Raw genomic sequence first — 144,179 nt, forward strand, 5'->3', positions numbered from 1 at the left:
TCTAACTCTGTTAGTTTGCTTGGTCTACGGACCTCTATGTTCTATATATTTTGTTTGTTCGTCTGTCTGCTACAATTTCTGTTAGGAGGTGTCCCATTTTCCTCCCAGTCCTTAGTACTTGTAGGGATTCCTTCCCCACATCTATAGGTCTCCGTACAGACTAGCTTAGGACTTTAGCAGGTCTGATCGCAGGATCAGGTTCCCTGTTACATCGTAGGGATTAAGCTGAGTTCTATCGTAGGGACAGATCTCCTCTCTTTCCTTAGCTCTGGTAGCAGAACATAACAGCTGTTTGTTTGTGGGCCTTTCTGCCTGAAGTTTAGTCTTTAACAAGTGAAATGCATGCTCAATTGGGTTGAGATCAGGTGACTGACTTGGCCATTCAAGAATATTCCACTTCTTTGCTTTAATAAACTCTTGGGTTGCTTTGGCTTTATGTTTTGGGGCATTGTCCATCTGTAGTATGAAACGATGACCAATCAGTTTGGCTGCATTTGGCTGGATCTGAGCACACAGTATGGCTCTGAATACATCAGAATTCATTCGGCTGCTTCGGTCCTGTGTCACATCAACAATAAACACTAGTGACCCAGTGCCACTGGCAGCCATGCATGCCCAAGCCATCACACTGCCTCCGCCGTGTTTTACAGATGATGTGGTATGCTTTGGATCATGAGCTGTACCACGCCTTCGCCATACTTTTCTCTTTCCATCATTCTAGTAGAGGTTGATCTTGGTTTCATCTGTCCAAAGAATGTTCTTCCAGAACTGTGCTGGCTTTTTTAGATGTTTTTTAGCAAAGTCCAGTATAGCCTTTTTATGCTTGATGCTTATGAGTGGCTTGCACCGTGCAGTGAACCCTCTGTATTTACTTTCATGCAGTCTTCTCTTTATGGTAGATTTGGATATTGATACGCCTACCTCCTGGAGAGTGTTGTTCACTTGGTTGGCTGTTGTGAAGGGGTTTCTCTTCACCATGGAGATGATTCTGCGATCATTGTCTTCCGTGGGCGCCCAGGTCTTTTTGCATTGATGAGTTCACCAGTGCTTTCTTTCTTTCTCAGGATGTACCAAACTGTAGATTTTGCCACTCCTAATATTGTAGCAATTTCTCGGATGGGTTTTTTCTGTCTTTGCAGCTTAAAGATGGTTCGTTTCACCTGCATGGAGAGCTCCTTTGACCGCATGTTTACTTCACACCAAAACCTTCCAAATGCAACACCACACCTCAAATCAACTCCAGGCCTTTTATCTGCTTAATTGAGAATGACATGCCCACACCTGTCCATGAAATAGCATTTGAGTCAATTGTCAAATTACTTTTGGTCCCTTTAAAAACAGGGTGGCACATGTTAAGGAGCTGAAACTCCTAAACCCTTCATCCAATTTTAATGTGGATACCCTCAAATGAAAGCTGAAAGTCTGAACTTCAACTGTATCTGAATTGTTTTGCTTAAAATTCATTGTGGTAATGTCTAGAACCAAAATTAGAAAAATGTTGTCTCTGTCCAAATATATATGGACCTAACAGTATCTGCAGTTTATTAGCATTTTTTTCTGTTGATAGGTTCCCTTTAATCGACCTCTAAGGACCAAGAAACCCAGTGATTGCTCAAAACACCTGAGATGTTCTTAGCAAGAAGGAGCACTCTGCCCCTGCATGAGGCGCCTTACAGAATTTTGTACTGGCTAATGGACTTTTTATTGAGCCCATTAACTGCTTATTATCTCTCCGCAGAGTTCTCACAGTGCTATCTGTGGTGTTACATACGACTGCAGGTGTCATCTAATACATTCTGTACTTAGAGAGTTATCAGTGTGTTATCTGTGATGTAGTTTATTTTGTGGTGGTGGTTGGAGGAAGTGTTTTTGGCAAAAAAAATTGTCTTGGGGCTTGAACCCTTTATCTTTATAGATCTTAACAACACCCCTGTCAGCATGTGATGCTCTGGCATAAGCACAAGACTTCAGAGTCCTGCCGATGTCAATGACAGCACGTTGGCCTGCCCGCGCTTTGTGGGATGGACTCATTGTGATCCTGGATTAGGTGAGTACAGGATTTTTTTTATTTTATTTAAAATGTGTGGTATGACTCTGGGGACATTGTAGGTATGGGGGACCCTCATACAGTGTAGGGGGCCCCTTCATATATTGTAGGTGTTGTGTTCTGCTACCAGAGCTAAGGAAAGAGAGGAGATCTGTCCCTACGATAGAACTCAGCTTAATCCCTACGATGTAACAGGGGACCTGATCCTGCGATCAGACCTGCTAAAGTCCTAAGCTAGTCTGTACGGAGACCTATAGATGTGGGGAAGGAATCCCTACAAGTACTAAGGACTGGGAGGAATATGGGACACCTCCTAACAGAAATAATCGCAGACAGATGAACAAACAAAATATATAGAACATAGAGGTCAGTAGACCAAGCAAACTAACAGAGCAAGACACAGAGCACAGGCTAGCTAGAAAGTAGATATACAATGAAGTCCAGCAAAGCCAGAAGGGCGGAGCAGGATTAAATAGGCCAACAAGGTCATGTGACCAGCAAAGGAAAAAAAAACCTAAGAGCAAGGTTCTAACAGTACCCCCCCTTCTAAGACGATCCTCCGGATCCCCTAGGACCAGGCTTATCAGGAAATCTCCTGTGAAACGCTCTGATAAGTCTGGACGCGGAAACATCATCCGACCTCACCCAAGAGTTATCCTCGGGACCGAAACCTTTCCAGGCCACAAGATACTGCAAACTACCTCTATACCGTCTAGAGTTAAGGATGCGAGAAATTTCATATTCCCCGTCCTCCACCACCGGAGGAACAGAGGCAGAGGCGTCACAATCCGATACAACAGCTTTTTTCAACAGAGAGACATGAAATACCGGATTAATTCTCCAGGAGGTAGGAACCTCCAACCTAACAGCAGATTGGTTGACAACCTGAAGCACCTTAAAGGGCCCTACAAACTTGGGACCCAATTTCTTTGAAGGAATCCTCAACCGCAGATTCCTAGAGGACAACCAAACCATGTCACCAACAGCGAACAAAACCTCCTGTCGTTTCCTATCAAAGTAGTCTTTAGATTTTCTGTTGGCCTCCTGAAGATTACCACGCACATCCGTCCAAACTCTCTCCAAATCACCAGAAAAATTCTCCTCCTCAGGCACGGCAGATCCCAACTTGGAGAACGACCCAAACGACGGATGTCTCCCAGAACAACAAAAAAAAGGCGAACAACCAGCAGAAGAAGATGTATGATTGTTCAGAGCAAATTCAGCAAGTGGCAGAAACTCAGACCACCCCTCTTGATTGTCTGCCACAAAACAACGCAAGAACTGCTCAACATCCTGGTTTTTCCTTTCTGTCTGGCCATTAGATTCAGGATGATATCCGGACGAGAACGACAAATGAACTCCCAACCTATCACAAAAGGCACGCCAAAAATGAGCCACGAACTGAGGACCCCTATCAGAAACAATGTCAGTAGGAACGCCATGAAGTCTGACAATTTCCTTGACAAAGGCCTTAGCGAGAGTTTTAGCGCAGGGCAGTTTGATGAAAGGAACCAAGTGACACATCTTGCTAAAACGGTCCACGACCACCCAGATGACAGTAAAACCCTCAGAGGGGGGGAAGGTCAGTTATAAAGTCCATAGCCAAATGTGTCCAAGGAGCACTGGGAACCTCCAAAGGACAAAGCAACCCCGCAGCAGGAGTATGTGAGGACTTAGATCTAGCACATATAGTACATTGACGCACCCACTTAATGACTTCCTTCTGCCATCCAGGCCACCAAAAACTGCGACCCACCAGTCTCTTGGTCTCAGAGATTCCGGGATGACCTGCCAACCGAGATTCGTGACACTCAACAAACAAATCTCTCCTAAAGGTCCCAGGCACAAACAACCTCCCATGAGGAGTGTTAGAAGGGGCATTCTCCTGTGCTTTAAGAATCTCATTTTCCAAAACGGAGTCCAAAGCAGCTATCACAACACCTTCTTGTAAAATGTTCTCCTCTTTCTCAGCACCGACTATGGGAGAAAAACTGCGAGACAAGGCATCCGCCTTAACATTCTTAGTACCAGGGATGTAAGTAACGGAGAAATTAAACCGCGAGAAAAACAGTGCCCACCTAGCCTGACGGGCATTCAGGCGCTTGGCAGCATCAAGATATATCAGATTTTTATGATCCGTAAGAACCTGAACGGGAAATTCCGCACCTTCCAAGAAGTGGCGCCAGTGTTCAAATGCGAGTTTAATAGCCAATAATTCCCGATTACCAATATCGTAATTCAGTTCAGTCTCCGAAAATTTTTTTGAAAAAAAGGCACAGGGATGTAATCCATCCCCGTTATCCTGAGACAATACTGCGCCAACCCCCACAGAGGAAGCATCAACCTCAACCAAAAACGGCCTAGTAACATCAGGCTGCATAAGGATGGGAGCAGAGGTGAACCTCTCCTTGAGATACACAAAAGCTTCAATGGCCTCAGAAGACCACTGAACCGCATCAGCACCTTTCCTGGTGAGATCAGTCAGAGGTTTGACAATACTAGAAAAATTTTTTATGAATTTTCTATAGTAATTGGCGAAACCCAAAAACCTCTGTATCGATTTCAAACCAATAGGCCTAGGCCATTCCTGCACAGCCTGAACCTTAACCGGATCCATCTCAAAACCTTTGCTGGAGATAATGTAGCCCAAAAAACTAATTCTCTGTACAGCGAACTCACATTTCTCCAGCTTAGCAAAAAGCGAATTGTCCATTAATAACTGTAATACCTCACGCACGCTCCGCCAATGAGACTCCAGATCCGGCGAATAAATCAAAATGTCATCCAAATACACAACCACATTTTTACCGATCAAAGGTCTAAGGATGTCATTAATCAGATTCTGAAAAAATGCAGGAGCATTAGTAAGACCAAAAGGCATAACCAGATTCTCAAAATGACCCACAGGAGTGTTAAAAGCAGTCTTCCATTCGTCACCCTCCTTCATGCGCAACAGATTGTATGCCCCCTTAAGGTCAATTTTAGAGAACCACTTGGCCCCCATTAACTGGTTAAACAGATCAGGAATCAATGGCAGTGGGTAAGGATTGCGTACAGTAATTTTGTTAATCTCACGAAAATCCAGACAAGGACGTAAACCGCCGTCCTTTTTTTTTACAAAAAAAAATCCAACCCCCACAGGAGACTTAGAGGGCCTAATGTGACCGGCGGCCAAACTTGTCTGTATGTATTCCTCCAAAGCCTTCCTCTCAGGAATAGTAAGGTTAAATAAACGACTTTTAGGAAGAGTCGCTCCAGGGACAAATTCAATAGAACAATCATAGTCTCTATGGGGAGGCAAAACCTGTGATTCCTTCTCAGAAAAAACTCTCCAAAAATCCTGAATAGGAACAGGCAATTCTCCCCTATCCAAAGCTGCAATACGCCCGTTACAACACTTGTCATAACATTTATGGCTCCAGGATTTAATTTCACTGGTAGACCAATCCAGTACAGGATTGTGAAATTTTAACCAGGGCAATCCCAATATTACTGGAGAAGGCAAGTTATTCAACACTACCAAATCCAATTTCTCATGGTGAACACCATTAATAGTGAGAGGAAATTCACAGACCTTGAGAGTAATATTCTTCAAAGGGGAACCATCCACAGAAACCACAGCAATGGGGGATGATAAAGGTTCAGGTTTTAAATTGAGTCTTTCCACGAATCCCCCATCAATTACATTCAGAGTAGACCCACAATCGACAAACACCCGAAATTCCATTAATTTTTCCCGAGCAATCGTGGAAGCAGCTAAAAATACACCCTTGGAATTTAAACAGGCAATACGGGCATGACTGACCATTTTTTTTTCTTTCTTCATACGAAGCTCACAGCCTTTAATCAAATGACCAGATTTTCCGCAATAGAAACACAAGCCTTCAAAAAATCGACGGTCTTTTTCTTGAGAGCGAGGTGCCACCGATCCAATCTCCATCGGTTCACCACTGTTAGTACACACATTCTCATAACCAGAAACTGACATAGCAGAGGATTTGCTCTCATTAACCCTTGCACGCAGTCTTCTATCCACCCGTATAGCTAATTGCATAGCCTGTTGCAAATCTTCAGGTGTAGGATAAGCAATTAGCAGGTCTTTAACCCTTTCACTGAGCCCAGCAAGAAATAGACTTTTCAGAGCAGAATCGTTCCACCCTGTTTGAGTAGACCAACGACGGAAATGAGTACAATATTTTTCCACATTACCTGATCCCTGTTTTAAACGTCTCAACTCAGTCTCAGCTGATGCGACACGGTCAGGATCATCATATAATAGTCCCAAAGCAGAAAAAAAACTATCCACTGATCTGAAGCATGTATCACTAGGTTGCAAAGAAAAGGCCCACTCCTGAGGCTCTTTGCGCAAAAGTGACATTATGAACCCTACGCGCTGGGATTCATCCCCAGAGGATGTAGGTCTCAAACGAAAATACAATAAGCAAGCATTTTTAAATGAAAAAAATTCTCGGTGTTCACCAAAAAATAAATCCGGCAAACATACCTTAGGCTCCAAGAAATGTGCTCCAGGACAGCTACTCACGTGCTGACGGAGCTCGGCCACCTCCAGAGAGAGTCCCTGTAGGCGATGAACCAAATCCTGAACCGACACCATGATGGAACAGAAAAATCTTTCCTTAGAGAATTTGCTGGCTGGACTTACTGTTGTGTTCTGCTACCAGAGCTAAGGAAAGAGAGGAGATCTGTCCCTACGATAGAACTCAGCTTAATCCCTACGATGTAACAGGGGACCTGATCCTGCGATCAGACCTGCTAAAGTCCTAAGCTAGTCTGTACGGAGACCTATAGATGTGGGGAAGGAATCCCTACAAGTACTAAGGACTGGGACACCTCCTAACAGAAATAGTAGCAGACAGACGAACAAACAAAATATATAGAACATAGAGGTCAGTAGACCAAGCAAACTAACAGAGCAAGACACAGAGCACAGGCTAGCTAGAAAGTAGATATACAATGAAGTCCAGCAAAGCCAGAAGGGCGGAGCAGGATTAAATAGGCCAACAAGGTCATGTGACCAGCAAAGGAAAAAAAAACCTAAGAGCAAGGTTCTAACAGTAGGGACTACTGTGGGGGATCCATATACAGTGTGGTAGCTAAGGCGAGGGCCATTATAAAGCATGGGAGTTAATGCAGGGACTATTATACAGCATTGGAGCTAGTTCAGGGGCCATTATACAACGTAAAACTAATGCGGGGACCATCATACAGCACGGGAACTAATGCATAGGCCATTATACAGTGTGGCAACTAATGCAGGGCCATTATACAGCACGTGAGCTAACGAGAAGGCCATTATACAGCGTAGGAGTTAATACAGAAGCAATTATTCAGTTTGGGGCCTACCTTGGGTGCCGACAAACGATGTGAGGACTATTGTGCAGGCCATTATACAGTGTGGGTGCTAATTATACAGTTTGAAGGCTACTATCAGTGTCATCATACACTGTAGGTGCCTTTATACAGTATGGGAACTACTGTGGAGGGCTGTAATAAACCATGGGGGCCATAATACAATGTGAGCATTACAGTGGATTCTTTTATACAGTGTGGGAGCTACAGTATGGGGTGATCATAAACTGTGGGAACTACTTTGGGGGCCATTATTCAGTGTGGCAGCTAATATGAGGGCCATTATATAGTTTGGGGGCTACTGTGAGGGCCCTCAAAGTGTGGGAGCCATTATACAGTGTGACAGCTAATGTGAGTGCCATAATACAGCTGGGGTCTACTGTGGGGGCCATTATACAGTGTGGAGGCTACAGCTGTCATGTGATCTGAGCAACATGGAAAAGACTGGAAAAGTGAAGAAAGAACATCAGCTGTAAGTCACCATCTATAACTGTACTGTAATACATTGTTTGTTCTTCAGCACTGGTATCTACCACTATATGGCGGTAATATCAATGTTTTGTCTTTGTGTAGAGATTTTATTCCAGTATCGACGTGGTCATCTGTTAAGGTTTCCCTATGCCCACGATTAGGCTGCGGCACCATAGTTGTGATCAGGGTTACCGGTTAGGGGCCCACTCTCCGGTGGGCCTCTTGCTGACAGGCATTGATATGTTGTTTGACAGGCGTGGGGAGAAATTTCCATACCTTTGTAAGACAGGTACTTTAGATGCAGCGACACCGAAACACAGAGCAGCCAATACGGGGTTAATAAACAGGGGAAGTTTATAATAACAGGGTAAATCTCCACGCAGGGAGTATCAGGGGAAAATATGGGGGAAAAACAAGGGAAAAGCAGGTCAAAGTCTATCACTGACAGTTCACAGTTTAACTGGATGTAGCAGAGTCAAACAGTTTTTTTCCACTTAGCTGACTCTCGCTCCTCACAAGGCAGATGCACCCTGATGCCGGTGTTGATTTTTCAGGCGTCCCCGCCCAAACAATGCTCTGTCTTCTGGCGGCAGTAGGCGGTCTCCGGTTTTACCCGCTGAGCCCCTAGTCCATAACACGGCACCTCACGTGCCCGGCTCCACCGACCCTGTGTCTCTTCTCTAGTTGGCCTGACTCCTCCAGTCCACTGCACTTGGCTCTTGCTCCCAGTCCTGGAGCCAGGAGCCTGGACCCTCTCACACTGCTCTGCTGAGCCGGATCCAGCTCCGCTTTCCCGCGCAAAACGTACTCGTCTCTTCCTCTCTTCTGTCACACCAGGAGTTCCCCTGTCACCTGACCTCCCAGCTCTCTCTCTCGACACACCCCCTTCTTCCCTGTCACATGACTCCTCTGCTTGCAGTCTGTCTTCCCCCTGCAACAAGAGGTACGGCCCCTGCAGTTCCGGATCCCTTGCACTGAAAGCACTCACACCCCGGTCTTCCCCCTTACACTCCCGCTCTCCTTTAACTCGCCATTCCACGGGCGAGAGTTCCTTCATCAAACGTTCACATTCTTGGACTTCCTGGACGATACGGTACCATATGAATTGATCTTGTTCGTAACGGTGAGGAGGCACTCCTGCTGTTGTCCGTTCTGACCGGCGTAACTCAGTTTGACCGATGGGGGGTGCAGGGTCACTCGGATTTCCAATCTCCACCTGCCCGGTGGCTTCAACCGATGTTGTTCCCTCTCCGCCTGCACTGGGGACTGCAGGTAATCGAGTGCTGGGGCTCGGAGGTAGAATCAACAACTCTTCTTCGTCCACATCGTGGCTTGGGGCAACTGTGACAGGTCCCTCTCTAGAACAGGTGATTCTTTTCCACCCTCGTCATCTTTAGACAGAGAGGGTCGCAGCATACATACTCTGGTACAGGCACCTTCAGCCCCCTCGGGTTGAATTTCATACACAGGTCCTTCAGCGCCAATCCTGCACTTCACTCGGTGCGGGGTCCGTTCCCACCACCTACTCAATTTTCCCCGGGGCCGCCTGTCCCGAACCAACACCCGCTCCCCGGTCCTCAGAGCTGTCCCTCGAAGAGGCAATGTCTCATGATGATTGAGCTCCTGAAACTTTTGTTGTACCAACCGTCGGAGGGTCTGCAGTCGATGCCGATGTTCTCGGACTCAGGAAGACACCCCCGTCCATGGGTAGTCCTCCTCGGGGTCCAGCTCTAACTCGGTGATCTCTCGCCCCTTTCATCCGAACAGCAAGGTATAAGGAGTGAACCCCGTCGTACTATTCACTCGGTTGTTGTAGACCCACACCAGCTCGGCTACAAACTCAGGCCATCGTACCTTCCGATCTTCCTCCAACGTGCGGAGCATTTGGATCAGTGTCCGATTAAATCGTTCACAGGCCCCATTTCCTTGAGGGTGGTAAGGAGTAGTCCGTGACTTCTCAATCTTGTACAACCGGTGCAGCTCTTCCATCACCCGGCCTTGGAAGCAGGCGCCTTGATCAGAATGAATCCTCTTTGGGCAGCCGTACACCCGAATGAAGTCTCGGCAGATGGCAGGCGCAGCTGACTCGGCGGTCTGGTCTCTGGTCAGAGTCACTACCGCAAACTTGGTGAAGTGGTCTGTCATTACCAGGCAATGTTGATACCCGAGATGCGCCGGTCCAACAGTCAAATAGTCGATCATTAGCACCTCCAAGGGGGCAGAAGTCACAATAGTTTGTATGGGGACCCGCTGCTCCAGGTGCTTTACCAGCTCACATCTCCGACATCTTCGACAAGTGTCTTCTATTGTTGCTCGCAGTCGGGGATGATACACCAGCCTCTGCAACCACTGAAATATCTTCTCTGGTCCGAAGTGAGCCCTTCGTTCATGAGCCTCCTTAGCCACTACTCTGACCAACTTCTCTGGGATCACCACTTGCCAGGAGGTCCCAAACTCTCGCAGTAGCTGCACCAGTCGGTATAGCAGCCCGTCTCGCAAACACAGTCTCTCTCATTGTCCCAGCATTTTCAGTGCTCCCGAGGACAGGATACTCCTCTCTTCTCGACTGGGGACTTGCCGCAAAGCCACCCATTGACGTAATTGAGCAACTTCTCTGTCAGTCTGTTGAAGTCGGATCCAGTCATCTCTTGGCCATCCTAGCACTTGTTCTTCCGATGTCTCCTGAGCCTGGGCAGTTCGGATTAGTTGTTGAAAGACCCTCTTTTGGGGAGTTCGCGGGTCCCACTGGTCTAGAGAAATCTCCTTTGGCTCACTAAGCAGGATTTGCCCGATCACTTTCAGCACATTCATTCCGAGGGTCACCGGGGGTCCACTTTCCATTCCCCCTGCGACCAGTACGACTCCTTTTTTTCCCACATCTTTTCCACACACTCGTATCTTCATCCACACCACCCCTGCGACCGGGATGGGTAATTGATTAGCTGCCGTGAGTCTAATTACTGGTCCCCATTCAGGCTGCGCTATCTCTGGAAATCGCTGTTGAAAGTAGGCTTCTGTCATCGTAGTCACCTGGGATCCCGTGTCAACCAGGCAGTGAACAGCCCGACCGCTTATTTTGGCCCAGACAGTCGGGCTGCTGGAAACTAGGTCCTTGGGACTTCCTCTTTTTCTTTCCCCTTCCTCAGGCTCCATGCTGTGTCCCCCGAACACTGAGCCCGCTAGTTTAACGGCTGTCGCGACAGGGGCTGCCCTCGGCTAGCACAGCCCCTGGCGTAATGTCCTGCGCCTCCACACTTCCAGCAGGTCATGTCTCTGTCTGTGTAGGGCTGCCTCCCTCCTCTATGGAACTCTCCTGCAGGGGGGGTCCTGAATTCAATTCTTTCCTTAACTGGGGCAATCGATCTGGGTATCTCTGGTGTCGGGGCAGGGGTCTTCTTAAGACTGGACCATTCATCCCACATCTCCTGTATCTCCTTCCGCATCTCTCGAGCCCATTCCGGTTCAGCTGCAGGCGGGGTGAGTACTTCAGTACTCCGGATCATCCCTGCCAGGGCCGTCACCCCCATCTCCTGCTCTCTCACACGTGCCTCCACCCACACTTCTAGAAAAGTCATACGTGGGTTGGCGCGCAGGCGCTCCCGCAAGGCCTGCTTCAGATGCACATCCCTGAGGCCAGCCACAAACTGGTCCCTTAAGATCACGTCAGGGGGGCCCATTCCCAAATTCCCCATGTCGCCTTTTCTAGTGATATAGGCATGCACCCTCTGTAAGGCATTAACATACTGCGTCACAGTCTCCCCCTCCTGCTGCACTTGGTGAAACAGCCGTATCCTCAGGTCTCCTACATTGGTGGGATCCCCATACATCTCCTCCAGTATCTGCACCACTTTTTCTACAGTATCCAGGACATGGGGAGGGCGGTACATCACGGACTGTCGGGCCTCGCCGTCCAGGGCCAGTAAGGCTATTTCGGCTTGCATAGCTGGGGTCATCGGATGCATACGTAACATACTCCTAACTCTCTCAGTCCAGTCCCACAGCATCATATTGTCCCCGGTGAACTTTAGGAGATTGCTGAGCAAGGCCCCCAGCGGCAAGCTAGATCTACGGGCTCCCAGGATGGACTGCTCTGCAGTGTCTGTGTCTACCGACTGCATCCTGCCGACTACGCCAAATGTAACACAGGTACTTTAGATGCAGCGACACCGAAACACAGAGCAGCCAATACGGGGTTAATAAACAGGGGAAGTTTATAATAACAGGGTAAATCTCAACGCAGGGAGTATCAGGGGAAAATATGGGGGAAAAACAAGGGAAAAGCAGGTCAAAGTCTATCACTGACAGTTCACAGTTTAACTGGATGTAGCAGAATCAAACCGGTTATAATCAATAGTTTTTTTCACTTAGCTGACTCTCGCTCCTCACAAGGCAGATGCACCCTGATGCCGGTGTTGATTTTTCAGGCGTCCCCGCCCAAACAATGCTCTGTCTTCTGGCGGCAGCGGGCGGTCTCCGGTTTTACCCGCTGAGCCCCTAGTCCATAACACGGCACCTCACGTGCCCGGCTCCACAGACCCTGTGTCTCTTCTCTAGTCGGCCTGACTCCTCCGGTCCGCTGCACTCGGCTCTTGCTCCCAGTCCTGGAGCCAGGAGCCTGGACCCTCTCACACTGCTCTGCTGAGCCGGATCCAGCTCCACTTTCCCGCTCAAAACGTACTCGTCTCTTCCTCTCTTCTGTCACACCAGGAGCTCCCCTCTCACCTGACCTCCCAGCCCTCTCTCTCGACACACCCTCTGCTTCCCTGTCACATGACTCCTCTGCTTGCAGTCTGTCTTCCCCCTGCAACAAGAGGTACGGCCCCGGCAGTTCCGGATCCCTTGCTCTGAAAGCACTCACACCCCAGTCTTCCCCCTTACACCTTTGCCCCTCTGTCTGAGTCTTGTCAGAGATGGATTCTGTGTCTCCCTGATCTTCATTCTGCTCATCAGCTGTAGCAGATACACATGCTGGAGGAGTCAGTGAGGGGATCACAGCTACAGGGGAACTTGACCAGGTGCGATGGAGGTAACTTAAACCCCTTTGCTTCACTGTAGGAGACTCATCATGTCCTGCAATGTCTAAGGGGGGGTCTTCTGAGCAGGGTCTTCTGTTCCTTCTCTTTCAGAGAGACAAAGCCATTCTCTTTGTGTGCAGAGATGTTTTTCAGCTTGCCAGGCTTCAGTGAGGATGACTCAGCAGATGTGCTATTTGTTACAGCCAGTCTTCTCCCAGAGGAGTCAGATAAAGGCTATGTGCCCACGATGCAGAAGTGCTCCGGATTTTTTACTGAGCGTTTCTGCATCTCCCTGGCAGAAAAAACGCATGCGGATTGTACATGTGTTTTCCTGCCAGGGACATGCGGATGTGAAGCGTTCTTCACATGCATTTCCGAATGCGGGTTGTCAAGCGCTTTCCAAGCAATTTTAGCATCACTTGGAAAGTGCTTGTCAACTTGATCACACTATATAAATCCATGCAAAAGGCATGGATTTATTTTGCATGGATTTATATACTGTGGCCTTAAAGAATGGTATAAAATAAAAAATAAATTTATACTTACCTTCCGATGGCCCCCGGAGTCTTGCTTCGCTCCGTCCTGGCTTGCTGTCAGCTCGCGGTGCACTACACTGAAGGACCTGCCGTCACATGACTATGATGTCAGCGCAGGTCCTCCAGTCCACCGCGAGTTGCCGGCAAGTGAAGACAAGAAGAGCAGGGGCCATCAGAAGGTAAATATAATATTTATTTTTTATTTTATTCTTTTTTTCACAGGTTCTATGGTACCCGGGTCCGGAGGAGAGTCTCTTCTCCTCCACACCCGGGTACCATCCGCACATTGGAACGCATTGGAATCCGCATGTACAGATGCAGTGATGCGGATTCCATGAGTTCCAATGCAAGTCAATGGCGGCGAAAACGCAGCGCTTCCACAAAATAATTGGTAGTGCTGCGTTTTTTTCCGCATTGATAACCCGCAGCGGAAGTTTCCGCAGCATGCGTTTCTGCAGCGTTTTTGCCATTGCGGAAACGCTTAAAAAACGCATCGTGGGCACACAGCCAAAAAGTGTTTCTTCTTTTTTTCAGCAGGCTCCTTGCTTGTAATCCTTTTGAACATGGTCCAGGTACTCTTCCTTATCAATTGGTCCAAAAAAGTCCAGTTAAAAAGGTGAAAAAGTAGCTTTTTTCAAGGGTTTGTCTGGAGCTCAGTAAAAGTGCTACTGCTAAGTAAACTATGCCCCAACACAATTGATTTTACCATATAGTGTACTGGAAAACATTCCAAGTGATGTGAAATTGCAAGAAAAAAGTGCAATTCCCTTTTTTTTTACCATGTTCACTAAATGCTAAAACTGACCTGCCATTATGATAGTAGATACCAAACATGTATAGGTTCTTTTTCATTTATGTGGTGAAAAAAAAATCCAGAGTTTGTAAAGAAAAAAAAAATTGTGTCATTTTCCGAGATCCGTAGCATCTCCATTTTTCAGGATCTGGGGCCGGGTGAGGGCTTTTTTTTAGCATGCCAAGCTGACGTTTTTATTGATATAATTTTGGGATAGATACGATGTTTTGATCGCCTGTTATTGCATTTAATTGCAATGTTGAGGCTGCCAAAAAAACTTAATTCTGGTGTTTTGATTTCTTTTCTCATTACACCATTTACCAATCGGAGTAATTGTTTTTATGCAGTGGGTATGGAAAGTATTCAGAGCCCTTTAAATTTTTCACTCTTTGTTTCATTGCAGCCATTTGGTAAATTCTAAAAAGTTCATTTTTTTTTCTCGTTAAAGTATGCTCTGCACCCCATCTTGACTGAACAAAAACAGAAATGTAGAAATTTTTTGCAAATTTATTAAAAAAAAACAACTGAAATATCACATGGTCATAAGTATTCAGACCCTTTTATCAGACACTCATATTTAAATCACATGCTGTCCATTTCCTTGTGATAATCCTTGAGATGGTTCCACTCCTTCATTGGAGTCCAGCTGTGTTTAATTAAACTGATAGAACTTGATTTGGAAAGGCACACACCTGTCTATATAAGACCTCACAGCTCACAGTGCATGTCAGACCAAATGAGAATCATGAGCTCAAAGGAACTGCCCAACGAGCTCAGAGACAGAATTGTGGCAATGCACAGATCTGGCCAAGGTTACAAAATAATTTCTGCATTACTCTAGGTTCTTAAGAGCACAGTGGCCTCCATAATACTTAAATGGAAGAAGTTTGGGACCACCAGATGTCTTCCTAGACCTGGGCGTCCAGCAAACTGAGCAAATGTGGGAGAAGAGCCTTGGTGAGAGAGGTAAAGAAGAACCCCAAGATCACTGTGGCTGAGCTCCAGAGATGCAGTAGGGAGATGGGAGAAAGTTCCACAAAGTCAACTATCACTGCAGTCCTCCACCACTTGGACCTTTATGGCAGAGTGACCCGACGGAAGCCTCTCCTCAGTGCAAGACATATGAAAGCCCACATAGAGTTTGCTCAAGAACACATGAAGGACTCCCAGACTATGAGAAATAAGATTCTCTGGTCTGATGAGACGAAGGTAAAACTTTTTGGTGATAATTGTAAGCGGTATGTGTGGAGAAAAACAGGCACTGCTCATCACCTGCCCAATACAATCCCAACAGTGAAACATGGTGGTGGCAGCATCATGCTATGGGGGTGTTTTTCAGCTGCAGGACAGGATGACTAGATGCAGTTGAAGGAAACATGAATGCAGCCAAGTACAGAGATATCCTGGATGAAAACCTATTCCAGAGTGCTCTGGACCTCAGACTTGGCCGAAGGTTCACCTTCCAACAAGACAATGACCCTAAGCACACAGCTAAAATAACAAAGGAGTGGCTTCAGAACAACTCTGTGACCATTCTTGACTGGTCCAGCCAGAGCCTTGACCTAAACCCAAATGAGCATCTCTGGAGAGACCTGAAAATGGCTGTCCACCAACGTTCACCATCCAACCTGACGGAACTGGAGAGGATCTGCAAGGAAGAATGGCAGAAGATCCCCAAATCCAGGTGTGGAAAACTTGTTGCATCATTCCCAAGAAGACTCATGGCTGTACTAGCTCAAAAGGGTGCTTCTACTCAATACTGAGCAAAGGGTCTGAATACTTATGACCATGTTATATGTCAGTTTTTCTTTTTTAAGAAATATGCAAAAATTTCTACATTTCTGTTTTTTTCAGTCAAGATGGTGTGCAGAGTGTACTTTAATGAGAAAAAAAAAGAATTTTTTAGAATTTACCAAATGGCTGCAATGAAACAAAGAGTGAAACATTTAAAGGGGTCAGAATACTTTCCGTACCCACTGTATGTCGATAGATCGGGTGATTCTGAACGTGGCGATACCAAATATGCTCATATGCTATAGGCGGCGGCCACTGGACAGCGCTATGTCGGCAATGACAACAACAGGGGTCTCCTGCAGATCATGTTAAATGCCACTGTCAGAGATTGACAGCGGCATTTAACATGCTAACAGCTACGGGTGGATCGCGATTCCACCTGCGGTTGTTAGGGGCAGGTGACCTATGATGTACCTATATGTCATAGGTTGTAAAAGGGGTTAAAGGACTCTTGTCAGTACAGAAGGACTGTTCAAACCAAGTATAAAATCTCGGTGCTGTATAATGACCCCTGTATTAGTCCCCAAACTGTATAATGGTCCCCCTCATTAGTCCCTAAGCTATATAGTGGCCCCCACATTAGTCCCCAAACTGTATAATGGCCCCACATTAGTCCCCAACTGTATAATGACTCTTGCATTAGTGCCTAAGCTGTATAATGGCCCCCACATTAGTCCCCAAACTATATAGTGGCCCCACACATTAGTCCCCAAGCTGTATAATGACCCCTCCATTAGTCCTCAAGCTGTATAATGACACTTGCATTAGTCTCCAAACAGTATAATGGCCATCACATTAGTCCTCAAGCTGTATAATAACCCCTGCTTTTGTCCCCCGGAAGTGTAATGGCCCTCACATTAGTCCCTAGCTGTGTAATGGCCCCTGCATTAGTCCACAAGCTGTATAATGGCCCCCACATTAGCTCCCACACTGTATAATAGCCCCCACATTAGTCCCAAAGCCGTATAATGGCCCCCCCTGCATTAGTCCACAAGCTGTGTAATGGTCCCTGCATTAGGCCCCAAACTATATAATGGCCCCTGCTTTAGGCCGCAAGCTGTATAATGGTCCCTGCTTTAGTCCTGAAGCTGTATAATGGCCCATGTATTAGTTCCTAAATTGTATGATGGCCTCTCAAAACGGTTTCAGGGTCTCCTATACCATGTATAAGGGTCCCCCATTATTTATGATGCCCCCACAACACACCACAAGTTTTAATAATAAAAAAAATCATATACTCACCTAATCCCGGATCCCGACGACTCCATCAGCAAGGCAAAGCACTACTCTGTCACAGCGCCGATGCTTGTACAGAACATCAGAGTCCCAGCGCGGTGTGATGATGTGTGCTAATGATGAAGCCACACATTTAGTGACGATATTCATGGGGTCTGTACCCCTATCTGCCTCTTTGATTTTTGCACAGGTTGCCTCCACATCTTTATCTTTTATCCAACTAATGATCCCTTGGTTGTGATAGTAGTATGCTGCATTTATCTATTTATTTTTTCAAATTTTTGCAATTTTTGCATATATTCTTTTTCATTTGTGCCAGAGCGACTGTATTTGTATTTGTTCTGGCATTTTATTATTGTTATTCTTCTGTGTCTGTTTAATTTAGGTGTAACATCCCTTTAAGCCGCCTCCGTGGGCAGGGTGTCCGGTAGTTCTCACTTCAATATGGCGCAGTGCCTCCACCCGAATCTTGCTGGGAGCTGTAATGGGATGCAAGAGGGTCTTCCTCTTCTGCTTGGGGTCGACTCGGGAAACCCCTGTCCACACTCCGTATGCATGCACACACAAGAGATTAAGTTGGAACAATTAACAGGTTTATTTATAAAGCGGATAAATGGTAAATAGGGTGAGGGGAATAGCAAGTAACAATAAAACAAATAGTTTTACACAATCTAAAAATACAAATACAATATAGGGATTTGCAGTTAACCTGAATGTTAGGGATAACACTTGACCTTTAAATCGCAACAAGCACACTCCTAACTAATGCTGCTTAAACTATAAATGGCTGCAGCAATGGAAACAACAAAGTTCAATGTTGGGGCCTGGTTGCCGTGGGTGATGGCACACTTTCAGAGTCCGTTGGTGCACGTAATGCCATAGGAAAAAAGATCCCCTCCACAGCTGGTTCTACTATAACTCCTAGTGCGTTGAACCACAAGTCCCAGCAATGCTCCCTTATAAGTAACTATTATATACTTCTCCCCATTGGAACCACAAGCCCAGCAAGCTACTCTTTGATGAAGCATTTCTGCAATCACACAGGTTTCCAGACTGGGCTTCAGGATTCAGTTGCTTAAAGGGAATCTGTCACCCCCCTGGGACCTATCATCCCTCTAATATGGGCATACAGGTGATAGAAATGTGAATCTATACTTACCTGTATGTCCCATATTAGAGGTTTGCTTGCTGTGAAATACCTTTTTATTAAATTCGTTTTGACAAGCTTCGCGTCCGGGGGAAACTTGTGCGCAGGCGCCGGTGAGTCACTCTGCCTTCCCGGCGCCTGTGCCCAAGTTTCCTGCTCCACAAGGCTACACAGATGGCAGGGATTACTGCCCCTTCCGTACAAGGTAAATTGCGCAGGCGCGGGATCTGGCCGGGAACTGGACGTCACAGGGCAGGGGGAGAATTTGGAAATGAAGTTAACAGGTGGGGATTTCTTCGCGTCCCCCAGACGGGAAGCTTGTCAAAACTAATTTAATATAAAGGAATTTCAAAGCAAGTAAACCTCTAATATGGGACATACAGGTAAGTATAGATTCACATTTCTATCACCCATATTAAAGGTCTGATAGGTCCCAGGGGGGTGACAGATTCCCTTTAAGGATGCAAGGCAGAGTTCTTTTCCTTGATGGAAAGCCAGGAGGAAGTGGGCATTCCCGGGTACCCTGGCTGGTCTGTGGTTGCAGTGCATCTCGAAAGCGCACTGTCCTCTCACATGGAGCAGCAGAACTATCAGTCTGTACACTGTGCTCGCCTTCTGGTTCACTGCTGTCTCTACTCAGTAATAACTGACAACCCTCATGTCCTCTAGTATTGTCTCCTCCCCCCTCTTCTCCAGCTTGCTCAGCCAGTCAGTCCTGTCCTCTTCTGTTGCTCCTCCTCTTACAGCTTGCCAAGGCAATGAAGGGATTAATGTCTCTTACTGAGAAACTCTGTCTGCTCCTATCAGACTCAGTTTCTGTGCACCAGTCTCCCCCCACAAGGTTTACATAAGGTGTTTAGTGTTTTGTCGCTCTGTATATTTTTTCACAAACAAGCACTGCATTACATTCAGTCAGACATGTTTTATTGGCAGGCTTTCTGTTAAATCTGATGCTATCAGGCTGGGAAGGTCAATGGTTATTGGGTCCTTCCAAGCCTAAAATTACCAAGAAGGAGAGTGATGGGGTGCTACGCCAGATGACCTGGCCTCCACCGTCACCAGACCTGAACCCAATCGAGATGGTTTGGGGTGAGCTGGACCGCAGAGTGAAGGCAAAAGGGCCAACAAGGGCTAAGCATCTCTGGGAACTCCTTCAAGATTGTTGGAAGACCATTTCTGGTGACTACCTCTTGAAGCTCATCAAGAGAATGCCAAGAGCGTGCAAAGCAGTCATCAAAGCAAAAGGTGGCTACTTTGAAGAACCTAGAATATAAGACATATTTTCAGTTGTTTCACACTTTTTTGTTAAGTATATAATTCCACATGTGTTAATTCATAGTTTTGATGCCTTCAGTGTGAAAGTACAATTTTCAAAGTCATGAAAATACAGAAAAATCTTTAAATGAGAAGGTGTGTCCAAACTTTTGGTCTGTACTGTATACCAATGGACAGACAGTAACATCCAATTACATAGTAAAAATAGTAGATCAATGTTGCAATGGCAAAAAAACGTACTTCTTGTGTTTTGATTACTTTTCTTGTTACACCGTTTACCAATGGGATTAATTTCTTTTATACTTTGATAGATCAGTTTTTTATGAACGTAGCAATGCCAAATATGTTTATTTTTTAAGTTTTAGTTTTATTTTTAATGGGGCAAAAAAGGGTGATTTCAACATTTATATTTTTTAAAAAAAAATTCTAACTTTTTCCTGTATTTGTTAGTCCCCTTAAGGTACTTGAAGTTCTTATCGCTTGTACTATACATAGCAATACATCAGCACTGCTATATATAGTGAAATCACGGTCTCCAGCTAAACGCTGGCTTTCACATGAGAATCGTCATGACAAACACAGAGGTTTTGCAGCAGACCCCCAGCTGTCATGGCAACCTATTGGTGCCCCGCGATCGTGTGACATGGAATGACGCACCCCCTGCCAGCGCTCATTAAATGCCGCTGTCAGAGACTGGCTCTCCTTCCCTTGTGAGCCTTGACTAGTGCCCAAACAGTAGTTTTTTATCCCCTATGGGGTATCGGTGTACTCAGGAAAAATTGTACAACAAATTGAACAGTTCACTTTCTCCTGTTACCCTTGTGAAAATGAAAAATTTTGGGCAAAATCAAAATTTTTGCAGGAAAAGTGTATTTTTTTCATTTTCACAGCTCAATGTTATAAAATTCTGTGAGGCACTTGTGGGTTCAAGGTGCTCACCACACCTCTAGATTAGTTCCTTGAGGGGTGTAGTTTCAATAATGTGGTCACTTTTGTGGGGTTTCCACTGTTTAGGCACAGCAAGGGCTCTGCAAACGCGACATGGCGTCTTCTATGTATTCCAGCCAATTTTGCGCTCCAAAAGTCAAATAGTTCTCCTTCCTTTCCGAGCCCTGAAGTGCGCCCAAACAGTAGTTTTCCAACACATATGGAGTATCGGTGTACCCAGGATAAATTCGACAACAAATTGTACCATTTTTCTCCTGTTACCCTTGTGAAAATGATAAATTTGGGGAAAAGACTAAATTTTTGCGGGAAAAAGTAAAATTTTTATTTTTTCCTTCCACTTTGCTTTAATTCCTGTGAAGCACCTGAAGGGTTAATAAACATCTTGAATGTGGTTTTGAGCACTTTGAGGGGTACAGTTTTTTTTAGAATGGGGTCACTTTTGGGTATTTTCTGTCATATAGGCCACTACAAAAATTGGTTTTGTAAATTTTGCTGGAAAATTGAGAAATTGCTTCTAACCCTTCTAACTTCCTAAAAAAAAATTATGTTTCACAAATAATTCTTATGTAAAATAGACATGTGGCAAATATGATTTCTGGTTTAAGGGCATAAAAGTTTGAAAATTGCGAAATTTTCAAAATTGTGGCCAAATTTCCAATTTTTTCACAAATCAACAGAAAAAATATCGGCCTAAATTTACTACTAACATGAAGTAGTAACATGTCGTGAGAAAACAATCTCAGAATCACTGGGATAAGTTGAAGCGTTCCAGAGTTGTTACCACATAAAGTGACACTGGTCAGAATTGTAAAATTTGGCCTGATCAGGAAGGTGAAAACAGGCTCAGGGTTGAAGAGTTAAAGGGGTTAAATAATTTTACAAAAGATCAATAATATTTATTTCCCTTATAGGAATCAGAGCCAGTTAGTGATATGTAGTTAGGTAAGAAGCAGTTCTACAATTTCATATTGACCAGTAAGTGGCTGCAAGAAGCTTTACACAAGTTCTGCTACTAACTATACATGCTGTAATTAGAAAACATGATCTTCTGGACAGCAGTAATGACACACATTCTCTTTAGTACCATACATACATAGCCCAGACGTTGCAGACTGGGTCTGATATGTGTCAACGAAGAAGACAAGGCTGTAGGAGAAAGATTTGTTAAAGAATGTTACAGGCATCTATTCATCAATTTCTTTTGTATTTGCAAGATTTACAGCCATGCTCCTCGCCTTTTTGCACATTTTCTGATTATAGTGTATTCCAGTCAACTCATTCGTTCTCCATTTAGTACAGATATCTGTGTCCCATCCACAGCGGTCTTCGGCATCTAACTTTCAGTCTACGAGGCTTCTCTAGGCACAAGGTTGAGTATAATAGGTTTAGTTGTCTTCAGGAATCCTCGGGTGTCAATTTCCAGAGGTATCTGTAAAATTAGATTTATCAGGTTAAGGGTAGGTTCACATGAGAGTATAAAAATCGTTTAGAGTTTCATCCAGAAAAGTGGGACGTTTTATTTCTCACTTGTCATCCGTGTGCCGTCCATATACAATCCGTTTTTTTATAGCAGCAGCTATTAATCATTCACAAAACCATTTAGTTTCCTATGTTACAAAATAGTAATGTATCCGTAAACATCAGATGCCATACTATGGCTCCATTTGGCATATGATTTATTTTTACGCACCCATAGACTTGAATGGGCAAGTGTAATCGGATTTATGCAAGAAACTAGTGAATGCTGCTATTTGTTTCACACGCAGTGAAAAAATCACCCATCTGCACTGCCTCATTGAATAACATTGGTCCAAGTTCTGTCCGTTTTTTCACAGACTGGACTCAGACTGAGAATATGGTCATGTGAACGAGCCCTAAGACTTGTAAAACCAGCTTCTGCATAATGGTAATAAATGTTAATAATTTTTTAAAGGGAATCTGAGAATCTGCAGGGTTGGGATGTGTAAAACCTTTCCAGGTATATTTTTGTCTGAATTTAATGCTCCTTTGCTGTGGAATTCATATATAAATTCATATGCAAATTAGCTTTGCAAGTGCATTGGTGGGCATATAAGTGCAGTTGCAGTCCCTGGCTCGTCTTCGCTTCTCCCTCCGGTACTGGCCCCCAGGTTTATATGCATTCTTTGTAGAGTTTATCACAGCTCTAGCCTACAGCACCTATGCTTGCCTAGGGCAAATCTTACTGACATATTCCCATTATTCTCAGGAGGGCACTGCTCCCTTGCCTCCCACTTGATAGGGGGAGGTGGGCTCCTGAAGATCAACCGTACAGGCTGGCAGCATGAATGCGCCACTGGCCAGAACTGTGCACTCTCCTATTCTCCAAACAGAGGCAGCATTACTGCTATAGCATCGTGGTAAGGCAAGGACATCAGATCCAGCAATCTGATCAGCTTTAGAGCAGCGCTTGAAAGCTCTAAAACAGGTGAGGATGGCCGTAGATTCTCTCATCTGAGAGAATCGGGTCGATTATGCAAATTACACACTGATCAAACTTTGACCATAGTGTAATCTGATTATCTCTTATAACAGAATCAGAGCACACTGAGGATAAGATCGAGAAAAAAATTTCACCATTTTCTCCATTGTGTCGGTGCACAGAAATAGGACTGCACTCAGATGTCATCTGAATGCAGTCCTATGATTTCCACGCACTCTTTGACTTGCATGTGTAAGCAGGTGACCGGATGCAATACGCAGTGAGGGACAAGGTGGAAGTAACCATTGAAACCGTTTAATTCTCTAGGGTGGCGGGAAATTGTGGGAACTATAGTAATGGTGAATAATACAAAGCAGAGTAATTACAGCGTGAAATATACAATATAGATATACAATGAATCTTCAGGTTCATGCTAACTATTACAACAGTCTCTTGTTATATATTCTTATAACTTTCCAACATGGGTAATGATCTCAGTACTATGAGAATCACTGAACTGCTTTTCCTTATCACAGGCCCCAACCAGAGGTCTCCGGTTCTTCCCACTAGGTCGCAAGTCCTCATGACAAAGACTCACTCGCATCTCCCATTCACCACCGCAGGCGTCCACCCCCAAACGGGTTTCCTCACAGATCTTTGGTGCTTGACCAACGGTGGATGTCTCCCGTACAATGTGGGATGAGGGCTGGGCCTCGGCTCTTGACTGCCGTTGTCTGGGCTCCAGATGTCAACAGGCGCAGGTCTGGCCTCTGGGTCTAGACTGTTGTAGCATGGGTTCCGGAGCTTGCTTGGCGCAGGTCTGGTCTTCTGGCCTTGATTGGTGGCATCTGGGTTCCAGAGCTTATCTGGCGCCACCTGAGTTCTGCTTACAAGTGCGCCACAGTCCACTGGTTCACGCTTCTTTTCATGGCCTGATACCCCGGCCTCAGTGTCTTCATCAACACACGTCCTAACCGTATCTTCTCTTGGTGCCAAATCCACTCCTGTTTTGGTTTTCTGTGACCTTTTATACCAGGGAACCACATCCTCAAGGTCATCTGACCGGGTACTCCATCCACACTTGTCCCTCCTGAAACTCTCCCTCTTCCAGTCAGTTTCGCAAGGTCCCATTTGGACAGTAGAAGACAGTTCTCGCACACAAATGCCACACAGTGCTGGGAATTCTCTGGAATCCTGAATGTTTGGCCCACAAGTGATTATCTAGTCCAGTATTTCCCAAACTTTTCAACTTTGGGGCACCACGATGAAAAAAAATTACCCCAGAGTACCCCTATAAATAATTTTTGTACAAGTGACCAAAATACATACACTTGGCACCCTTAATATCATAAAACATATTATGTGCCTCCTGTATCATGTATATAAAAATACACATAGTGCTTAAAGAATATATAAAAAAAATAATGCACAGTGCACCCTGAATACCTGTGCCCCCTGGTATATAAAAAATATACACCATGCCTCTTCAGTATATATACATATACACACACACTGAAGGGGTACAGTATATACTTACTGGAGTGTCTTTGCACGTTCGGAAAGAGAAGTTCTGCAGTAGCAGGGAGATGACTGATTTCATACTGATCATGGCAAATCTCATCCCTATGCAGTTCCGTGGTCCAGCTCCAAAGGGTAGAAAGGTGTAAGGGTCTTGTGTCTCCCTGTTCTCTTTACTAAATCTGTGCATGAAAAAGATATAACACAAACCGTAAAAAAAATTAATAATGCATGACCAGCTTAGCATTTCAATCATAGTGTATAGACCCCAAACACATTAGAGTAAAGCTATCAGAACCCATTGATTGCAGCAGAATTGGACGGCTATTTAATATTCAATATGATTGAGTTTTTCTCTGTATACTCATTGGCCCCAATTCATCATTGCCTTTGCGCCTATTTTTTGCCTAGTTTTGTGTGATTTGCACCTTTTTCTTGCACTCAATTATTTATTCTATTTGTGCCTTTTTTAAACGATATTTTATAAGTGGTTGCCTGTTTTTTCTGCTTTGTGGGCAGAGTTTAGCAATTCCAGATGTTTTCTCCTGAATTTTAAAAATTTGCAAAATTTGGCGCAACTTCACTTTAGCGCCCCTGGTGTATTTTCATATATTCCCACAATCTGGCACAATTTTTGCACCAAAAGTCCCAAATACAGTTCAAGACAGGAAAAAAGCCAATTTTTTACGTTGTGCCAAATTCATGAATTGTGTGCGTCATTTTGACGCAAAAATGGCAACTAATGCCACAAGACAAAAAAGGAAAGGGACTTAAAAAAACACAAAATGATGAATAGGGCCCATTGAGTTTTCAAGAAAATGTCCTTACATATATGATACCTTTCAGGTCGGAATTCCTCTGGATCAGGCCAGAACTCAGGGTCACGGTGCAGCACAAAGACTGGGATAACAGTCACCATGTCCTTTGGGATAGTCACTCCATTGATCTCAGTTGTGGTCTTACAAACACGTTCAATTCTCCCAGCTACGGGATAGAGTCGTAAGGTTTCATGAACCACCATATCAAGGTACTCCATCTGCATCAGAGCTTCATATGTCGGGGGAGCCTGAAGACAACGATGAATACATTGAATACTTTGCTTTTTCACCTTTGGTATACTCAAGGTCATCTTCTAATGTAATCAAAACATTCAGAAATTTCTACCACATTCCCAAATGATAGCAAGTTGTTACAAATTATGCTATTAGTAATTAATTTTCCGTGAGAGGCGTGTTTTGCTATTTTGGCCATTATTATGTCTATTCTGGCTTTAATGTGGAAGTTTGCTTAAAATCTTGCAACGTTGAAACGCAACATGTGAACAAGCCCTTAGAGCTGAAAACAGGAGCAGGTCATATTTAACTGAAAGAATATTTAGCTTCTTGACAGAAAAGCATGGATTTATGTCATTCTTCATCAACTAAGGAATGTGCTCCTCAGACCTGTGGGGGCATCACAAAACTGGCATGTTTCAATCACAGAACAATAAAACTTTCACACTCCTTATCTATGAACTATTCCAATATTTACGGCCACAAACTATTTATCCCTCTCCCATAATGATAGTTCTGCTTTACGTCACTTGTCTCATCTATTGCATTATTTCTGTGTCTTATTGGGTATAAATATGTGATTCTTCAGATTTTGTGTTATACTCGAAAGCTTGCAATTTGTTACCATCTTTTCAGTTAGCCATTAAAAGGTATCAACCACTGAGGACTCTCAAATCTAAAATATTTTTGACAAAAGAAGACAATTTTTTTGATTTTAACTGAAAAAAATGCTGTGTCTACAGTGCTGGACATAATGATAAATGCTATTTGCTGCATATATTAATAGGGCTACTATTAGAATGAAATAGGAATTTTCAATCATCACACTATTGATGAGAATGTGCTGGAAAATCGTTTACAAATATCATCAATATATATTTATATAAAGTAAATTACTTCATTACTTCTCTATATTGTACCATTATACTAGTTATTTTAATGAAAACAGAAATTGGAACCCTATGCAAAGTAGGGAGTCCAAATCCAAGACTATGAAACAAGATCCAAAAACCTGCAGCTACCAAAGTTGTTGTAAAAGGGTAAAAATTGGCTTTAATTAAATATAAGTTAAAAAGCATAAATATGTCCAACACAACAGGACCCCTGACAAAGTATTTGTGAAATGCTATTTTTCTGCTACTATTGCTTGTACCTTTTCTAACCCTCTTTTCACGAAATCATTCTTTTGGCACTTCAATTTAATTTAGTCTATATATCATTCTCTTTTGGGCATTTTGTATACACTGTCTTATTATGGTGACTGGTTCCATGTTACTATGGGTGTTTTCCTGTAGGCTCACCCATCAATATGTCTTTGTGCCAGTTGTGTTGGATATATTTAAAGTAGTTGTAATTATTTTTCTGGGTAAATATTTTTGGCCTGGTTTGTATCTACGATTTTTGGCTCTGTACATGTCCCAAGTTTCCAAGCTTTTCTATTTCAAATTTTTGGGACCTTAGACACCCAAAACATTGTATTGAATATGAGACACCATATTGATACATATAGTATACAATTAGCGAGCACTATTTCGTGCCATTATTCCATATCGGTGTACCTTATTGGGAAGAAAGGTGTCAATGTCCTCCTGAAGTTTGGTTTGGACATCCGGATGAGTTGCCAGATGGTAAGCCAGAAACATGAGTGTAGTGCTGGTGGTGTCATAACCAGCCATAATGAAGATAAGTCCCTGAGCCATAATTTCCGTGTCTGTCAATTCTGTGAAGTACATAGAGTTGGTTATCTTACAAGTGAGTGGGCGTAAACCTTTCTGCACCAAAAACCTGAAAGTTATATTGGCTAACTTGTGCATCAAATCACAAATATGTCGATAGAGCACAAAGCAAAATAGAGTAGGCTATAGTCGCACTGGTCAATAAAAAGACAAAAACATATTTTTGTTGTTTAAGGGGTCTTATATTATTTTAAAATGCTGGGTTTCTTCTTCTACAATCCTAAGTGGTGTGCCAAAGACAAACAGGCAGTGGTCTTCTTGAAGGAACCCACCCGCCATCAGTATGCTTCGGATGCAATGAAGATTAGTGTCCAGTAAATTCTCTTCTACTAATGTTTTACGCCAAGTTACATAATAATACTGTACATTGTATCACGAAATTATTTTATAATAGGTTCTAGCAAAATTCTAATGTGTAAAAGCCCAATAGCGTCTGAAGGCCACATGGAACACCATTTAAGAAAGATACGGAAAGTCAGCCTTCATACCTTTATAGCCATGATCTGACTCTCCTGTACTGTTGCCTCTAGACTGAGCATCTACCATGAGTTGCAGGAAATCTACTCGATCCTGAAAGACATAAGAAAAGATCAGAACAAGCAAAGATGCAGTATTCTTATTCCTTTGCATTCTACTTTAGTACTATGTCTCAGATAATTGAGTGACTACCTTCACTACTTTTTACATTGTGGCATCATATATTATTCCCAGCCTTTTTATTAATGGAGTTCTCCAATATTTTAAAATCAACTTGGGCTCAGAATTATAAAATATCAACATTTTATCCCTTCCATAACAATCAAGATGGGTGGTAGAGGACAAAGAGGGAATCCCACCACTATATATTTCCCAGTTGGAATTACACATTCACAAGGGGGCGTGACCGGAAGGAAGTCAGACATGTTTGACTGAGCTCTGAACCCCAAACACTTTATCTCAAGCAATCCTCATGTCTTAATAGACATCCAGGAAATTAAATATCCACCTGATTACACCCCAACATCCAGCTTTCATTTGAACCCTTTTTTGACAGGATCAGCCTTATCAAGAGGAAGAATTGACTTGCGGCCTGCTACTAACACACAGCTGTGGCCTCTCCTGTGGGCATCCGACCACCGCTCAGCTGGGGCCGGCTTGTCCCGTTGGCAGTGGAACCCAAGGACTCGGCGTGGGACACATAGGTGAAGAGGGGTCCCCTGAGATTTCCCTGATGCCCGTTGCGCGAGGACCCGGATATCGAAGCGGGTGCATGTGCGCCTTGGCCAGCAAGTGGCTGCGGCCTCTACGGTAGGGTGCCTGCCCACTTTCCAGACAACACCAGCTTACCCTGCCGGTGGCGGAGCACAGAGTTGCGGCAAGGGGCATAGAGGTGAGGCGGTGCCTGCGCTTGTTGCTGCAGCAGAGCTTCTCTCTCCAGCAGCACTTCACTGCACCAGAACTGCTGCTCACCCTCAGAGTTTCCTCCGACGGCTGCGGCTGGCTTGGAGGTGATCCCCCTGCTGGCTTCCTGACTTTGCCCTCTGTGGGTTATCTGCATCACTAATGGTGGTGCCCCTGCCTCAGTACCCAAGCCTCTCCATCTTAAACACTCAGTGCGGCAGTAGTTGAGAGCCCCCATCCTCTTGCCTCCCCCCTGCAAAATTGAGCCAGCCTGCCTTCAATACCATTATAGAACTTTATAAGACTTCAAAGCATCTTTTGAGTAGATTATATCAAACTCCCCCCCAACCTGATATTTTAGCCCTGGAGCAAAACATAAGAACTTTCTTTAGTCTATACAAAGAGAGAACAATATTTCACTTGCAAAACATTAAATTTGAAGCATCTCTATTTATAATATATCAGAACAGTACTTAGGGCGATCATAGTCTCTTCTTATCGGAACTGTACATTTTGTGAAAATGGTACTCGGATGACACCGTGTGGCCAAAAGATACAACACATGCTATAATTTCATCATTCTTGGCTCTGCTACCTTTCCATTACAAACTAATATAATTACATTCTACATCGCCATGTAACCATTTCTGGCAGTAACACGGAACTCTATATAATGTGATACAACAACGAACAAATATCCCTTCAAAATGGTTAAAATTGGGGGTGGTCCAACTAAAGAAATGAATACAAACTTAAAAAGCACAAAGGGAGAGATGGGGAAATTCGTCAAGAAAACAAGTACTCCTTTTTCTGCATCTTCTAATAAAAATGCATCTCTCCCCAAAAAGGATCTAGATGACAATGACAATGATTGTACATTAGATTCAATGCCGATCTCCCAATCCTTCATTCAAGAAACTCTTGCTAGTGCATTAGACCCTCTTATGAAAGAAATTAAAGATGTTAGACAGGAAATTAAACAGCTGGGAACAAGAGTTGAATCAGTAGAAGCAACTCAAGAATTTTCAGTGGCGGCCTCAGAAGGACTTCAAAGATGTCAGCAATATATACAGTACAGACCAAAAGTTTGGACACACCTTCTCATTTAAAGATTTTTCTGTATTTTCATGACTATGAAAATTGTACATTCACACTGAAGGCATCAAAACTATGAATTAACACATGTGGAATTATATACTTAACAAAAAAGTGTGAAACAACTGAAAATATGTTTTATATTCTTGGTTCTTCAAAGTAGCCACCTTTTGCTTTGATGACTGCTTTGCACACTCTTGGCATTTTCTTGATGAGCTTCAAGAGGTAGTCACCGGAAATGGTTTTCACTTCACAGGTGTGCCCTGTCAGGATTAATAAGTGGGATCTCTTGCCTTATAAATGGGGTTGGGACCATCAGTTGTGTTGTGCAGAAGTCAGTTGGATACACAGCTGATAGTCCCACTGAATAGACTGTTAGAATTTGTATTATGGCAAGAAAAAAGCAGCTAAGTAAAGAAAAACGAGTGGCCATCATTACTTTAAGAAATGAAGGTCAGTCAGTGCGAAAAATTGGGAAAACTTTGAAAGTGTCCCCAAGTGCAGTTGCAAAAATCATCAAGCGCTACAAAGAAACTGGCTCACATGAGGACAGCCCCAGGAAAGGAAGACCAAGAGTCACCTCTGCTCATGAGGATAAGTTTATCCGAGTCACCAGCCTCAGAAATCGCAGGTTAACAGCAGCTCAGATTAGAGACCAGGTCAATGCCACACAAGAGTTCTAGCAGCAGACACATCTTTTCAACAACTGTTAAGAGGAGACTTTGTGCAGCAGGCCTTCATGGTAAAATAGCTGCTAGGAAACCACTGCTAAGGACAGGCAACAAGCAGAAGAGACTTGTTTCGGCTAAAGAAAACAAGGAATGGACATTAGACCAGTGGAAATCTGTGCTTTGGTCTGATGAGTCCAAATTTGAGATCTTTGGTTCCAACCACCGTGTCTTTGTGCGACGTAGAAAAGGTGAACGGATGGACTCTTCATGCCGGGTTCCCACCGTGAAGCATGAAGGAGGAGATGTGATGGTGTGGGGGTACTTTGCTAGTGACACTGTTGGGGATTAATTCAAAATTGAAGGCATACTGAACCACATGGCTACCACAGCATCTTGCAGCGGCATGCTATTCCATCCGGTTTGCTTTTAGTTGGACCATCATTTATTTTTCAACAGGACAATGACCCCAGACACACCTCCAGGCTGTGTAAGGGCTATTTGACCAAGAAGGAGAGTGATGGGGTGCTACACCAGATGACCTGGCCTCCACAGTCACCAGACCTGAACCCAATCGAGATGGTTTGGGGTGAGCTGGACCGCAGAGTGAAGGCAAAAGGGCCAACAAGTGCTAAGCATCTCTGGGAACTCCTTCAAGATTGTTGGAAGACCATTTCCAGTGACTACCTCTTGAAGCTCATCAAGAGAATGCCAAGAGTGTGCAAAGCAGTCATCAAAGCAAAAGGTGGCTACTTTGAAGAACCTAGAATATAAGACATATTTTCAGTTGTTTCACACTTTTTTGTTAAGTATATAATTCCACATGTGTTAATTCATAGTTTTGATGCCTTCAGTGTGAAAGTACAATTTTCATAGTCATGAAAATACAGAAAAATCTTTAAATGAGAAGGTGTGTCCAAACTTTAGGTCTGTACTGTAGACTAGAAGAACTTGCGAGTTGGGACTTGAAAAAACATACTTACTTTACGGATATCTGGTCTCCCTTGAGTAAGGCACACACTTGACTATCAATTGCTTTAGACATAAAATACATGTACCACGCCCCCCCACAAACCTTTTCCTACACTGTTTCCTCCCCCCCCTTGTAACTCAATTACTTATCCTGATATTTGCAATAATTAGACTTCTAGGATGATAAGGATTATACTTACCCTGTTTACTATTGTTGATTACTCTTAAGGATATGAACGAGTGTCCTTTTTAATGCGTATTGTTTATATGTTGATGTTGATGAGGTGACACCCGAATCATATACCTGTAATTTCCTTTGTTCATTCTTTATAATAAAAAATAATAAAAGAAACTTTAAAGAAAAGGGAATTACACATTCACTTACCTTATGAATTCCTTTCTGTCTGTTTTTCTTAATGCTTCTAATAGCATCTTGAAAAAAGTTGAGGACGCTCATTGGAAGGAAGCAGAAATTCAGTTTTTCCAAAAGAGGAATCAGGAATGGACACAGAACTGTAAGAAAAATTATGGAGACTGAAGAAGTGATGGCTATACTTGGTGTGAGGTGTAAATCAATCAATCAAGTGGCGCATATCATATGCCAAATGTAACTAAATCTGATTTCAAAGTATGACATTAAGACATCATCATAAAGTTTTTGCACAACATATGACCAAATCATACATAAGATCTTAAAGAGAACCTGTCATTTGCTATAAATATGTGATTTTTTTTCGGTATAAATTCTGCTGTTCTGCTGAATCTGGAATTGATTTTCTTTTGTTCATGTGCCCCTGTATTCCTGAGATATGGCCTTGTCTTCTCTATATATTAATCTAGTCATTTTAGCAAATTGAGCATGGTTCCCAACTCATCTCTACAGGAGTCTTCTTTTTAGCCATCTGGGTGTGGTCCTCGAGGCTAGCATTATGTAGAAAGATGAGGGGGCCATATCTCAGGAGCAGATAGGCATTGAAGCAAATAATGACCCATTCCAGACTTTAGAAGATCAGCAACATTTACACCAGGTATAAAGTTGCCTATCTATCTTTAATAGATGTGATTGAATAGTGCATTAACTTACGTGTTGTTAAGAACAGAGGGTTGAAAACGGAGAAGGTGAAAAGTTTTTTTCCATTGGTCACAAATGGATCATTGGGATTGTTCAATGAATCCACATTCACACTGAATGATGTGCTCAGGATAATGTCCATGCTGTAGCTTCCAAAGATGCTGAAAAGACAAAATGGTGAAATACCCGGCTGAACTTAATAAACCTAATACCCTCATGTATCACCTTCATACTCTCCATCTACAAGAGAAGGATCCAAAAGTTTACACTGCAAATCACTTCCTATGTACTAGCTAAAAAGATAATGCTTGTCCTGTGCAAGTATTTGGCCCCCTTCAACTTTTCTACCTTTTGCCACATTTCTGGCTTCAAACATAAAGATATAAAATTCTAATTTTTTTGGGGAAGAATCAACAACAAGTGGGACACAATCGTGAAGTGGAACGAAATGTATTGGATATTTTAAACTTTTTTAAAAAAATGTAAAACTGAAAAGTGGGGCGTGCAATATTATTCGACCCCTTTACTTTCAGTGCAGCAAACTCACTCCAGAAGTTCAGTGAGGATCTCTGAATGATCCAATAGGAATCTGGTAACAACTGTGCGGTAGTGCATGGAAACTGTAATAAATCTGTGTACTTACTCCTTTATGTCTAGAAATTCTTTGTTATCAACTTTCTTCTGAATATTCTTAACTAAAAGGTCTCCATACTGTTTTATTATCGGGAACATCTGTAAGGATGACAACAAATGGTTTGTTTCATGATGTATCATTTTCCCGAAAAAATTTCCAGTAGTCTACAACTGAGGCGCTTAATAAAGTATAAATGTAGAGATGGTGCAGACAATATGGCTCATATATCAATATTGGTTGACGCGGCCTGAAGGTGCACAGGAATGGTCGCATGTTTCTGAGGCTCTGAAGCCTGAGGTCCTGAAATTTACATTTAAGAACTAAATTGAAGACAGGGAACCTAGCACACTCAACTACAACCTCCCTGCATATTCCTGGATCATTTGGAGACCTCCCTGGACTATGTAGACCTTATAATAGCTGAAATATCGAAGAAAGAAGATTTCTGTGAGGAATTTCTGGATCCACAGCTGAAAGCCAGTGAGTATGTGAGTTAAATTTCCCCTCCTGCTTCAGTGCTTCCCTCATCACACTGCTCAGACCATCAAGGGACCCTGGAAACTCCCCCTCAAAACCCCATGGAACTATCTATGGTGGTCAGAAGAAAAATTACTCATCCTGCCAAAGAAGTCACTGCGCAGACTGGAGGATCCGAAGACACTGCTGCGGTGAGTGTAACTTCTTTCCCGCAGTGAAGCACATCACTTCCCAGCAGCAGTAGTGACACGGAGCGCCACGCAAATAACCGCGCAGGTAACTGTGGTGTTAGTATCAAAAAGGACTCTTATAGAAGCTCGCTGAAGTCCCTGCACTCTGGGAAATCCCTTCAGGGGAAAAATAGCAGCGCGTCGCAAGAGCTCACAATTCAAACTACGGCTCAACCAGGTGATTCTTGAGCTTAGGCTCAGAAAGACCCCACTGTCAGAGACACTAACACAGAGCAAAGGAACAATACTAAAAGAGGCTCTAAATATCCCACTAAAGCCATTGATCACAATAGGTCATTTTCCTCAGAGGAATCCCTCTCCAGGAATGAAAAAAATCGGCTAGCAATAATAAAGAAAATAAAAATCTAATGGAAATTCAGCATCAGAGACTGAGAAGGACTCTGAGGATATCTCTCTAAATGTCTCTCCATACAAACAGCGCCCAATTTTGGACACAATGAGTCCTCCTGCTTTTCATCCTACTAGTACATATGATTCCAAAATTTCTGAAGAAACACATGCTCTCTTGATTGGCAACCAGGAGTCAACTCAATCTGAGAGATTTCTGAACTATTTAAGTCCACAATCCAACAGCTGGACATTAACATGAATAAAAGATTTTACTGTATTCAAAATTCATTGCAAGAAATCAATTAGAAGCTTAACGTAACTGATGTGATGACACAGTGGAATCTGTTTCTATTAAGCAAATGTCCTTGAAAAAGATCACACGAGATTACTAATGATGAGCAAGCACTAAAATGCTCGGGTACTCGTTGTTCGAGTCGAGCAAGTTGGGATGTTCGACCTGAGTAACGAGCCCAATGTAAGTCTATGGGAAACTCAAGCATTTTTCCAGCTGTCCCCCCGGTGGTCTGCAGGGGGCCTAGAAATTGCCGAAATCGATGGGAACAGTGCTCAAATGACATAGGAACAGCATGGAGAACAGGTCACTGCTGTGAATAATTTTGTCAGAGTATTACGCCACTTTTACGGACTCACATTAAAATATACAAAAATTAAACCATACTGGATTTTCCTGGGAAAAATGGTAAGGAACATCCATTCCATGGTAATGACATGTATATTAAGTAAAATACACAACCAAAATCAAAAATGCTCCTCCACACCTTGGGCTATGTTCACACGTAGCATTTTTGATGTGTTTTTTGCACTTTTGCATTGCTTTCAACAGTGAAAAATACATTTACAGGTAAATGTCATTTTAACATTTTACTACCTTATCTTCCCATGTGGTGTGCGAGACATGATCAGACACATCCTGTTTCATTTATGAAGGAGGGACTCTGAAAGTCACAAAGCCTATTTTTATAGGGCCTTCAGGCAGCCCTTACTATTGTTAGAGAGCCATCAGCAGGCTAAGCTTTGTTGTTCCCATTATTAAAGAGTGGGTCTGTTATACTGTTATTGCATATTCAGTGACTGCAAGGGCTGCCAAAAATTTGGATGCACCCCAATACCCCTTTGAAGAGACATACAGGAGGGCCTCAATAAAAAAAAAGTTCCCATTATAAAGGAGTGGGTCTCCTATAGTGGTAATGCCCATGCAGTGACTGCAAGAGCTGCCTAAATTTGGGAAAAACTTCAATACCAATTTAAAGACATATAGAGGAGGGCCTCCGTAATGACATGTTCCCATTAGAAAAGAGTGGTTCTGCTATACAGTTATTGCGTATACAGTGAGTACAACGGCTGCTTAAATTTGGGAAAAACCCCAATACAAATTTAAAGTCACATAGAGGAGGGCCTCAGAAACGACATGTTACCATTAGAAATTAGTGGTTCTGCTATACAGTTATTGAGTATGCAGTGAGTACAATGGCTACATAAATTTGGGAAAAACCCCAATACCAATTTGAAGACACATAGAGCTTGACCTCAGTAACGGCGTTCCCATTAGAAAGGAGCAGTTCTGCTATACAGTTATTGCGTATGCAGTGAGTACAACGGCTGCCTAAATTTGGGAAAAACCCCAATACCAATTTGAAAACACATAGAGGTGGGCCTCAGTAATGACATGTTCCCATTACAAAGGAGCGGTTCTGCTATGCAGTTATTGCGAATGCAGTGAGTAGTGTTGAGTGAATTTGTTCGGCAAATGTTCGAAAGTTTCAAATTCGGCACGAATATGGCATATTCGGATTCGTGATCGCAAAGGCGAGCAAATTTTCTTAAAATCTGAAAAGTTTGTCGAATTTGCGTGGCGTTTTGAACAGTTTTGTTAGCATAGTGCAAGTGTATGATGAGTGCTGACATGTGCCAGGTGAGTGTGGGGGCTGTGGAGAGCTTAGAACAGGTCAGATCAGCGGCGCACTGTTTTTTTTTCTTGTGGGCGGTAACTTTAACTGAGGAAAACGCGGCCAGTCAATCATAGCGCAGGAAGCATCTACACTATCCAGACATAAGGGCTTCTACAATTGGCTGCAGAAATCACATGTCGTCTCAATATAAAAAGCGGCCATGTTCCCTCAGCACCATTATATCCATGTCATTGCTGGAGACAGACGCAGCTCAGTGTTCTCCTGTGTAATGAGAGATATTAACTAGATAGATGGGCACTTGTGTGGTAGTCAGATAGTTTAGATAATTCCTGGCCTGTGTACCTCTGCAACCGCTGGTGCAGCACATTTTTGGTGTTCTTGTGCAAGTACTGAGATTCTGACAGAAACAGAAGGCCCATGCCATACAATAGTGCTGTGCACCGCTGGTATAGAGCTCCATGTTTCAGTATACCTTGAATCTTTTTTTGCGCTTGCTAATGTGATCAAGCAAGTGCAGTGCACCTTTTTCATTTAGTGGGGTTGAAATTGTGCTCTGCACAGCCTGCAGAGCTACTTATTGCAGAGCACAAATCTGTTTTTTTTTCTGTTGCTATTGTGATATTGAAAGCTGTGTGCACTAAAGTTTTTTTTAGTGTCAGATACTATTTTAGTGGCGTTGAACTTCAGGTGGTTTCAGAGTAAAAAAATAAGCCCAGTCCACAGTACTATAAGTCATACAGTGCTATAAGCCAGCTACTACATCAGTGGCGGTCAAATTCAGCTTGTACGCACAGTCAAACCTATATATATTTTTGGTTGGCAGGCAGAGTCCACCAAAGGTTTTTTTATTGTGGCAAAGTTGATCCAGTCTGCTAAAAGGCAGATCCTATTTTAGTGGCGTTGAACTTGTCCTGGTTTCACAGTAAGAAAAAAAAACTTCTCTTACTAGGCCCAGTCCAAAAAATATTTTTTCCTGTGCCAAAAGTCATACAGTGCTATAAGCCAGCTACTACGTCAGTGGCGATCAAAGTCAGCTGGACGCAGAGCTTATGCAGAATAACCCAAAAATATTTTTTGCTCTGAGTAAAGTGATACAGCTAGCTAGATCTGAGTTTGAAATATTTTGGAGCATATATTCTATGTCATACTGGCCTCATCCACATTAAAAAAAAAAATTCTTCTGTTCCTAAAGTAATACAGCAGGGGACATCTCAGTTTGAAATTGTTTGGAGAATATCTCGTAGGTTTTATCGGCCTCATGCACACTAACAAATTTCTTTTGTCTGTTAGTAACGTTATACGGCAGGCCGTATCTTACCTTGTCATTTAGTGTTGCTGAAATTCAGGTGGGTGCTGAACTATTGCACAGGAAAAAAAAAATTCTTTAGTTAATTGCATGCTCCTACCACTGTATCTGACCAACATGAGTGGGAAAAAGAGAGGGCATGGTGGAAGGGGGAATAGGCTTGGTGTTCAAGGTGTACGTGGGGTATGTGGTAATGTTAGTGAAAGCACTAGTGAACCAACACAAACAGGTCCTATCCAAAGACAACTGACAACTTATGTTAGTGGACGGCCTACTGCACTCCCTTCCTTTGGCAGTCGCACAGCGATACGCCTTGTTGATGAGACCCAGAAAGAGCAGGTGCTCCATTGGACGGCAAGCTCTGCTTCCAGTGCCCTCTCGTCTTCTTCCTCCACCTCAACATCACATGCAGTACAGTCCACAGAGGTGGCACCCCAATTACCCATGCTTCCCCCCCGCGTCACAACTGGCCAACTGCCCAACTGACTGTAGCGAACCACAGATGGGCAAGTCTGTAGAACTCTTCACCCATTCTACACCATGGGCATCAGAAGTATACTCCAAACAGTCACAGAGTCAAGGGGAGGAAAGCATCTGCACTGATGCCCCAAATTTTTTTACCTTGGATTCGGGGCAGGACGAAGTAGGGTCCGAGTAAGTTCCTGACCCTCATCACCAGACGTTAACCGCAGGGGAGGTGATCCCGATGAGACTCAGATACCTGAGGCTCATGCGGACTGTACTGTGCTGTCAGGGCAACAAGAGGAGAGGGGTCACTCTGAGGGCGAGGAATGGGATAACACATTGGATGATGACGAGGTTGAAGATCCTGCTTGGTGTGAACCCAGAGTCACGCAGCCGAGTAGCTCATCTGAGGAGGTGGAGTAGGAAGATGAGAAGGTTACATTTCGCCCTAAGGCGCAGGCACGGAGTGATACAAGCACGAGGAGCACTGCATCCTTAGCCACAACCATAGCTGTGGCCAGCAGCGGTCAAGGGTCTGCAGCTCGCAGGGGCAGCAAGGGTTGCCTAGCATGGGCCTTTTTTGTCACTGCAAAGGATGAGCCAACTCACGTTATCTGCAAATTTTGCGATAAAAACTCAGTAGAGGGAAAAACTGCAATAATTTGACTACTACATGCATGAACGTTCACATGCTCAAACAACATTCTTTACACTGGGAATCTTACTGAGCTGAAATGCGGACCAGCGCACCTCAACAACCATCAGCTGCCCCATCAAACGCATCCGCTGCTTCTTCCTCCTCTTTTACCATGCCAAGTATTGTCACGCAGGTCTCCCATTGCAGAAACTGTGGTTCTTTAGCCGCTCTAGTCAGGCTGAGTGACAGCCCGTCACCTGTAACAGAAGCTTACACGCCTGCTGTGTTTGTTTCACCGAGCACACCGCATGTTTCTCAATCCACTGTAACACCTGCACTGCTCCACCAGTTTTTCCTGTTCACCATACTCCACCCTCTCTCAGAACCTTAGTCAACCCTTGGTCACGCAGTTGTAGTCACCTAAAAGATTGTTTCATCCCACGCATGACAAAGCTAAGAGGTTGAACTCCACCATCTCCAATCTGTTGGCCATGGAAATGCTGCCTTTCCGCCTGGTAGATACAGACGGTTTCAGAAAACTGATGGCCATCGCAGTCCCCCAGTACCAGTTGCCCAGTCGCCATTACTTCTCTAAGAAAGCTGTGCCTGGGCTACACCAGCATGTCGCAGACAACATCACCCGTTCCTTGTCTAAATCTATATGTGCCAGGGTGCATTTCACCACAGACACATGGAGGAGTAAGCATGGCCAAGGGCGTTAAATCTCGCTTACTGGGCACTGGGTGACTCTGGTGGCTGTGGGGGCAGGCGGGGAAGGGGCTGCCCCACAAATCTTGGAATCCCCAAGGCTTGCAGAAGAAACCTCTGTATTTCCCACTTCCTCCACTTCTTCTGCGTCCTCCGCCTCCTCTAGGGCCTCCACCTGTGCACTCAACCTCTGCCTTAACGAGACATGTGTTCCAAGGGTGCAGAGTGAATACACACCACCTCCGTACTGCACAGTCAGGGCTCACCGTAATCAGGCAGTCTTTAAATTAATATGCTTTGGAGATCGCAGTCATACAGCTGAAGAGTTGTGGGCAGCTCTCCAGGCTCAGTTTGAGCAATGGCTGTCTCCGCTGAACCTAGAGCCAGGGAAGGCCATGTGTGATAACGGTGCGAACCTGTTAGCGGCCCTATGCCGAGGCAAGCTCGCACATGTGTCTTGCATGGCTCACGTCCTCAACTTGGTGGTATAGCGATTTCTCCGGCACTATCCTGGCCTGGATGAGCTGCTTCACAAAGTACGGAAGCTGTGCGCTCACTTCCACCTTTCGCACCCCTCATGTCACCAACTTGCATCGATACAGAGGTCTTTGTCCGTGCCAGTTAACAGGCTGATCTGCGATGTGCTGACGCGGTGGAATTCCACTCTGCACATGTTGCAGCGACTGTGCCAGTAGCAACGAGCTCTGACGCAGTATGTTATGACGTATAGCTTGGGGCAACGCACTACGGACTTGGGGCATATCACGTTTGAGGTTAACGCTGACGATGCCATCATCAGCATCACTATTCCGGTCATATACATGCTGGATCAAACTGTGAATAAGGAGGAGGTGGTGGCCCCAGAAGAAGAGGAGGATGCGGAAGGGATACCAATGTCTCAAATATCCAGACTGTCGTCACACAGGCGGATGCCAAGTGACGGTGGATTACAGCAATCGAGGGGGGTTTGGTGATACTAGGCAAACTGTTAGTGAAGGCGCAAGAGCCAAGGAACTAATGGAGGAGGAAGAGGTAATGGGCGAGCAGCTGTCAGAGAATGAAGAGGATAATCATCCCCTCTCGTTTGAACGTGGTTGACAGGAGGGGACGGAGGAAACAAGCATCAGTGTTAAGCAGCCCACAGTACAGCCTGGCTTTGGACCTCCTGGAAGAGCCCGACATATGAGTGCCTTCTTGATGCTCTATCTGCAACATGATCCCCGTATACTTAGGATTCGAAATAATGCTGACTACTGGGTTGTCACTCCATTAGATCCACGTTATAAGAGTCAATTTTGCCAGATACTTCCCGCCCTGGAAACGGATCCGCTTATGTTGGAGTATCGAAATAAACTTTTAAGCAACCTTAATAGAGGTTTGCCCCAAGATAACACGGAGGCACACAGTGTGCATCGCAGCTGTAATCTTTCAACCTCCAGCATGTCAGTTCATCAACGCCAAAACATTAGCAGCATCAGCAGAGTAAGTGGCAGAAGCAATTTCTTTGAGTCCTTTCACACATTTTTTAGACCAGCTCATACAACAGAGTACAAGTCTGACACGTGGTGAATGACTGGAGAGGATGGTGCAGGAGTATCTAGAGTTCAATATAATTACCATCAGGGAGGGTTTGGACCCTTTTACATTTTGGTCTTCAAAAATGGATGAATGGTCTGAGCTTGCCTCTAACGCCTTGGAGGTTTTATCATGCCCAGCAGCCAGAGTTCTCTCTGAACGTGTCTTCAGCGCTGCTGGTAGTGTCTTGACGGATAAGTGTAGACCACCTAACTTTCATCAAGATGAACAAGTCATGGATCTCCAAGGACTTTTGCACCCCAATTGCAGACTGTACAGAGTAAGCGATGTTGTTGTTTTGAGTGTGCTGCATTGATCTCTTGAAATTGCAGTCTGTGATATGGCTTCTGTGCCTGCTCTTGCTGTTGCTGCTGCTGCAGGTTTTAGGCCCTAATTTTGGGAAATGTAGAGAATTCTGATTGTGTCTCCATCCATTGGGTTGGCTGTAGTGGGACAGGTTTGGGTCTGCGTTAAACTACTTGTAGTTGATGACATTGATGCCACTTCGGTCATGTTAGGCTCTCATTTAGGGCAATGTGACCACTCCTGGTTAGGTCTCCATCTCCTGGGTTGGCTGTACTGGAAGAGGTGTGGGTCTTATTTACACTATTTGTACAGTAGTGAAATTGATGCCACTTTGCTGGCGTCTGCCGCAAATTTTTTTAAATGTGGGGAATCCTGATTGGGTCTCCATCTATTGGGTTGGCTTTAGTGGAACCTTCCTGTTCTGCAATCTAAGTTGTGTAAGGTTGCGTACCAGTCCTTGCTGCACTCCTGATACAGATTCTGCCTGCTGCACTCCTGATACAGACTCTGCCTGCTGCACTCCTGATACAGACTCTGCCTGCTGCACTCCTGATACAGACGCTGCCTACCGCACTCCAGATACAGACTATGCCTGCTGCACTCCTGATACAGACTCTGCCTGCTGCACTCCTGATACAGACTCTGCTGGAGGGCCTCATGAAAAAAATGTTCCCATTATTAGGAAGTGGTTCTCCCATACTGTTATTGCCTATGCAGTGAAGGCAAGGGCTGCCAAAAATTTGGAGGCACTCCAATGCCCCTTTCAAGAGACGTAGAGGAGGGCCTCATGAAAAAAATGTTCCCATTATTAGGAAGTAGGTCTCCCATACTGTTATTGCCTATGCAGTGAATGCAAGGGCTGTCAAAAATTTGGAGGCACTCCAATGCCCCTTGTAAGAGATGTAGATATGGTGATATGGTAGATATGGTGGTGGAGGATGAGGAGAAGGAGGAGGACAACAGCAAATAGACAAAATCAGGAAGCGTATACCCATGTGTGAAGAGGTGCATGGGAATAGACCTTCCAAAAAGAAGACACTGGATTTGAGTTTATTTTACCCTGCTATCATTCGGTGGTGTTGAGAAATCTGGCCCAATCCAGCCCTTGTTCATTTTTATAAGAGTCAGCATTATCAGTTGATAGGTGGATGCGCCTATCAGTTATAATTTCCCCGGCGGCACTAAAAACCCGCTCTGACAAAATGCTAGCAGCAGGGCAGGCCAGGACCCCCAAGGTGTAGATGCCCTATTTACCATTACTGACCCAATTAATTCCTTAACAGCTGTCTCCTCAGTAATACTTTGCCTCGGTTTCTTACTATAAAATTAATGTTAAAAGTCAGAAATCCTAGGTTTTAAATTGAACTCCCACCTAAGATACTCAATCCAGAACAAGTTTCTTTACTATTGGGAAACATCTAAATATTCCTTATTTAGGAATGAAAATAACAAAACCACTATATAATACTCTGGATGAGAACCAGTCTAATATTTTAAAGCTGATCCAAAATTCCATTAACAAATTTGATAAAGTAAATACTCGTGGTTAGCAAGAATTGCCCTTTATATAATAATTATTTTACCGAAGTTACAATATTTTTTAGGACAATTAGTATCCTGATCCAAGATCTTTGGATTAAAAAGCTTCATAAGCAATTATCTAATTATATGACAAGCTAAATCGGCAGGAATTGCAAAAACACTACTATTTAAGTCCAAAGATAAAAAAGGTATTGGGTTACCTAATATCCAAGCCTATAGTGATACCAACAATTTTACAAATTAGAAATTGGTTTATAAAGGAAGGTAGGCCTTGTTGGGTAAGTATGGAGAAATCCTTTAACAAGAGTTCTCTTTTGTCATCTCTCATTTGCTAGATCATTATTTACCAATCCCAGATCACCCATTAATAGAATCTACTATACTTTTATGGAAAAAGTTGCAAAAACTTAGTCTTAGCTATTATCCTTTGGATAAACTTCCTTTAACTATATTTCAGTCTGCACTCCCTAATTTTCCATTCGACAAATGGGGAAAATTTGGGATATCAAAGTGCTCAGCAGTAGTGTTGAGCGAATGTGCTCGGCATTTCAAATTCGGGTTCGTGTTCGGGGCTCAACTCTACTCAGCAGTTATTACAGTCCCCAATTTGGATACAATTATAAATTTTCATTCTTTAAAATTGTCTTACAATCTAACGGATGAGGAACTTTATAACTTTTTGGACTTGAGAAAATAGATCAAAAAGGAGCTTTCTCTTCCCATTTCCCTTCCTCGATCCATAATTACTCTAGTGTTGTTTTTTGGAATACAAAACTTATAGTGCTAGGAAAATTGCTTAAATCACCGCAGGCAAATCATTTTTTAGCTTATTACTTCATCTATGATCATAATAAATGTGCAAATACATACAGTGGTGACCAAAAGTTTAGTGTGATTACTTCTGTCTGGTTGTTGTGATGCCATTTTCCTGGTGATGAATTGAAAGTGCATGAAGTTCTCATCATGCAAGACCTTAATTTTAACCAAAATGCTTTTGAATATAGGTATGGTCATTTAATTAAAGAAAACTGACTGTCAAAAGTTTTGCATATACTATTTATTGATCATATCAGAGAGAAATTCATTGTTTACAATGCAATAACTTAGTATTTTGTATCATAACTAGAGATGAGCGAATGTTTCAATGTTCGGTTAGGATTACGATCGTCAAATTTGCAATATTTGCCGATTTATTCATCGAATATTCGCCGAACATTGCCAAACGCCATTGGATTCAATGGGGGGTAAAACCAAACGCATACAATACATCTTCAAACGGGCCCAAAAGCTGCCAAAACACATCAAATTAAGGGCAGACACCAGGAAAGTGTATCGATTGACCCAGAGTACAAGTACTATAATTATTATTTATTATTATAGCGACATTTATTCCATGGCGCTTTACATGTGAAATGGGGTCACCGACTGGTACAAGAGGACTAGGTGGCTTATAGCAGACTGTATCATGTTTGCCACACAAAAAAATATAGTTTTTACTCTGGCTAGCAACAGAAAAAAAATATATTTTTACTGTGCATACAGCTGAATTTCACACCCCAAAAATGACAAGGTGGGCTACTGTAGCTTGCGGTATCACATTAGCAAATGAAAAAAAAATAGATTTTTGTACTCTGCACTCAGGAGCTCTGCATACAGATGAATTTCAACCCCACAAAATGAAAGGAGGGCTAGTAGGGCTAGCTTGCCGTATCACATTAGAAAGTGAAAAAATTGATTTTTTTAAGGGATACTCATGCATGGAGCACAATAGAAGCAGTGCACAACATAGTTCTATGACGTGGGCCCTGCTGTCTTTGTCTGGACCTCAGTAATAGCACAAGGAAAAAATATCTGCTGGAAGGTCGATTTCACTGACACACAGGACACTAGTTATCTAAACTATCTGACTTAGAAGAAACCCTATCTATCTAGCTAACATCTCCAATCCAGCAGCAGCGTCTGTGATCACTTATAAGCATTAAATGGCGCTCACACAACATGTCCGCTCTTTATATAGAAGGACATATGATTTCAGCAGCCAATGGCACAAGCCCTTGTGTCTGGACAGTGTGGATGCTTCCTGCGCTCTGATTGGCTAGCCACGATTTGCACACATAAAGTTAGAAAAAAAAAATAGAAGCATGGTGCTGCTCTCAGCTTCTGTCTGCTCTCCCCCCAGCCCATCCCATCATCAAACACGTTCCCCCGCTCATCATACACAAGTAGTATGCTAGCCAAACTGTTAAAAACACTTTAGTTGCACAGCAATAATTTTTCTGCACTTTTTCACCAAATGTTACCGATTTCTGCCGATTTTAAAATTTAAAAATGCCTGCGTTTCCGATCACGAATCCGAATGTGCCATATTCGTGTCGAATTTAACATTTGCGATCGGATTTCGAACATATTCGCTCATCACTAATCATAACCTCTTGCTTTAATTACTGCACCACACCGACGGGGCATTGAAGTCATTAGGGTACTCAAGACATCTTGCTCCATTGCATTTGCAAATCTGCAAACAATTCATCTTTATTGCTATGGGTACGAGCTCCAACTCGTCGCTCTAACTCATCCCAAAGGTGCTCTATAGGGTTGAAATCAGGTGATTGGCTTGGCCATTGCAACCGGTGAACATTTTTCTTTGCTAACCAATTTTTGATTAAATTGGATGTGCGCTGAGGATCATTGTCTTGCTGGAATTTTCATACCTTGCCTACTTTGGTTTTACCATGTAGTAGCATTACATTCTACAGTATATCCTTGTACATGGTAGCATTCATATTTCATCAGAAAAGCAGTTGCAAACCATGACATTGCCACCAACATGTTTCACTGTAGGTGTTTGGTACCTTGCAGAATTACGTTTTCCAGTTGGGTGGTATATATAGTGCTTGCCATCACTACCAAACAGATTGAACTTGGATTCATTCGACCAATCTGCCTCTTTCTATTGGCTGTGTTCGTTGGCAATCTCAAGTTGGACCTTCTGGTCCTTTGCAGAGATGAAAGGCTTCTTGACTGGAACTCGTACATTCAACCCTACTGCTCTTAGCCGTCGCATCGCAGTTTGGCGACTCACTTTGACCCCATATTCTTCATTCATTTTATGCAAAATCTGTACAGCACTTTTATGGACATCAGATACTGACTTTTTCTTAATAATGTGATCAACTCTGGAGGAAGTTTTCCGTGGTCGTCCACTTCTAGGTTTGTCAGCTGTTCGATAACCTTCTTTTTCTTTTCTTTAATATCCGCGACACTTGACTTTGAGAACAGCTGAATTCCATAGCTACCTCTTTTTAGCTTTTGCCTGACTTCACTCTCAGAATAATAAGCTTCCTGACATCTGGTGATAAATTTGGCTTTGTCTTTACCATGTTTTAACCTAAAAATACACACTCACAAAAAAAATGTAGGCAAAATTCGACTACTCATGACAAAATATGCAAAACATTTGGCCCAGGAAATGTTGAAAACTAACACATAAAGGGATAAAACAATGTCAAGCACAATTTTCGTCCTTATAGCTGACAACCATTTGCTTTCAATTTACTAAAATCACCAAGAAAATGGCATCACATCAACCAGACAGAGGTAATAATCACACTAAAAAATGCTAAACCTTTGGTCGCCACTGTATATACATCTTTATAATCTGTCTACATTTTACCTGCTTAAGTTTACCGCTGGTGAATGTTGGTGACAACACTGTCCGTATCCTTTTCCATTGATCATCAACAGCATTTGATACTGCAGATTCTAAAGGGCCATTAAGGCCAAAATTCTAAAAGGAAGCAATTTTTTTAAATTAATATACATAACAAGAATCACTAGAAATATACAATATCATACCAGGATTTGGTTGTAGGACTTACCCTTCTGTTGGTAAATATAGTATAGCATTCCTTAACTAGGATGGACTTAATGATTGCGGGGTCCATTACTGCCAGCACCGGCTGTCTCCCATCAAAGAACCTGGTTCAGAAAACAGATATGTTCAGGTATATTGTGAGACCAGCACTATAGGCACAAGATGATTGCTTACATTTACCAAATACAAGTTGAACAGTCTCAGCCGTGTACGTCAGTGATGAGATTACAGTACATGATCCTTTGTAATGTGTAATAAGCTCAGACTTACCTTACCGTTATTTCTATAGACAAAGGGATTTTACCAGGGTTGAAAGTTATTGACTATTCATAAAATGGGATAACGTACTGAGAGCTGGAGTCCAAAGACTGGACCCCACTGATTCAGAAAATGGGGCCCTGTATAATGTTAAATGCAGAAGAGGTCAAGTGTGTGCACTTCCACTCATTCATAGTGTAAGGCAGAAATAGCCGAGCGCTGTACTCAGCTTTCTCCAGTAGTCCCATAATAGACAATGTATATAAGAAATCATCTAGTGTTCATTCTGCCTGTGAATTATAATGGCTGAGGGAAAGACTACACAGTCTCTACCAGATCCACTGTTAGATGAAGAATGTGTTGAGTTTAATTCCCAGTCCAGTGAGAAGACTACATTCTACAAAACCTACATGGAAAGTTAGAGAGAACTTTGAATCCATTAAACATGAACTTTCTTGTGTTATAGCAGACTTATGGTAAAAATTGCTGAGTCACATCAAAAGCCTCTCTCAGCCTGCTTCTCTCGAACTACCACAAGAGGGAGCCCTAGGACAACTGTGTTCAGATACCTATGCCAGAAAGAGAAACTAATACATTATAATTCTGTAAAGGCTTAATATTTCACTTGAAGAAGAGTTGCAGGTTTTCCAAAAACTTAACTCTGTCAGAGAATGCATAGTATGTGATATTAAAGCCAAGACAGAAGCAAGAATTGTACAAATAGCTGAGACGTCATCTCGCATTGCTAGATTCGCCAGGCAGTCAAAACAATTATCTAAGTCACACTCTTCGAAATCTTCAACGCTCAGCGAACAGCTTATAAGAGCACGTGCAGAAGCCAAAGCTACTAAGGTACAAGCCGCTTTTGCGCAAAATAAAACTAAAATGGAAGTGGAAGCAGCATGCTAGAAGGCAGAAATGGAAGCGAGCGCAGCAGCTGAAGCAGCACGCAAGAAGGCAGAAATGGAAGCGAGCGCAGCAGCTGAAGCAGCACACAAGAAGGCAGAAATGGAAGCGAGCGCAGCAGCTGAAGCAGCACACAAGAAGGCAGAAATGGAAGCGAGCGCAGCAGCTGAAGCAGCACGCAAGAAGCACACAGGAAGACAGAAATGGAAGCCAGCGCAGCACGCAAAAAAGCAGAAATAAAGGCCCTAGAAGAGAAATGTGAACATGCCACAGCCATGACAGCCATGACAAGGTTAAAGGTCCTGGAACAAGCTATCAGTGGGAGCCAAAGAGACAGCATCAGTTTAAGTGATTTTGATACGGAAGACCCTTTTAAGTGTACAAGAGACTAAGTACTAAAGCAAAATAGTGCACCCCCGACTCCAGCAATCTTTCCTGACAGCACAGACATCCCTCTAAGGCAACAGGATGCAGATTGTTCACCAGCATCCTGCATTCAAGGTCAGTAAAACAGGCTGCTAACCCTACATCCTGAACCTTCTTCATGCACAAGAATGTACCAGGCCCCTGTAACTCACCAAACCCTATACACTGAAGCCCAAGTGCAAGCCAATATGCAGACAAGTCATCACATTCTGGTCAGCCACACAATTCCTGCTACATGCGTGGCAGAATCTTTGCATATTACACCAGTTACTGAACTGAATGCTTATGCTACACCATACTTCCCGGCATTCCTAGGTCAAAACTTCACATGTCTGACAAGTCATGACATGTCTGAGTTTGCAAGGTACATGGTTCGTTGCAAACTTACTAAGTTTGGTCTCACAAACTTCGATCAACCTGAAAACTACAGAGGTTGGAAATGTACCTTTAGAACCATAATTAGGGGGCTTGGCATCACTGCTGCTGAAGAGCTAGATCTGCTGATCAGATGACTTGGTCCACAATCCACAGAACGGGTCAAGAGACTTAGATCTATTCACATCAATAATCCAGTGGCTGGTCTCATGGCTGCATGGGAGAGACTAGAATGAAGCTATGGTAGTCCTGAAGATATAGAAAATTCTCTGTTCAAGCATCTACGGGATTTTCCAAAAATATCTAGTAAGAACAGTTCAAAATTCCAAGAGCTCAGTGACCTCCTGATAGAGCTCCAGATGGCCAAAGCAGGCACGCACCTACCTGGCCTCAGCTACCTGGACACTGCTTATGGGGTAAACCTAATAGTTTCCAAGCTACCGTATAATATTCAAGAAAAGTGGACCATAATTGGATCAAGATACAAAACAGCTAACCAAGTCTCCTTTCCTCCATTTTCCTACTTCTGTGAGTTTATCAAGGACCTTGCAGAGTGTAAGACTGACCCAAGCTTTTCCTACGGAGCACCCAGCGGCCCTGGTTCATCCCCTCCTAAGTATGAAAGTCCAAGTTCAAGTAACAGAAACCGCAGCAGTTAAGTTTCAGGGAAAAAGACTGATGTTCTTCCCACACCTTCAACAGCTCCAATTGAAAATCCTAATTGAATGTGTCCCATGCATAAGAAGCCACATCCCTTAAAGAAGTGCATTGGCTTCAGAAAGAAACCGCTTCAGGAACACAAGGAGATTCTAAAGAACTTTGGGGTATGTTACAGATGTTGTGCTTCTAATGAACACTTTGCTAAGAGCTGTAAAATCCCTATTAAGTGTGTGGAGGGCGACAGTGAGGACCACATACAGTACAGACCAAAAGTTTGGAGACACCTTCTCATTTAAAGATTTTTCTGTATTTTCATGACTTTAAAAATTGTACAATCACACTGAAGGCATCAAAACTATGAATTAACACATGTGGAATTATATACTTAACAAAAAAGTGTGAAACAACTGAAAATATGTCTTATATTCTAGGTTTTTCAAAGTAGCCACCTTTTGCTTTAATGACTGCTTTGCACACTCTTGGCATTCTCTTGATGAGCTTCAAGAGGTAGTCACCGGAAATGGTTTTCACTTCACAGGTGTGGACTGTCAGGTTCAATAAGTGGAATTTCTTGCCTTATAAATGGGGTTGGGACCATCAGTTGTGTTGTGCAGAAGTCAGGTGGATACACAGCTGATAGTCCTACTGAATAGACTGTTAGAATTTGTATTATGGCAAGAAAAAAGCAGCTAAGTAAAGAAAAATGAGTGGCCTTCATTACTTTAAGAAATGAAGGTCAGTCAGTCCGAAAAATTGGGCAAACTTTGAAAGTGTCCCCAAGTGCAGTTGCAAAAACCATCAAGTGCTACAAAGAAACTGGCTCACATGAGGACTGCCCCAGGAAAGGAAGACCAAGAGTCACCTCTGCTTCTGAGGATAAGTTTATCCGAGTCACCAGCCTCAGAAAACGCGGGTTAACAGCAGCTCAGATTAGAGACCAGGTCAATGCCACACAGAGTTCTAGCAGCAGACACATCTCTACAACAACTGTTAAGAGGAGACTTTGTGCAGCAGGCCTTCATGGTAAAATAGCTGCTAGGAAACCACTGCTAAGGACAGGCAACAAGCAGAAGAGACTTGTTTGGGCTAAAGAACACAAGAAATGGACATTAGACCAGTGGAAATCTGTGCTTTGGTCTGATGAGTTCAAATGTGAGATCTTTGGTTCCAACCACCGTGTCTTTGTGCGACGCAGAAAAGGTGAACAGATGGACTCTACATGCCTGGTTCCCACCGTGAAGCATGGAGGAGGAGGTGTGATGGTGTGGGGGTGCTTTGCTGGTGACACTGTTGGGGATTTATTCAAAATTGAAGGCATACTGAACCAGCATGGCTACCACAGCATCTTGCAGGGGCATGCTATTCCATCTGGTTTGCGTTTAGTTGGACCATCATTTAATTTTCATCAGGACAGTGACCCCAAACACACCTCCAGGCTGTGTAAGGGCTATTTGACCAAGAAGGAAAGTGATGAGGTGCTACGCCAGATGACCTGGCCTCCACAGTCACCAAACCTGAACCCAATCGAGATGGTTTGGGGTGAGCTGGACCGCAGAGTGAAGGCAAAAGGGCCAACAAGTGCTAAGCATCTCTGGAAACTCCTTCAAGATTGTTGGAAGACCATTTCCGGTGTCTACCTCTTGAAGCTCATCAAGAGAATGCCAAGAGTGTGCAAAGCAGTCATCAAAGCAAAAGGTGGCTACTTTGAAGAACCTAGAATATAAGACATATTTTCAGTTGTTTCACACTTTTTTGTTAAGTATATAGTTCCACATGTGTTAATTCATAGTTTTGATGCCTTCAGTGTGAATGTACAATTTTCATAGTCATGAAAATACAGAAAAATCTTTAAATGAGAAGGTGTGTCCAAACTTTTGGTCTGTACTGTACAAGCACTCCATCCATCCCAATCTAACTCTGTACCGCTTACACCTTCTCCCACCACAACGCAAGACCGGTGAGGATGTAGATAAAGCAGTGAGTCATATCACAATATCTTCTTCATGCACAAAAGTCTGCGGGGAAGGCCTCTGGGACAAATCGTGTGCGAAGATATGCCTGGTAGTGTTGATTGAGCGTGTATTGTTAACCCTTTCGGTGAGCATGCTTGGGTACTCGCCGAGTATTTGCGGTGCGCTCGGCATCTATGTTAGTGTCACCGCGGCAGCATATGTCATGGCTGTTAAACAGCTGTGACACATGCAGGGATTGCCTAATAAACAGGCAATCCCTGCATGTGTCACAGCTGTTTAACAGCCATGAGACATGCAGCCGCGGTAACACTAACATACAGTGGCATGTAAAAGTTTGGGCACCCCTGGTCAAAATCACTGTTATTGTGAACAGTTAAGCAAGTTGAAGATGAAATGATCTCTAAAAGGCATATTGTTAAAGATCATAGAATCATAGAATGGTAGAGTTGGAAGGGACCTCCTGGGTCATCTGGTCCAACCCCCTGCTCAAAGCAGGATTCACTAGATCATCTCAGACAGATGTCTGTCCAGCCTCTGTTTGAAGACGTCCATTGAAGGGGAACTCACCACCTCTCGTGGCAGCCTGTTCCACTCATTAATCACCCTAACTGTCAAAAAGTTTTTTCTAATATCTAATCTGTGTCTCCTCCCATTTAGTTTCATCCCATTGCTTCTAGTCTTTCCTTGTGCAAATGAGAATAAAGATGATCCTTCTACAATGTGACAGCCCTTGACATATTTGTAGACAGCTATTAAGTCTCCTCTCAGTCTTCTTTTTTGCAAGCTAAACATTCCCAAATCCTGCAACCGTTCCTCATAGGACATGGTTTGCAGACCAGTCACCATTCTGGTCGCTCTTCTCTGAACTTGCTCCAGTTTGTCTATGTCTTTTTTAAAATGTGGTGCCCAAAACTGTACACAGTATTCCAGATGAGGTCTGACCAAAGAGGAGTAAAGACCGATAATGACTTCACGTGATCTAGACTGTATGCTTCTGTTAATACATCCCAGAATTGTATTTGCCTTTTTTGCTGCTGCATCACACTGTTGACTCATGTTCAGTCTATGATCTATTAGTATACCTAAGTCTTTTTCACATGTACTGTTGCTTAGCTCTATTCCTCCCATTCTGTATATGCTTTTTTCATTTTTATTGCCCAGATGTAGTACTTTGCATTTTTCCCTGTTAAAAACCATTCTGTTGGTTGCTGCCCACTGCTTCAGTTTATTTAGGTCTTTTTGAATCCTCTCTCTCTCTTCTCTAGTATTAGCTATCCCTCCTAGCTTTGTGTCATCAGCAAATTTAATCAGTTTACCCTCAATTCCTTCATCTAAATCATTGATAAAGATGTTGAACAATACAGGTCCCAGGACGGAGCCCTGTGACATATTTCAGTTGTATTTTAGGCAAATAAATATATATATTGTCTTTTTTTTTCTTTTTAAAAAATTACAATAAGGGAAATGGGCCTATACAAAAGTTTGGGCACGCTTGGAGATTTGTGTGCTTTGATAATTTTGACCAAGGTTTCTGACCTTAATTAGCCTGTTAGGGTTATGTCTTGTTCACTACCTGTAATGCACACGCCCGGGCTGAGTGGCGTGTGCGTGTATATGTAGTGATTCCACTGGACCGTGCCGGAGAGTGAATGCTTGGAGGGGCGTAACTAAGTATCCACCCGATCCGACCAGGGTCGCTCGACGGCATACGACGCCAGTGCACCAAGGAGGAACCGAGCAGAGGGACCAGGTGCTACTCCAGGACAGACCCCGGACACGGCTGTTGACCCACACAGGGGAATACAGGAACAGGCAGGTTAGGCTGGCACACAGACTGCTGGGTATAGGCAGACACGGCTGGTATGCAGACTGGCGGATGCTGGTAAGCACGACTGGTATGCAGGCAGGGAGGTACTGGCAGGTACGACAGGTTGGAGCACCGAGTGGATAGGACCCAGTACAGACTGGGACTCAGGAACAGAACCACAGATGTGGTGGACAAACACAGCAGAGTGAGGCCGCCCAGAGCGGCGAGCAAGAGCAGAACAAGACGAGACCGCCTGGAGCGGTGGGCGAGAGAAGAGCAGGACAAGGCCGCCTGGAGCGGTGAGCGAGAGAGGAGCAGGACGAGACTGCCGGAGCAGCGAGCAAAGGGTCAGAACAGAGCGAGACTGCCGGAGCAGCGAGCAAAGGGTCAGAGCAGAGCGAGACTGCCGGAGCAGCGAGCAAAGGGTCAGAGCAGAGCGAGACTGCCGGAGCAGTGAGCAAAGGGTCAGAGTAGAGCGAGACTGCCGGAGCTGTGAGCAAGGCAGAGCAGGCAAGAACCGCCGGAGCGGTGAGCAAGGCAGAGCAGAGGGGACAGGGCTCTGTTCACACGGAACAGACAGGAAGGGAAAGGCAGAACCAGGTACACACAGGATACTAGCAATGAAGTAGCGAGTGGACTCTAAACTCACAAACGGGAGTACAGGGACAACGAGTAGGAGTAGGTACGGGATAGATTCTGCAGGAAAAGGGAAGGTACGGACATAGAGAAAAACAGGTAACAGGCTAGGAGAGTATTCAGACAAGAACAGCAGCAAGATACAGGAGCGGGTCTAGGTATGCGGCCCCTAGAAGGCGGAACGAAAAGGCTAGGAGCGTGTACACACTGGCGTGGAAATACAGCCTCCAGGATAGGCAGAAGACAACAGGCTAGAAGATAGTTCAGACAGGACACAGTTCAGACACGGGAACTGATACCGCAAGACAGGAAGCATAGACAGGACCTGGCACATCAGTGACCAGAAGCCAACTGACAGAACACAATGCTCAGGCAAGGATTCCAGGAAAGTGCTGGGTTAAATACCAGGTGACAGACAGCAATAGGCTGAGGATGCACAAGGGGTGTGCCTGCAGCAGCTACAAGAAGCAGGAAGTGATCGGGCGCCGCCCTTAAGCAGCAGAAACAGAGGCAAGCAGACAGCATGGAGGGAAGCCAGGCTAGCAGACTGGACTGGAGATCAAGTGCGCGCTCTTGCACAGTGGGAGATGGACCACTATGCAAGGACGCCGCCAGGTATGTTACACTACCATCGTTAGGAAATGCCAGGTGATGAAAATTTCCCAGCTTTATAAAAACCAAGCCTCCTCTAACTTTATGCCAAAAAATCAGCAGCCATGGGTTATTCTAAGCAGCTGCCTAGCACTCTGAAAATGAAAATGGTGGAGGCCCATAAAGCAGGAGAAGGCTAAAAGAAGATAGCAAAGTGTTTTCAAGTTGCCCTTTCCTCAGTTTGAAATGTAATTAAGAAATGGCAGTTAACAGGAACAGTGAAGGTCAAGATAAGGACTGGAAGACCAAGCAAAATTTCAGTGAGAGCTGTTCGTACGATTGCTAGAGAGGCAAATCAGAACCCCTGCTTAACCTCAAAAGACCTACAGAAAGATTTAGCAGACTCTAGCTTTGTGGTTCATTGTTCTACTGTTCAGAGACACCTGCACAAATATGACCTTCATGGAAGAGTCATCAGAAGAAAACTTCTCCTGCAGCCTCACCATAAAATTCAGCATCAGAAGTATGCAAAAGAACATCTAAACTACCCTGATACATTTTGGAAACAAGTTCTATCGACCGAAAAGGTTAAAATAGAAGTCTTTGGCCACAATGATCAAAGGTATGTGTGGAGAAAAAAGGCCACCAAATTTCAGGAAAATAACATCTCGCCAACTATTAAGCATGGGGGTGGATCAGTCATGCTTTGGGGTTGTGTTGCAGCCGATGGTGCAGGGGACATTTCACGGGTAGAGGGAACAATGGATTCAATGAAATTTCAACAAATTCTTAATGCAAACATAACACCATCTGTAAAAAAGCTGAAGTTGAAAGGAGGATGGCTTCTACAAATGGTTAATGATCCTAAACAAACATCAAAATCCACAATAGGCTACCTCAAAAGTTGCAAGCTGAAGGTTTTACAATGGCCCTCACAGTCCCCTCTTCTGAACATCAATGAAAATCTGTGGCTAGACCTCAAAATAGCAGTGCATGCAAGATGACCAAGGAATCTCACAGAACTGGAAGGAATTTCCAAGGAAGAATGGATGAAAATCCCTCAAACAAGAATTGAAAGACTCTTGTCTTGCTACAAAAAGCTTTTACAAGCTGTGATACTTTCAAAACCGGGTGCTACTAGGTACTAACCATGCAGGATGCCCAAACTTTTGCATTGGTCCATTTTCCTTTTTCGTCATTTTTAAAATGTAAAAGATTAAAAAATATATATTTTTTGCCTAAAATACAAAGGAAATCTGTTATCTTTAACTTCAGGCCTTTTAGAGATCATTTCATCTTCAACTTGCTTAACTGTTCACAATAACAATAACTTTGACCAGGGGTGCCCAAACTTTTACATGCCACTGTAGATGCTGAGCATGATACAAATACTTGGCGAGCCTCTGAGCGTGCTCGCCAGAAGAGTTAACAATACACGCTTGATCAACACTAATTCCTGGTGAACGTGCATCACAAGGGTCAATCACAGAAAACTGCAAAGGTGTATGTCATCCTGGACATCAGAGTAACCGATCATTTGCAAGGTCAGAACTCTTTGATCTGTTTAACTTAAAGGGAAATGCTCATCCTTACACCCTGGGCACCTGTAGTGGCATTACGGAGGTCTCTGGGAGAAGGGCCAATGGACTCATAGTGTCTTCTTTCGGGAACAATGTGGAGATACTCCTACCCACTCTCGTTGAGTGCAACCAGATACCATCCAACAGAGAGGAGATCAAAACTCCAGAGGCTGCTCTTCCTCACTCTCATCTAAAAACTATAGCCAACAAGATACCAGTGCAAATATCCTGATTCTGCTTGGCAGAGACATTCTCCGGCTACACAAGGTACGTCAACAAATCAACGGACCACATAATTCTCCATTTTCTCAACATTTTGATCTAGGCTGGCTTATCATAGGTAATGTCTGCATAGAAAAGATGAAGAGACCTACAAGGATGATTCCTGGGTAGCACCTTTACCCTTTCATTCTCCAAGAACAAGGTTTCCTAAAAATCTGCAGCAAGCAACGGTGAGGTTTTCATGTTTAAAACGTAACATAAGAGAAAACAGAGATGGAGAAATATTTTGTCGACTTTATGCAGAATATCTTTGACAGAGGTCATGCAGAGCCTGCACCACCATTGAAGGAAGGAGAAGAATGCTGGTACCTTCCATCCTTTGGTGTCTATCACCCTCGCAAACCTAACCAAATCGGAGTGGTGTTTGACTCCAGTGCTCAGTATGAAGGCATCTCTCTCAATAGCTTGCTCCTAACTGGGCCTAACTTAAACAACATCCTTATAGGAGTACTGATATGCTTCAGACAAGAACCTGTTGCAGTAATCGCCAACAGTCAGCAAATGTTCCATTTTTTTTATTTTGAGAGAAGACAGTAGAAACTACCTCAGGTTTCTATGGCACAAGGACAATGACGTTCAAAAGGAGGTCGTAGACTACCGGATGAAGGTACTGTATATGTCTTCAGTAACAGACCCTCACCTGCCGTGGAAAACTATGGACTTGTGAGAGTGTGAAATGTGATAACAGCAGGAGAGCACTAGGACCCTGTGACTTTTGCCTGGCTAAGCTCAGAGGAGGGGCAGTGCAAGAAACTGTGTGTTTTAAGAGTGTCTTAGGTGTGAGAGGCTAGACAGGAAGTCTGTGAGAACTGAGCTGCAAGAAGATGCTGTCTTTACATGCTTCCCTGTGGAGTTTGTTTACCCCTTTCTCTGTTTAAGAACAAGTGCTGAACTGGGGAAAGCTGTGTGGCTCTGTGGAGTTTTGTGGAAGTCCATGCTGAGTGGATTAGAGACTTTGTGCTGAAGGAGTCACGTGTCGAGTGATAAAGGAAGGGACTGAGGAATCCATTTCTGTGACAGAGCACATGGTTGGTGTACTGGATAAGAGTGAGAGACTTCGGGAGGAAAGAAAGTATCTGGTGCCATTTCTACTGAGAGGATATTGACAAGTCTTTGTGAAGAGATCTTCCCAGACCTTAATCTGAGGCTACAGGACTAAAGTCCCCGGCGTGTGGGCTCGGCATCGGCTGACAAGACAAGGAATTTTTGCTGTTTTTGTGAACTTTGTTTTTGTTTTGGCGCCAAAGTTTTCCGGGACTAGCTGCAGCCACCGTGATTCACAGGCCTGTGATAGACTGCATCTGAGGTTAACGGTACCATAACTTTAAGATACCCGGGTATCCTGATAATAAGGGTATAAGAGCAATTTATATAGTTTCATGCATTATTATTGTTAATAGTGGTAGGATTGTATTCAGTGTGCCATCTCAGGGGGTCCCCATATACCGCCCTCACTAGACTGACTTTGTGTTTAGGTAAAATTGTTCCAGATCCCTAGAATAATTCACATAAGCTGGAAACCTTGAGATTGGCACATTGATTTCAGCTTTTGCTGATTGCGTGTATTTAGTAGAGACAGTGTCCCAGGCAGAACCTGAGACTGATTCATTCAATACTGAATTTTAGTCTAATCCCTGGTTTAGTAAAGAAAGTGTTGTTTATTTCTGCCTCTGTCTCAGTTTGTGACTCACTGGATCTCTCTCGGACCCCCGGTCATTAGAGTCAAACAGCCCAGGAAGGTGAGAGAGAGTATAGATCTGATGCTCATCTATTTGTGGAGAAGAACTTCTATGTAGATGATGGGCTTAAGTTTCTGCCCACAAGTGAAGAAGCAATTGATCTGCTCTCTAGAACTCAGGAAATGCTGTCGCCAGCAAACCTTAGACTTCACAAGATCATCTTCAACAGCCAGGAGGTAATGAAAGCATTTCCATCTGAGGACCATGCAACGAGCCTAAAGGATATCGATTCTGACGTTCCTTCTATGCAATGCAGCCTTGCTCTGCTTCGGGACATTAAACAGGACAAGTTATTATTCCAGGTGTCAGTCTATAATAAACCCTTCACTAAATGAGGAGTCTTACCTGTTGTGAACAGCATCTGTGATCCTCTTGGGTTTATAGCACCCATCCCTATTCAAGGCAAGATACTGTTGAGACAGTTGACCTCTGAGAACACGGACTGCAACACTTCACTACCGTCCCAGAAACAACAAAGGTGGGAGACAAGGAAGACATCTCTGAAGATCTTAGAACATCCTATCTTGTTGCCACATTGTTCCGCCTTAAAGGGGTATTCCCTTCTCCAAGATCTTATCCCAATATGTAGTAGGTGTAATAATAATAATATTAGCAAATATCTCCAATTAGAAATGTAGAATAGTATTTTTGATTCGCTTTGCCACTTACCTCATGTGCAGGCATTGCAGGACCTTAGGTATCCAGGGTTACAACCACTAGCAGCGAGCTAACTAACTTTCGCTATATCAGTGGACGTAACCATGGATACCTAAGGTCCTGCAATGCCTGCACATGAGGAAAGAGACATAGCGAATCAAAAATGGTATACTACATTTCTAATTGTAGGTATTTGCTAATATTATTATTATTACACCCAGGGCCGACGTCAGCATCCGGCGCACCCGGGCAAGTGCCGGGGCCCTAAGCAGACGGGGGGCCCACTCACGGTCGGGCACCCCGCCAGGCTATGGGCGGAGGAGAGCGGTGCCAGCACCCGCCCTTCTCCCCCATTTGCTCAGGGCCCCGGCAGCCGGACACTTACCTCTCCCTGTGCCTCCAGAGATCCGCTGTCTTCCTGCTGTGCGCTCCCTGTGACGTCTCAGGTGAGAGGGTGCGGTGATGTCTTTCCACCGCATCCTCCCCTGAGCCATCACAGGCAGCGCAGAGCGGGAAGACGCTAGCAACGAAGTCCAGACTTGAGCAGCGGCAGCAGGTGAGGAGGAGTGAGGTGAGTATTTGATTTTTTTTTTTTTTAATGTATGGAGGCATGGGGCATTATATGGTGGGGGTGACATCCGGCATGGGACATTATATGGGGGGGGGGTAACATCCTGCATGGGGCATTATAAAGAGGGGGGGGTGATATCCTGCATGGGGCATAATATGGTGGGGGAAAGGGACATCCTGCATGGGGCATTATATGGAGGGGAGGAACATCTTGCATGGGGCATTATATGGGGGGGAAAGGGACATCCTGCATGGGGCATTATATGGGGGGGAAGGGACATCCTGCATGGGGCATTATATGGGGGGGAGAAGTGACATCCTGCATGGGGCATTATATGAGGGGTGACATCCTGCATGGGACATTATATGGGGGGGAGGGACATCCTGCATGGGGGCATTATATGGGGGGGAGGGACATCCTGCATGGGGCATTATATGGGGGGAAGGGACATCCTGCATGGGGCATTATATGGGGGGAAGGGACATCCTGCATGGGGCATTATATGGATGGGGGGACATCCTGCATGGGGCATTACATGGGGGGAGAAGTGACATCCTGCATGGGGCATTATATGGGGGAGAAGGGACATCCTGCATGGGGCATTATATGGGGGGGAAGGGACATCCTGCATAGGGCATTATATGGGGGGGAGAAGTGACATCCTGCATAGGGCATTATATGAGGGGTGACATCCTGCATGGGGCATTATATGGGGGGTGACATCCTGCATGGGGCATTATATGGGGGGGAAAGGGACATCCTGCATGGGGCATTATATGGGGGGGAGTGACATCCTGCATGGGGCATTATATGGGGGTGACATCCTGCATGGGGCATTATATGGGGGGTGACATCCTGCATGGGGCATTATAAGGGGGGGGGGACAGCCTGCATGGGGCATTATAAGGGGGTTATAGCCTGCATAGGGCATTATGTGAGGGGAACGGAACAGCCTGCATGGAGCATTATATGGGGGTCAGTATCCTGTATGGAGCGTTATAAGGGGACCAGTATCCTGTACGGAGCATTTTATAGGGGCCAATATTCTGTATGGAGCGTTATATGGGGGCCAGTATTCTGTATGGAGCGTTATATGGAGGTCAGTATTCTGTATGGAGCGTTATATGGGGGCCAGTATTCTGTATGGAGCATTTTATGGGGGCCAGTATACTGTGTGAAGCGATTCACCAGTTTCTGAGCCATTGTGGAATTTACAATAGATATTGCTCATGTAATGTAAGAAGTGAAATCTTTGCATTGTACTATATATATTTCTCTGCGGTATCTGTGCATCATGAATCGTGGTATGTGTTAAAGGGGCCCACTGAGACTCTCTCGCCCGGGGCCCAGAAAAACCTGGAGCCGGCCCTGATTACACCTACTACATATTGGGATAGGATCTTGGAGATGGGAATACCCCTTTAAGGTACCTTTCAGCCTCCACCAGAAGAGAAGTTCACATTTTCTCTGACTCATCTACAGAGGTTATACCTGCAGTAGCCTATCTGAAGACCTCAGAAGCCATCAACAGGGTACATTGTGGATTTGTCCTGGACAAAGCCAAACTAGCCTCAAGGCCTGCTCACTCTGTACCAAGACTTAGGTCTTTGTGCTGCTGTACTGCTGGTGGAGGTTGCCGAAGTTGCCCCTGAACAGTGCCATCACAACTCCATTGACCTGCATCCAGCTTACCGAGGACTTGATTCATGGCTGCATCTAGCTTTTGTGACAACACCTGGCTGTCTTCCCCAACTTTCTACATGAGGACCCTTGTTCTGTTGATGCTAGCAGAACATTTGAACTTGAACAACCAGACACTGACGGAGAGATCAGACCAGCAGGCTCTAAACGCTGCATATCTATGACACCAAAGTTGAAGCTGAGGTCTCACCACTCTGGACACTTCTCAAGCTGGTCATCAGTCGTGCAGGCTGGTATTCACCTCACTTATATCTCCAAGTGCTTCATGAGAGAAGGCATCACATGAAGGACATTTGTACTGGACACAGCTTACGGCAGGGAGTATACCGCCATATACCTCCAGCTGTGTTAGGACATGGAACTTTCACCATTTTGATTGTTGGGTTGGTGGAAGTGTTTGCATGTTGCGGCTTCCCCAATCCGAAGATGGGTTTCCAATTGGACTTGGATTATCCTACTGTTGTGGACTTCAGGCCACCAACCGGAAAACTGGACTTACAACTGTTATAGCAATTGTTGTATGCTTGTGTGTTTCTTTTTTATCTTTTAGATTACAGATTGACGATGGACATCATCAGAAGACATCAAGTCAAAATGGATCATTGTGAAATCTAAAGATTTCAGATGGGGATTGTCATGTCCCATGATTTGGGAATCGTTCAGACAGTATTACACCATTATTGAGTTGTTTTATATTGCTGTTTCCTTGCTATTCAATAAGGTTTGCTGTCTTTAGAAGTTTATCCTTTCTCTCTCCCTGTCTCTCTCTGATGTAGCTATGATGTCAGTAACCCCTCCCTTCTTCCCCATTCTTTTTCCTCATTCACCATCTTCATCCATGTTAGAGTATGTGCCCACGATAAGAAGTCGCTGCTGCCGCGACGCTGCTGAACATCCGCGTGGCTTCCACCCTCATTATGCAAATGAACATCAGCAATTTTTTTTTTCACATGCGGACTCTCCTCATTGATGTTAGACTATGGGGAAAGTCCACATGCAGACCCGCAAGAGAAATTGACATGCTGCGGTCCTGAAAGACGCGCCGCATGTCAGTTTCCACGGGTGATCCACAGGTGCACGAAATTCCATACACTATGCTGTAACATCTGGAAGCTGCGGGTTTGACGCTGCATAAACACGCAGCTTCAAACCTGTAGCGGCTCCTGATTCTGGGCAGATACCCTTAGAAACTAGTGCTTTCAGCCTGTTTCTAAAAAAGTCCTTTTTACCTGATGTATGTTTGCAGATCATCAAGAATTCGGCTGGAAAAATAAATCCTCTTTTGAATCTTCATGCAGTCGAGTAAACTATCTTAGGACATCACTTTGTGTGAGTACGGTTAAAAAGAGACAGCCTAGAAATGGTGTCTCACAGCGCTCTATGCTTGCAGCTAAGCCATGGAGTAAGAAGAGTAGAGGACTACATGGGGCTACATGGCTCACTGGATGGCCAAACAGAACCAATCTATTCAGTCTGGAGTATAGTCAGAAACTCAGTTAAGTTTAGCGGAGAATCAATATTCGCCCACACGGATCCCCAGTAGGTACCAGTGAGCACTCACCCAGTTCCTGCTGGTCTATAATTCTTGATCTCGACCTTGACACACTGAGAATTCCAAATGTGACATGCAGAAGTAGTGATGTTGCTTCAAAAGCATCCAGCAACTATAAGAGTTAACACAGTCACAAGAGACAGGAAGTGTTGTGCTTCAGAAGCATCCAGCAACTAGAGGGGTTAACACAGTCACAGGAGACAGGGAGTGTTTAGCAGAACCCTAGGGGAATTGTGGAGAACTTGTTTATTAGTCTGGCTGAAGTCTAAGAGAAAATTGGTGTGTGATCTGTATCTCACAGAAGGCAAGTGAACAGAATTCAGGTCAGGAGGAAAGCTAAACATGGGTCAGATAAACTCCCTGAGCTAACTGTGCAGAGTATTATCGAGCAGAAAGATAAGGACTGGAAGGAATCGTGTCACCGGGATCATCTCCCTCATCAAACCCTCCCCCCTTCCATCTCTATGCAGGATAAAGAATGCTGTGCACTATTGTATCCTTGTGAAGGAAAAACCTGTGGTTGTGTATGCATAGAAGTGTGCTTCAAAGAGATCTAATCTGTGCTGAATTACGCTACTGAAGAGACTGACGTTACTGTGCCTGCTTTAATAGACTGTACTGTGGTGAAGCCTGTTGCTTCAAAGAGTTAAATGGTACTGGCCGTACTTGATTAAACGTCACTGTTCAACTGTTTATGAAGACTCGTCAGATGTTTCTAGTCAGCAATTGAATCTATCGTGTGCCTGAGAGAAGCTGCAGCCTATGGTCGCCCTGGGTAACGGTTCCCCCAGGATTCCAACGAATTCATGAAACCCGTCTCGCCCTATCTAAACCTAGCGGCAAGCGTGTAACACAAACTAGAAAATAACTGGCTGCTGCGGTGACCTGACTTCACTCGTGACTGGCTGAGTGGACTTTTCAGGCCATTTCCAGTGTGTTGAAGATACAACTAGAGGGCGTCTGGGTGAGCTCCGGAGTGGTACCTGCTGGGCATCGATGAAGGTGAGTAATGATTATATTTTTTTAACCAGACTGAGTCTTAAGAAATTTTCATTACCTGGAAAACCTCTTTTATAAAGAAGAAAACACAAATTTACTTCACCTTGATAAGTCCCTTAAAAAGTATAGAATCTTAAAGCTACCTAAGTTTGCTTTGGTTGTATTGTTCTAGGTTTCTATCCATTATTTTCTAATTAAGGCACTGTTCTTTTTCATATCATATGTTAACATATTGGGTTAGAGGTTTTACTTCAACCTTAAAAATTATGAAACTATATCAAAAAGAGCACTGCCTCCAGTTTCCGAATTTTTAAGGTTGAAGTTTAACCTATAACCCAATATGTTAACATTAGTGTTGAGCGAGCACTAAAATGCTCGGGAGCTCGAAGCTCGGGCCGTGCTCGTCGTGATACTCGGGTGCTCGACCCGAGCAACGAGCCCAATGTTAGTCTATGGGAGACCCGAGCATTTTTGCGGCGGCACCCCCGGCAGTCTGTAGAAAGCCTAAAAAGTGCCCAAAACGATAGTGACAGTGCTCAAAAGACATGGGGACAGCATGGGCATCGCCCCAGTAAGCATTTCTGACCCCCAGGTCACTGCTGTCAACAACGTGGTCAGAGGTATTAAGCCACTTTTACGGGCTCACAATAAAACGTTCAAAAACTAAACTGAAACGGTTTTCCTGTGAAATATGTTAAGGAACTTCCTTTCCAGGGTAAAGACTTGTGTATAAGGTAAAATAAATAACCAAAAACAAAAATACTCCTCCACACCTTGGGCTATGTTCACAAGTAGAATTTTTTATGCGTTTTTGCACTTTTGTGTTGCTTTCAACCGTCACAAATGCATTCACCGGGAAATGTCATTTTAATATTTTACAATCTTATCTGGCCATGTGCTGTGCGACACATGCATACAGTGCTGAAAAGACATGAGAACAGCATGGGGAAGACCCCTGGAAGCATGTCTGACACCCAGGTCACTGCCTATAAGTGTGTCCATCAGAAGTGATCCTTTCCACATCAGAAGATGCAGACTTGCAACTATCCCCGTGCAAGTCCTTGTCCCAGGGCAGTGTTCAATTGTACCTCCCCCATTCCTTGCAATGCAAGCGCAAGTATGCAGCCTGCCACCCACCCACCCCCAGGCTGCAATACCATACTGCTAGCTTGCTTGCACTTGAAATGGGGCCTTTTAGTTTGGAGGAGGCCGAAGCTGGCCACTACCTCATGGATGCTTCGGCAGCGAGGTATCCATACTCAGTCCCCAGCCGCCTGGCGGCCGGGTGTCCACGCTCGGTCCCCAGCCGCCAGGGGGCGGCCGGGTGTCCATACTTGGTCCCCAGCCGCCCCGCAGCCAGGTGTCCATACACGCTCTCCAGCCGCCTGGGGGGCGGCCGGGTGTCCATAAATGGTCCCCAGCCGCCACCATTTCTCCTTGGAACATCCCTCACACACTTTTCTTAGCCCGGCCTGCTTTAGGGCAGCATTTGATGAGCCCACCAGAGAACCAGACTCCTCCGGTGGGCCCTGGCTTCTCCATCAGGGGAGTTGAGAGTGCCAAGGTGAGGAGCATGATGATGATGATAGAAGTTAGCATCTGCTTTGTTTTCTTGGAATGCAAGCGTAAGTGTGCAACCAAACACCCACCCACCCCCAGGCTGCAATACCATACTGCTAGCTTGCACTTGAAATGGGGCCTTTTAGTTTGGAGGAGGCCGAAGCTGGCCACTACCTTATGGCTGCTTCAGCAGCGAGGTATCTATACTCAGTCCCCAGCCGCCCGGCGGCCGGGTGTCCACGCTCGGTTCCCAGCCGCCAGGGGGTGGCCGGGTGTCCATACTCGATCCCCAGCCACCTAGGGGCGGCCGGGTGTACATAAACGGTCCCCAGCCGCCCCCATTTCTCCTTGGAACATCCCCCCACACAATTTTCTTAGCCCGGCCTGCTTTAGGACAGCATTGGACGAGCCCACCAGAGAACCACACTCCTCAGGTGGGCCCTGGCTTCTCCATCAGGGGATTTGAGAGTGCCAAGATGAGGAGCATGATGATCATGATAGAAGTTAGCATCTGCTTTGTTTTCTTGGAATGCAAGTGCATGTATGTAGTAGCGGCCAGGCCTGAGGTGGTCAGCGTTTTGGCGCATATCCTACCTCCTCCGAGGATTGCTGGATGTTTTCCTGCTACTATCCCAGTTCTATGACTCCCGTTAAAACAAAGCTTCAGGTGATGAATGATGGATGAGGTGGTGGCAAAGGAGAAGGAGCAGGAGGAACAGGGACCATTCACATCAATATCAGGCCAGTCAACCACACATGTCTTGTAGGATATGTTTCTGTACCAAAAGGAGCAATATGGCTACACAGTTAAAGGGCATGCAGTGAGTGCAATGCCTACCAAAAATTTTGAGGCACTCCAATTCCCCTTGGAAGTGACATGGAGGTCAGAGGGCCTTAACTAAACTGTTTTTTCCATTTATAGAAACTGGGTCTCCTGTGCACTATTGGCCTAAGCAGTGAATGGAAGGCTTTCCAAAAATTATGAGGAACTGAAATGCCCCTTGAAACAGACGTGGATTACAGCATACTAAAAACCTTCTACACATTATTGGGGAGTGGGTCTCCCTTAGTGTTCGCCTATGCATTGAAAAGCAAAAGCTGACTAAAATTAGGAAGAAATGCAATGTCCGTTGGAAGAATGGTGGAGATCGCAGTGGAATAAAAAGACAATATCAATGCCCCTTGGAAAAGTGGTGGAGGTCGCAGTAGCTTAACAAGATTGTTTCAATGCCCCTTGGAAGAGATGTGGAGGTTGCAGTAGCTTAACAAGATGGTTTAAATGCCCCTTAGAAGAGCCATGCAGTACAGCATCTTAAAAACATTATTCCCATTAATGGGGAGTGGGTCTCCCATAGTCTTTGCCTATGCCTTCCAAGCAAAAGCTGCCAAAAATTAGGATGGAGGAACTTGCAATGCTGGCAACAAGGACCAAGGTCACCCTGGTGGTATAGTGGTGGTGGAGGCTGAGGATAAGGAGAAGAGCAAAATACAGCCGAAATGAGGAAGCGTATACCCATGTGTGGGTGTGAAGCGGTGCATGTGAATACACCTCCCGAAATAACACAGTGGATTTGACTTTATGTTACTCTGCTGTCATTTGGTGGTGATGAGAAGTCTGGCCCAATCCAGCCCTTGTTCATTTTGATAAGGGTCAGCTTGTCAGCATTGTCAGTTGACAGGCGAGTGCGCTTATCTGTTATAATTCCCCCAGCGGCACTAAAAACAAGCTCCGATAACACGCTAGCGGCAGGGCAGGCCAGGACCTCCAAGGCGTACAGAGAGAGTTCATTCCAAGTGTCCAGCTTGGATACCCAATAATTAAAAGGCACAGAGGAATCACGGAGGATGCTGGTACGGTCGGCAAGGTACTCCCTCACCATCTTTTGAAACTTTCCACTCCTTGTGAGAGTACCCCACGCCTCAGGGCCTGTAAGCTGGGTGGGTCTCAGAAAACTGACCCAGAACGTGTTCCCCTGCCTCTGCTGGATTGGAGTTGCGTCTCTCTCGCCTGTATGTCTTGGTTGGGCAACTAACTGTGACCTCCGCCGCTAGCGTGTTCAGATGGGAATTTTTTTAACAGTTCTGCAGCAAGGGCCTTCTGGTACTGTTCCATTTTTGTAGACCTCTCCACCTCAGGAATAAGAGAGTGAAAGTTCTCCTTGTAGTGAGGGTCTAAAAGTGTCACCAGCCAGTAATGACTGTCACCCAACATTTTTACTACGCGAGGGTCACGGTTAAGGCAGCGTAACATAAAGTCAGCCATGCGTGCCAGACTGGTAACGGGCACGACTTCCATGTCCTCACCAAGATGACGACTGACCATGCTCTCCTCCTCCTCCTCCCCCCTGTCCTCAGGCCACCCACGCTGAACCGACGGTATGACAGTTGTACAGGTACTACCGTCTACAGCGCAAGATACCAGCTCCTGTTCTTCCTCCTCCTCCTCCTCTCCCTCATTGTCCCCCAATGCACATTGGGATGAGATGAGGCTGGGCTGTGTGTAATCGCCCGCTACGGCTTCTTGATCCATCTCATCATACTCTGGCTGCAATGCCTCCTCTTTAATTCTCTGCAGAGAACGTTGCAAAAGACAGACAAGTGGGATGCTGATGCGAATGATGGCGTCATCGCCACTCACCATCTTGGTGGACTCCTCCAAGTTTGTCAGGATGGTACATATGTCAGACATCCAGGTCCACTCCTGAGGTCTTATGTGTGGAGTCTGACCTGAATATCGACGGACTTGTTGCAGTTGGTACTCCACAACTGCTCTCTTCTGCTCACAATTCCTTTGCAACATGTGGAGGGTAGAGTTCCAACGTGTTGGGACATCACACACCAGTCGGTGTGCCGGAAGCTGCAAACGCTGCTGCAACACAGCAAGGGCGGCGGAAGCTGTAGCCGACTTGCGAAAATGAGCTGACAGGTGGCGTACTTTGACGAGCAGATCTGGCAACTCAGGGTACGATTTTAGAAACCGCTGAACCACGAGGTTAAGCACATGAGCCAGGCATGGTACGTGTGTGATCTCGCCTCGCCTCAGAGCCGCCACCAGGTTACGGCCATTGTCACACACGACCATGCCTGGATGTAGGTTCAGCAGTCTCAGCCACAGATCTGCCTGCTCTTTCACAGCTGTCCACAACTCACAAGCAGTGTGAGGTTTCTTACCTAAGCTTATGAGTTTCAGCACAGCCTGTTGCCGCTTGGCTGAGGCAGTACTGCAGTGCTTCCAGCTTGTAACTGATGTGGTGATATCTGAGATGGTGGCTGAACATGAGGAAGAGGAGGATGATGATGCGCAGGAGCTGTACACTGTGGGGGCAACTCTGACTGACATAGGGCCCGCAATCCTCAGTGTGGGGAGGATGTGTTCCGTCCCAAGGTCCGACTGGGTCCCGGCTTCCACTATGTTTACCCAGTGTGCCGTCAGGGAGATGTACCGTCCCTGGCCACAAGCGCTTGTCCACGTGTCCGTTGTCAGGTGTACTCTCCCAGTAACTGCGTTGCTGAGGGCACGGCAGATGTTTTGGGACACGTGCTTGTGTAGTGCGGGGATAGCACACCGGGCAAAATAGTGTCGGCTGGGGACCCAGTACTGAGGGATGGCCACCGCCATAAGGTGGCGGAAGGATTCCGTCTCCACCAGCCTAAAAGGCAGCATTTCCAACGCAAGCAGTCGTGAAATGTGCGCATTTAGGACTGTGGCCTGTGGGGCGTTGGCTGCGAATTTGCGCTTTCGTTCAAAGCTCTGGGATATGGACAATTGAACGCTGCGGTGGGACGTGGATGTGGACGTTGATGCTGTTTCTTGAGAAACTGCCATAACAAGTGAAGACTGAGAGGAGGGGGCATCTTTGCATGCAATATGGACAGGGGATTGCCTTGCACGCACAACAGGGGGTTCTATTACACGCACAACAGCGGAAGAAGCAATGGTGACACCTGCTGACACTGGTCGTGGACCCTGGGGTACGCACCACAAAGTCGGGTGCTTTGCTGCCATGTGCCTGATCATGCTGGTGGTGGTCACCCCTGCTGATGCTGGCATGGCAGGTGGTACAAATGGCCTTTTTGGGGTTATCAGCAGAGTCTTTAAAAAAGTAGGAAGACCTACCGGTTGTACTGGCAACGTCCCTCGTGTTGGTGTTACAGGGAAAGGTTGCCTGCCTTCTGTCTGCGGCCACCACACTGCTTCTTCCTGCCTGTTGGGGTACTCTGCCTCCCTCCCCCTGTGTGCTGCTGGCCTCGCTCTGCGTGTCCTCCTGCCACGTTGGGTCAGTTACTAGATCATCCATCACCTCCTCCTCTTCCACACCACGATCCTCCTCCTCAGTTCGTGGCAATTGTGTCTCGTCATCGTCCACCTCTTGTGACAAATTGCCAGCGTCGACTTCCTGTGGCCGTGGCTGTTCAAATATTTGGGCATCGCTACATGGGATCTCCTCTTCCACCACTTCCAGCGGAGCAGGCGAGGGGCACAAATATGGAAATGGACCAATGAACAGCTCTTCAGAGTGTCCAAGTGTGGGATCAGTTGCTGTCTGACGACACTCGGCATGGTGGGAGGAAGGAGCATCAGGGTGAGGAGGAGTACGGCTACTAAAACTTGACCGTGTGGAAGACAGACCGGAGGTGGTGGTGCCCAGGTAACTGGAAGAATTATCTGCTATCCAATTAATAACCTGTTCACACTGATCAGTTCGCAATACTGGTGTTGTAGTAGTAATTCGGTCAAGAAGTGGGAGCGAGAATATGTGGCTGTTGGTTGTGGCACATTTTCACCTTGGCCACGACCCCGTGCTCTACACACACCATCACCAGAACGTCCAGTTCCACGTCCCTTGCCACGCGCCTTGCCCATTGTAAATGAAGTAAAATAGCTTACACTCGCACTATCAATGGAAAAAGGGTAATAAAAAGGAGATTAGAACGGTGGAAGAGGAAAACCACAGTTCTATTTGTCTGGCCTACACCAGAATCTTTTAAACAGATATATTTGTGACTGAACAGACAGGGAGACACAATTTTTTTTTTTTACGTAAAACAGGCCAAAAGCTGGATAATACAGAGATTTGAACCGTGGAACTGCAAAACCACAGTTCTAATTTACTGGCATATACCAGACTTTTTTTAATAGATATATTTGGGGCTGAACAGTCAGCGACACACTCAAACTGTTTTTTTTTATGTAAAAAAGGCCCAAAAGTGGATAATACAGAGATTTGAACGGTGGAACTGCAAAACCACAGATGTATTTTTCTGGCCTACACCAGACTCTTTTAAACAGATATATTGGTGTCTGACCAATCAGGGAGACACTATTTACAGTTTTTTTTACGGCAAAAAATGCCAAAAACAGGATAATACAGAGATTTGAACCGTGGAACTGCAGAACCACAGTTATATTTTTCTGGCACACACCAGACTCTTTTAAACAGATATATTGGTGTCTGACCAGTCAGGGAGAAACTATTACAGTTTTTTTTACGGCAAAAAATGCCAAAAACAGGATAATACAGAGATTTGACCCGTGGAACTGCAAAACCACAGTTATATTTTTCTGGCCTACACCAGACTCTTTTAAACAGATATATTGGTGTCTGACCAGTCAGAGAGACACTATTACAGTTTTTTTTACGGCAAAAAATGCCAAAAACAGGATAATACAGAGATTTGACCCGTGGAACTGCAAAACCACAGTTATATTTTTCTGGCCTACACCAGACTCTTTTAAACAGATATATTGGTGTCTGACCAGTCAGGGTGACACTATTACAGTTTTTTTTTACGGCAAAAAATGCCAAAAAAGGATAATACGAGAGATTTGACCCGTGGAACTGCAAAACCACAGTTCTATTTTTCTGGCCTACCCAAGACTTTTTTAAACAGGTATATTGGTGTCTGAACAGTCACAGACACACTAAAAAAATTTTTTTTTGGGGGGGGGATACCAAAGGGTTAATAAGACGCGTATTTGGACAGTCTGACTAAGGAAAAAAAAACAGGATTTAGATGAAAAAAAAAAATTTTCCTGGCCCCTGAGACCGGGGTGATAAGTCTAGCAATTTGACCAACAGGAGCACACAGGACTGTAATGCAGCATTTTCTGGTATAACCACTGCGTCTCCTATACAGCCTGCCTGCCTGATATCTGGGATGGATATTAGTCCTGAGAAGGACTGTTTGTTTGATCTGGCAGGCTTTAGAGACCCTACACTAACTATTTCGGAGTATAAATCTCTCTCTAGCTCAGCAGCACTGACCCTACACTGGCTGATCTGAAGCGACTGTGTCCAAGATGGCGGCGCCCGGTTTTAATTACTCGAGGTGATGCTGTGCGGCCATCCAATCACTGTAATGCCCACAAACAACATAGCTGAGGCATTAAAGTGACTGGCTGGCAATCCCTGCATGTTCATTGGCTCTGTAAAGAGCGCAAAACGTGCAGGGCGGTGACCCGAGCTCCCTCCTGAGTAACCCGGAAATGCTCGGTGCTCGCCGAACATCCCGAGTAGTGAGATGCTCGGGCGAGTACCGAGCAGTGTTGAGCATGCTCGCTCAACACTAGTTAACAAATGATATGAAAAAGAACGGCGCCTTAATTGGAAAATAGGTTTTAGCAGCATGAGGTCTGTCGTAGAGATGAGCGAATGTTTTGATGTTTGGGTTGACAGCACGGGAATCAGGGCCTGTTATCGGCTGTAATATTATTACCGCCGGTAACAGCGCTGTGGGGTCATGCTGTCAGCATAATCCCTGCTGCTGTGACAGTTACCCGCGGTAAAAAGCTTACTGCAGGTGACAGGCGCAGGCTGATGGGGCTACTACCGCCATCATCCGGCGCCTCCTGTCACTGTACACAAGCGCCAATGATGGGAGAAGTAATCTCTCATCAGCACGCATGTGCGATGAAAGTGAAAGTAAAAAAAATTAAAAATAAATAAATATTTCAATAAAAATAATAAAACACTTTATACTCACCTACCATTTACCTGCACTTGACCCCAATGTACTCATCCTCCCACAATATACTCAACTTACACCTAGTCCCCGAAGCCCATGGTCACTTGCAATTAAGGTAAAATAATAAACCAACCTCATCCTCACCTGTCCGCCACAGTCAATATACCGAGTGTCCCAAGACGATATCAGTGATAGCACGGCCACATCTGGAGATGTGACCATCCTATCAGGCAGCCGGCGATACACTGACAGGAGCGCGCTCGCTCCCACAGTGTTTCACGAGAAGTTGTCGGCTGTGGTCATTCGAGTTCACACAGCTGATCATCAGCTGTTTGAACTCCAGTGATCTTAGTGCCGGCATCTTCTCGCGATACACTGCGGGAGGCATAGCTGTCAGTGTATCGCCGGCTGCCAGAAAGCACAGTCACATCTCCCGATGTGGCCGTGCTATCACTGAGATCGTCATGGGACACTCGGTATATCGACTGTGGCGGACAGGTGAGGATGAGGTTGGTTTATTATTTTACCTTTATTGCAGGTGACCATTGGCTTTGGGGACTAGGTGTAAGGTGAGTATATGGTGTTTTTTTTTTTTTTATAGGAGATGAGAACATCGAGGACAAGGTGTAGGTAAGTGGTAGGTGAGTATAATGTGTTTTATTATTTTTATTTAAATATTTATTTAACTTTTATTTTACTTTTCACTATCACCGCGCAAACTCCCTGATGAGAGATTACTTCAGCGGCGCTTGTGTACAGTAACAGGAGGGGTTGGATGACGGGGTTAGTAGACTCATCAGCCGGCGCCTGTCACCCGTGATAAGCTTTTTACCGCTGGTGACTGTCATAGCTGCGGGATCATGCTGACAGCTGACTGCATGATCCTCGCAGCGCTGTGACCGATGGTAGCCTTCTTACCGCCGGTCACAGCCCCTGATTCCCACGCTGTCACGCAGATGACAGCATGGGAAACCAGGGATGTTTGTGTTCGGGGCCGACTTTTGCCAATTTTTGCGCAAAAGAACACGAATCCGAATGTGCCGTATTCGTGCCGAATTTGAAACTGGCGATCATTCGCCGAACAAATTCACTCATCTCTAGTCTGTCGGTTGACATAATTTTAATAGACATTAACAGACATGAAATGATGGAAACTGACAGACCTCATTATACATTATTGGAGTTCATCAGATGCTGTTGTCATATGATGGATCCCTGGCATTGCATCAATGTTTCCATTATAAATAGAAGTCACAATTCAGATGTGAACAAGGCATATTAACATAGTATTTTTTTGTATCCAGATCCATCATATCATCTGAGGATGTTGAGCATCTATCATGTTTTCATTTGAAAATGCTGATGCAAAATATCGTTGCTGTAAAGTGCTGTTATACAATCTTGTATACTGATAATTTCTCGAAAGTCAACAGATGGAAACAAATAGCTCTGGATAATTTTCAAAGCTATAGAAAATTATAGAAAAACAGGCTGACATGCTATCAAATAAAAAAATATACAGTACAGACCAAAAGTTTGGACACACCTTTTCATTTAAAGATTTTTCTGTATTTTCATGACTTTGAAAATTGTACATTCACACTGAAGGCATCAAAACTATGAATTAACTCATGTGGAATTATATACTTAACAAAAAAGTGTGAAACAACTGAAAATATGTCTTATATTCTAGGTTCTTCAAAGTAGCCACCTTTTGCTTTGATGACTGCTTTGCACACTCTTGGCATTCTCTTGATGAGCTTCAAGAGGTAGTCACCGGAAATGGTTTTCACTTCACAGGTGTGCCCTGTCAGGTTTAATAAGTGGGATTTCTTGCCTTATAAATGGGGTTGGGACCATCAGTTGTGTTGTGCAGAAGTCAGGTGGATACACAGCTGATAGTCCTACTGAATAGACTGTTAGAATTTGTATTATGGCAAGAAAAAAGCAGCTAAGTAAAATGGCCATCATTACTTTAAGAAATGAAGGTCAGTCAGTGCGAAAAATTGGGCAAACTTTGAATGTGTCCCCAAGTGCAGTTGCAAAAACCATCAAGCGCTACAAAGAAACTGGCTGACACGAGGACCGCCCCAGGAAAGGAAGACCAACAGTCACCTCTGCTTCTGAGGATAAGTTTATCCGAGTCACCAGCCTCAGAAATCGCAGGTTAACAGCAGCTCAGATTAGAGACCAGGTCAATGCCACACAGAGTTCTAGCAGCAGACACATCTCCTCAACAACTGTTAAGAGGAGACTTTGTGCAGCAGGCATTCATGGTAAAATAGCTGCTAGGAAACCACTGCTAAGGACATGCAACAAGCAGAAGAGACTTGTTTGGGCTAAAGAACACAAGAAATGTACATTAGACCAGTGGAAATCTGTGCTTTGGTCTAATGAGTCCAAATTTGAGATCTTTGGTTCCAACCACCGTGTCTTTGTGCGACGCAGAAAAGGTGAACGGATGGACTCAACATGCTTGGTTCCCACCGTGAAGCATGGAGGAGGAGGTGTGATGGTGTGGGGGTGCTTTGCTGGTGACACTGTTGGGGATTTATTCAAAATTGAAGGCATACTGAACCAGCATGGCTACCACAGCAACTTGCAGCGGCATGCTATTCCATCCAGTTTGCGTTTAGTTGGACCATCATTTATTTTTCAACAGTACAATGACCTCAAACACACCTCCAGGCTGTGTAAGGGCTATTTGACCAAGAGGGAGAGTGATGGGGTGCTACGCCAGATGACCTGGCCTCCACAGTCACCAGACCTGAACCCAATCGAGATGGTTTGGGGTGAGCTGGACCGCAGAGTGAAGGCAAAGGGGCCAACAAGTGCTAAGTATCTCTGGGAACTCCTTCAAGATTGTTGGAAGACCATTTCCGGTGACTACCTCTTGAAACTCATCAAGAGAATGCCAAGAGTGTGCAAAGCAATCATCAAAGCAAAAGGTGGCTACTTTGAAGAACCTAGAATATAAGACATATTTTCAGTTGTTTCACACTTTTTTGTTAAGTATATAATTCCACATGTGTTAATTCATAGTTTTGATGCCTTCAGTGTGAATGTACAATTTTCATAGTAATGAAAATACAGAAAAATCTTTAAATGAGAAGGTGTGTCCAAACTTTTGGTCTATACTGTATGTAAAATTCTGGTTTCAACTGTGTATATATATATATATATCATGGTGCGTGTATGTGTATATATATATATAAATATATATATATACACATACACGCAGCATGATGGAAACAGCAGTCCAATGGAAATAAGTAAAAAACGTGGACTTTATTTACCCAGATACATACAAGACTTTTAATGAATTTAGTGCATCTTTTCAGCCTGCCTGCGCACCAGGGTCAGAAATGTACTCCAGTCATGAGCCACGGGACAGTTTTGCTATAATTCACTCAGATTCTGGCATAAATTATTACAAAATCTGTTGAGCTGTTCTAGGTCACACTTTTCCTCTAAGCCATGCTCTCTTTTCAGAAATTCTTTCATACCAGTTTCTCCGCATGAAGTGACAAATTCTCCGTTATATCGTTTACTTACCCCCATATTTTTCCATATTTTTTGAAACATTCCATGTCACATTCAAAAACTCCCTAAAAACAAAAAAAGTATTTGCTTTACTAGTAAGTAGTAAAAAAGCGATAATCTGCAAACTAAGAAAAGAACATTGTTAGATGTAGATAGAGTAACTGGTTTATAAAGTCGGTTATTACAGGCAGATGTAGCAAGCTCTCACAAAACACAAAAATCAGCGAGATATATTATTCATCTTGAAATTGGGACATTGCTCTGTCTCTGGTGTGTGATGACATTTCTGCTTCTGTTATACAATCTCATATGCTACTTCTCTAACATTCAAAATTGCTGCTACATGTTCCATTTTCTGCACCGAGCTCTAGAGCATGGGTGCACAACTTTTTTTGGCCCATGGCCACATTGTCATACTGAACGAATCCAGGGGCTGCGCTAAAAATTAAAGTTGTATTACCTTCCGTGACATTTGGGGCTTATCGAAAGTATATAAAATAAATGTCTGATAAGTACAAATTCAAATTCCAGAACTCTTACCTCCAAAAATCAGCCCTCTAATGCTATGTTCACATTGAGTTTTTTTTTACGAGAATTTAGAAATAGATTCTGTTCCTAAATCCACATCAAAAACCATGTCAAATACTCTTTGAACAAGTTTCCGACTGATTTTAATGAGTAAAGTTCCTTTAGTGTATAAGCAGGTATCAGAATGCAACAGCGGAGACACAGGCAGAACAACAGTATATTTATTTTATTTAACAAGTAATATTAATTATAAAACACATATTATATGGTAACAATTTCCTTATAATGTTTGGCAGTAAATCACATCACAGAATAAATTATCAGAATACACTAGAATTCAGGGGCTGGTAGTTTAAAATGATCTACTGGAGGGAAGGGGAACTAGATTGTCATTAAGTATACTGGGCAAGGTTTCCCCCATCACTCTCTATCCACTTTCGCGATGTCGCTCTGGCGTCTGCTGGTCCCCGTTTGACTACTGTCTTTCCCTTTATCTGTGCCCGGTACCACGTGTCTCTGGCGCACACATCTGAGAACCATGCCCTGCAGCCTGCTCCCGACCTGTCAACCTACGTCACCTGGGTGAGGAACCTTGACTGGCATTGCTCGGGTCTTCAGGGCTTGACCATTGACATCTGGGCGGATATGCGGCACTTTTCTTCCTGACAGGAGCTCCGGTCGCTGCTGTCGCTCCTCCCTTCTCTCTCCTTGGTGCCAGAATCACCTCAGAACTTGCACACGCGCTGTTTTTCTCTGACAATACTGTACCCGGGCTCCTGATCAGACTCCTCCCCTTTGCCACATCTCCTCGCTGTTCTGGTTCCACAGTGTCTTGTCTCTTTACAAGTGGACACAGTGCTGTTTTTTTCACGTTATTTTGAACATTTCACAGTAAAACCAATATGAAGCTTATTCAAAGAGTATTTGAAGCATTTTTATGTGCATCTGCAGTAAAATCCTTTTCTAAATCCTTGTAAAATACTGTGTGAATAAGCCCAAAAGAGGAAGAGGTCATGCACACGGCTCTCTTCAATAGACCATGAGTTTTTGCTTACTGCCTAAAGATTCGGAACTAGTATTGAGCATTCCGATACTGAAATATCGGGTATCAACCGATATTCGCTGTATCGGAGTTCCGATACTGAGTTCCGATACTTTTAGAATATCGAATACCGGAATCGGAAGTTCCCATAATGCAATGAGCTAGTTTGATTTTATTCAGCCAATCAGGATCCTAAGAAGTGTGGGCACATCCTGTTAGGCATGTTAACTAATGGCATGGCTGTGATTGGCTGATGAAATGATGTCATGACGCACTATAAAAGCCGCCGCCGCCATTTTGTGTTCACTCTGCTGTGAATTCAGTTAGGGACAGGACGCTGCTGTTCTGAGGGACAGTTTGAGATAGCGATTTGCTTTATTGTGCTTTACCCAGGCTACTTTATAAACTGCTGTGCGAGAAGCTTTCTTTTGCCTTGCAGCGCTAGTGCACAGTTCTCTGCACTGTTCACGGCTGTCTGCGAGGTCTCTGCGTGTGAGTGCTGCTCATGCTGTAGTGTGTTCTGCAGCCACGTCCAGTTGTAGTCCGCTCAGCGTGCGTCACTGCCTCATACATTGTCCTTTTTTGCATTAGTGCTGCTAATTTTTCATGATTTCTCCTATTAGTGTGGTTCCATCCGTATCCAGCTACATTGCTTCCAAACACACTATATAGGAGTAGATAGAGAAGCCTTTCTGCAGCCTTGTGCCCTGCAGCCCCAGCCAGATTAGTATTAGCCTATTTTTTGTAGCCTCATCTATTGCATTGTAGGTTACCTTCCTGCATTGTAATAGCTAAAAAAAGTTTGTGATACTATCGGTTTTACATCTTTGGGCACATCCAGTGTCTTTTTGTTATAAAAAAAAACATAAATAAAGTTCACCAAACACTCCACTTTACAGTTGTGTAGGCCACATTAGCTCATATTAAAGTCTAGTCCACACTAGTGTTTCTTATACCTGTTAGCAGCTGTTCAGGAATAAGCACACTAAGCCCTTAGTACTTTTCTGCCTATCTTTATCAGTCTACCAAGATGAAGAAGGCAGGGAGTAAGGCATGTGGTCGTGGGCGTGGGCGTGGAGTTTCTGCAGGGAGAGGACTTGGGGATTCTGTGCCTGCTGCGGGCACCAGTGACTCAGCATCCCCCAGTTTTACCAGGGAACAGTCCTTTATGCGCAGCTTTGTAGGAGCTCGCTATACCCCACAGCTGCGGGAGGACCAAATTGAAGCCGTTATCGGATGGATGGCAGCTAACGCATCGACTTCAATTAGTTCCAGATCCTCTCAGGTCCTGAGCACTGAAGAGCACCCATCTGTCTCTTCACCACCTGCCAAATTGCCCAGGCAGTCAGAGAGCCCTGGACAGGAGCCATCTCTACTTCTGTTCTCTGAATCTCTTGGCTTGGAAAGAGAGGGCCAGCCAAGCAGAATTCTAGAATTTGAAGAAGAGGTAGTATGTAGTGATGCGCAACCGCTTTGTCTCTCTGAATCTGAAGAGGCGGGTGGGTCAGTGCCTATGGTCAGCACACCTCAGTACGCATCTGATGATGAGACTCAGGTGCCACTTTCTAGTGCGTACTGTGTAGAGATGAGCGTTGTTCTACTCGAACTGTTCGCCAATCTCAAATTCGAGCTGTTTTGGGCGGTGTTCGAGCCGGTCGGCGAACACGAACAATTTGAGAAAAATTCGGCTGTTCGAGGTTATGTTCGATAACTGTTCGTGCACCAAAATCATAACTGGATTTTTTCTCAGTAATGATGAAAATTAATGTTAATACGCAGTTTGAGTGTACAGCGGGGCGGGGGGAGGGGCAGGGGATGGATCTCTGCAGGAACAATGAAGATCTCCATTTTTTTTTCTCTTTCCCGCATTTGCAGTGGGGAGGTGCAATCTGTCAGCCTATCAGCAGCGCACACACGGAGCGAAGTGCTTTTTTTCACACAAGCAAGGGCATGTGTGATTGGCAGTGTATGTCACATGTCCTTGCCCTATAAGACCAAGCCATTTTCCCCGTCGCCACCATTTTCTCACTGCTGCAGCTGCGTGTTAGACGGCACCGCTGTTGCTGTGTGCGCTATACCTTGTTAATTTCAAGCCAATTTTCGCACAAATATACAGATAGCTTGGGAGTAGGGAATAGTTGTGATTGCAGTCCTTTTAAGGACTAGGTTACAGCATTTCCTACGACTTTTATCAGGCAGGTCTGTGCTCTTAAATAGATAGATTGTGGGAGTAAAGACTAATTGTAATTGGAGTCCTTTTCAGGACTAGGTTACATCAGTTCCTATCAGTTTTTGCCAGGCAGGTCTGTGCCAGTGCTGTGCAAGTTTTTTTCACAGCATTTGGCTGAATCTAGCAAAGCTAATCCTTTTTGGCCTATTGCAGTGTGTTAGTCAGTGGAGTAGCCTATCTGTGTTGCAAGATATACCACCTGTGTATAGAATACCAATTTTTTTACTGCACCTAGTGAAGTAAAATCTTTTGGGCATAGCATCATTCTATTAGTCCATCTATACTGACCTCCATCAGGTTGCAAACTGAATATAATTTTTTTCTGCATCTAGCTCTGAAAAAATATTTGGGCTTCTAGCAGTGTGTGGGACTTGGTCTACTAGTCCATCTATACTGACCTCCATCAGGTTGCAAATTAAAAATAATTTTTTTCTTCATTTAGCTCTGAAAAAATATTTGGGCTTCTAGCAGTGTGTGGGACTTGTTCTATTAGTCCTTCTATACTGACCTCCAGCAGGTTGCAAATTGAATATAATTTTTTTCTGCATCTAGCTCTGAAAAAATATTTGGGCTTCTAGCGGTGTGTGGGACTTGGTCTATTAGTCCATCTATACTGACCTCCATCAGGTTGCAAATTAAAAATAATTTTTTTCTGCATCTAGCTCTGAAAAAATATTTGGGCTTCTAGCAGTGTGTGGGACTTGGTCTATTAGTCCATCTATACTGACCTCCATCAGGTTGCAAATTGAATAAAAAAAATTTCTGCATCTAGCTCTGAAAAAATATTTGGGCTTCTAGCGGTGTGTGGGACTTGGTCTATTAGTCCATCTATACTGACCTCCATCAGGTTGCAAATTAAAAATAATTTTTTTCTGCATCTAGCTCTGAAAAAATATTTGGCCTTCTAGCAGTGTGTGGGACTTGGTCTATTAGTCCATCTATACTGACCTCCATCAGGTTGCAAATTAAAAATAATTTTTTTCTTCATTTAGCTCTGAAAAAATATTTGGGCTTCTAGCAGTGTGTGGGACTTGTTCTATTAGTCCTTCTATACTGACGTCCAGCAGGTTGCAAATTGAATATAATTTTTTTCTGCATCTAGCTCTGAAAAAATATTTGGGCTTCTAGCGGTGTGTGGGACTTGGTCTATTAGTCCATCTATACTGACCTCCATCAGGTTGCAAATTAAAAATAATTTTTTTCTGCATCTAGCTCTGAAAAAATATTTGGGCTTCTAGCAGTGTGTGGGACTTGGTCTATTAGTCCATCTATACTGACCTCCATCAGGTTGCAAATTAAAAATAATTTTTTTCTGCATCTAGCTCTGAAAAAATATTTGGGCTTCTAGCAGTGTGTGGGACTTGGTCTATTAGTCCATCTATACTGACCTCCATCAGGTTGCAAATTAAAAATAATTTTTTTCTTCATTTAGCTCTGAAAAAATATTTGGGCTTCTAGCAGTGTGTGGGACTTGTTCTATTAGTCCTTCTATACTGACCTCCAGCAGGTTGCAAATTGAATATAATTTTTTTCTGCATCTAGCTCTGAAAAAATATTTGGGCTTCTAGCGGTGTGTGGGACTTGGTCTATTAGTCCATCTATACTGACCTCCATCAGGTTGCAAATTAAAAATAATTTTTTTCTGCATCTAGCTCTGAAAAAATATTTGGGCTTCTAGCGGTGTGTGGGACTTGGTCTATTAGTCCATCTATACTGACCTCCATCAGGTTGCAAATTAAAAATAATTTTTTTCTGCATCTAGCTCTGAAAAAATATTTGGGCTTCTAGCAGTGTGTGGGACTTGGTCTATTAGTCCATCTATACTGACCTCCATCAGGTTGCAAATTGAATAAAAAAATTTTCTGCATCTAGCTCTGAAAAAATATTTGGGCTTCTAGCGGTGTGTGGGACTTGGTCTATTAGTCCATCTATACTGACCTCCATCAGGTTGCAAATTAAAAATAATTTTTTTCTGCATCTAACCCAGCCAATAGTTTTGGCCTAATACCACAGTTTGGCCACTCAGCTCTGCTCGGTTACCATCCATTGTTTTTTTGTGCAAACAACTCCAGAGTTGTGAATTAGTTAACCACCAAAATGAGTGGAAAAAGGCCTGCTGCTGGTGGAAAGGGGAATAGGCGTGTTGGGAAGGGGAAAAAAGGTTGTGTCCGTGGGGTAGGTGCAGAAGAAAGACCATCTTCCAGCCAAACTAAAATGTCTACTTCTTTTAGCGGACAATGTGATAAGATCCCTTTCTTACGGCCACGCCAATCGCTACAAATTCCAGATGAGGCACAAAAACAGCAGGTGCTTCAACGGATATCAAGTGCTCCTTTAAGTGGGCTCTACTCCACATCAACTTCAACATCACAAATACTCCAGTCCTCAAAGGTGTCACCCAAATCGCACTTGCTTCCTCACAGCTCCCAAATCTCCAGCTGCCCGTCTGAGTATGAGGTAGAACAGATGGTTGAGTCTGCAGAGCTGTTTACTCATACTATAGCCTGGGAATCAGAGGTCGACTCCAGCGCTTCTGTGAATCCAGACGAGGAAATGATCTGCACTGATGCCCAGAATCTTTATGAGTCGGATCCAGGACCAGACGCAGAAGGTTCTGACCATAATGTAGACCCTCATTCCCAAACTGTAACTCCTGTTGGTGGAGACAATGAGGAAGACGATGATAAGACTCAAATACCTGATTGGAGCGACAACTTTAGTTTTTTGTCAGGGCAGGAACAGGTTGGCTCTGAGGACGACGGGTGTGATAACGCACAGGGTGATGATGATGAGGTCGGAGATCCCACTTACTGTCAACTCACAGTCAGCCAAGAGATGAGGTCAGCAGAGGAGGTGGAGGAAGATGCTAGTGACGACGAGGTCAGGTTGCGCCTTCCTGGACAGAGACGTAGTACTGGAAGCACGTCAACAACTGCATCCTCAAACACAACTCTGCCTCTCACCACAAGTCGTGGTGGCTCTTCAGGTTGCATGGGTGCTAAGCCTTGCATAGCCTGGGCATTTTTTCAGATCGATAAAGATGACCCAACTCGTGTTATCTGTAACATTTGTCAGCAAAAGCTAAGTAGAGGCCAAAAAATACATAGTTTGAGTACTTCATGCATGAACCGGCACATGGACATGAAGCATAAGTTGCAGAGGGAAGCTCAGTGTGCTACAATGCGGTCTAGCCGGCCGGGCCAACCACCGTCTGCCATATCTTGTGCATCCGCGGCCTCTTCATCCTCTGTGACTGGAGTGACAGCAGTCACACCTGTTTTGGGGCGCAGACCTGCCACCTCTTTACCCGCAACAGCCAGCGTGATTGGCAGGTCATCATTTTCTTTGGAGGTGGTAACACCAGCTGGTCTTGAGCGCTGTCCGACATCGATAGCACCACCTTTGGATCAAGGCAACCTAACATGTCCGCCTGCATCTTCCTCACAGACCGGCAGTTTGCCGGGGACACCCTTAGCAACCCCGTCTAAGCACAATAGCCAGCCCTCGGTCCCTCAGATGTGGACAAGTAAAAGACCATTTCCTCCTAGCCATGAGAAAGCTAAGAGGTTGAATTTCACCATCTGCAAGCTCTTGGCTACAGAAATGCTGCCTTTCCGCCTGGTGGACACAGAGGATTTTCGAGACCTTATGTCCGTCGCAGTGCCCCAGTACCAGATGCCCAGTCGGCACTACTTCTCAAAGAAAGGTGTGCCTGCGCTCCACCAGCATGTCGCACACAACATCACCGCTTCTTTGAGAAACTCTGTGTGTGACAGGGTGCATTTCACCACAGACACTTGGACGAGTAGGCATGGACAGGGGCGTTACATGTCGCTGACTGGGCACTGGGTAACTATGGTGACAGCAGGACAAGGGGCTGCTGTCCAAGTCTTGCCGTCCCCACGAGTTGTGCGTCAATCCTCTTTATGTCATTTTTCCTCCACTGCTTCTGCCTCCTCAACCTCCTCTCGGTCTTCCACCTGCACCCAAAGCCTGTCTGGTCATGCCACAAGCTTTCTAACTGCGCAGAAGGGATCCTGCACACCTCCTTACTATGCTGGCAGTAGGGCTCAATGTCATCAGGCGGTTTTTACATTGAAATGTCTGGGAAATGTGAGTCACACAGCTGAGGAGTTGTGGTCAGCTCTGGAGAACCAATTTCATGAATGGTTGTCTCCACTGGACCTGAAACCAGGGAAGGCCGTGTGCGACAATGCTGCAAACCTGGGTGCGGCCCTTCGCCGGGGCAATGTCACACACGTGCCTTGTATGGCTCACGTGTTGAACCTGGTTGTCCATCAATTTTTAGCCCACTATCCCAGACTAGATGGCCTTCTGCAGAGGGCACGGTCGCTGCGTGCTCACTTCCGCCGTTCGCATCCCGCAGCTCAGCGACTTACATCTCTACAGAAGTCGTTGGGCCTGCCACTTCACCGGCTAAAATGCGATGTGCCTACCCGGTGGAATTCAACTCTGCACATGTTGCAGCGACTGTGGCAGCACCGACAAGCCCTGGTGCAATACGTTCTGACGTATAGCCTGGGCCAACGAGATTCAGAGGTGGGGCAAATCACGCTGGAGGAGTGGTCTCAGATCAGGGACCTATGCACCCTTCTGCACAGTTTTGAAATGGCGACGAAGATGTTTAGTGCTGACGATGCCATTATCAGCATGACTATTCCGGTGATTTACATGCTGGAGCACATGTTAAACAGAATTCGGAGTCAGGTGGTGGCACAAGAGGAGGTGGAGGAAGTAGAGGAGGAGGAGTTGTATGCGGAAGGGCTAACATCTGCAAGGTCCAGACGGTCGGCAGCACCAGGGCGGCAGGCATGTGAGGGTGGGGGAGATGATTTTACCAGGGCGCATGGTAGCAGCCAAACTAGTGAGGAAGGTGCAGGAGCCCAGGAAGAAGTGGAGGACGAACTGATGGAAGACTCATCAGATGAGGGAGACCTTGATCACATTTCTGTTGTGCGAGGTTGGGGGGAGAGGACAGAGGAAGGAAGCATGATTGTTACCTCGCCACCAACACAACAGGGACTTGGTGCTCCTGGATGCGCAACACACATGAGTGCCTTCTTGCTGCACTACCTGCAACATGACCCTCGAATTGTGAGAATTAGAAATAATCCTGACTACTGGGTTGCCACACTGTTAGATCCCCGGTACAAAAGTAAATTTGCAGAAATTATTCCTGCCATAGAAAGGGATGCACGCATGCAGGAGTATCAGCAGAGACTGTTGCAGAATCTTACATGTGCTTTTCCACAAAATACCAGTGGTGCACATAGTGAATCTCACAGTTCCAACTTGCCAACCGTGGTCTGTATGGAATTGTTCAATAAAGGGCCCAAAATTAAGATAACATAGATGGGAGAGGTCTCTATGAATAGGAATTCCTAAGTATTTGATACCCTGTGAGGGCCAGGCAAAGGGAAAGTTGGACTGGATGGAATCCTATATGGATTTAGGGAGGGAGACATCGAGGGCCTCAGACTTCGCTGCATTGATTTTAAAATTTTACCATGTAACAAAGTGATCTATTTCAGCCATAACAGCAGGGATGGATATATGTGATTGAGTGATATATACTAGGACATCATCAGCAAATAGAGAGCACTTGTACTCGGTGCCTCCCACCTCAATCCACCTAATATTGGGGTTATGGCGAATTGATGAGAGCAGGTGCTCCGTCACTAGGATGTATAAGAGAGGGGACAGAGGACATCCCTGCCTTGTCCCATTGGTGATTGTGAAAGGTGATGAAAATGTTCTGACGCACCCCCTGGGCCTTGGGACACCCGGAGCCGGACCCTTTTTGGTGGATGCTGGTGGTTGTAGTCTTCGTGGCGGCGATCCGGTTCCGTGGCTCAGGGCGGTCAAACCAGTGGCGGAACTATTTATGTGGTTTTGATGTTTAAATGTCCGACTACGCCACCCGTGGATTGCGGTCAGAGTGAACCGCCGCTACAGGGCAGACCGCTAAGGCTGGTGTTGTGGGTGCAGCAGAGCGTAGCATAACTCCCCACGGGAGGAGTATAGCCTCAGGGCAGTGTATGCGGAGGATGGGGGTGATGGTGCAGGGCAGCAGCAGTAACGACACGGAGTCAGTGATGCAGTTCAGGGCCTTTACTCACAGTTCTTATTATCCAGACCACGTCTGCAGGTAACGGCTGCCCACGTCGTACTGTGCTCACCAGGTGAGGGGCTCAGACAACTCCCAGATAACTTTGGAGCGCTTCACAGGACCCCCTTTGTGTGTCCTTTGTCTGGCCTTTCTTACCAACACTTCTGTCCGGCTGCCTCGGGCCTCCTCTTGGTAAACTTGGCGCCAGTTTCCCTGACCCTATGTGGTGCCTTCCTAGCGGGTGGAGCAAGGGGCTGCGCCACATAAAATGTCAGAGCCTCCGGTTTCTAGCTGAGGGTCGTTTCCTGCCTCCACTAGTTCGGGGACCGGTCTCCCCCTTTGGCCTGACCCCTCCACGCAGGTGGATTCGGGCGTTCGGTGGCGACTCGCCCGTCCGCACCCCTGGGATCCCTTCATTCCTCGTTCCTGGAGCCTTCTCCGCTCCTCTTCCTTCCTTCTCCCTCTTGCAGGCCTGGGCCTCTGTTACTAGGCCCGCCTCCGGAGCAGAGCTCATGCAGAGCCCCTGCTCCCTGCCACTTCTGCTCAGACTTCTCTGCACTGAACTAAGATGGTGCCCACCTTTTATACTCCCTTCTCAATGCACCCAGGAACTGCTTCCTCCCTGCTCCTGCACTGCAGGGTTCCCCTTCCTCAGTGTTCCCTCCCCCCACTCCAGCCAGGGACAGGGACTGTCGTGCCCATCTCAGGGGCATATTGGTCGCCCTGCCCCACGGCAATGTGGTGTAATGCATGCAGGTGTCGGGTCCTGATCCACACTCCATCCTTATCTGAGAGTGAGATATCACACCTCTGGGTGAGGTGCAATACGTCTGTAGCAACCGAGCCCTCGGTGCTACAGTTCCATTTATCTTCAGCCTTGGTGACGTATTGTGATACAGGGCCGTGATTTTGGCTATAAAAGGGTCCCCTAGACCCCTACCCCAAGCTTTTTAAGAGAATCATATATGGCGTGCCAGGAGACTCTATGGAATGCTTTCTCAGCATCCAACGAGAGTATCTACTTACAAATTTTTAACTGCATCTAGCCCAGGAAATACTTTGTGCCTAGTAGCAGTGTCTGCTAGTCAGCGGATTATCCCGGCTGTTAAGCAAGCTACACCACCTGTAGTTTGGACACTTAATTTTTTCAAAGGAAATGCTTCGGGACCACGGGATACTTAGTGAAGAGCATCAGGAGGCACCCCAAGGCATAGGGGCTGGGACTGGCACTAGGATGCCTTGCGGTGGACAGCCGAGCTCGATCCTTATAAAAGCTTTTTAACTGCAGCAGCTTTAGTGGACGCTACTGGAGCTGGAATTACGCGGCTGCTGGCATGAGACTTGCCCTCCAATAGATCCTTGTAAATGGATTTAAAGTGTATTCATTCAAATTAGAGGGACAATTTAAATTAAAAAGCTTAGAGCTGCCTCCACCACAGGGGGGCTCTCTCGACCCACCAGCGGACAGGCACCAGTATTGGGAGAGGGGGGCTGGCCGTCAGGGTTCACCGCGGCTCTGGCACAAACCCGGCGACACAGAGGTGGCACGGGCAGGAGCGGACTGGCCGTCTCGGCTTCTCACTTTTTGGATTTTAGAAGGGCATGACATGCCTATATCTGTGTCTCCCCCTCCTTTTACTCCTCCACCTCTTTTCTTTTCGCATGACTATATGTACTTGTCACTTTTCCATGTGTTAGTTGTGTCTTCTGAGCAGTTTGTCAGCTTTTGGACACCTTTGAAGGTGTTTTCTATGTGTTTCTATGTGTTTTTGTTTGCCTGCCATTGGTTTTAACGGTGTTCGAAGGTGTTCGACGAACAGTTCGACGAACAGTTCGGCGAACACACGGGTGTTCGACGAACCGAACCGAACTCGAACACTACGGGGGTGGCTCAACACTAGTACTGTGCTCTCGAGACTACCCAGGAGAAGCAGTTGTTTGAAGAGGGCAGTGTAGATGATGAGGTCCTTGACCCATCATAGCGTGAGGTACAGGAAGGTGGTGGGAACAGCTCTGGAAGAGATTCCCCGAACGGCCCAAAAAGGAGGGAGAGGGAGGGGGCCGACTTGGTTGCCTGTAGCCTCCACTTCAGCACCCATTAGGAGCAAGCGTCTTTCAAAACCCAAAACGGGCGCTCCCAAGACTTGCATTGCCTAATCCTTTTTTGACACAGTTGCAGATGACATTTGCTTTGTCAAATGCAAGCTGTGTAATCAGAAAGTGAAAAGAGGGAAAAGTGTCAGCAACCTCAATACAAATATGTGGAAACATGTGCGGACCAAGCACATGGTAGAGTTACAAAGACACACTGAAGACCTAGGCCAACCTACAGCGCCACCTATCACCTCTTCAGCTCGTGTTGTAGCCTCTTCCTCCAGCTCACACACAGCTGGTTCGGCTTCCTCACAGGATCGCCATGGAAGAACCTCTGGCACTGTTGTACAGAGACACAGTGTCATTCCACCCACAGCACCACGTTCCCTGTCATCCTCACACTCCCAGGCCAGTCTACAGCCATCGTTAGCACAGGCATGGGAGAAAAGGCGCCCATACTCGGCAAACCACCCCCGAGCACAGGCTCTGAATGCTTGCATTGCAAAATTACTGTCCCTTGAAATGCTATCATTCAGGCTGGTGGAGACTGACACCTTCCGTAACTTGATGGTATTGGCAGTCCCACAATACAATGTGCCCAGCCGCTTTTATTTCAGCAGGCAAGCCGTCCCTGCCCTGCAACAGCATGTGGAGGGAAAAATTAAACATGCGCTACAAAACGCCGTAGCAAGGTCCACCTGACCACCGATGCGTGGACCAGTAAGCATGGACACGGACGATACCTTTCCCTCACTGCCCATTGGGTAAATGTTGTGGAGCCGGGTACAGATCTTGAGAGTGGCACTGTACGTGTTCTGCCAACTCCAAGGATTGCAGGAATCCAGTCTGTACACATTGACTCCTCCTCATACTCCAGTTCCTCTGAATCAGCGCTGCAGGAGCCGTCACGTTTACCTCCACATCGACCCATGAACGGTTGGTTACCTGTTACGACCGATATGAGCACAGCCGTGGCCAAACGTCAACAGGCCGTATTGAAATTAATTTCTTTGGGGAATCAAAGCCACACAGCGCAGGAGCTCTGGAATGCCATCAATCAGCAGAGGGACGTGTGGATTGTGCCAGCGAATCTCCAGCCAGGCATGGTAGTGTGTGACAATGGCCGAAATCTGGTGGCAGCTCTGGGCCTAGGCAACCTCACTCACATCCCATGTCTGGCACATGTGCTCAACTTGGTCGTGCAGAGTTTTTTGAGGGACTATCCAGATCTTGATGCACTGCTGCACAAGGTCCGCATAGAGTGCGCTCACTTGCGGCGTTCCAGCATCGCAAGATCGCGCATTGCAGCTCTGCAGCGCCGATTACGCCTTCCGGAACATCACATCATATGTGACCTACCCACCAGGTGGAATTCAACGTTACATATGTTGGAGAGGTTGTGTGAGCAGCAGGCAGCAGTAATGGAGTACCAGCTGCAGCAGGCGCAAACAAGTCGCACTGCGCGCCGTTCACACTTCACCACCACTGAGTGGGCCTCTATGAAGGACATCTGCCAGGTTTTGCGTGCCTTCGATTATTCCATGCGGATGGCGAGTGCAGATGATGCACTAGTCAGCATGACTATCCCCCTTATCTGCCTGCTTGAAAAAACACTGCAAGCACTAAGGGAGGAGGTTTTGGAAGAGGTGGAGGATGAGGAGTCACAAATGCCATCTGCTTCTGTACAGTCTGCGCAACGTGGTTCCTCACAAAGGCCTAGGCAGGGGACACTTTGTGAGGAGGATGAGGAGGAGTCAATGGAGGAGGAAGATATCTGTCCAGAGGATGGAGGTACACAATGCTCTAGTAGTCAGTATCTAGAGCGAGGGTGGGGTGATGCAAAGCAGGCAGAGATCACACCTCAAGCAGGGGACAGCATTTCTTGGCCAGTTGGCAGTCTGCAGCACATGGTTGATTTCATGCTGCAGTGCCTGAGAAACGACCGCCGCATCGCCCACATTCTCAACACGGCTGATTATTGGGTGTCCATTCTCCTACATCCTCGCTACCGGGACAACTTACAAAGCCTCATAACACCGTTGAATCGGGAGCGTAAAATGCGGGAGTACCAAGACACACTGGTGCATTCCATCATGTTCTCCATTCCACCCGAGAGCAGTGCTGCTAGTACTTTACAAAGCAGCTCAGTGCGTCGAGGCAGTGGAGGAAGCTCTGCACAAAGAGGGAGCAGAAGCAGCGCCTCAGCACAAGGCAAGAGCAGTATGGCCCAAATGGGACAAAGTTTTGTGTCCCCGCCACAAATGTCTACACCATCGCAGACGGCTCCAGTCAGCAGGAGGCAACGTTTCCGTCAGATGGTGACAGACTACATGTCTTGCCCTCTCAGTGTACTCCCAGACGGCTCTTCCCCCTTTAAGTTTTGGGTCTCTAAGCTGGATACATGGCCAGAGCTTAGCCAGTATGCACTGGAGGTGCTGGCTTGCCCTGCTGCTAGTGTATTACCGGAACGCTTCTTTAGTGCCGCAGGTGGTGTACTAACAGACCGTCGCATCCGACTATCCTCCGATAACGTTGACAGGCTTACTTTTCTGAAAATGAACAAGGCCTGGATCTCGCATGAATTTGCCAGTCCTCTTCCAGATTAAATAATTGGTTGTCAACAGTATCCAGGTCTCCTGTTGTGTTCATGTTTCTACCAACTGAACTGTAATCCCTGGGCTCCAACACCGCCAGTTGCTGCTCAGAAGTGCCGTCTGCACAGTCAACACTTGCTCCAGTGTTATTGGGGTTCAGTAACGTCAGCTGATCCCCTGCTGTGTGTTCGGCAATTTCTCCTGCTCTGTCCATATTCACACTACTACTGATTTTAAACTTGCTCCAATTAGGCCTCTGGCTACTCTCCGTTTTCAGTATTTACCCTGGGCTCTAACACCGCCAGTTGCTGCTCAGAAGTGCCGTCTGCACAGTCAACACTTGCTCCAGTGTTATTGGGGTTCAGTAACGTCAGCTGATCCCCTGCTGTGTGTTCGGCAATTTCTCCTGCTCTGTCCATATTCACACTACTACTGATTTTAAACTTGCTCCAATTAGGCCTCTGGCTACTCTCCGTTTTCAGTATTTACCCTGGGCTCTAACACCGCCAGTTGCTGCTCAGAAGTGCCGTCTGCACAGTCAACACTTGCTCCAGTATTATTGGGGTTCAGTAACGTCAGCTGATCCCCTGCTGTGTGTCCGGCAATTTCTCCTGCTCTGTCCACATTCACACTACTACAGATTTTAAACTTGCTCCAATTAGGCCTCTGGCTCCTCTCTGTTTTCAGTATTTACCCTGGGCTCCAACAACGCCAGTTGCTGCTCAGAAGTGCCGTCTGCACAGTCAACACTTGCTCCAGTGTTATTGGGGTTCAGTAACGTCAGCTGATCCCCTGCTGTGTGTCCGGCAATTTCTCCTGCTCTGTCCACATTCACACTACTACTGATTTTAAACTTGCTCCAATTAGGCCTCTGGCTCCTCTCTGTTTTCAGTATTTACCCTGGGCTCCAACACCGCCAGTTGCTGCTCAGAAGTGCCGTCTGCACAGTCAACACTTGCTCCAGTGTTACTGGGGTTCAGTAACGTCAGCTGATCCCCTGCTGTGTATCCGGCAATTTCTCCTGCTCTGTCCACATTCACACTACTACTGATTTTAAACTTGCTTCAATTAGGCCTCTGGCTCCACTCTGTTTTCAGTATTTACCCTGGGCTCCAACACCGCCAGTTGCTGCTCAGAAGTGCCGTCTGCACAGTCAACACTTGCTCCAGTGTTATTGGGGTTCAGTAACGTCAGCTGATCCCCTGCTGTGTGTCCGGCAATTTCTCCTGCTCTGTCCACATTCACACTACTACTGATTTTAAACTTGCTCCAATTAGGCCTCTGGCTCCTCTCTGTTTCCAGTATTTACCCTGGGCTCCAACACCGCCAGTTGCTGCTCAGAAGTGCCGTCTGCACAGTCAACACTTGCTCCAGTGTTATTGGGGTTCAGTAACGTCAGCTGATCCCCTGCTGTGTGTCCGGCAATTTCTCCTGCTCTGTCCACATTCACACTACTACTGATTTTAAACTTGCTCCAATTAGGCCTCTGGCTCCTCTCTGTTTTCAGTATTTACCCAGGGCTCCAACACCACCAGTTGCTGCTCAGAAGTGTCGTCTGCACAGTCAACACTTGCTCCAGTGTTATTGAGGTTCAGTAACGTCAGCTGATCCCCTGCTGTGTGTCCGGCAATTTCTCCTGCTCTGTCCACATTCACACTACTACTGATTTTAAACTTGCTCCAATTAGGCCTCTGGCTCCTCTCCATTTTCAGTATTTACCCTGGGCTCCAACACCGCCAGTTGCTGCTCAGACGTGCCGTTTGCACAGTCAACACTTGCTCCAGTGTTATTGGGGTTCAGTAACGTCAGCTAATCCCCTGCTGTGTGTCCGGCAATTTCTCCTGCTCTGTCCACATTCACACTACTACTGATTTTAAACTTGCTCCAATTAGGCCTCTGGCTCCACTCTGTTTTTAGTATTTACCCTGGGTTCCAGCACTGCCAGCTGTTTCCCAGCAGTGTCTTTGGCACGGGTACTCCCTCCTGCCCAGCCTGGTTCCAGCACCCCAGCTGTTTCCGGGTAGTGTCAACGTCACTTTGCCTCCAATACGTTGTCCTGTCGTGTTGCGGTCGGGTTAGCCGACTCTATGGTGCCTGCAGTTTAGGTGACTCCTATGTGGGCTGCTGGATCTGGCAATGAAGGCTGGTTCCATAGTGCCAATAGGACAAGCACCCCCTGTAGGACTGTGGGTTTCAGTAACTCCGGCCGGCTCGCGGCCTTGCAACGTTTTTTTTCATGTGTACCTTCTGCTGCCTATCTGAGTTCCAGTACCATTAGCTGGTTCTTTGGAAGTCAATCTTGAACATGTCCCCCTGGGTTCCAGTAACATCAGCTGGTTCCAGGCAGTGCCTTTGGCTTAGGTGCCTCCTTTTCAGTATCCGAGTTCCACTAACGTCTGCTGGTCCTTGGTAGTGCTTTCTGGCACAGGTACCTCCTGCTTAGTAACTGGGTTCCAGTACCATCAGCTGGTCCTCGGTAGTTCCATTGGCTCTTGTACCTTCTGCTACCCATCCGGGTTCCAGTTCCGTCAGCTGGTTTTCGGCAGTTCCTCATCCTTCTTGTACCTTCTGCTACATTTCCAAATTCAAACTTTTTGAAATGGTTTTTGGTAATCACTCTGGATCTCCCTGACGACGACCCTGAAGACGACGACCCAGAAGACCACCGCGAAGAAGACGAGGACCCCGAAGACGACGACCCTGAAGATGACGACCCTGAAGACCACCCCGAAGAAGACAACGACCCTGAAGACGACGACCCTGAAGACGACGACCCTGAAGACCACCCCGAAGAAGACGAGGACCCCAAAGATGACGACCCTGAAAACGACGACCCTGAAGACCACCCCAAAGAAGACGAGGACCCCGAAGACGACGACCCTGAAGACGACGACCCTGAAGACCACCCCGAAGAAGAAGATGACCCTGAAGACGACGACCCTGAAGACCACCCCAAAGAAGACCAAGAAGATGACCCTGAAGAAGATGACCAAGAAGACTAAGCAGTGTATGGGGGTGAGTCCGTTCCTCCTCGTGGTGCCCCTGGAAAATACCTGCTGCTGCAGGCCAAACTGAAGGTGGACAAATCCTGCTGTAAATCTTTTGTGACAGGCAGAACGGAAGATGTAATCTTCAAACTTTTATAGATAGAACTACAGGAATGCCTGTCACAACTAAGAATATGATGTAGAAGAAGAATAGTTGAATAAGAAGAATATGAAGAATGTAAAAAAAAAGAATAATAGGAAGAAGGTGAAGAAGAAGAAGATGAATAAGGTGAAGAAGAAATTGATGAAAAAGATGCTGCTGCTGAGGATGATGAAGGAGAAAGTGTGGGAGAAGTAAAAAAGAAGGTGAAGAGCATGGAAGTAGTGAAACATAAATATCTGACAAAATATAAAAAGCTTAACATACTCAATATCTTTGTAACTCCGAATGTCTTAAAAAAAATTAATTCCTGATATTCCATTTGATTGGGCTAAACCTCTATGCCTTTAATGTCACCTCCACCTCCCCCAATACATTCTACATTATTCTTAGTTGTTTTCCTTCATGTAGAATTAACCTACAAGGAAAGAAAGGGTTTATTTTCATTCCAATATTTGTGTCCCATTGACTTGCATTGGTTTCCGGTATTGGAATCGGCGATATCCGATATTTTTTGGGTATCGGTCCGATCCAATCCGATCCGATATTTCCCGATATTGGAAGGTATCGCTCAACACTATTCAGAACTCCTATAATCTACAGTACAGCGAGCCATAGACAGGAAAGGCCGCCTGTCTAATTCACATATGACTTTCTGGAGTTTCAAATAAAATAAGAGACCTAATTCTCCTGATGTATGAGGCACCCTGAGATGTCTACACAGGGTGCCATTAGTACTTGCCAGTCCCTGCCTGCTCCTCAGCTGCTGCTACTACTCTTCTATGTGTGGCTGCTCAGATACAGCTAACCTGTCAGTCAAGCATTTTTCCGTCGATATGGTTGGGGGGGGGGTGTCGCACAGAATGACATTCCATGCCGCGAGTGTCCTTTGTGTCACAGACTGTGCACCCCTGCTGTAGAGGATCCTTCTTTATAGAGTTATGTGTCTGTGTGTTGTGACAAAGTCACTGGCAAAGTACTGGAGTGGGGTGGGCCTGAATGTAGCAGCTCTGGAGCTGTTTGTTTCACACATGCTGAATGTATGGAGACTGCAGGTCTCCTGGAAGAAATTCCTTTGCTAAAGGACTTGGAAACTGGTGGGCTAACAAGCACTATTGTATGAACTTGTTATTTTACGTTTTACCTTCTGCCGGACAAAGGCTGTATTTATGTTTTCTGGGGACGTGGTTTATGAGGATTGCAATAAACCAGCCGCACTTTAATTTTTGGTCAGATGTCAAAGTCACTTATCAAAGTGACATATCAAAGTCACTTGACAAAGTCATATATCAAAATCACTTAACAAAATCAGTTCTCAGACAGGGTATTTAGCCTCAAACTGACATCATTCTGATATTTGACTTTGATATCTGATCATGTCCTAAAATGGACACTGTATTGTTCTGTTGAAAAAGGAACAAGAGTCTGTGCTTGGTTGTCTGCCTGCAGCTCAAGTTGGAACCCTGGAGCAGATTTGACTCTCAAGGAAAACTGTGAGTGTTATTCAGTACACGCAAACTACAAAACAGACTGAACACTATTTTCTCTTTGTGGGTAGTCAGGATGTGGGAGCACAGCAGTAGTCCTTCGCCATAACTACCACCCTGCACCCATCACATTTGTTCTACACAAATACTTTTTGTCAGTGAAGCTTTACCTTGGCCAGTAATAAAAAACCTTTAGTCTTTCATATTGATACAGTTCAAACATGTGCCTTGTTTGCCTGTAGTTGCACAAACAGGGAAACGAAGTAAACTATACTAAGGAATAATGTGGAATTGTAATAGTAAGAATAGTTTTCCGAAGTTTTGCTGCTTACTGAAATAAGTTATACCCGCAAAACTAATAATAGAGTCTATTATTTTATTTGCTTTATTTAGTAAACACATTTATAATAGAATACACTAATATAATGTATGGAATAAGATGAGTCCATCTTTATACTCACATCTTTGTTTTCAAGAAAAGTTCCAATAAATGGTAGGGGTCTTGGACCGGGTATTCCGTGTTTTTTGAATATTCTGTATGGCCAGATCCCATAACTGGAAAGAAGATGGCAAATTAAAAAATAGGTTTTATTTATTTTATATTGAATCTAATAATTGCAGAATATTTATCGACATTTCTAATATTAGAACTTGTTCATATGTGATTATAATTAAAGAGATCCTGACACCCGATACATACTGTCCTATTCGTGGGCAATGGTGACCACGTTATTTAAATGCTATTGTCTGAGATTGTGCCAAAACTACCAAAAAACTATTTACTTATGACGTTAGGGGGCCAAAAAAAAAAAACTAAAGAAGAATATCCCCCACTAAAAACTATAATTTTATTAAATTATATTAAAACCACACAGATGATTCATCACAATAGTACTGGTTATATAAATGACCAATACTAAATCAAAAATCATACAATAGATATTAATTAGGGACAGAGCAGATAGATTGCATAAATTTCACAATAATCGAAGGCAGGGTAAATATAAGACAGTATTCTATGGCCAGTCAGCAGAGCAGAGCGGAAGAGAAGTCGCTGCTCTGTCGACATGACGTCAGCAGGAGCTGTTGAATCTTCGTCTGCTCTGTGCCGGCAGAGATCAGCGCCGGGCACAACAGACAGATAGTTAACAACTACTTATTTGCCTGTTGGTTCTTAGGCCCTTGGTAAAAAAATGAAGTAATCCTGGATAACCTGATCAAAGGAGCTCGTACTGAGCATATGTCGGAATTGACAACTGACACATGCTCAGTAGAGCAGGGACTAACCGGCCCCTGTAATGGATATCACTGATGATGCTTCTTTCAGGGAGTGGGCAGAGGCTGTGGCAGTGATCACAGCCTCTGTACCATGATGGCGCCCCAGTTGAATATCCCAGCATTAGTGGTGAGCGAGCACTAAAATGCTCAGGTGCTCATTGCTCGGGTCGAGTAAATTGGAATGCTCGGGTGCTCAACCCAAGTAACGAGCCCAATGTAAGTCATTGGGAAAATCTAGTATTTTTCCGGCAGCCCACCCCAGAGGTCTGCAGGGGGCTGAAAAATTGGTCAAATCAATATATATCAGTGCTCAAATGACATAGAAACATGGGGAAGACCCTTGGAAGCATCTCTGACTTCCAGGTCACTGCTGTGAACAATGTTGTCAAAGTATTACACGACTTTTACAGACTCACAATAAAACATACCAAAACAAAGCCAAAATGGATTTTCCTGGACGTTAAGAAACAGTCTTTCCAGGGTAATGATTTGTATATAAGGCAAAAACATACACACAAAAAAAATGCTCCTCCTGACCTTGCGCTATGTTCACACGTAGCATTTTTTTCTGCGTTTTTGCAGTTTTGCATTGCTTTCAATGGCGAAAAATACATTCACCTGTAAATGTCATTTTAACATTTTACTACCTTATCGGCCCATGTGGTATGTGAGACATGATCAGACATATCCTGTTTCATTTATGAAGGAAGGACTCTGAAAGTCACAAAGCCTCTTGTTACAGGGCCATCAGGCGGCACTTACTATTGTTAAAGGGCCAGCAGTCGGTCCTCACTATTGTTAGAGGGCTTTGCTGTTTCCATTATTAACTATACTGTTATTGCATATGCAGTGACTGCAAGGCCTGGCCAAAATTTGAGAAAACCTCAATACCCCTTTGAAGAGACATAGAAGAGGGTCTCAGTTTAAAAAAATGTTCCCATTATAAAGTAGCGGGTCTGCTATACTGTTATTGCGTATGCAGTGACTGCAAGTGTTGCCCAAAATTTGGAAAAATGACAAAACCCCTTTGAAGACTCATACAGGAGGGCCTAGGTAAAAAAATGTTCTCATTACAAAAGGAGCGGATCTCCTATACTGTTATTGCATATCTAGTGAATGCAGCGGCTGCCTATATTTTCGAAATACCCCAATACCAATTTGAAGACACATAGAGGAGGGCTTCAGTAACAAAATATTCCCATTTAAAAGGAGCGGTTCTGCTATACAGTTATTGCGTATGCAATGACTACAACGGCTGCCTAAATTTTTGACGCATCCCAATACCTGTCACAAGTGTGTCAGATGCAACAGAGTCACTCTGCATCTGGCTGCAGAAGGTCTCTGCGTTTGGCATTGCAGACGCCTTCTTAATCTTTCTGACTTTTGGAACCAGCGGCAACCTCCCTCCTACTCTGATTGACACATTTTGGTGTTTATAAACTCTCAGTCTTCTTCAGGGAGTCGCCAGTGATATTCACACTATCCCTTGTGAAGGCTTGGAGCTTCAGCAGTCGGCTTACTTCCTCTCTGGTGCCCTTGGAGGACGTTTGGTGTTATCTCTCTGGAGTCTGCTCAAGCTAAGTTTCTCCACCTTTGGTTGTCTCTCTTGTTGTCTTTAGTTTATAGTGGGAACTAACCAGTGCTCACCCCCCTCCCTATCCAGGGCGTAGCTCTAGGAATATACAGGGCTTAGGTTTCCTGCTCGGCAATTGATGTGGAACAAATATAGGGACGGTAGGTGAGGCATGGTGTTATTAAACCTGACTAGGGGTCTCAACTCCCCCTTTCCCTAGTGTCTGGACTTCCTTCCCCTCGTCCCTTCGTGTTGCACTTAGTCTTTCCCACACTGTGCGCGATAATACCCCTTTGAAAAGACAGGGCCTCAGTAAAAAAAAAGTTCCCATTATAAAAGGAGCGGGTCTCCTATACTGTTTTTGCGTATGCAGTGACTACAAGGGCTGCCAAAAATTTGGACGCAATCCAATGCCCCTTGGAAGAGACTTAGAGGAGGGCCTCATTTAAAAAAATGTTCCCATTACAAAGAAGTGGGTCTCCTATACTTGTATAGGAGATACTTGTATAGGCTGAAAAACATTTACCCTTGGGGGGTATACATGAACATACTATATAACAAACATCTCCTACAGGCATAATAAACACCCTTAAAAAAAATTATGTGGGTGATGCATCACGGTTACTCTGGCGATATGGTGATGTAGGATGAGGATGAGGAGAAGGAGGAGGACAACAGAAAATAGACAAAATCAGGAAGAATACCCATGTCTGGGTGTGAAGAGGTGCATGGGAATAGACCTCCCAAAAAAAGACACTGGATTTGAGTTTGTTACGCTGCTATTATTCGGTGGTGTTGAGACGTCTTCCCCAATCCAGCCCTTGTTCATTTTTATAAGAGTCAACCTGTCAGCATTTTCAGTTGACAGGTGGATGCGCCTATCAATTATAATTCCCCCGTTGGCACTAAAAACCTGCTCTGACAAAAGGCTAGCGACAGGGCAGGCCAGGACCTCCAAGGCGTAGAGAGCCAGTTCATGCCACGTGTCCCGCTTGGATACCCAATAATTATAAGGCACAGAGGAATCACGGAGGATGTTGGTATGGTCGGCAAGGTACTCCCTCACCATCTTTCCAAACTTTTCACTCCTTGTGAGGGTACCCCGCGCCTCAGGGCCTGTGTGATGGGAGGATATGTATCCTGGTGTGAAATACCTATACCTTACTATTACACCGCCAATTCTGTCCCTCACACAGCAGCACCTCTGCCTGTCTGAAGGTTAGACTGTGATAAGCATAGGCTCACCAGGTTTCATATAGACCTGATGACGCTATGGGGGCAGCCAATCACTGTAATGCCACTACCAAGATGGCTACGGCATTACAGTGAGTGGCAGACAATCCCTGCATGTTCATTGGCTCTCTAAAGTGCGCTAAGCAAGCAGGGAGGGGACCCGAACTCTCGCCCGAGCATCCCGGAAATACTTGCCGAGCGCCGAGCATCTCAAGCAGTGAGATGCTCGGGCAAGTACCAAGCAGTGACAAGCAGGTTCGCTCATCACTAGTGGTACTGGTCAGCGACCAAGTGTGAATAGGATGAACAACACCCAGGTGGCAGACTTTAAATGGAGAGTAATATTTGACACGCTCAAAAAAATGTCACAATTATTACCGCAGTAATATGGGATCACTTCTGATGACAATTTGCGACCGCTGACACAGAGGAGCTAGGGAGAGTGAGCAGCTCCGGAGCAGCGCTCAGTGAGTGACAGGACACCGCTAGTGATAAGCGAGTACTAAAATGCTCGTTACTCGTTGCTCGGGTCGAGCAAATTGGAATGCTCGAGTGCTCGGTCCGAGCAACGAGCCCAATGTAAGTCTATGGGAAACTCGAGCATTTTTCCGGCGGCTCTCCCCGGTGGTCTGCAGAGGGCCTAAAAATTGCTCAAATCGATGGGAACAGTGCTCAAATGACATGGGAACAACATAAGGAAGACCCCTGGAAGCATTTCTGACTCTCAGGTCACTGTTATCAACAACATTGTCAGAGGTATTATGCCACTTTTACGGACTCACAATAAAACATACAAAAACGAAACCAAAATGGATTGTCCTGGGAAATATGTTAAAGAACATCCTTTCCAGGACAATGACTTGTATATAAGGGAAAATAAATAACCAAAAACAAAAATGCTCCTCCACACCTAGGGCTATGCTCACACATAGCGTTTTTGATGCGTTTTTACACTTTTGCATTGCTTTCAACCAAAATAAATGCATTCACCGGGAAATGTCATTTTGACATTTTACAACCTTATCTGGCCATATGGTGTGTGAAACATCATCAGACTCATCCTGTTACTATTCTTAAAGGGCCAGCAGTCGGCAATGCTTTGTTGTTCCCATAATTAGAGAGTGGGTCTCCTATACTATTGTGTATGCAGTGACTGCAAGGGCTGCCAAAAATTTGGACGCAACCCAATACCCCTTTGAAGAGACATAGAGGAGGGTCTCAGTGAAAAAATGGGTCTCCTATAGTGTTAATGCCCATGCTGTGACTGCAAGGGCTGCCAAAATTTAGGAAAAACATCACTAACAATTTAAAGACACATAGAGCTGGGCCACAGTAACGACATGTTCCCATTAAAAAGGAGACGGTCTGCTATACAGTTATAGAGTAAGCAGTGAGTCCAACGGCTGCCAAAATTTAGGAAAAACCCCCACTAACAATTTAAAGACACATAGAGCTGGGCCACAGTAACGACCTGTTCCCATTAGAAAGGAGAATGTCTGCTATACAGTGAGTCCAACGGCTGCCAAAATTTAGGAAAAACCCCACTATCAATTTAAAGACACATAGAGCTGGGCCACTGTAACAACATGTTCATATTAGAAAGAGAAGGTCTGCTATCCAGTTATAGGGTATGCAGTGAGTCCATCGGCTGCCACAATTTAGGAAAAACCCCACTGACAATTTAAAGACACATTATGCTGGGCCACAGTAACGATATGTTCCCATTAGAAAGGAGATGGTCTGCTATCAAGTTATAGGGTATGCAGTGAATCCAAAGGCAAACAAAAGTTAGGAAAACCCTACTAACAATTTAAAGACTGGGCTACAGTAACGAGTACGAAATGTTCCCATTAAAATGGAGTGGGTCTCCCATACTGTTTGCCTACGGAGTGAATGCAACGGCTGCCAAACACACATAGAGGTGGGCCACAGTAACGAGTACGACATGTTTCCATTATAAAGTAGAAGGTCTGCTTTTCAGTTATAGGGTATGCAGTGAGTCCAACGGCTGCCAAAATTTATGAAAAACCCTACTAACAATTTAAAGACACATGGAGCTGGGCTACAGTAACGAGTACAAAATGTTCCCTTTAAAATGGAGTGGGTCTACCATACTGTTTGCTTAAGTAGTGAATGCAATGGCTGCCAAATATTTGGAAGTACTCCAATGCCCCTTGCAAGAGACGTAGAGGTCGGAGGACCTCCTGAAAACAATGTTCCCATTATTAGGAAGTGGGTCTCTCATACTGTTTGCCTATGCAGTGAATGCAACGGCTGCCAAAAATTTGGAGAAACTCTAATGTCCCTTGCAAGAGATGTAGATATGGTAGATATAGTGGTGATATGAAGGAGGATGATGATGCGGAGAAAGAGGAGGACAAGAGCAAATAGACAAAATCAGGAAGCGTATACCCATATCTGGGTGTGAAGACAGAGGTGCATGGGAATAGAGTTAGACCTCCCAAAAAATACCCCACTAAATTTGAGTTTATATTACGCTGCTATCATTCGGTGGTGTTGAGAAGTCTGGCCCAATCCAACCCTTGTTCATTTTTATAAGTGTCACCCTGTCAGCATTTTCAGTTGACAGGCGGATGCACCTATCGGTTTAATTCCACTGGTGTTACTGAAAACCCGCTCTGACAAAACGCTAGCGGCAGGGCAGGCCAGGACCTCTAAGGCATAGAGAGCGAGTTCATGCGACGTGTCCAGCTTGGATACCCAATAATTATAAGGCACAGAGGAATCACGGAGGACGTTGGTACGGTCGGCAAGATACTCCCTCACTATCTTCCCAAACTTTTCCCTCCTTGTGAGAGTACCCCACGCCTCAGGGCCTGTGCAATGGGAGGGTCTGAGAAAACTGTCCCAGAACTTTGACAGTGTTCCCCTGTCTCTGCTGGATAGCATTTGTGTCTCTCTCGTCTGTTCTCCTTCATTGTCCAACGAACTGTGACCTCTGTCGCCAGCATTTTCAGATGGAATTTTTTCAATAATTCTGCAACAAGGGCCTTCTCGTACTGCCCCATTTTATTAGGCCTGTCCTGCACAGGAATAAGAGGCAGAAAGTTCTCCTTGTAGCGTGGGTCTAGAAGTGTCACCAACCAGTAATGACTGTCACCCAAAATTTGGACAACGCGAGGGTCACGGGAAAGGCAGCGTAACATAAACTCAGCCATGTGTGCCAGACTGCAAAGAGGCAAGACTTCCGTGTCTTCACCAAGAGGAAGACTGACCATGCTCTCCTCCTCATCCTCCTCGTCCCTGTCCTCAGGCCATCCACGCTGAACAGACGGTATGACAATTGTGCAGATAGTACCGTCTATAGCGCAGGAAACTAGCTCCTGTTCTTCCTCCTCCTCTTCCTCATTGTCACCCAATCACGTTGTGATGAGATGAGGCTGGGCTCTGTGGAATCACCCTGTATGGTTCCTTGCTCCATCTCATCATGCTCCGCCTGCAATGCATCCTCTTTAATTGTGAGCAGAGAGCATTTTAGAAGACAGAGAAGCGGAATGGTGTCGCTAATTATGGTGTCATCGTCACTCACCATCTTGGAGGAGTCCTCAAAGTTTTGGAGGATGGTACATATGTCTGACATCCATGTAAATTCCTGAGGTCTTATGTGTGGAGTCTGAACTAAATACTGATGGCCTTGTTGATTTTGGTGGTCAACAACTGCCCTCTTCTGCTCACAAATCCTTCCCAAAATCTGCAATGTAGAGTTCCAACGCGTGGGGACATCGCAAATCAGTCGGTGAGCTAGAAGCTGCAAACTAAGCATATTAGCTTCAGCACAGACTGTTGCCGCTTGGCCAAGGCAGTGCTGCAGTGCTTCCAGCTTGCGACTGATGTGGTCATTTCGGAAATGGAGGTGCAGGAGCTGTAGAATGTGGGGGAAACCCTGATTGACCCAGGGCCCGCAATCCTCAGCATCGAGAGGACGTGTTACGTCCCAAGGTCCGACTGGGTCCCGGCTTCCATTATATTAACCCAGAGTGTCGTCAGCGAGATGTACTATCCCTGCCCACAAGAGCTTGTCCACATGTCCATGGTAATAGGTGGACTTTCCCAGTAACTGTGTTGTTGAGGGCACGGCTAATGTTGTGGGACACGTGCTTGTGAAATGTGGGGACGGAACACAGGGAGAAATAGTGGAGGCTGGGGACTGAGTACCTAGGGAAGGCCGGCGCCATCAGGTTGTGGAAAGCTTCAGTCTCCATAAGCCTAAGAGGCAACATTTCAAGTGCAAGTAGTCGTGAAATGTGTGAATTTAGTAGTGTGGCCTGTGGGGCGTTGGCTGCGTATTTGCACTTGCGTTCCAAGAACTGGGGTAGGGACAACTGAACGCTGCTCTGGGACAAGGATGTGGATGTGCTTGCTGATGGTGCTAGTTGAGAGTATGCAGCGACAGGTGCAGGGCGGGAGGCATCTTGGCATGCGACATGGACAGGGGATTGGCGTACACGCACAACAGCGGAAGATGCAGTGGTGTCACCCGCAGACACTGTTTCTGGACCCTGGGGTTCGGCCCACAAAGTTGGGTGCTCCCCTGCTGATGCTGGCCTGGCAGGTAATACAAATGGCCTTTTTGAGGTTATCTGCAGAGTCTTTAAAAAATAACCAGACTCAGGAAGACCTAACAGTTGTATGGCAACTTCAGTCGTGATGGCATTACGAGGAACGCTTTCCCACCTTGTGTCTGCGGCCACAACACTGCTTCTTCCTGCCTGTTGTGGTGCTACGCCTCCCTCCCCATGTGTGCTGCTGTCCTCGCTCTGTATTTTCCCCTGCCAGGTTGGGTCAGTTACTATATCATTATATCATCTACCACCTCTTCAACTTCCGCACCCTAGTCCTCCTCCTGACTTTCTGGCAATTGGGTCTCATCAGCAACGTCATTCACCTCTTGCGACAGTAATTGCACTTTTCCACCGTTGCCATGGTGTGACCGTGGCTGCTCAAATATTTTGGCATCGCTACACACATTCTCCTCTTGACTCACTTGAAGCTGGCCTGGCGAGAGTTCCTAATCTACAAATGGAAAGTGAACAGCTCTTCTGAGTGTCCAAGTGTGGGATCAGTTGTCTCCAGGCACTCGGAATGGTGAGAGGAAAAAGGATCAGGGTGAGGAATATGCAGTCCAGACTCACGGCTACTGAGACTTGACCGTATGGAAGACAGTGTGGTAGTGGTGGTGGCAAATGCCTGGAAGCATTATCTGCTATCCAACCAACAACCTTTTGACACTGCTCTGGGTTCAATAGTGGTGTACTGCGGTCCCCTAGTAATTGGGACAGAAAGGTCGGGTGACAAGATGTGAGTGTTTGTTGTGGCACAATTTCAGCTTGCCTACGGCAACGTCCTCGGCCTCTGCATGCACCATCACCATCACGTCCACTTCCACGTCCCTTGCCACGCACCTTGCCCATTTTTAATGGAGGACAATATTTTCCACGTTCACGAGAATTGGCTGATTTTGGAACACTCTTATAGGTGATATGTCTGACAGAGAACCACGGTTTTAAATAGCAGGCCTGTAATTTACTAATACTATTCTTCACAGACACCTAGTGTGAATAGCTTGACCGCAACAGAATGATAAAGGAGGCCAATTTTTTCCACGTTCAGTTCAAATTTCTGGATTTTTATCGCTGTAATATGGAACTGATCTGGTTGTATTCTGCAGTGCTATCAAGCAAATGGAGCAGAAAAATTGTGTACTCTGGATTGCTTTTTAAGCAAATAACCAGAATTAAGATTAAAAAAAAAATTTGCCCTGGCCCCTGATATCTGGGGCTATGTCTATAAATATCTGTAATTGTTACAGCAGCAGACCCTCTTGCACTATATGCACTGTAGTCTGCGACATACACTGCCTGCCTGCCAAACACTGATTATATGTAGATGGATTAGTTCTCAGAAAGACTGTTAGTTCAGATGGATATATATATACGTTGTGGAATACCTATACTAACAGGACGTTCAATGGACCCTCTTGCACTATATGCACTGTGGTCAGCCACATATACTGCCTGCCTAGCTCCTGCTATCACCATTGAATATATGCAGCTGGATTAGTCCTCAGAAGGACTGTTAGTTCAGATAGATATACACTGCTCAAAAAAATAAAGGGAACACTTAACAGAATATAACTCCAAGTGAATCAAACTTCTGTGAAATCAAACTGTCCACTTAGGAAGCAACACTGATTGACAATCAATTTCACATGCTGTTGTGCAAATGGAATAGACAATAGATGGAAATTATTGGCAATTATCAAGACACCCTCAATAAAGGAGTGGTTCTGCAGGTGGGGACCACAGACCACATCTCAGTACCATGCTTTGGTCACTTTTGAATGCTGGTTGTGCTTTCACACTTGTTGTAGCATGAGATGGACTCTACAACCCACAGAAGTTGCTCAGGTAGTGCAGCTCATCCAGGATGGCACATCAATGCGAGCTGTGGCAAGAAGGTTTGCTGTGTCTGTCAGAGTAGTGTCCAGAGGCTGGAGGCGCTACCAGGAGACAGGCCAGTACACCAGAAGACGTGGAGGGCGCCGTAGGAGGGCAACAACCCAGCAGCAGGACCGTTACCTCCGCCTTTGTGCAAAGAGGAACAGGAGGAGCACTGCCAGAGCCCTGCAAAATGACCTCCAGCAGGCCACAAATGTGCATGTGTCTGCACAAACGGCTAGAAACTGACTCCATGAGGGTGGTATGAGGGCCTGACGTCCACAGATGGGGGTTGTGCTCACAGCCCAACACCGTGCAGGATGCTTGGCATTTGCCACAGAACACCAGGATTGGCAAAGTCGCCACTGGCACCATGTGCTCTTCAGAGATGAAAGCAGGTTCACACTGAGGTTCACACACCCTCCCCTCTATTATCTCGATGAGTGGTATGTTCCCTCTAATGTGGCCAATGAGAGCAGGAATGGCTAGTACAGCCACTTCCTCTTACTTTAATGTTCCCTCAGAGCCAGTATCATCCTCCTCCCATTTTGGGTCGTAGAGGTGCTGGATCAGCAGCACTGTCTGGCAGGAGAGATGTCTCACCCCCTCATCCAAGCAGTATGTGGTAGTACAGGAAGGTGAGCACTGGCTACAAGCCTATAGTTCTGGGCTCAGCAGTCGTCTCACTGCTCCTGCTGCAGCAATGCCCGGAGGCCGGCAGTCCGCAAGGGGTTCCTGCCCTCCAGCATACCTTAGCCCCAGCTCCCCTGCTCCAGTAACTGCAGGCTGCTTAGACACGCGCCGAGATAAAAGTTTAGCCCTACTAACTCTTTCCCCTTGTTCTTTTCAGAGCGCGGCGCCATTAGCCAACCGCCGACTCTTGTTACCACTCTGCCCCTGCAATAGCCACTTTTTTAATTCCCCCATCAGTCTGCACCAATCACACACTCACATCCCTGCAGCCAGCCTGCACCAGCCTGTGCCTCTGTACCAATCACACCCACACATCCCTGCACCAGCCTGTGCCTCTGCACCAATCACACCCACACATCCCTGCAGCCAGCCTGCACCAGCCTGTGCCTCTGCACCAATCACACCCACACATCCCTGCACCAGCCTGTGCCTCTGCACCAATCATACACTCCCATCACTGCAGCCAGCCTGCACCAGCCTGTGCCTCTGCACCAATCACACCCACACATCTCTGCAGCCAGCCTGTGCCTCTGCACCAATCACACACTCACATCCCTGCAGCCAGCCTGCACCAGCCTGTGCCTCTGCACCAATCAGACCCACACATCCCTGCAGCCAGCCTGTGCCTCTGCACCAATCACACACTCGCATCCCTGCAGCCAGCCTGCACCAGCCTGTGCCTCTGCACCAATCACACCCACACATCCCTGCAGCCCGCCTGTGCCTCTGCACCAATCACACACTCGCATCCCTGCAGCCAGCCTGTGCCTCTGCACCAATCACACACTCGCATCCCTGCAGCCAGCCTGCACCAGCCTGTGCCTCTGCACCAATCACACCCACACATCCCTGCAGCCAGCCTGTGCCTCTGCACCAATCACACACGCACATCCCTGCAGCCAGCCTGTGCCTCTGCACCAATCACACACTCGCATCCCTGCAGCCAGCCTGCACCAGCCTGTGCCTCTGCACCAATCACACCCACACATCCCTGCAGCCAGCCTGTGCCTCTGCACCAATCACACACTCGCATCCCTGCAGCCAGCCTGTGCCTCTGCACCAATCACACACTCGCATCCCTGCACCAGCCTGTGCCTCTGCACCAATCACACCCATACATCCCTGCAGCCAGCCTGTGCCTCTGCACCAATCACACACTCGCATCCCTGCAGCCAGCCTGTGCCTCTGCACCAATCACACACTCGCATCCCTGCAGCCAGCCTGCACCAGCCTGTGCCTCTGCACCAATCACACCCATACATCCCTGCAGCCAGCCTGTGCTCTGCACCAATCACACATGCACATCCCTGCAGCCAGCCTGTGCCTCTGCACCAATCACACACTCGCATCCCTGCAGCCAGCCTGCACCAGCCTGTGCCTCTGCACCAATCACACCCATACATCCCTGCAGCCAGCCTGTGCCTCTGCACCAATCACACACGCACATCCCTGCAGCCAGCCTGCACCAGCCTCTGCACCAATCACACACTCACATCCCTGCAGCCAGCCTGTGTCTTTGCACCAATCACTCACGCACATCCCTGCAGCCAGCCTGCACCAGCCTCTGCACCAATCACACCCACACATCCCTGCAGCCAGCCTGTGCCTCTGCACCAATCACACCCACACATCCCTGCAGCCAGCCAGTGCCTTTGCACCAATCACACACTCGCATCCCTGCAGCCAGCCTGCACCAGCCTGTGCCTCTGCACCAATCACACCCATACATCCCTGCAGCCAGCCTGTGCCTCTGCACCAATCACACACGCACATCCCTGCAGCCAGCCTGCACCAGCCTCTGCACCAATCACACCCACACATCCCTGCAGCCAGCCTGTGCCTCTGCACCAATCACACCCACACATCCCTGCAGCCAGCCAGTGCCTTTGCACCAATCACACACTCGCATCCCTGCAGCCAGCCTGCACCAGCCTGTGCCTCTGCACCAATCACACCCATACATCCCTGCAGCCAGCCTGTGCCTCTGCACCAATCACACACGCACATCCCTGCAGCCAGCCTGCACCAGCCTCTGCACCAATCACACACGCACATCCCTGCAGCCAGCCTGCACCAGCCTCTGCACCAATCACACCCACACATCCCTGCAGCCAGCCTGTGCCTCTGCACCAATCACACCCACACATCCCTGCAGCCAGCCAGTGCCTTTGCACCAATCACACACTCGCATCCCTGCAGCCAGCCTGCACCAGCCTGTGCCTCTGCACCAATCACACCCACACATCCCTGCAGCCAGCCTGTGCCTCTGCACCAATCACACACTCACATCCCTGCAGCCAGCCTGTGTCTCTGCACCAATCACACCCACACATCCCTGCAGCCAGCCTGTGTCTCTGCACCAATCACACCCACACATCCCTGCAGCCAGCCTGTGCCTCTGCACCAATCACACACTCGCATCCCTGCAGCCAGCCTGCACCAGCCTGTGCCTCTGCACCAATCACACCCATACATCCCTGCAGCCAGCCTGTGCCTCTGCACCAATCACACACGCACATCCCTGCAGCCAGCCTGCACCAGCCTCTGCACCAATCACACCCACACATCCCTGCAGCCAGCCTGTGCCTCTGCACCAATCACACACTCACATCCCTGCAGCCAGCCTGCACCAGCCTCTGCACCAATCACACCCACACATCCCTGCAGCCAGCCTGTGCCTCTGCACCAATCACACCCACACATCCCTGCAGCCAGCCAGTGCCTTTGCACCAATCACACACTCGCATCCCTGCAGCCAGCCTGCACCAGCCTGTGCCTCTGCACCAATCACACCCACACATCCCTGCAGCCAGCCAGTGCCTCTGCACCAATCACACACTCGCATCCCTGCAGCCAGCCTGCACCAGCCTGTGCCTCTGCACCAATCACACCCACACATCCCTGCAGCCAGCCAGTGCCTCTGCACCAATCACACACTCGCATCCCTGCAGCCAGCCTGCACCAGCCTGTGCCTCTGCACCAATCACACCCACACATCCCTGCAGCCAGCCTGTGTCGCTGCACCAATCACACACACACACATCCCTGCAGCCAGCCTGTGTCTCTGCAACAGCTTAATTGTCCCCTTGGTGCCAGAGGTAGTAGCTCTTGTGTAGAATTACACAGGATCCTCCTTAGGTGTTTAATCCAAAAAATGAAGCACCGGAATGTTTTGACTATGTAGGCTGACTGGCCTGTTGAAGGGCATTTGGCTACTAGTCCAGCTCTTCTAAAGTTTTAAGTGCCTTCCTTGTTATTGTACTATAAAAATATATATTAATGAGTAAAGCTGTGACCGACCTTCACCCATCAATTCGTGTTAGTGTCTTTTATTTGTTCTACTGGATATTGGTGGGGATGTAGGCAGCTGGTTTTTCGCTTGGGGTCACTGCAGTCAATCTGCAACATCAAAAACTCACTCATCAAAAGATCATCGTGAGAACGGAGCCTTAGAGGGCACTTAAGCTATTGGTTAATACACTGTGCTGGTTATAAAAACTATATGCCCAATTCATCATTTGGGATTGATGGTGTACAAGGTTCATGAATTTAGTGCACAATCACATTTTTTTTTCTTAAACCAGTTTTTCCAACTTTTTAGCACCAACAGTTGCAAATCTAAAATGCATTAAATCTTAATCTCCTTCAGAAATCTTACTCCAAAAAAGAAAAAAAATGCATCAAGTCACATTCCATGAATCTGTCTAAGGCTATGTGCAGACGATGCGTTTTTCAAGCATTTTTGCTGCGGAATTTCTGCTGCGAAACGCTTGAAAAACGCTTGGTAATACGTGCCCCATGTTCCCCAATGACAATCAGCATGTCCTGTGCCCATGCTGCGGAATTTTCGCAGCGGATTTTATGTGCGGAAAAATCCGCAGCATGTCCATTATTTGTGCGTTTACGCATGCGGAATTGCCTACTCAATGCATTAGAAAAATGCATGGCAAATCCGCATGTCAAAAACGCGTGCAAAAATCCGCACGCGTTTTTACTGTCAAAGACATGCAGAAATGAAGCGGAAATTTTTGTGGGCGCATCGTGGGCACATAGCCTAAAACATCTAAAGAAGCAAAGTTTTTAAGAAAGAATAAAAAAAAACTTTAAAAAGAAAAATAACTAAAAAAAATGGCAAAAAAAGCATAGACAATAAGGTGCAAATACTAAACTCACTAAAAAGGAGCAAATTACTGCAGAATCGTGGAGAAACTAAATGATGAATAGAGGTCTACATATTCCCCATCTTACCTTCTAGTTAATATTTTATTAAAGGGTGTTCATTTAACAGAACATGATGTGCAGTAATGTGGTAACATAGTACATGTTTAGGCTCGGTACCTACTGCTGATTTTAGGAATAGCAACCGTGGTGCAAAATTTCACAAAAAACATCACAGAAAAAGATAAAGCCTTGGCAACACCAGGTCAGATTACCAATGCACTAGCAAGATGCAGCAGACCCCCATGATAAAGGTGGGGGCAGCACATGACACCCATACTATTAGATTAAGCGTGCTGCTCAGCACTATATATGTATGTATAAATATATATTTATATACTATTTTTCATGTTTTTTGCACAGGAAGCAGCCAGGCCCCTTTTAGTGCTGGCTTGGTTATTTGGTGCATCTGTCCTGTGTTGGTGCGCTTATATAATGCTGAGCAGCTCGCCTGATCTAATAGTGTGGGTGTCATCAATAGGCTGTAAGTCAGACACTGTGCATCACACGTATCTGTGTGACTTGTGCCCTATGCAAGCTCCATCTGTGTGCATGTATAATACTACACAGCCACCCCCTCCATGAATTGGTAGGTTAGTGAGTGGCTGTCGCATCAGTATTTTGCACATGTGCTCCTCCTGCCTTTATCATGGAGGCTTGCTGCATCTTGCTAGTGCATAGGTAACCTGACATGGTGTTGCTAAGGCTTTATCTTTTTCTGTGATGTTTTTTGATCTTAGGAATAGGAGGCAACAGGAATGTTTATGGTAAATATGTCCCATCCATTAATGAAGAATACACACATTCAGGTTCATGGCTGTAAAGCCATTATCTTTCTCCTATTATATTGAAAGAACAGACAAACCACTTCATATAAAGAGAGAGTGAAGGATGGGAATCTTACCAAGTGAGAAGTGCCAGCAGTGTGATGAGCAGAATCCATGTTTCAATGGAGAAATCTGGGATGAGGTACATTCTTAAGCTTTATTCGATGTTACGCTCTTTTCTATATGCCCTGTCTTTCCCTTCTTGTTGTTGGTGGTCTTTCTGCATTTCCGGCTACCTTACTCCCCCCCCTCCTCCCCTGTGATGCTGCCCTGGAGGATGGATCAAATAGATGAGAACAGTTTTGGCCACAGACCAGGGACTTGTGTGCACAGATATAGCATATACTTCTTTTTCTACTTCTATAATTTTTCTAGCATGTACAGAAAAGACTAGAATTTTTTGTTATGCTGAGTTTACATAATTTGACTGCAGTGATCAGCTACATGCAAGTTGGTTGGCCGACGACAGCTAATACGATTGTTCTGTGCACAAAGGACATCATTGTTCTCAGCAGCCCGTGTCCCGTTTACACAAGACGATGTGAAGCCAAGAACTATAATTTTTAAACAGGCTGAAACATAATCACACCTGACAAACAAGTGTTTTGCTGGCCTGTTTAGATGGCTTGACAGTTGAAAACTCAATTATTTACCCATCTAAAAGCTGCATTAGGCCTTGTCTACATCATATTAGTGAGCTACAGGTAGAGAAGGCTCACCACAAATGACACCCTATATATAAATTACTGAAAATTAGGCAAATAACTATGATTAAAAAATATATTTTTTATTGAACACAATTATCATAAAAACACATGATTAAAAAACAAAGGTTTGTGAAAAAAAAGAAGAAAAAGAGATAATAAAATCACAAAAATGGAGGGGGATGGATGAGCCACAAATATTTGTATATACCAGGCCCAAAAACAAAGATGCAAGGATGTCACTGGAGTTGTAAGAAAATAAAGACATTATATTCATGATTTCATTACACAAAAAAACATCAGATTAAGGCTGTGTGCTCACGATGCATATTTCATGCGTTTTTGGTGCGGAAATTTCCGCAGCGTAAACGCATGATAAACGCATGGTAAGCCTTCTGCCATGGTCCCCTATGCAATTCCGCACTTTCAATGCCCATGCTGCGGATTTTTCCGCAGCGTTTATGCTGCGCTCAAAAATACGCAGCATGTCCATTAATTTTGCGGAAGCACGGCGTAATCGCCGCCATTGACTTGCATTGAGACGCACATAATCCGTGTCAGTACATTTGTACTTACGGATTATATGCGTTTCAATGTGCGGATGGTACCCAGTTCTGGAGGAGAGGAGACTCTCATCCAGACCTGGGTACCATTGTACCTGTAAAAAAAAGAATAAAATAAAAAATAAAGATTATATTCACCTTCCGACGGCCCCCGGTCTCCTTCCCTGTGCTTGCGGGCAGGACTGAAGGACCTGCGGTGATGTCACAGTCATGTGACCGCAGGCCCTTCAGTGCAGTGTCCCGCGATCAGCTGGCAGCCAGGAAGGAGCGCAGCAACACACGCCGGGCCATCGGAAGGTAAGTATAGGTTTATTTTTTTATTTTTAAACATTCTTTTACGGTCACACTATATAAATCCATGCTGTTTGCATGGATTTATATAGTGTGACCTAGTTGTCAAGCACTTTCCAAGTGATGCTAAAATCGCCTGGAAAGCGCTTGTCAATCCGCATGCGGAACCGCATGTGAATAACGCTTCAAATCCGCATGTATTTGGCAGGAAAAACGCATGCACAATCTGCATGCGTTTTTTCTGCCATTGAGATGCAGAAATGCTGCAGAAATTTTCTGCTTCTTTCTGCATCGTGGGCACATAGGCTTAAAGTGCAAGTGTGCATGGTCACATGAAAATGACCAATATACAGATCTATGATCACAGTGACTGCCTACCTGGCCAGTTATCAAATGTGCAATGTTATTTGATCATAATTATTGGTCTATAAGTCTATGAGGGTAGCTGAAATACCATTTTTACATTCTTTATCCATAAAGGAATCAGGGAAATGTTGCAAACACAGCTGAACCCAAATTAAACATACAGGTGCATCTCACTAAATTAGAATATCATCAAAAAGTAAATTTATTTCAGTTCTTCAATACAAAAAGTGAAACGCATATATTACATAGAGTCATTACAAACCGAGTGATCTATTTCCCGTGTTTATTTCCGTTAATGTTGATGATTAAGGCTTCCAGCCAATGAAAACACTAAAGAAATTATCTTAGTAAATTAAAATAATTAACAAAAAACTCCTGCAAAAGCTTCCTAAGCGTTTAAAAAGGTCCCTTAGTCTGTTTCAGTAGGCTCCACAATCATGGGGAAGACTGCTGACTTGACAGATGTCCAAAAGGCAGTCATTGACACACTCCACAAGGTCCCAGAGTTCCAATTTTCATTTGGAAATCAAGGTCCTAGAGGCTGGAAGAAGAGTGGAGAGGCACACAGTCCAAGCCGCTTGAGGTCTAGTTTGAAGTTTCCAGAGATGGCTTGGGGAGCCATGTCATCTGCTGTGTTTTATCAAGACCAAAGTCAGCACAGCCGTCTACCAGGAAGTTTTAGAGCACTTCATGCTTCCCTCTGCCGATAAGCTTTTTGGAGATGGAAATTTCATTCTCCGGTAGGACTTGGCACCTGTCCACACTGCCAAAAGTACCAATACCTGGTGTAAAAACTTCAGTATCACTGTTCTTGATTGGCCAGCAAACTCGCCTGACCTTAACCCCATAGAGAATCTATGGGGTATTGTCAAGAGGAAGATGAGAGACACCAGACCCAACAATGTGGACGAGCTGAAGGCTGCTATCAAAGCAAATTGGGCTTCCATAACACCTCAGCGGTGCCACAGGCTGATCGCCTCCATGCCACACCGCATTGATGCAGTAATTGATGCAAAAGGAGCCCCGACCAAGTATTGAGTGCATTTACTGAACATACATTTCAGTAGGCCAACATTTCGGATTTTAAAAACATTTTTTAAGCTTTTGTTATAAAGTATTCTAATTTACTGAGATAATGACTTTTGTGTTTTTATTGGCTGTAAGCCATAATCATTAACATTAACAGAAATAAACACTTGAAATAGATCACTCTGTTTGTAATGACTCTATATAATATTTAAGTTTCACTTTTTGTATTGAAGAACTGAAATAAATTAACTTTTTGATGATATTCTAATTTAGTGAGATGCACCTGTATATTGCACATGCCCAAAGGTCGCCAACTCCTGTATCAAATTTATACCTAATCTTATCACACATTGCACTGACCAAAAAAGGCCTTTTAACCCTATTCAAATGTTGGGCAAAGGATCATCTCTTGCATGAGCCCAGGTACATCAGGTATGAAACAATTAATTGAATTGATTCCAAGCACCGGTAGAATACCGACCTGTGAGGCACACCACATCCCCCTCCACCTACTCCAATGCGCGTTTCGCTTCTGCTTCATCAGGGAGTAAGGTGGAAAGGCTGTGTAGGCTTAAAATAGGGCCACAACAGCTGAATCGACTTACCAAGAAGGACTCTCTAATTACCGGGCGCCGTACCCGCGCACAACCCGCCATCGCCTCCACCACCGGATGTACATCACCAGAGTGCGACCATGTCGCAGTCGGATGAAGCAGCATCTGGAAAGTGAGGGAGAGAGCGAGAGGCGCGTACGCGGCACATAATGTCCCCGCAGCCATTGTGAAGTAGGGCAGACAAAAGGGCAAAACAAGCTGCAGAGATCCCTATTTGTGTACTCTAATCATTCTATGGCTTCAATGTCACCATGCCAGGATGCTCTATGCAGATGATATATCTGATATAAAGGAAACATCATGCTATTACCTTAGATAATGAATCACTGCAAATTACAGTCTTAATGAATCGGGCCCTCAGTGTATCTATATGGTTACATTAAGCTGACAAAAGCCCAAAAATGTCCTTTTTGTCACGGTTCCACCCCCCACTATGTCTGGGACGCAATTACTGACAGCTCAGCCGCCCAATCTTGTACAGGGGCGTGCTGGAGCTGTCAGTACTGTGATTGACAACTCGACCATCCTATCTGGTACAGGGGCGTGCAATAGCTGTCAGTGGGGTGATTGACAGCTCAGCTGTCCAATCTGAGACTGGGAGGCAATGGCTATCTTCAGGTGTTCATTATCCCATGTGAATGCCTGGCTACTTAACTGAGCTGTTTGTCCCAGATCTCTGCCAGACGTACATTCAGCTAGTGTGTGGTTTGTGCTCTGTGCCTTGCTTTCTGTTTATTGATCTTCTGCTGCCTGACCTTGGACCTTTTTCTGACCATCCGTCTGTTTAACCCCTTCTGCTCTGATCTGCTTCCTCCTGGTATTCTGACCAATGGTACGCTACCTGACTACGCCTTTGCCTCTTCCCTCTGTTTATGACGTACCCTTCTGGCTTTGAGTTCGGACTCCTTGACTACCCCGTCTCACGGCCTGGCCGTGAAAACTGACTCAGCATCATACTTTTGTTATCCATCAAGTTAATATATGTTAACACAGGAACAGAAAAAAAGCATGGTATATAAAAATGTATTGGAATACTTACTGTCCTGGCTTCTAGTGATGAGCGAGTGTTCTCGATACTTGATCGAGCATCGGGTGCTCGGGTACGCTCTTTACTTGATCGAGTATCGCAGGTGTTCAAGTGCCATGCTCGAGTCCCCGCCACACATGTTTTGCTGCTGTTAGATAACCAGTGAACATGCGGGATTACCCGCCATGTACGATAATGCCATAGCCATGTTGGCTACTGGCATTACTGTGATTGGCCATCCGCATCACATCTTTGGGTCTTATATAAGACCTGGTGAGGCGATCCTCGGCACACTGTCTTCAGGAAGCAGTTCAGGGAGAGTTGATCTAGGAGGGAGAGCTTAGATTAGAGTAGGCATATAGGTAGTGTTTAATTGCTATTGTACACTGCTGCTGCACCATTCAAACAAAAGTCCTTTTCAGGGCCACATACTGTCCTTTCTCTAGTAAAACTAGACATGCGGTAAGGGACAAGGAAGTGGACAAGTTGCTGATGGTGCACTCAGATTCCGAGACCATGTGACTGGTGAAACTGTGCCTGCTGCAGGAGCACAACAAACACGCTCATCCATGAGACCTAGCTTCTAGTTATATGCACCAAATGTCCAGCTGGGGGTCTTTATGTAGGGGAGACAGGGCAAAAACTTAGAACAAGGATGAATCATCATTGCCACACAATAAAAGAAAAAAGAATAGATCTGCCTGTAGCCAAGCATTTTTGTTCCCCTGATCACAGCATAAAAGATATGAAATTACTAGTATTAAAAGGTAACTTCAAATCTCAAAGAGAAAGAAGAGTCTCAGAATATAAACTGATGATGACCTTTAACACTTTCAGAGCAGGAATGAATGTGTCACATGGATTTATGTCATTCTACATCAATTAAGGAATGTGCTCCTCAGTCTCTCAGACCTGTGAGGTCATCACAACACTGGACACAGGACAATAAAACCTTCACACTCCTTATCTATTAACTGCTAAAATATTTATAGTCAGAACTGTTTATTTCTTCCATAATAACTCTGCTTTTCATCACCTGTCTTACCTATTTTTTTTTATTTTTTATTTTCTCTTGTGTGTCTTATTGTGTATAAATATGTGACTCTTCAGATTTTGTGTTATTCTAGCCTGATGAAGAGACCTGAGTAGTCTTGAAAGCTTGCAATTTGTTACCATCTTTTCAGTTAGCCATTAAAAGGTATCAACCACTGAGGACTCTCAAATCTAAATATTTTTCTATTTACTGGCTAACACGATACAAGAATATATATTTTCCCTATATCAAAATGGAGGATACCAGAATGTACCGCATCTTCATGGAACTTAAGCCACTTCTGAAGAAACGTGCACAATTGGACAGCGACATTTTTTTCTTATCTAAATGCAAAAAGGAGAATCTAATTCCCAAAGGACTCTGGATTACAAACCCAATTCTTCATACCTACAATACTCGTTATGCACAAAACCTTTGTCACAGGACTTCTGAGAGACTAAGGAACCACCTTTTAAATGTCTTCTAGAGCATCAAGAGTAAAGTCCAAGGGCAATTTGAAACTCGGAGGAAAACACTTACAGAAAACACAGAGCAAAAATTGCAGCAATACTATAACAAACTACGGACCCTTCTGATTCATAACAAGGAAAAGAAGCTGCACAGATTGCGCCTAAACTCAGGACGCTATACAAACAGTTACAAAACAAAGCCAAAACCTGACAATTTGGACAACCACTCCATTCCAGACACAGAAGCATCTAACTGTGTCATCAATCTCTCAGATTATACACCAAACAAAGCGGAGCTGACCATGCTTTCTAGAGGACTCTCATTTTGTCCTACTAAGGCCCTAGATAAAACTGAACTCTGTAGTGATATGGAAAATTATTTCAGGAGACTGCGCCTGAGGGAATACTTCAATGCTACAGAAGATTCAGAACCCACCCTAACTGAAGGAAAAGGGATTTTGACAACCAAGTAGAGGTCAGATTGGACACCTCCACCTGGACGAAACCCTCATTTGGATACATATATAGACTCCTTCAGACATGTGATAAAATCCACCATCTTAGACACAAACAGGAGACAAGCATCAAACATCAGTGCCCAGGAGAGAAAGGCCATACAATCTTTGAAAACCAACAAAGAAATCATCATTAAACCTGCTGACAAGGGTGGTGCAATAGTCATGATGAACACATCAGACTATATGAAGGAAGCAAACAGACAACTGGTGGACACGCGCTACTACAAAAAAATGGAGTCTGATCCTACACAGGACTATTACAAGGAACTAAACAACTTGGTATCGTGTCTGCCTGACGAATCCATAAGAGCCGATGACCTGATACCAGAGAGTCCAAGAATAGGGACATTCTATATGCTCTCCAAAATCCACAAATCTGGAAATCCAGGAAGACCAATTATTTAATGTGTGGGCACCCTTACTGAGCAAGTTTATGGATGGGTAGAGTGTGTTCTTAAACCCCTGGTAAAGAGTACACCCAGCTACATTCAGGACACGACAGATCTACTAAATAAACTAGCAGCAGTAGGTCCTCTACCAGAAGGAACCATCCTGGCCACCATGGATGTGGAATCTTTGTATTCTAATATCCCACACAAGGATGGACTAAATGCCTGCAAATTCTTCATAGAAAATACAGGAATTGTTGCTGATTCTGTGGTCAAACTTACAGAATTCATCCTCACCCACAATTACTTTGAATTTGATAACAACATATATCTACAGGAAACTGGTACAGCTATGGGAAGTAAAATGGCTCCACAGTACGCAAATCTTTTCATGGCCAAGCTTGAAAGTGACTTTTTGTCCTCATGTCCCATCAGGCCTCTGGCCTACTATCGTTTCATTGACGATATTTGAATCATCTGGACGGGGTCTGAGCAACAGCTAAAGACGTTCCATGAACACTTTAATCAATTTCATCCCACCATCAACCTAACACTCAACTACTCCTGTACTGAAATTAACTTTTTGGACACCATCATCAAGCTACAGAACAATGAAATAGAGACATCCTTGTACCGGAAACCAATCGACCGTCCTACATACCTTAAATGGGACAGTTTCCATCCAAAACACATAAAAAACTCTATTGTTTACAGCCAAGCCATCAGATACAATCGGATATTTTCCAACCATATGGATAGAGACAAACACCTTGATGGCCTCAGAAAGACCTTTTTGAAACAGGGCTACCATCCGAGAACAATTGAGAGCCAGATTACAAGAGCCACCAGAATATCGAGGAATCATCTCCTACATTACAAAACTAAACAAGAAAGCAACCGGGTGCCTCTAGTAGTCACCTACAATCCAAATCTGGAGGCGCTAAGAAGAGCTGCACGGAAACTACAACCCCTACTACAAAAAGATGCCCGATTACAATCCATATTTCCAGACCCCCCCACTTCTGTGTTTCAGGCAGCCCCCAAATCTAAGAAGCATCATTGTCAGAAGCTCCCTGTCATCTCCACCAGCTACAGGAACCTTTCCTTGCAACCAGAAAAAATGTAAAACCTGTCCATGTATAACGATCACAGACAAGATAAAGATCCCCAATTCACATCAGGACTATAAGATCCCTGGTACGTTCAGCTGTATCACATCTAATGTAGTGTACTTAATTATATGCACCAAATGTCCAGCTGGGGGTCTTTATGTAGGGGAGACAGGGCAAAAACTTAGAACAAGGGTGAATCATCATCGCCACACAATAAAAGAAAGAAGAATAGATCTGCCTGTAGCCAAGCATTTTTGTTCCCCTGATCACAGCATAAAAGATATGAAATTACTAGTATTAAAAGGTAATTTCAAATCTCAAAGAGAAAGAAGAGTCTCAGAATATAAACTGATGATGACCTTTAACACTTTCAGAGCAGGAATGAATGTGTCGCATGGATTTATGTCATTCTACATCAACTAAGGAATGTGCTCCTCAGACTCTCAGACCTGTGAGGTCATCACAACACTGGACACAGGACAATAAAACCTTCACACTCCTTATCTATTAACTGCTAAAATATTTATAGTCAGAACTGTTTATTTCTTCCATAATAACTCTGCTTTTCATCACCTGTCTTAACTATTTTTTTTTTTTTCTCTTGTGTGTCTTATTGTGTATAAATATGTGACTCTTCAGATTTTGTGTTATACTAGCCTGATGAAGAGTCCTGAGTAGTCTCGAAAGCTTGCAATTTGTTACCATCTTTTCAGTTAGCCATTAAAAGGTATCAACCACTGAGGACTCTCAAATCTAAATATTTTTCTATTTACTGGCTAACACGGTACAAGAATATATATTTTCCCTATATAAACAGTATATAAATTTCCACTCAAAATATAGAAACTCAATATGTGCAAATAATAGAATTAATAACCAAATGAGCAGATGACATATGAATCAGTTGTTATGAACAAGATCGCAGGAAAGAGTCAGTGTGTTATGAATTCATAAAGACAATGTGGTAGATATGCTGGAACAGGGGTTAGAAAAAAACAATAAAAATAAAGGTAAAAAAAAATCTCATCTCATCTCAGCCAGTCTCCAGAATTGAAAGATATGTTCTCCAAATTAGAGAAGCTTTCAAGCCAGAAACTTTGTACTTGCTGGGACCGCAATACTATAAAAAAGTATGTGGAGAAAAAATGGTTCCCAGGGGTTTACGTTTAAAAAAATCTCCCACATATATTTTCAGATCAATTTATGAATGAATGGAATGCTATTTTGACCCAATGTTCATTAAAGCTGATGGAGTTAATTGTTTCTTACGAGGAAGTCAGGCTTGGTGAACTGAAAATTAGTATTGAAAAAATCCAAGGTGAAGTTAACAAATCACTGGATACTCCCGACTATAATCAACTTAATAAAAGGATGATGGACAACCTAAAATCCTTAGAGGATTTAATCACCAAAACCAAAGAGTCTAAATTCCACAGAGATTTAATTGACTATAAATATGCCAAAACTTACACGTTGTCCAGGAATAATGTGGATGACCCTCTCAAACCAATCCTAAAAAAACGCATGGGGCACAAACGCCGTGAATTTGGAGGCAATAAATCAGTCTCATTTTCATCGGCAGAGTATAACATCTCCGACCGTGGAACTGATACATCGTGTTCCAGTGCTGATTCTAGACATCAGGCACATTCCTATGTGCCAAAAAACGCAATAGGGTGACGAAGGGTGGCAGGAGAGCCAGACACAGGAGATTGGAGAACATATCCTGTGAGGGAGAGAAGATGCCGCTTCTTTCATTAGAAAAGAATTTGCAAAGTGTCATTATACTAACTCCCACCATTCTTTCTGACATACAAATTAACGTTTTGGCCAAAGGATTAAATTATGTTCCTGCAAAGAAATTTAACCTTTTCAACACCATCTGGGACGTCAACAAATGTTCGAGATTACTCACGGTTAAGAAGCATTTTTTTTCAGAACAATCCAATAATTCTCCTGAATCAATGGACAATATACCAACTCCCTGTACCAATAATGCTTCTCTTATGCTTTCTGAACAAAGTGCGCTATTAATCCTTACTTTCTTACAGGATGAATCAGTTGGTCTCCACAAAGTCCAAGACAGTGACATTACTGTCACTCCATATAATCCCTCTTATTACCCGCTTCAATCTAGGGCCCCTTGTTTGGACCTTTTCCAAAGTTTGGTGGAGAGAGACCTCAGAAATTGACATAAAGAAACGCGTTCTACCCAAGTTTCCAGTAATTTCACTGCCAGTCAGTTTAAAGCTGTTCAGGAGCTACGAGCTAATCCAAACATTGTCATACGTTAGTCTGATAAGGGCGGCTGCATTACTATTCTTGATTCTACCCTCTATTGTAATATGGTTTGGAATATTTTACGTGATCCTTCTACCTACAAAATTTTATGGTCAGATCCTACCATTGCATTTAAAGTAGAATTATCGCAAATTGTAAATGACGGTCTCATAATGGGTGTGTTCAACAATAACATTTCTAGATGGCTTTTGCCTGACCACCCTATTATACCAATTTTTCATGGTCTTCCCAAGCTGCATAAGGAGTCCTTTCCCCCTCCACTTCGCCCGATTATATCGGGCATTGGTTCGCTCGATGAGAATTTGAGTGAATGGCTTGACAACCACTTACAGCCTCTCATTTCTTGGACCCTGGGTTGTCTTATGGATACTTACACCGTTTTGAAAATCTTTGACAAATTTAAATGGCAACCTAGTTATTTTTTTTTCCACATGCAACGTCATTAATCTGTATTCTTCAATACCTCACCATCTAGCAATTTTGGCCATAAAATATCATTTGGATAAATATACAACGTATTCTTCCCCGTTAAAGCAATTTATTCTGACATCACTCAATTATCTTCTCCAACTAGTGATGGGCGAGCACTAAAATGCTCGGGTGCTCGATGCTCGGGTCGAGCAAATTGGAATGCTCGGGTGCTCAACCATAACAACGACCCCAATGTAAGTCTATGGGAAACGCAAGCATTTTTCAGGCGTCTCCCCCCGGCGGTCTGCAGAGGGCCTAAAAATTGCCCAAATTGATGGGAACAGTGCTCAAATGACATGGGAACAGCATGGGGAAGACCCCTGAAAGTATTTCTGAGTCCCAGGTCACTGCTGTCAACAACGTTGTCAGAGGTATTACGCCACTTTTAAGGACTCACAATAAAACATACAAAAACGAAACCAAAATGGATTTTCCTGGGAACTATGTTAAGGAACTTCCTTTCCAGGGTAAAGACTTGTGTTTAAGGCAAAATAAATGACCAAAAACAAAAATGCTCCTCCACACCTTGGGCTATGTTCACACGTAGCGTTTTTGATGCGTTTTTTCTTTTTTGCATTGCTTTCAACCGTGACAAATGCATTCACCAGTAAATGCCATTTTAACATTTTACAACCTTATCTGGCCATGTGGTGTGTGAAACATGATCAGACACATCCTGTTTCATTTATGAAGGAGGGACTCTGAAAGTCACAAAGCCTATTTTTATAGGGCCATCAGGCGGCCTTTACTATTCTTAAAGGGCCAGCAGTGGGCCCTCACTATTCTTAGAGAGCCATCAGCCGGCTATGCTTTGTTGTTCACATTACTAAAGAGTGGGTCTCCTATACTGTTATTGCGTATGCAGTGAGTGGCAGGTCTGCCCGAAATTTTGATGCACCCCAATACCCCTTAGAAAATTTGGACGCACCATAATACCCCTTTGAAGAGACTTAGAGGAGGTCCTCCTGAAAACAATGTTCCCATTATTAGGAAGTGGGTCTACCATACTGTTCGCCTATGCAGTGAATGCAAGGGTTGCCAAAAATTGGGAGGCACTCCAATGCCCCTTGGAAGAGACGTAGAGGGCCTCATGAAAAAATGTTCTCATTATTAGGAAGTGGGTCTCCCATAGTGTTGGCTTATGCAGTGAATGCAAGGGCTGCCAAAAATTGGGAGGCACTCCAATGCCCCTTGGAAGAGACATGGAGGTCAGAGGGCCTCCTGAAAACAATGTTCCCATTATTAGGAAGTGGGTCTACCATACTGTTTGCCTATGCAGTGAATGCAAGGGTTGCCAAAAATTGGGAGGCACTCCAATGCCCCTTGGAAGAGACGTAGAGGGCCTCATGAAAAAATTTTCTCATTATTAGGAAGTGGGTCTCCCATTGTGTTTGCCTATGCAGTGAATGCAAGGGTTGCCAAAAATTTGGAGGCACTCAAATGTCCCTTGGAAGAGACGTAGCGGGCCTCATGAAAAAATGTTCCCGTTATTAGGAAGTGGGTCTCCCATAGTGTTGGCCTATGCAGTAAATGCAAGGGTTGCCAAAAAATTGGAGGCACTCCAATGCCCCTTGGAAGAGACGAGGAGGTCAGAGGGCCTCCTGAAAACAATGTTCTTCTTATTAGGAAGTGGGTCTATCATAGTGTTGGCCTATGTAGTGAATGCAAGGGCTGCCAAAAATTGGGAGGCACTCCAATGTAGCTTGGAAAAGACGTGCAGGAGGGCTCATAAAAAATTGTTCCCATTAGAAAAGAGCGGGTCTCCTATACTTGTACTGCCCATGCACTAAGTGTATTGGCTGACAAACAATTACCCCTGGGTGGTATACATGAACATATTGTATAAAAAAAATTTTTTGCGGGCATCATAAACACCCTTTAAAAAAATTATGTGGGTGTTGCACCACGGACCATGGTCACCCTGGTGATATGGTGGTGGAGGATGAGGATAAGGAGAAGGAGGGAGACAATAGCAAATAGCCAAAATCAGGAACCGTATACCCATGTGTGGGTGTGAAAAGGTGCATTAGAATACACCTCCCAAAAAAAGACACTGGATTTGAGTTTATGTTGCGCTATCATTCGGTGCTGTTGAGAAGTCTGGCCCAATCCAGCCCTTGTTCATTTTTATAAGAGTCAGCCTGTCAGCATTTTCAGTTGACAGGCGGATGCACTTATCAGTTATAATTCCACCAGCGGCACTAAAAACTGTAGTGCCGGCGTCCCTGCCCTCTGCTAGGCAGGGACGCTGTTCCCCTCACCGCTCTGCTCCGTGCCCAGCGTCCCTCTCCCGCTCTGCTGGCAGCGCGCGCTCCTTCCCGGCCACTGTGCTTAGGACGCGCGCGCGCGCCCTCCCTCCCTCTTAAAGGGGCCGCGCGCGCCGTCCTAAGGAGTCCCCGGCCAATGGCCGGAGGACTTTACCATATATAAGGCACCTCCTCCAAAATGGAGGTGCCCGAGCAATGTTGTTGCACCGTTCTACTCTGCTTCAGCCCTCAGGTCCCTTGCCAGTTACCTGCCAGTTACCTGCCAGATTCCTGCCAGCTTGCTGTCCTAATCCTGCCTGATTTCCTGTTACCTGCCTGCCTGCCTGAGGTCCGACGGTCTGCCTTACAACTCCGGTCAGTCTGTCTAAGGACCAACTTGCCCGCTCACCTGGGAGCGCACATCAGCTACCTGCCTGCTTGCCTGAGGTCCGACGGTCTGCCTTACAACTCCGGTCAGTCTGTCTATGGACCAGCTTGCCCGCTCACCTGGGAGCGCTTCTCCGCTACCTGCCTGCTTGCCTGCCCGGAGGCTCCGCTGTCACGTGCTGTGACCACCAGCTATTCCAGACTCTTGCCCGCTCACCTGGGAGCGCTTCTCCGCTACCTGCCTGCTTGCCAGCCCGGAGTCTCCGCTGTCACGTGCTGTGACCACCAGCTATTCCAGATTCTTGCCCGCTCACCTGGGAGCGCTTCTCCGCTACCTGCCTGCTTGCCAGCCCGGAGGCTCCGCTGTCACGTGCTGTGACCACCAGCTATTCCAGACTCTTGCCCGCTCACCTGGGAGCGCTTCTCCGCTACCTGCCTGCTTGCCTACCTGGAGGCTCCGCCGTCACGTGCTGTGACCACCTGCTATTCCAGAGACTCTCGCTTGCTCACCTGGGAGCACACATCCTCCATCTGCCTTGCTAGCCTACCTGGAGGTTCAGCCATCACAGGTCGTACCTACCCTTTACCTAGAGACTGCCCCGGTCACTTGCCGTGATCTCCAGTCCGTTCTTCCAGAGACTGCCCCGGTCACTTGCCGTGACCTCCAGCCCGTTCTTCCAGAGACTGCCCTGATCACTTGCCGTGACCTCCTGCCCGTACACCCAGAGACTGTCCCGGTCACCTGCTGTGACTGCCTGCCTGGTCGCCACCCGCTCCCTTACAAGGACCGCTCCCTTGTATAGTAGCCCAGAGGTTCCGCCTCCCAGACCCGTTACAAAAACCCACTCTGATTAGACGCTATCAGCAGGGCAGGCAAGGACCTCCAAGGCGTAGAGAGCCAGTTCATTCCACGTGTCCAGCTTGGATACCCAATAATTATTAGGCACAGAGGAATCAAGGCGGACGTTGGTACGGTCAGCAAGGTACTCACTCAGCATCTTCCCAAACTTTGCACTAATTGTGAGAGTACCCCATGCCTCAGGGCCTGTGCAATGGGAGGGTCTGTCCCAGAACTTTGACGGTGTTCCCCTGCCTCTGCTGGATTGGAGTTGTGTCTCTCTCGCCTGTACTCCTTGGTTGTCCAACGAACTTTGACCTCGCCGCCAGTATTTTCAGATGGGAATTTTTTTAATAGTTCCGCAACAAGGGCCTTCTCGTACTGCCTCATTTTTGTAGGCCTTGCCGCCTCAGGAATAAGAGATATAAAGTTCACCTTGTAGCGTGGGTCTAGTAATGACTGTCACCAAAAATTTTGAGAACGTGAGGGTCACGGAAAGGCAGAATAACATAAACTCAGCCATGCGTGCCAGACTGCTAACAGGCAAGACTTCCATGCCCTCACCAAGAGAAAAACTGACCATGCTCTTCTCCTCCTCCTCCTCTTCCACCTACTCCTCCTCCCTGTCCTCAGGCCATCCACGCTGAGCAGACGATATGACAGTTGTACAGATAGTACCGTCTATAGCGCATGAAACTAGCTCCTGTTCTCCCTCCTCCTCCTGTTCCTCATTGTCACCTAATCCACATTGTGATGAGATGAGGCTGGGCTGTGTATAATCACCCTGCATGGTTCCTTGCTCCATCTCATCGTGCTCCGCCTGCAATGCATCCTCTTTGATTGTGAGCAGAGAGCATTTGAGAAGACAGAGAAGCAGGATGGTGACTGATTACAGCATCATCGCTGCTCACCATCTTGGTGGTGTCCTCAAAGTTTTGGAGCTTGGAACATATGTCTGAAATCCATGTCCACTCCTGAAGTCTTATGTGTGGAGTCTGAACTGAATACCGACGGCCTTGTTGATGCTGGTAGTCAACAACTGCCCTCTTCTGCTCACAAATCCTTCCCAACATCTGCTGTGTAGAGTTCCAACGCGTGGGAACATCACACACCAGTCTATTAGCCAGAAGCTGCAAACGCTGCTGAAGTACGGCAAGGGCAGCAGAAGCTGTAGTTGATTTTCTAAAATGGGCACATAGGCGGCGTACTTTGACAAGCAGATCTGGCAGCTCCAGGTAGGTTTTGAGAAACCGCTGAGCCACAAGGTTAAGCACATGGGCCAGGCATGGTACATGTGTGAGCTCGCCTCACCTCAGAGCTGCCACCAGGTTCCGGCCATTGTCACACACGACCATGCCTGGCTGTAGGTTCAGTGGTGTCAGCCACAGATCAGCCTGCTCTTTCAGAGATGTCCACTACTCTTCTGCATTGTGCTGTTTGTCATCTAAACATATTAGCTTCAGCACAGCCTGTTGCCGCTTGGCTGAGGCAGTGTTTTCAGCTTGTGACTGATGTGGTAATTTCGGAGATGGAGGCTGAAGAGGAGGAGGAGGCTGAGGAGGATGAGTTGCAGGAGCTGTAGACTGTGGGGGCAAACCTGATTGACCTAGGGCCCACAATCCTCGGTGTCGGGAGGATGTGTTCCGCCCCAAAGTCCGACTGGGTCCTGGCTTCCACTATGTTAACCCAGTGTGCCGTCAGCGAGATGTACCATCCCTGCCCACAAGTGTCCGTGGTTAGGCTGACTTTCCCAGTAACTGCATTGTTGAGGGCACGGCTAATGTTGTGGGACACGTGCTTGTGTAATGCGGGGACGGCACACCGGGAGAAATAGTGGCGGCTGGGGACAGAGTACCGAGGGACGGCCGCCACCATCAGGTTCCAGAAAGCTTCCGTCTCCACGAGCCTAAAAGGCAACATTTCGAGCGCAAGCAGTCGCGAAATGTGGGAATTTAGTAGTGTCCCCTGTGGGGCGTTTTTGCTTTCCAAGGACTGGGGTATGAACAACTGAATGCTGCGCTGGGACAAGGACGTGCTTCCTGATGCTGCTACTTGAGAGTGTGCAACGACAGGTGCAAGGCAGGAGGCATCTTCACATGCACCATGGACAGGGGATTGGCTTGCACGTACAACAGCGGAAGAAGAAGTGGTGTCACCTGCAGATACTGTTCCTGGACCCTGGGGTTCGGCCCACAAAGTCGGGTGCTTTGCTGCCTAGTGCCTGATCATGCTGGTGGTGGTCAGGCTGGTAGTTTTGCTACCCCTGCTGATGCTGGCCTAACAGGTAGTGCAAATGGCCTTTTTGGGGTTATCGGCAGAGTCTTTAAAAAACAACCAGACTCGGGAAGACCTAACAGTTGTACTGGCAACTTCCGTCATGTTGCTGTTACGGGGAACGGTTGCCCCCCTTTTGTCTGCGGCCACCACACTGCTTCTTCCTGCTTGTTGGGGTGCTCTGCCTCCCTCCCCCTCTGTGCTGCTGTCCTCGCTTTGCATGTCCTCCGGCCAGGTTGGGTCAGTTACCATATCATCCACCACCTCGTCTTCCACTTCCACACCCTGGTCCTCTTCCTGACTTTCTAGCAATTGTGTCTCATCATCGTCCACCTTTTGTTACACTTTCCCACAGTCGCCTTCGTATGAGCTTGGCTGCTCAAATATTTGGGCATCGCTACATGCGATCTCCTCTTTCCCCTCTTCAAGTGGACCAGGCGAGAGGCCCAAATCTATAAATGGAAAAGTGAACAGCTTTTCAGAGTGTCGAAGTGTGGGATCAGTTGTCTCTGGGCACTTGGCACGGTGGGAGGAAGGAAGATCAGGGTGAGGAATATGCTCTCCAGACTCACGGCTACTGAGACTTGACCTTGTGGAAGACAGGATGGTGGTGGTGGTGGCTAAGTAACTGGAAGCATTATCTGCTATCCAACCAATAACCTTTTCACACTGCTCTGTGTTCAATAGTGGTGTTCTGTGGTCCCTTATTAATTGGGACAGGAAGGTCAAGCGAGAAGATGTGGGTGTTTGTCAAGGCACAATTTCAGCTTGCCCCCGACCTCGGCCTCTGCATGCTCCATCACCATCACGTCCAGTTCCCCGTCCCTTGCCACGTGCCTTGCCCATTTTAAATAGAGGACAATATCTTCCACGCTCACTACAAATGGCTGAATTTGGAGCGAACTTATATGTGATCCGTGTGATGGACAAACCACAGTTTTAAATAGCTGGCCTGTAGGTAACTATTTTTAACAGCAAACTGGTGTCAATAAGTTCACTGGCACACTGCAACAAAATTTCAATGGAGGCCAGAAATGGCAATATTTTCAGCTCAATTCTATGTGATCCGTGTGACGGACAAACCACAGTTTTAAATATCTGGCCTGTAGGTAACTATTTTTAACAGCGCCGACCTCGTGTCAATAAGTTCACTGACACACTGCAACTAAATTTCAATGGAGGCCAGAAATGGTAATATTTTCAGCTCAATTCTATGTGATCCGTGTGACGGACAACCACAGTTTTAAATAGCTGGCCTGTAGGTAACTATTTTTAACACCGCCGACCTCGTGTCAATAAGTTCACTGACACGCTGCAACAAAATTTCAATGGAGGCCAGAAATGGCAATATTTTCAGCGCAATTATATGTGATCCATGTAACGGACAAATCACAGTTTTAAATAGCTGGCCTATAGGTAACTATTTTTAACATCGCCGACCTCATGTCAATAAGTTCACTGACACACTGAAACAAAATTTTAATGGAGGCCAGAAATGGCAGCATTTTCTGCGCAATTATATGTGATCCGTGTGATGGACAAACCACTGTTTTAAATAGCTGGCCTGTAGGTAACTATTTTTAACAGCGCCGAGTTCGTGTCAATAAGTTCACTGACACACTGCAACAAAATTTCAATGGAGGCCAGAAATGGCAATATTTTCTGCGCAATTATATGTGATCCATGTGACTGACAAAACACAGTTTTAAATAGTTAGTCGCAGAAAAACGGTGTTCTCTGGATTGCTTTTTAAGCAAATAATCAGGATTAACATAAAAAAATATTCCTGGCCCCTGATACCTGGGGCTATTTCTTCAAATATTTGTAAAAGCACCAGCAGACAGAACTGGAATGGACCCTCTTGTATGTGCAGTGCAGTCTGCTATATATCCTGACTGCCTGCCTAGCTAGATATCTCTGCAGCTGGATTAGTCCTCAGAAGGACTGTTAGTTGAGATGGATATGTAGAGAATCTAGTAGAATACCTACACTAACTAATAAATAAAAAAATCTCTCCCTAGCTCAGCAGCACCTCTCCCTACACAGCCTGATTGCGGAGTACACTGTGACGAGCACTGCGGCGCCAGGTCTGATATAAACTGATGACGCTGTGTGGCCAGCCAATCACTGTAATGCCACAACCACCATGGCTGCGGCATTACAGTGTGTGGCAGACAATCCCTGCATGTTGATCTAAAGAGAGCCAAACATGCAGGGTGGGTACCCGAGCTCCCACCGAGCAACCCCGGAAATATTCGGCGAGCGCCGAGCATCTCGAGCGGTGAGATGCTCGGGCGAGCACCGAGCAGTAGCGAGCATTCTCACTCATCACTATCTCCAACATAATTGTTTTATGTTTAATTCAGAGTTCTATCTTCAGATTTTGGGCACCCCCGATGGGCTCTAAATTTTCTCCTTCATTAGCTATTTTGTTCGTTTCATGGTGGGAGGAATTCTTTATATTTTCTGACCACAATCCATTTCAATCTCACATTGTCTGGTATGGTAGGTACGTGGACGATGCACTCCTTGTCTGGTGGGGTGACTAGTCCACGTATCAAAATTTCATTTCTTACATCAATGCCAATGAATTGAACTTGCTCTTCACTTGTAGTGACCTATCTATGGAAATTTTATTTTTGGATGTTGTCCTTTGTGGTGATATTGCATTTGACAGGGTTCACACCAGACTGCATCGCAAAAAAACTGCAGGCAATACTATTTTATTGTCCACGAGTTCACACTCCAAACACACAATTAGGGCCATCCCTAAGGGGAAGTTCATTCAAGCTAAAGGAATATGCTCCACTCATGATGATTTTTTTGCGGAGAGTTTTCTCATTAACAGGAGACTCACTGACAGAGGTTATAGTAGATCGAATATTAGGAGCTGTTTTGGTCATGTAAATAAAATTTCTCGCCATGACCTGCTGTGTATGAATCTGACAACATCAGCAATAAATTAAATTTCTCCCTCCAATATTATGTTTACAACTGCCTATAGCCCTCAGGTCAATGCTATAAAGAACATCATATTAAAATACCTACCTGTTGTCAATCAGGATGACACCCTCCACAAGGTTATTCAAGGAGGTTGCAAATATGTTACTAAAAGGGGTGTTTCTCTTGGAGATATGCAGTCACAAAGTCTATTGCGCTGTTCTAAGATCAAAACATCGTGGCTTTCCATTGCAGGTTTCTACAAATGTTCATTTAGCAGATGTTGGGTTTGCTGCTATGCGCAGCATAGAAAACGCACCTTCAGTTCACACAATGCATTCAGCATCGCATAAACTCGTTAATAAACTGTGAGACAAGCCATGTTGTATATTGTATTCAATGCAGTATATGCAACCTTTATTACATAAGATACACCACTAGATAAACAAAGAAACGCATAGCTGAACACATTTCCAATATTATTAAAAATAATCCAGGTTATTCTGGAGCTGCAAAGCACTTTGTTGTTATGTGCAAGGGAGATTTATCATCTTTTTCTTTTTTTGCCATTGAAAAGGTCCAGTATCCCACACGCAGCGGCAGCTGGCAACAACAGCTGGCGCTGCGTGAGGCATTTTGAATACTGGAATAGGATACCAAGTTTCCTCTTGGTATGAATTTCAATAATTATTTATTTTACATTTATTAATTTCTTGGTTGATATATTTTTTGCAGTTATTTCTTTTATAGGTTGCATATAACACTTTATCACATGGCAACGGAGAGAAAAGAGAAGGAAAATACAAATGAAAAAAATATATATATTTTTATTTTTTGGATTTTTTTTTTTTACTGCTATTTTTATTGTTTTTTTTCTAACCCCTGTTCCAGCATATTTACCACATTGTCTTTATGAATTCATAACACACTGACTCTTTCCTGCAATCTTGTTTATAACAACTGATTCATATGTCATATGCTTATTTGGTTATTAATTCTATTATTTGCACATATTGAGTTGGTATATTTTGAGTGGAAATTTATATACTGTTTATCGTGATTTATCTCATGGTCATTCTATGCTCCATTTTTGTCCTCTAGGTTCAAATTTTCAGCTGATCTTATTCTTGTCCTAATTGGCACTTTAATTGATGTGAATATTCACTCCTTTTCTATATAACAGCATTTTCAAATTTTCTTGTATATCCTATGACTAAGGGTGCACTGTTCTAGCACCAGAAACGCATCAGGTTTCCTTGTTTTTAATGACTTTTTAATGATTTTCCAATAAGTTTTCATATTTTTTATTATCTGACTGGTAGTGCTGTATACGTCCTTTTCTTGTTTTTTTTCTAATTTGACTGCTATAACCAGTGTATGTGGCACCCGCCCGATGAACTCCTTTAATGAACTGAAGTTATTCAGGATTCGACATGTCTCAGCTCCCACCCTCCTCCCCTTTTCTCCCTTGCCTGGTGCTAAGTGAGTATTTTTTTTTTAGCTAGAGCACTATTCTGAGTGTGCAGAAGGGGCATCATACTGTAAGGGCATGATATTGTGTTTGGGGGCATCATAAGGACACCATAATATGTGGGGCACTGTGAGGAGCATCATGCTGTGTGGAACAGCACTGTAATGGGTATCACAGTGTGTGGTAGGCACTATATGGGCATCTTAATATATATATGCCTGGTGTGTCTAGGTGGGCGTCGTCGGTTATACTCATTTCTACTTGGAACTTAGCTGAAGCAGCATCACATCCTCTTTGGAGTCTTGAGGCCGTCTGCCCTGTTGGAGTTTCTTCTAAAGTCAAGTTGTAATTCCCCTGTGTTGTCTTCCTCTTTTGTCTTTAGAGTGCTAACGGAGGTTGACTAGTGCTCATCTCCTTCCACCCCAAGCTATAGCCTTACACCAGGGATGGTAGGGCGAGGCACATGATCAGCGACTGCTGCGGAGGCTGTATAGGGCATACTGCAGAAAGTTAACAGGCTCTGTAAAGGCTGTTAGGGTAGACATGGGCCTAGTATCCCAGACAGTGGATTGCCAGAGAATCCCTCCCTTAGCTGGCCTGGGAACCTCGAGAAAGTTATCGAGGCCTGGGGGCGCATTCTGTCTGCGAAGCTGCAGAAGAAGTCAGGACTCAAGCTCTAGGAGGTGGAGTGAATTGAGATCCAGATATACTGTCATTGGTAAGGAAGAGTCTCTAGGGCTAGAGAAGAAATCAACAGAGATGCTTTAACTAAATCAGGAACCAGGGCTGAAGTTGTATCTGGTACCTGTGGGAAAGATGACAACCCATTGGGCCTTGTCAATTATGCATGCCTGTAAATACTGTAAATACTGCCAGTTACCAAGTAAAGTTCTGGTTGTTTTTATAAACTTTGTGTCCTCTGAATTGATTGCTGCCCTGGTTCCAGAAGAATTCCTGGAGTCAGAAGAGGCCAGCTGGCCAAAAGTAACATATACAGCAGCATACCAGAGCGAGGACACATTTTGTCTGTAGGGTGCCAAAACGAGCATGGGCTACAGCTCACACATGACTATCTTGTTTGGGCACCTTACACACTCAGATGATTTCCTGCTTTTGTTTTTTTAGGGGGAAGAAGGAGCTTATGAATGATGTACTGTAATGCACTGTAAGCCTGTAAAGAAAGAAAGAAACACAAACATATGTAACAGCACGCCAAAATATATGCTAGTGTTAAATATAAATATGGGGAACCTGACATGTGATACATGCTGCCTAATCCAAGATTTCAGCCATAAATTTTTAACTCTGAAAAATTGTGACAATAGTGACTACTCACGGATAAGCCATGAGGCTGGGTAGTCAAGAGGCCTGAGGTCAAAAGCCAGGAGAGAACATCATAGACATAGGGGTGAGATGATAGCGTAGTCAGGAAACAGTTCGAGATCAATACTCTAAGAACATAGCGGATCACAACAAAAGGGCTAGGCAAAAGGATGGTCAAGACAAATTCTAGGTCGAGCAGAAAAGATCCGAATATCAGACAAGGAGCATAGAGCAAGCACACACTTCATGAGCAAAGCTACAACTTGCAGCAATCAAAGCCAGAGAGCTGTTTAATTAGCCAGGTAATTACTCTGGACAAGAGACACATGGATGAAGCCCCGGTTCATCCTGTTTCCGATTGGATGGCTAAACTGTCACTCCAGACACTGACAGCTCAGCACGCCCCCCACATCTGATTGGATGACTGAATTGTCCATCACCATACTGACAGCTCAGCATGCCCTATTCCTAGATTGGATGGAAGAACTGTCATTTACTGTGTCCAGACACTCAGATAGGAGGAATCGGGACAAAAATACAGTTTAAAAGCTACCTTCTCGTTTTGAGTGACAGATCTCTCGTTATACACGCAGTCAGGCTATTCTAGGGCAGGAAAAAGCTGCCAGGGACCCGCCTGTCTGACTAGTCTCTTGTGCTGCTTGGTACCCGGTGGCTACTAAACCATGGTTTTTCTCTGGAATGTCACCAAATTTCAGAATTAAACATATATGGCTAAAATCATGCAGCTAGTGTCGGATACATGCTCACCGTGGATTGCGCAGCATGCATTGGCTGTCAGGTTATCTTTAAATTTCTTATCGAACATTTTGAACCACATTTTATGAGTCTATCTGCCAGACAACAAGGTAAACACTTCAGAAAGGACCCTACACTTACTTCTCCTGGGCTAAGCCCAACAAAATTGGGGCAAAGATCCAGTTTTATTCTGTTCTAATTAAAAATACTTGGACAGATAGTGAGGGTACAATTTTCCCTTTCATTTTAGCATTATTCCAGAAAACACCACTGTGTCAAACAACTTCCCCATTTGTCATGGCCAACTGACTTTTCTCAGCACTTAATGTGAAACACTGGGCTGGGCTCTGGGAAACACTGGTGATACATATAAAAATGGATGACGCTTTCAGTCCTCTCAAAACACAAAAAAAAGACAGCTCTGCCAATTGCATCTCTATTCTCTATGAGAAAACTGCTGCCTGACTCCTCAGGTGATGGACTATCTCCCAGAGAACAAATTCACAATGTGAGAGAACTGCTAAAAAGTAAAAAAAAAAAGTTTAAAACAATATTAAAACATAAAATGTTGAATTGCCCCCTTTTATTCCTTATTTAAAATACTGTATATTAATATATTTGGTATCACCCTGTCCATGAAAGTCCATTCTATCAAAATATAACATTAATTAACCCACTTAGTAAACACTATAAAGTGAAAAAAAGTCAAAATGTCAGAATTGCAGTAGCCTCAATGATGCATAAATATGCAGTAAGAAGCAATCAAAACATGAAAACATTGTATCTACCTTAAAATTCTCAATAAAAGCATCATCTTTCTCCCTAAAAATAAGCCCTCACACAGCTCTATTGTCCTAAAAATGAAAATGATTCGAGTCTTGGAAAATGACAACACATGCAATTGTTTTTTTCACCACTAAAAAAATATATATATATATACATGTTTGGTATCGCTGTAGTTGTACTGACCTGGAGAATTGTAATATCAGATCATTTCAATCACACATTTAAAGCCATTAAAACAAAAAGAAAAAAACAATTATAGAGTTTCGATTTTTGCAATTTTACTGTACTTGGATTTTTTTCCTCTACAAAATACAAACTCTCATACAGCTATGTCGATGGAATAATAAAAAGTTATGACTCTTGGAAGAATGGGAGGAAAAAGGTAAAGCGAAATGCGCCCAATAAGGGGCTAAAGCAGTACAAAATGAAACTGAAAAACAAGGAAAGCTAGGTTAGGGCTCTTTCACATGTCCAGATATTTCCGGTACTGGAAAAAACAGTACCGGAGATATCCGTGTCCGTGTGTACCTGCGTGGTATACGTGTGGCAACCATGTGCCACATCAGTATCACCTGGGAATATGCGGTACAGTTAGTGCTGTTCCCAAGCGCCGGATGCTGAAGGCATCCCTCATCATTGTCCCCTGCTTGCGCACCAGCAGAGGACAATGTTGAGAGTAGTATTCACCTCCCAATGTCTCCAAAACCTGTAAAAATAAGAATAAAATAAAAAAATTATACTCACTTGGCTTGATGCGACCGTCCACGTTGAGGAGCAGAGGAGAATAACTTGTTGCAGCTAGCGAGCACCTGACCTGTGCTGAGCTCAGTGAGCGGTGTCCTGTCACTCAGTGAGCTCAGCAGAGGTCAGGTGTCCGTTAGCTGCAGTGAGTCATTTTCCTCTGCTCCTCAGCATGTGCGGTCGCTTCAAGCCAGGTGAGTATAATCATTTTTTTTTATTGTATTCTTATTTTTACAGGTTTTGGAGACATCTGGAGGTGAATACTACTCTCAACATATCATCCGTGTGTCATCAGTGTGGGACGTTTTTCAGCTCGTGCAGCGTGTAAAAAAACAGACATGTCAGCGTGTTTTGCCCACAGATGCATGGTTCGTGGAAACACATTGACATGTGTGCAGACTCATTCATTTGAATGGGTCTACGTGTGTCAGTGTCTCCAGTATGTGTTAAAACGGTCACCACACATACTGGAGATGCTGACGTGTGAAAGAGGCCTTAGTGTAGTTCACTTATGATATCATTGAGAGTGGAAGTAACTTGCTTCTTCTCTGACACTTACTAAGACTGCATAGCAGGCAGTGACAGTAACATGTCAGTAACAATATTAATGTACACATAAACACATTCATGGTTTGTCTTCAAATGCCTGAAACTTTACATTGGTAGTTCCTGCGCTTGTACGCTTACTCAAGAGTCCTGCCAGCAATCTGTCCTTCAATCACAGGGAGTGTCTTACCGCCTCTCCCTGCAATAGTCAAAGCATACCACCATCCGAATTTAAAGGGAATCTGTCAGCAGGTTTTTGCTATGTAAGCGGAGAGCACCATGATGTAGGAGACCCTGATTAGACTATGTGCCCACGATGCAGAAATGCTCCGGATTTTTCCTGAGCGTTTCTGCATCTCCCTGGCAGAAAAAACGCATGCGGATTTTACATGCGTTTTTGCTGCCAGGGACATGCGGATGTGAAGCGTTTTTGCATGCATTTCCGCATGCGGGTTGTCAAGCGCTTTCCAAGCGATTTTAGCATCACTTGTAAAGTGCTTGACAACTTGGTCACTCTATATAAATCCATGCAACTGGCATGGATTTATATAGTGTGACCGTAAAAGAAGGGTAAAAAATAAATATTATACTTACGTTCTGATGGCCCCCGGTGTCCTTATCCCATCCGTCTTGGCTTGCCGGCAGCTCGCGGTGGACTAAAAGGACCTGCCATGACGTCATTTAGTCTTGTAACGGGTCGCGTGACCCGTCACATGACTAAATGACATCATGGCAAATCCTTTTTAGACCATCGCGAGCTGCCAGCAAGCCAGGACGGATCGCTGAGGAGACCGGGGGCCATCAGAAGATAAGTATAATGTATATTTTTTATTTTATTCTTTTGTTTACAGGTACTATGGTACCCGGGTCCGTAGGAGAGTCTTCTCTTCTCCAAACCTGGGTACCATCTGCACATTGAACCGCATGGTATCCGCATCTGCAGATGCAGTGATGCGGATTGCATGCGGTCCAATGCAAGTCAATGGTGGCGAAAATGCCGCGATTCCGCAAAATAATTGGTAGTGCTGCTGATTTTTCCGCAATGATAATCCGCAGCGGAAATTTCCGCAGCATGTGCACAGCACATGTGGATCATCATTGGGGAACATGGCAGGCCTTCTACCATGCATTTTTTAAACGCTTCTGTAGCTGAATTGCCGCTGCGGAAACACTTAAAAAACGCATAGTGGGCAGAGATGTGTCACTTAATGGTCTGTGTTTTTATTAGCAGGACATTATCACTAGAAGACAATTGACTTGTGCTTCCTGGTCCAAAAATGCTCCCAGCACTGATTAGCAGCTCTCTGCCACTATACAATGTACTCAGAAAGATGCCAATGAGTGGTGTGGATGGGATTACACAAGACTCTGAGCGCAGCTATATTTGATGCAGAGAAAAATTGTGATACTATCATAACTGCTGCACCCAGTAAACCAAGTAATTTCCTCTCAGGAATCAAGGTCTCTGCCCCTACCTCATGCTGCTGTCAAATTACATAGCAGAACCCTACTGATACATTCCCTTTAATTGTTCGGATTGAATTCTAAGGCTATATGTAAGGGTGCTGGACAATGACTGTCACATTCCTACCCCTGATGCCATCAAATGCATCATGTGTATTGTGTAATGTGAATTATGTCATGCCTCTTTTGTATATATTGTGTTATGTGATTTGTAATGTATTCTGATGTGGTCATATATAGTGTTATAAGCATAGTAACTGTAGTTTAGGTAGAAAATATTTAGATTTGAGAGTCCTTAGTGGTTGATATCTTTTAATGGCTAACTGAAAAGATGGTAATAAATTGCAAGCTTTCGAAACTACTCAGGTTTCTTCATCAGGCATAGAATAACACAAAATCTGAAGAGTCACATATTTATATTTAGTAATGGGGAAGGACGTAGCTTCCCTCTGGCACTGAAAGAGTTAAAAGAGAATGTTCCCGATAGATCTCTCTGGGCTGCAGTTAGCTCCAGTTAAGGGGTTAGCTATGATTATCCAGCCTAGTAGAGTAAAGGGGAACCCAGTGCTTTGGTTAGGCATAAGATGTGAGTAAATGCCTTGCTGATAACATCTTTCCTTCTGGGCTGTAGTATTGGTAACCAGCCACATGATGCCACTGTCCCGGGTTCAGTTGACAGGTTAAGACTGCCAGTAGGATTGCAGACATGTATGACAGTGAAGGGGTTAATTGTGTGTGGGGACAGCCCGTAGAGGGTGGGCACTTTAGGGAAATCTCTGGTTAGTTTCCAGAAGCAGGAAGTGCAGGCCAGTATTGTGTAGTACCTGGGACAGGACAGACAGGTTTCATATAACTGTCTGTTAGGGTAAACGTGGGCCCCGTACTCCAGACCAGGCCTGGCGTCAGCACCCGGCGCACCTGGGCAAGTGCCGGGGCCCTGAGCAGGCGGGGAGCCCACTCGCTGTCGTGCACCCGGCGAGCTATGGGGCCCGTGAGCGGAGGAGTCTCGTACCGGTGCCAATGCCAGTGCCCACGACTGGGCTCCCCCCCACCCCGATTGCTCAGGGCCCCGGCACAATACTTACCTCTCCCCGTGCCTCCACAGGTCCTGTATCTTCCGCGTCTCCTGGCTGTGACGTCTCAGGTCAGCAGGAGTGATGACCTCCCTCTGCTGAGCAGTCCCAGCGCAAAGAGTGGGAATACGGTGACGCTGAGGAGTCTAGAGCTGATCAGCGGCAGCGAGGAGAGGTGAATATTTGATTATTTTATTTGTTTTATGTATGGAGGCATGTAGCATTATATGAGGCCCATACAGCATACGTCATTATATGGGGCCCATACAGGATGGGGCATTATATGGGGCCAATACAGGATAGGGCATTATATGGGACCCATACAGGATGGGGCATTATATGGGGCCCATACAGGATGGGGCATTATATGGGGCCCATACAGGATACGGCATTATATGGGGCCTATAAAGCATGGTGCATTATATGGGGCCCATAAAGCATGGAGCATTTTAATGGGGCCCAGCCTGCATGGAACATTATATGGGGCCCATAGAGCATGGAGCATTATATGGGGCCCAGCCTGCATGGAGCATTATATGGGGGCCAGTATCCTCTATGGAGCATTATATGGGGGCCAGTATCCTGTATGGAGCATTATATAGGGGCCAGTATCCTGTATGGAGCATTATATGGGGGCCATTATTCTGTAACTAGCAATATATGGGGCCCATAATACTGTATGGAGGATTTTGTGGTGCCCATAATACTGTACGGAGGATTATGTGGTGCCCATAATACTGTATGGAGGACTATGTGGTGCCCATAATACTGTATGGAGGACTATATTGTCCGGTCTGCACTGTGTGCTGCGAGGATTCCCCAGTTTCTGAGCCATTGTAGAATTTACATTTATATATCACTCATGTAATGTAAGAAGTAAGTGAAATCTTTGGCCTTGTACTATACCTATATTTCTCTGCCGTATCTTTACATCATGAATCGTGGTATGTGTTAAAGGGGCCCAGTGAGAATCTTTTGCCCAGGGCCCGTGAAAACCTGGAGCCGACCCTGCTCCAGACAGTAGGATCACCAGAGTGAAGATTCCCCCCACAAGAGTCCCCTTAGCTGTCCGGAGAAACTCAAGAGAGATATTGAGGACCCAGGGGCACATTCTGTCTGCAGGTTGCAGAAGTAGCTAGGACTTAAGTCTAGGACGTGGGGAGAACTAGGATCCAGATATACTGTCATTGGTGAGGAAGATTTTCTAGGGCTAGAGAACAGAACTGTTAGAACCTTGCTCTTAGGTTTTTTCCTTTGCTGGTCACATGACCTTGTTGGCCTATTTAATCCTGCTCCGCCCTTCTGGCTTTGCTGGACTTCATTGTATAACTACTTTCTAGCTAGCCTGTGCTCTTTATCTAACTCTGTTAGTTTGCTTGGTCTACGGACCTCTATGTTCTATATATTTTGTTTGTTCGTCTGTCTGCTACTATTTCTGTTAGGAGGTGTCCCATTTTCCTCCCAGTCCTTAGTACTTGTAGGGATTCCTTCCCCACATCTATAGGTCTCCGTACAGACTAGCTTAGGACTTTAGCAGGTCTGATCGCAGGATCAGGTCCCCTGTTACATCGTAGGGATTAAGCTGAGTTCTATCGTAGGGACAGATCTCCTCTCTTTCCTTAGCTCTGGTAGCAGAACATAACAAGAGCAACAGAGATGCTTAACTTAAAGAGGGAACCAGGGCTGAAGTTATATCAAGTACCTGTGGGAAAGATAGCAACTAGTGATGAGTGAGCATGCTCGCTACTACTTGGTGCTCGCCCAAGCATCTCACTGCTCGAGTATTTCTGAGGTTGCTCGGCGGGAGCTCGGGTCCCCTCCCTGCATGTTTGGCGCTCTTTACAGAGCCAACGAACATGCAGGGATTGTCTGCCACTCACTGTAATGCCACAGCCCTGTTGGTTGTGGCATTACAGTGATTGGCTGGCCGCACAGTGTCTATATCAGACCTGGCGCCACCGTGCTCGTCACAGTCACTCCGGAATCAGACAGTGTAGGGAGAGATGCTGCTGAGCTAGGGAGAGATTTACTTGTTTCTAGTTAGTGTAGGTATACCAAACTATATTAGAGACACATATCCATCTCAACAAACAGTCCTGAGGACTAATCCATTTGCAGAGATATCAGATAGGCAGTGTATATAAGCAGGCAGGCAGTGTATATAGCAGACTGCAGTGCATATAGCACAAGGGGCTCCATTCCAGTTTTGTCTGCTGTTGCTGCTGTTAGATATTTCTAGAAATAGGCCCAGGTCTCAGGGGCCAGGAATAATTTTTTTTGGATCTTAATCCTCATTATTTGCTTAAAAAGCAATCCAGAGAGCACCGTTTTTCTGCACCATTTGCTTGTTGGCACTGCAGAATACAGCCAGGTCCTTTCCATATTACAGCGCTAAAAATCCAGCTATGTAAAACTGTGGTTTGTCCGTCACACGGATCACATATAATTGAGCTGAAAATACTGCCATTTCTGGCCTCCAATAAAAATTTGTTTCAGTGTGTCAGCAAAGCTATTGACACCAATTTGCTGTTCAAAATAGTTACCTACAGACCAGCTATTCAAAACTGTGTTTTCGCCGTCACATGGATCACATATACGTTTTCAGAAAATTCTGCCATTTCTGGCCTCAATTAAAAATTTGTTTCAGTGTGTCAGTGAAGCTATTGACACCAGTTTGCTGTTCAAAATAGTTACCTACAGGCCAGCTATTTAAAACTGTGTTTTCTCCGTCACACGGATAACATATACGTTTTCAGAAAATACTGCCATTTCTGGCCTCCATTAAAAATTTGTTTCAGTGTGTCAGTGAAGCTATTGACACCAGTTTGCTGTTCAAAATATTTACTTACAGCTATTTAAAACTGTACTTTGTCCGTCAGACGGATCACATAAGTTTGCTCCAAATTCAGCTATTTGTAGTGAGCGTGGAAGATATGGTCCTCCACCTAAATGGGAGTCAGAAATGCTTCCAGGGGTCTTCCCGATGCTGTCCCCATGCCATTTAAACACCATCGATTTGGGCAATTTTTAGGCCCTCTGCAGACTGCCAGAGGGAGCCGCCTGAAAAATGCTCATGTTTCCCATAGACTTACAAGGGGCTCGTTGCTCGGGTCGAGCACCCGAGTATTGCAATGTGGTCTACCCGAGCAACGAGCACCCGAGCATTTTAGTGCTCGCCCATTACTAATGACAACCCGTTGGGCCTTATCCATTATATCTGCCTGTAAATATTGTACATATTCCTCTTCCCCAAGTAAAGTCCCAGTTATGGTTATGAATCTCGTGTCCTCTGAATTTATTGCTGCCCTGGTTCCAGAAGAGAATTGCCTGGAGACAGATGCGCAGGGCTGGTCTGAACTAAGTGGAAAGCACCACATACACTGCAGCACATCAGAGTGAGGACACACCTTGAGAGTAGGGGCCACAGCTCTCCCACGACTACCTTTCTGGGGCATCTTACATATACAGAGCAAGGCACAAAAGTAGCGCAATAGATGCGACAAATGATGTAAAGGAGAATTATCGGACAGGGATAAACAGTTGTGGTTGTAAATATTAGAATAGTTCATAGATAAGGAGTGTGCAAGTTTCATTATCCTGTGATTAAAGTCTGGTCCAGGGCTGTGATGACCCCACAAGTCTGAGGAGCATAATCCTTAGTTGATGTAGAATGACATGAATCCATGCGACACATTTATTTCTGCTCTGAAGGTGTCAAAAGGTCGTCATGAGTTTATATTTCCAAACTTTTCTGTCTCTCTGAGATTTGAAATTACCTTTTAATACCAGTAATTTTCCCTTCACCCATGACAGCACACCTTGAGTGAGGGATCCGACCCACCAAGGACAGGAAACTGTCTGAAATAAAAGGGCGGTACCTCTCTCCCGCTTTAGTTGGTTTCCTGTCCTTTATGGGAACCTGTCTGGAGAAGATTAAAGATGAAGATTCAAGCTTACCCGGGACTGTTCCGGTTGTGGAAGAGCAGGCTACGGCCTGTGCACCAGCTTTCAGGCTCCGGTGGCGCCGTCCGCAGCTCTCTGGGGCTGTATCCGAGTGGGTGCAAGCGGTGAGGAGGGCTCTGGCTCCCTGAAGACCGCTGCGCCGCCCTCCCTCTGCCGTCCGTCCAAGCTCCACGCCGGCCACATGCACGGAGCGGCGTACTTGCGGGACGGCCCTGACCTCATGGCGCAAAGCATTCTGGGAGAGGCATGCCAGATGACGTCTTGGGACCGGACCCCGGATCCAATATGGTGGTGCCCTGTAGCGCTCGCCGGCCGGTAATCGAAGCCTTGGCCGGCGGGTGCAAGGAGGGGGAGCTCATATGATTCGGAAGAGGACCTGGATGGCACCAACCCTTATATAAGAAGGAGCAAGAAAGGTCAGCTCTGCTCATGCTCTGGCCATACAGTCTTGGTAACTATGGCAGACCAGGACAGTCAGGAGCAGCAGCAGCTGACACATCCACCTCAGCAGCAGCGTCAACAGCGTCAGCGGAATAAGCAGGCTGACGCCCCACCAACAGACAGTCGCTCAAGCAACCCTAGCAGCAGCCGTAGAAGCAAAGTGTCGGATGACTGTGCCATCCAGAAGGGATTCATCTCGTGTCCTGCCTCAGCCTCCAAATCTGGTACCCTTCAGTGACTTCAGGGGTGAATGATCTTCGTGAATGTCACCTTGTATTAATGGAAGTTTTATTATGTGCTTCAACCCCTAGGAGCCTAAGAAAAGTAGCACCAAAAAGAAACACAGAATGTGTGCCTTATGCCAAATACCCCTTCCTGTAGAATGGCAGAAAGAACTTTGTTCAGCCTGTATTGATAGGACCATTGCTGAGAGTATGCCAGATTTCGCAGCTAATCTGAGGTCCATAGTCTGTTCAGAGGTGCAAGGCTCCCTGAAGGGATTGCTTAAAGGGCAGAAAAAATCTCATAAGTAAATCTCCTCCAACTATGATTCTTCTTCTGAGTCTGAGAAACAATATCCCAGTGATTCCTCATCCTCTTCCTCTTCGGATAGTGACTGTGGTAGACCCTGCTTCCCTATTAAGGATACAAACAAATTGGTCAAAGCCATTAGGTCCACTATGGGGTTAAAGGAAGAAAGGGCAGCCAAAACCCTTGAAGATATTATGTTTACTGGATTAGAAGAAAAAAAGAGACGCACATTACCAGTAAATCCTAGAATCCAGGCCCTTATTGACCCAGAATGGAGGAAGCCTGAGAAAACGGGGGCATTACCTTCATCCTCTAAGAGGAAATACCCTTTTGAGGATAAGGATTCTGAATCTTGGGACAAAATCACCAAGATTGATGGCGCTGTAGCCCAGTCCTCTAAAAACTCATCTCTGCCCTTGGAGGATTCAGGTGTCCTTAAAGATGCCCTAGATAAAAAGGCAGATTCCTTCCTGCGTCACACATGGGAAGCAGCGGCGGGAGGCCTTAAGGCAGCAGTGGCAGGCACCTGTATAGCCAGGTCATTCATGGTATGGTTACTAGTGATGAGCGAGCATGCTTGCTACTGCTCGGTGCTT

General features: G+C 45.2%; 1 protein-coding gene across 5 annotated transcripts; it reads right to left on the reverse strand.

Annotated features, from left to right (window-relative positions):
* Nucleotides 1-17,833: 17,833 nt before the first annotated feature.
* Nucleotides 17,834-111,162, reverse strand: LOC141156801 (cytochrome P450 3A29-like). 5 transcript variants are annotated; one of them, XM_073643199.1, is made up of 13 exons: nt 110,993-111,162; nt 95,097-95,190; nt 75,396-75,448; nt 46,606-46,705; nt 46,401-46,514; nt 33,209-33,297; nt 32,578-32,726; nt 31,879-32,006; nt 27,867-27,948; nt 27,202-27,362; nt 25,430-25,656; nt 24,610-24,772; nt 17,834-22,061 (listed from the first exon to the last, which is right to left on the reverse strand). In XM_073643199.1, the coding sequence occupies exons 1-13, from the start codon at nt 111,061-111,063 to the stop codon at nt 21,978-21,980; spliced, it is 1,515 nt and encodes a 504-aa protein (XP_073499300.1). In that variant the 5' UTR covers nt 111,064-111,162; the 3' UTR covers nt 17,834-21,977. The 5 variants fall into 5 exon arrangements, with proteins under 5 accessions (XP_073499300.1, XP_073499308.1, XP_073499317.1 ...); XM_073643207.1 differs by lacking the exon at nt 75,396-75,448 and adding an exon at nt 109,171-109,269 and having other exon boundaries at nt 110,993-111,128; XM_073643216.1 differs by lacking the exon at nt 95,097-95,190.
* Nucleotides 111,163-144,179: the final 33,017 nt, after the last annotated feature.

Source organism: Phyllobates terribilis, unplaced genomic scaffold, assembly GCF_046119375.1.
Source record: "Phyllobates terribilis strain yellow unplaced genomic scaffold, ASM4611937v1 Scaffold_1__5_contigs__length_1240528914, whole genome shotgun sequence".
Lineage (NCBI taxonomy): Eukaryota > Metazoa > Chordata > Amphibia > Anura > Dendrobatidae > Phyllobates > Phyllobates terribilis.

Excerpts from the sequence above, each read along its gene's own strand:
- LOC141156801 (XM_073643199.1), bottom strand. The coding sequence starts at position 111,063 with ATGTACCTCATCCCAGATTTCTCCATTGAAACATGGATTCTGCTCATC. Across the intron at positions 95,191-110,992 it reads CTGCTGGCACTTCTCACTTG|TTATGGGATCTGGCCATACA; the intron begins GTAAGATTCCCA and ends TCTTCTTTCCAG. Across the intron at positions 24,773-25,429 it reads GAGGAATTCCGACCTGAAAG|ATTTAGTAAAGAGAACAGGG; the intron begins GTATCATATATG and ends TTTCATGCACAG.